This window comes from Python bivittatus, unplaced genomic scaffold (genome assembly GCF_059951505.1).
Source record: "Python bivittatus isolate LINGU-HERP-01145 unplaced genomic scaffold, Pbiv_v1 ctg000800_np1212, whole genome shotgun sequence".
Classification (NCBI taxonomy): domain Eukaryota; kingdom Metazoa; phylum Chordata; class Lepidosauria; order Squamata; family Pythonidae; genus Python; species Python bivittatus.
In genome coordinates this window covers 115,339-250,018 of record NW_028277105.1, presented here as the reverse complement: position 1 = coordinate 250,018, position 134,680 = coordinate 115,339, and the positions used below count along the sequence as shown (strand labels likewise).

General features: G+C 44.0%; 3 protein-coding genes across 15 annotated transcripts; 2 read left to right on the top strand and 1 right to left on the bottom strand.

The window, feature by feature from the left end:
• Positions 1-6,652: 6,652 nt before the first annotated feature.
• Positions 6,653-48,077, top strand: PPT2 (palmitoyl-protein thioesterase 2). Of its 5 annotated transcripts, XM_088128614.1 has the most exons (11): positions 18,308-21,530; positions 22,028-22,162; positions 23,455-23,599; positions 28,417-28,583; positions 32,521-32,674; positions 35,413-35,508; positions 36,578-36,685; positions 37,675-37,758; positions 39,592-39,676; positions 42,763-42,817; positions 45,972-48,077. In XM_088128614.1, the coding sequence occupies exons 4-11, from the start codon at positions 28,428-28,430 to the stop codon at positions 46,113-46,115; spliced, it is 882 nt and encodes a 293-aa protein (XP_087984740.1). In that variant the 5' UTR covers positions 18,308-21,530; positions 22,028-22,162; positions 23,455-23,599; positions 28,417-28,427; the 3' UTR covers positions 46,116-48,077. The 5 variants fall into 5 exon arrangements, with proteins under 5 accessions (XP_007441834.1, XP_025031169.1, XP_087984739.1 ...); XM_007441772.4 differs by lacking the exons at positions 18,308-21,530; positions 22,028-22,162 and adding an exon at positions 6,653-6,784; XM_088128613.1 differs by lacking the exons at positions 18,308-21,530; positions 22,028-22,162 and adding an exon at positions 7,306-7,731.
• Positions 48,078-58,300: 10,223 nt separating this feature from the next.
• LOC103065446 (uncharacterized) lies at positions 58,301-77,774 on the top strand. Of its 8 annotated transcripts, none has more exons than XM_025176362.2 (11): positions 58,301-58,328; positions 63,591-64,518; positions 65,543-65,668; positions 67,577-67,672; positions 68,965-69,078; positions 70,001-70,138; positions 70,637-70,816; positions 72,743-72,919; positions 73,965-74,144; positions 75,571-75,664; positions 77,481-77,774. In XM_025176362.2, the coding sequence occupies exons 2-11, from the start codon at positions 63,604-63,606 to the stop codon at positions 77,504-77,506; spliced, it is 2,046 nt and encodes a 681-aa protein (XP_025032130.1). In that variant the 5' UTR covers positions 58,301-58,328; positions 63,591-63,603; the 3' UTR covers positions 77,507-77,774. The 8 variants fall into 8 exon arrangements, with proteins under 8 accessions (XP_025032130.1, XP_087984835.1, XP_025032127.1 ...); XM_088128709.1 differs by lacking the exon at positions 58,301-58,328 and adding an exon at positions 58,489-58,511; XM_025176359.2 differs by lacking the exon at positions 58,301-58,328 and adding an exon at positions 58,572-58,913.
• A 3,212-nt stretch (positions 77,775-80,986) lies between these two features.
• On the bottom strand, positions 80,987-134,143 carry SLC44A4 (solute carrier family 44 member 4). Of its 2 annotated transcripts, XM_088128704.1 has the most exons (21): positions 133,931-134,143; positions 111,375-111,423; positions 109,876-109,949; positions 103,509-103,587; positions 102,338-102,437; positions 101,046-101,192; positions 100,492-100,552; positions 99,482-99,587; positions 98,750-98,833; positions 93,485-93,597; positions 92,418-92,540; positions 89,693-89,792; positions 89,503-89,595; positions 87,649-87,751; positions 86,657-86,913; positions 85,666-85,760; positions 85,116-85,219; positions 84,202-84,275; positions 83,939-84,104; positions 83,341-83,425; positions 80,987-82,656 (listed from the first exon to the last, which is right to left on the bottom strand). In XM_088128704.1, the coding sequence occupies exons 1-21, from the start codon at positions 133,974-133,976 to the stop codon at positions 82,550-82,552; spliced, it is 2,166 nt and encodes a 721-aa protein (XP_087984830.1). In that variant the 5' UTR covers positions 133,977-134,143; the 3' UTR covers positions 80,987-82,549. The 2 variants fall into 2 exon arrangements, with proteins under 2 accessions (XP_087984830.1, XP_087984831.1); XM_088128705.1 differs by lacking the exon at positions 103,509-103,587.
• Between the last annotated feature and the right edge of the window lie 537 nt (positions 134,144-134,680).

The following is a 134,680-nucleotide window of genomic DNA, read 5'->3' as shown; positions in this document are numbered from 1 at the left end:
ATCCATTGCTCACAAATACCCTCCAATACATCCAATGTTAAAGTATTTTGCTCCATTCTGTGTTAGTCATATTTAAGTGTTTTTCTCTTTTAATTGTAAGTTCCTTCTGGTTCCCTCTAGTATTCAACCTTCAAAGTCCCATCCTATCATTTCTTTTCTTTCTTTCTTTTTTTTAAGAATTCAAAACAACAGTATTTTCCCACAGGAAGGATTCTTATGATTAATTTCAAAATCTTCTTTCAAATCCTTCTGGACCCTTAGTCCATTTATAATGTCAGGGAAAAACCACGTTAAACACGGGAGACAGACACACCAGAACATAAGTCACTTCAAAGTTCTAAAAGCTTTATTAAAAGTTATTTCAATAAGCAAGTAAAATTCAATCAATAACATACAAGGTACTTACTTAGATACACATTGCAATGCGGACCGACAAGAGGAAGCCGTCAACTGAGACAGCTTGACCATGTGGGTCAAACAGCTGTCTGGAGTGCAGGTGGGAGATCTCACAATCTCTCCTTTATCTGGAGAGTCTTGGCCGGCTCTGTCCACCAGTCGCACCGCAATGCCATCTCTGCTCCTTCGGAGATATCTAGTTCACCGGAAGTCCCTCCATTTTTTTTCCCCACAACCACCTTGCAAGGCAGGTTGGGCTGAGAGATAGTGATTGGCCCCAAATCATCCAATGAGTTTTTGGGACTGAAGGTAGACATGAACCTGCATTTCCCAGGGCCTAGTCCAACTCAGTAACTACTTTACTACTCTAGTCTGGTGCTAAGGCTCTGTAGCAAATTAGTTAGTTGCCATCTTAGGCCCCATCCTCTGTGTGATATTGCCCAAGTTTGGAGACTTACCACATTTTCAAGCACTTATGCAGCAAAAAGGCCATCTTTAGTGGACCTGTGCAGTCAAAGCTGGGGAGGAGGCAATTCAGTGCTATTTCAAAACTTCCTACTCGGCCACATTGCAAAGGGGAGTGAGTTTGAATGGCTAAACTTTAAGTCCCCCAAGCAGAGTGGGAGCCACATGGCTAAACCTGTCATCCCCTTTGCAGGTGGGGACAGCCCTACTTTCCAGATATTTTTATAAATGTCCTGGGACCCCCAGGCTGGAGTATCAAACCAGGACAAGATGAGCCAAACCAGGTTATATGCAAGCCTAGGCTTACCTGAGGTTATATGTGCAACCAAACCTACTCGGAGCAACAGTGCAAACCCAGAGGAATTACTGGCTGGCGGGAAAGAGAACTGGGAAGCAACCGTAAAGCTGGATTGCAAATTCTTGTTCCTGCAAAATTACCACAGCTTCACGCAATAGACAGAGCAACCAGTAAGTTTCCAGATGGTTTGTAATGGGGTGGGCGGAGTCAAAAAAGTCAAGATGGTGGCCATAACCATGCAATTCATGGCCACCACCTTGACTTTTTCGACAATCCTTCCCCCCTTTATAGGAGAGGCATAAGATGGCAGTACATATAACCTCATTAGCTTAATACAGGAGCTGCATCTGCCACGGGGTGTAGGTTACTAACCCAGATTCAGGTTCAGATCTGTGAAGTTTAAAATTTACTGGATGATCTTAAATGCATTGTAATGGTTGCATTCACACATGATGCTAAGCCATGATGTGCTTTCTTTGATTTTGACTTAGTGAGTTGTATGAACTCAGCCAATTGTAGTTTATTCAATAAATCATGGTTAAGTCCAAGTGGTCAATCCAATTCTAGGGAACTTAGTCGGAACTTGCAAGTAGGTCTTACTGGTCCAGCCCAGTATTGTTAAGCACTATGCAGTATTGTTACAGGTAGTCCTCGGCTTATGTCCATTCGTTCAGCAACTGCTCAAAGTTACAGCGGTGCTGAAAAAATGGACGTATGACCAGTCCTCAAAGTTCCGGCCATTGCAGCACCCCCGCAGTCACATGATTGTGATCTGGGCACTCGTGTGCCTGGCTCATGATTACGATGTTGCAGGGACCACAGTCACATGATCGCCATTTGCAATCTGTCTTTCCAGCTTCCCACAAGCATACTTAATGGGGAAGCTGGCAGGGAAGGTCACAAGTCACTCTGGTAAGTTGCTTCTGCTTTTCCTCCCACTCGCAACATCTCCATGCCCAAGCACAGCTTCCGCTGGCCCTCCCAGGGCTGCCCAGCTTCCTGCGACTCACACGTGCCTGTGCCGGTCCTCCCCTGGCCTCCCCCACCCTCCCTGTGGCACCCCCATGGCACCCCCACACTCCATACCTGGACTCCCACCTCTTCCCACTTAACAATCCAAATATCTTGTGGTTATGATGGCAACTGGGACTGCCGGGATTGTCATCGCTAAGCGATGCGGTCATGTGATGTTGCACTTTGCAACTGCATCGCTTAGCGACGGCAATCCCACAGTCCCCCAGTGGCTTGTATCAAGTTGGAATAGGACCAGAGGTACCAACTCCTGAAACTGCAATTTACATTATTAGACTTGCCAGAACAGATGTAGGGATCTAGGTCTGCACCACATTTGAGGTCCTAGGTGGGTGCAATTGTAGCAGGATTGATTGTTGCTGGTAAATAGCTGCCCTACATCAGACTGCCTTTGGCTGGTTTTGATATAGGCTGTACCTATAAAAGGGTGTGAGTTGAGGGTGGCGGTGTTGTATTTGTGCATCTGTTTTCCCTCCGTGTGTTTACAGCAAGCGAGACTTCTCCTGCTGATAAAGTTGCATGCGAGATTGCAGGGTACTCTAAGCCCAACGTTTATGCACACGTGAAGAACATCCATGAGTGCATTGTAGCATACGGTCCACATGCAGTTGACCACCAGACATGCAGTTCTAATGTTTCTGTGGAAAAAGCCGTGATGAACAAGGAAGGTGCGGCCACAATTTCTTACACAGTGAAAAGCAAACAGCCTGATACCAGACCTGGCTGTTACTAAAACAAGGAAGCAGATGGAAACTCTCTCTCCTGGCCAAAGACATACAGCAGGCAGGATACAAGAAGCAAGAATTTTAATAATGATTGTGTATAAATAAACTTGACATCGGATAGATAGCGGTCACCAGAAATCTCTTGCAATTACTTTTTAATTTTTAGACTTTTTTGTTTTACAGTACATCAGATGTTCTTACATCCATGTCCGCCTGATTCTGTTCCAGTCCAGCCAGAAACCCAACAGGGAAAGAGCAACAGCCGTTCTTAAAGGGAAACAGCCGAGTTGGTGGCTATGTTGGATTCAGCCAAGGACTCGCGTGGGGCGCCGTATCTGAGCTAGCAAAATCTGGATGACCACAAGATGGCCCTGAAAAAAACAAAACAAAAAACAAAACGCTCCAACTCTCTCCTCCCGTCTCACGATCACCCAGATTTTTCCCACCGGGATACGGTAGGCGTCCTTTATGGGGTACCTGTGCAAAGCAAAGTGGACAAGTAGGGAGAAAAATGAGGAAGATCACTGAGGGCATTTTTCCCAGGAGAATCTACAGCCTGGAATGGGAACATTGCAACTTCCCCCTTGAGGGTGGGTGCTTGCCCGGCACTTTCAGCGGCCTAAACAAAATCTAAAAATAGTTGCTGCCAATCAAGTGAGAGAAGGAATTGTAATTTACCGCCAGGCCTTCTCTAGACTTACTCCACCCTCAGATTTTCAGAGAGGGCTCGGCTGCTTTACATCTGCTTAAGCAGCCACTTCTTTGACATTTTCCACTTGACCAACTGTTACCAGTTCCTGATTGTTGTCCAAGTAAACACAGTCACAAGCCACCACATCAGCCCTCGGGTGTAACGTGATTCCTTCCAGAAAGGCTGGAACAGACCTTGAGGCTGGGAGAGGAACCCACTCTAAGGGACAGCGGTGGGGACAACATTAGGCTAGTTGTAGGGAGAAACAGGATTCAGTCGTGTGAGATTTCAAATTTAATTGGAAAGTCTTTTGGGGACTGGAGTCTCTAACTGGACTCGATGCCCTAGAAATTTCTGGGCCAGCTCTGAAAATTGGAAATTGGCACCTTACAACTTTATGCAAAACGGGAAAGCTTTTGAATGCTGCCAAAGAGGTGGAGGGATTACAAACTGATATTCTATAGGCTGAAATATCCTTGTGGAGGATATCAGCATCAGAAGGACAAATGGCATTTGGTGGCTGCCAGCCTTCAGCATGAAACAGCACTAACCGAAGAAGCCCGAAGGAAGGAAGGAAGGAAGGAAGGAAGGAAGGAAGGAAGGAGGGAGGGAGGGAGGGAGGGAGGGAGGGAGGAAGGAAGGAAGGAAGGAAGGAGAGAAAAGAAAGAAAGAAAAAAGGAAGGAAGGAGAGGAAAGAAAAGAAAGAAAGAAAGAAAGAAAGAAAGAAAGAAAGAAAGAAAGAAAGAAAGAAAGGGAGGGAGGGAGAGAGAGAGAAAGAAAAAGAAAGAAAGAAAGAAAGAAAGAAAGAAAGAAAGAAAGAAAGAAAGAAAGAAAGAAAGAGAGGGAGGGAGGGAGCAGGGTGGGAAGGAAGGAAGAAGGAAGGAAGGAAAAGATCCACCTGTGTGCATATATATTAAATGAAATTTGTGCCTTCAAGTTAGTCTTGACTCCTGGTGACTGCCTGGACAATCCCTGAAGTTTTCTGGGCAACGTTTTCAGAAGTCGTTTGCCCTGGCCTTCTTCCTAGGGCTGAGAGGGAGTGACTGGCCCAAGGTCACCCTGCTGGCTTTGTGCCTAAGGCGGGATTAAAACTCACAGTCTCCTGCTTTCTAGCCTGGTGGCTTCTCCACTACACCAAACTGGCTTTTGTGTGCGTGTATATATGCATACACATGCACTTGTGTCTGTGTGTCTGTATATGTGTAGAGCAATGTTTCTCAACCTTGGCCACTTGAAGATGTGTGGACTTCAACTCCCAGAATTCCCCAGCCAGCCATGCTGGCTGGGGAATACTGGGAGTTGAAGTCCACACATCTTCAAGTGGTCAAGGTTGAGAAACACTGGCGTAGAGAGTCAAGGAGATGAGCTTGGGGTAAGGAGGCAAGAACCACTTTGCAGCAAAGAGGGCTGAAACATTTTTTAAGTCCTGGGAAGTAAGGTAGTATTTGGGAGCAGCTCAGGCAGCCCCCCCCCCCCGGCTCACTGTGGAATAAGAGGGAGGGGAGGAAAAGCACAAGCCGACGTGCAAACATTTGTTTCTATAGCCTCAATAAAGTATAGCTCAAATTTTCCTGTGCAGTCAGTTTCCTGATCTGGTCTACCTGGTAGGGCTGACCGTATGCCCATTCTCAGATCCAAACTGCTCTGCAAAATTATGTTATGCTCAGTGGAAACATGAGACCCGGACCTAAAATCAGTGACTCAAGGCCAGATTACAGGATGTAAATCCAAATCTCCCTAGCCGTAAGACCTCCCACTTTCAGGGTCATAATACTGGCAGCACCGTTACGTCTAATCCTAAAGAATGCTATGGTTAAATTCATGCAACATGCTAAACAATGGTTTGCTTAAACATGGTTTAGTGAATATTGGCAGGGTTTGCATAACACATAATACCTTGAAACTTGTATAAACCGTTGGCTGGGCTCACAAAACCAAAAACTCTTTCAGGTTTTGCTTAATGCATCGTGTGAATCCCGCCAGTGTCTCTGAGCATTGGTAGAATGCACCCTATTAGAGCAACAACTAATTTTCACACGCCGGCAATTCAGTTCTGTGGTTGTATTTGTACAGTACAGTGAACCACAATATTTTACTACTGTAAACATATTTGAACCCAGAATGTTGTGCAAACTCAGCTTTGTGATCTGTTTATGGATGAACAAATTACAAGCACGTGTGCCCAAGGCAGCTAGTGCTGGGCTTGTACAACCCACTGGGGAAAACGGAGGCCTTTGCAAACACATTGACATATTCTTAATTGAATTTATTCACTTTCTGGATTCAGACAATATACCAAACTGGAAGCGAACCCAATCTGCTCTGTCTGCACAAAAAGGCTAAGTCCCTCCCAAATCCAGCCTCAGGTGAAAACTAACCAAGTTACTATTGTGCAAATTCAGATTCCAAACCTTTAGCTGACCTTGTTAAGCATATCGTGCAAACTCAGTCAGGAGTTGCGTGTAACCAGAATGAGTCATAGTCCAGCGTGTTGCAAACCCAGTCGACTGGATTCAGGAAGCCTCATTTAAAGTCAGTGATTAACTCAGTGTTTCTCAACCTTGGCAAGTTTAAGATGGGTGGATTCCAACTCTCAGAACTCCCCAGGCAGCATGGCTGCCTGGGGAATTCTGGGAATTGAAGTCCACCCATCTTAAACTTGCCAAGGTTGAGAAACACTGGATTAACTAGTTTTATGACCCATCTGTTCTCATAGTTAAAATAGTTGGTCAGAGCTCTAATGCATCCTGTAGGAATTGAGCGCTACTGGCGTGACTTAGGTCGTGGGATTCTTTGAGGCTGGGGGAGAACATCATGCTGGGGGTACTTTTAAACGTTTGGGGGGAAAAAACAGGTTTCAGGGCTTTGGGGACTCGGAGCCCTGGCTCGCATCCAAGCGCATCCCCACGACCTCTTTCCCTGCAAACGCTTCCAAATGCAACGTGTGGGGTCGAAAGGAGGGGCTGGGGGCGGGCCCAGAACGCTGGCACTTCGGGTTGCCGGGGACGCCTGCGCGGTTGCTAGGGCGGTAGGTGAGGGACCCTTCCCGGATCTGACGCGCCCGCGCGCCAGCACAAGAGGGGAAATAAACAACAGGAGGGAGCGGAGGAGGGAGAGAGATCAGCTGGCGGAAGGGGGCAGGGAAGCGGCTGCCGGCGCGATCCAGGGCGAGATCTGGTGGGTGATCGGCGGAATCCATCGGTGGCTTATTGGGAGGGGGACGTTTTGGGGGGCGCAAATCTGCAGCAGGGAGAATCGGTCTAGGAGAGGCTGGAGGGGACCCGAATCGCTTCGCGGGCGTCTCTTGGGACGGAGTCGATTGCGGCGTGGTCGGACTTTTCCAAACGTGCGAAGGGTGGGTTTATTTCGCCGAAGCGAGGCTCCCGCGGACGACTCCCGGGCGGTCTCCGAGGTCGTTCTTGCGCCTTTAGAGCGAGTGCGGGGCAGGACTTTCCCCCAGGCGTGCTCCCCTCCTTCCGCCGCCCGCCGTTTGCAGGCGCGAGGGAAGCCCCCCGGTGGGCTGGTCTGCCCCCAACTTAAGCCCCGGGAACCGGCGTGAACTTGCAGGGATGGACTCGTCGCGGGGCGTACGTGGGCGGAGGGGAAATGCTCCCGAGGCTAAGGATCACGGGCGGTGTGGTCCGTCACGACTAGAGGGCGCCGGCAGGGCAGACCCTCCGGCCATCTCGTCCCTTGCAACCCAAGAAGGAAGGGATTTCGGGGAGGGGGAGGAAAAACGAGGCGCCTGGATGGGGCCGCTGCACCGCGGCGGGCGTTGCAGCGGCTTCCTCGCCCTCCGCCGAGCAAAGCGGCGGCCCGCCGTGGCTGCGCCTTTAAGAGCCGCGCGGCGCGCAGGCGGCGCGGACTGGACGCTGAGCGGCTGTGCGAAGCCGGCCGCGCTCTCGCCCTCTCCGCCGCCCTCGGGGGTCCGCTCGGGGCAGCCAGAGGTGGCGAGGAGCTCCTCCGGAGCGCGCCTCGCGGGCCGTTGCGCGGCGCGGGGCGCGGGGCCAGCCCGGTGGCCGACTTGCGACAGGCGTGAGCGCCCGGTTTGGCGCCGGGCCTGGGGCGCTCCGCGTTCCGGGGGCAGCGGGGATCCCGCTTCGGCCGAGCCGAGGTGGCGAGAGGCACGTAGCCGCGGGCGGCTCGGTCCTTCCTTCGCGCGATGCGCCCTAAACGAGGAACGCGGGGTGGGTTCCCACGGGTGGGAGGTCGCGGGTGGCCGGTGGGCCGTTCGCGGGAGGCTGAGATCTGTGGCTCGCGCTGGCAGGCGGCGTTTGATCGAGCGTAGCGGGTCGTGCAGCCCGCGTGGCTCGTTTCCGACGCCGCGCGTCACGTATGAACTCTGAAAAAGTGGGGTAATCGTGTAGCGCGCGTTTCAGTTATAGGTAACTGTCGTACTTGCGCGGATTGTTTCCCTGGTAATTAAATTGTTTTAACTGCGATTTAATTTAAATTAATTAAATTACATTCCCATGCCCTGATTCCGTCTTCCTTAGCTGATGCCTGGTAGGCGGCGGCGGACTTTCTTTCTGTTTTTCGTCTCAGTCATTCTGAAGATGGGCCGATTTTTCCGTGCGCCCTTAAGGAGAGAGGGAGAATAAACAGCAGGGGGTTTATCTCTACCTACAAGTGGATTTTTGATCGGGAAAATGGTTGCCTGATCGCTTGGTTCAGTGACATTTGCAGTGCAAGATTTGGGGGCTGTGATCTGGGAACTCCTGATGGGGGGGAAAAAAAATCTGAAATTGAAAGTGACGACAGCCTTTGAGGCTAGGGAAAAGAGGCATTCAGACGTTTTAGATGTCTAATTTCAAAGCCAACAAGAGCAGACTACTATAGCTCAAAACTCCCTCGCTGGCAGCTCAGCGCCTGGTATTAAGGGGAGACATAAGCCGGGTGCATAAATAGCTCATTGGCCTCGCCTTAGCCTGTGTAAAGCCAGTTGTTATGCTAGTAAATTATAGTTTAGCACATTGTACACTCAGCCAGTTGCGTGGCTTGTTCCCTATATATTGGCTTGTGTATTTGGAGTTCCGGACTTGGCTTAGTTCATTTTTCAGAGTTCATAATGCGTAGTTTTGGTTTATTACGTTGTGTGAACTCAGCCATAATGTTTACAAACCAAGATTCCTAGCTTAGAACAAAACATGAATTCACCCGTTCTCATAGAGGTATACAATGGAATATTGCAGGGATAGAAAATAGAGAAGTATAACAAATTGTGTTTGCATAACTAGATTGAGCTGTTTGTGTTCCTTTTTTATCCCGTGCCTTTAATGGCTTTTGCTTAATATTCCTTACTCATTTTGTTCAGTTCGCATAACATGGCTTATGCTGAAAGGGAACAGTAGGATGGGTATGTACATATGATTAATGGGTATTTTTGAGCACATGCTCAGCTCAAGAACTTACCTTCTTCAGCAGAACTAAATTTTCAGCTTTTTTTAATCCCCAAATCCAGCTTCTTCTTATTTCCATAGCTAGAGAGACTAACTGTGTTCATGCAGCATGTCTTTTAAGTTTAATGTAACCACTCTTATAAGCCTGATTTGCTGGACACGCAAGAGTATAATCTACCCCCATGGGCTGGATTCCCACAAACTCTGGTTGGCTGGGTTGTGCTTCAGTGTGGCGTGTGAAATAGCCAGCAAGAAACGTCAAGTTACGGCTGCTTATCAATTGGCAATCCGAAATCCTTGTCGATCTACTGCAAGTCATCCAGACCTAACGTTAGATTTCAGAGTGAATTTTCCCCGCCTGTACCCAAGGATATCTTTCCTGAATCTCTAGCCTTTATTTTTTAAAAAAAGTCTGTATATTAGGAGGGGAAAATTTACGATGGAGTTGAATATCCGTTTCTATCAGCTCAAGCCAACATAAGCAATTCCCAACAGAATTCCTAGTGGTAGCTACACCGTTGTGGACATCTGTATGTTTCTTGAACAGATGAAAATGTGTTAGAAGGTTGGGGCATGTAGACATTTTTATATATTAAGACATGTAGATGTTTAAACATTTATCTTTATATATTGTATAATATGAAGTAAAAGCAGGCCTAGCAAAATGCCAATATTCCCTTTCCTGTATGTATGGTTGACTGTACTTTAGATTATCAAAAGGTTGCATTCTTGAGGATGAGACCTTTAACACTTTTCAAAATCTCAAGGATGTGTTAATTGCTGACAGGGTTATTGTTAGAAGGTTGGGGCACGTAGACATGTTTATATATTAAGACATTTAGATGTTTAAACATTTATCTTCATATTATACAATATATAAAGATAAATGTTTAAACATCTAAATGTCTTAGTATATAAAAATGTCTACATGCCCCAACCTTTTAACAGTTGCACCCCTTGGGGCCTTTCATCTTCCTGAAATATCTGGCTACGGATCTGTACTTCTTCCTTTCTGCTTTTAAAAAGTACCATAATCTTTTGCAGCTGGCCGGCTCAAAGTCTGGGTTAAAAGCTGAATCCTGTGGCTAGTATGCAGATTTTCAACAAGATGTGGTTTCTCTTGCTTAATTTGTTATTGGCGATTGTACTAAACCCCTGATTTGCTAGAAACAGGGAAGAAAGTCATAAAACATAACATTGATGTTCCATCCCCAGTAATTGGAAATGTTACCCATCCTTTGCCTTGCGATTCTAACATGCACTGGGCCCTCGTTCACTTTTAAATATGTTTTTTTCCCCCTGCGGAAGGGGTTAGTGCATGCTAAAGAGATATACGCTTGGGGTATGCACATTGGTGTGGTTGCAGTTAATGTTAGAGTAACTACCTTTTCTGCTGTTTTGAGCCTTTTGACGCAACTGGTACACGCCTGTGTATGAAAGAAGCCTAGGTGGCAACTGGATAGTATTTCTACTGCTTTCTTAATATGATAAGTAGGAAAGAAGTACAGCCTTCTGCCAGTAATGAGCTGTGTCTGGAATTGATGATTTGGGAGACAAGTGAGTGTGTGAGAGTGTTACGAACGCCTCTGTTAACGAACTTTTCGGGTTACGACCAGCTCCGGCCGCAAAAAATTATCTCGGTTTGCGAACTCCGTCTCGGGTTACGAACCGGACCCGCGGCCGTTTTCCGCCCCGACACGTGGTCGTAGGGAGGGGGACTCTCCCTCCAAGCAATAGCCGCCTCCCTGTCCTCCACGCCAGAACGGATTAACGATAATTACATTGAACCTTATGGGGAAATTTCCTTCGGGTTGCGACCAATTCGGGCTGCGACCAGAGTCACAGGACGAATTAAGTTCGTAACCCGAGGTACCACTGTATTTGGGATGAAGTTTCCTAGATGTGGTAGGGTTTGGAGAACCTAGGGCAGATCCCTAAGCCTGGTGTTCCCCAGGCACGTTGGAGTATTTTGCCACCCAGGGCCCCTTGTTGAGATGGGCATCGCTACAAATGGAGTTAATAAGGATATCTGGCTGGGGATGATGGGATTTGTATTGCCATGCATCAGAAGAACACAGTGTCAGGGAGGCTGATGCAGAGTATGTGTGCTCCAGGACAGCAAATACTAAATTAACTATTATATCAATCTCATTGTATTATATTGAGGAATCCAGCAGGCTTCCTCTCTCTGTGGTCTCCCTGGCCTACTTCGCACATAATGACTAGATTCAGAGTCTTGTTGTTTGTTTTTGTTTTGACTTAGGGTTTGCATGAAATAGCCATCACAACTTGGGAATCATAATTTATGTGTTTATTTGATGTTTATTTATAGCGCTTAGAGCCACTAATTTCTATTTAAGCATCCCAAACTGGATGAACAGATATGCCATAACTGAGCTGGGAAACAGTGGCTCATCTTCACATCCTGCTTGCTGTGACACCATGACACTTTACTAACTATTTAGTAGGAGAGGGTTGGAAGAGATCTCAAGAGATTAGGATGATGGTTATAATAATTGTTGTGACTGATTTTGCACTTTTAAGGTGCTGTATAAGTAAAAGAAAAACCAGAAATTAAAAAACGCCATCCGATCATGCTAGTAGCCAAACCAGTACACAAAGATTAACAGCGAAGACAAACACAACAGCATGCATCTTTAAAACAATACAGGTAGTCCTTGACTTACAACCATTTATTTGATGACTGAAGTTACGACAGCGCTGAAAAAAATGACTTAGGACTGGTCCTCTCACTTATGATGTCACAGCATCCCCACAGTCACATGATCAAAATTCGAGCACTTGGCAGCTGGCATGTATTTACGATGGTTGCAGCATCCTGGGGTCATGTGATCACCATTTGTGCTTCCCAGGGGACTTCCGACAAAGTCAATGGGGGAAGCTGGATTCACTTAATGACCATGGCAAAAAGGTTGTAAAATCGGGTGCGACTCAACTACTACATGGCTTAGCGATGGAAGTTCCGGACCCAATTGTGGTTGTAAGTCAAGGACTATCAATACAGCTGCAATACAGCTGAGTGCATATACATCCCAAACAGCTCTTAACCTAGGAACTGCCAAAATAATAAGAATAGGCCCTGCGCTAATCCACTGGTCCAGTGTTTCTCAGCCTCAGCAACTTTAAGATGTATGGATTTCAACTCCCAGAATTCCCCAGCCAGCATGGGAGTCGAAGCCCACACATCTTAAAAGTTGCTGAGGTTGAGAAACACTGTGCTAGACAAATAAGCAGGCCTTTAAGCCCCTTTTAAAGGCCATCAAACTTTCACAAAGGTGCAAGGAAGGAGGAAGCTGATCCCTGAGTCAAGGAGACTTAAATGCCTGGTAACCCAAAAAACCTGAATACCCCAACCCTGGGGCAAGGAACATAAGGAGCAAGCGGGATTGTGGGGAGAAATAAGGACAGATAGATACAGGTGTAATCAGAGGGCTGCAAACATAAACAGTAGTTTAAACTAGGTTCTGGCTCAAATAGCCAGCAAAGAGCCCTAACGCTAACAGTTGTGCAAAAGGTCCAAAACAGTCTGAATCACCCTGTTTTGGTTTATGATCGGGGATGAGGAGAGGAAGTGGAAATGCCTGCCAGGGAGCTATTGCAGTAATCAGGGCGTGAAACAACCAGGGTATTCACCAACGAAAGCATGGTGTCCTCCACCAGAAGCCCCCCAGATATGCTCCAACCCCTGTCCAGTGCAGAAATCCACTGGTTCAAATCATCCTAACTGAAATGGTCGACCCGGTGCCTTCAAATATTTTTGCTACAGTCCCATAAATGACAGCCAAGAGGAACACCGATGAGAAGAACTGTGGTTCAAAATATCTGAAGGGCGTCAAGTTTTCCTTGATGGAGGAACCTCATGGTTCTTCATCTGCATTGCTGCAAAGAGGGTAGATGTGTCGTCTTTGGCAAAAAGGCCTTATTCACTGGCACTCGGGTGATGGAAGTCTGCAAGCAGATTTATCCGCTAAGTCATGGTTTGATTGAGGTGGATCATTGAACGAGCTGTAAATTCAGGTTTACGAGCCATCATGCCTGGATTTACCCAGCATGGTAAGCCGAAGCCACCATGTGGCTAATTTATTTATTTCTTGTGTAATGAAATGAGATGTTATGTTTATTATGGCCAAAAGACCTGAACAGTGAAGTCCAGATATAATCTAAAAGGTTAAGTGGAAGATAAAATTGTTTGACAGATAACATACATTGATAGGTATTGCATAAAATATTTTAAAACTCAAATGTATAAATGTATTAGGAAAGGTCTTGTTTTTGTAGCCATAGTTAAAAAATATGGCTCTTGCCACTGTAATTTTAAGATTTTTATCCGGAAGTTAAAATTTTAACATTTTCAGAAACACCTCTTCCTGGCCTCCATTTTATACACTTATTTGTGTTCATTTAGATGACAACATGAAATACTGTTTGTAAAAGCCAGGATTGAGGTTACAATCCAAAAACTGTTTACCTGCAAATAAGTCTTTTTGAAGTGTGTTTCTTTATAAAAAAGACATGCAGAAGATTGTACGGTTAAATACTTGGCCTTTTTTATATAGTTTTTCGTATCCCTTCCTGTGCATTGATTTTCTTGTATTCTTTTTAAGTAATCTTAAAAATACTGTAAAATACATCTTTGCTTGTCTGTTTTTTTTTTTAACCTGTTTCCATCTGCCCTGTTCCCTGGCTCAGTGTTGTTCTGTTTTCAGTACGATTATTTGCTATTAATGTTTGGACTATAATGCTAAGTATACATGGATATACTTTCTTCAAAGGAAGGGAATTGAACTGACCTGGAGCTTTTATTGTATAGATACTCAAATATTTTAATTTCTTAAGTATTTTATTTCTAGTTATACTGTGGCTCTTCTCTTGATGGTGTGGAATCTCAGGATAAAATAGGTGCCCTCAATAATGGGAGGTATAATATTGGAAATGTTTATTAATAATGGCAACACTACTATATTTTATATTTTCTATGTGCATGCAACATACCTTTCTGGCGTTTCCCATCCTCTCTGTCTACCCCTTTGTATGTATTGCATTTTTCTTTCATTTTTAACACATTTATAATCTGAAACGGTGACTGATTTCACACATTGCATTAAACCCTGGTTTGTTTAATTGTGTGTTTAATCATGGTTTGCCAAATACCCCCCGTACACATGCTTTGAATGATAAAGTGACAAGCAAGTCAAGTTTAACCACGAACCAAGTCACAATTTAAAATACCACTAATGCTATATTAAAACAGAGGGTAGCTCAACTCCTTATGCAGAATTCCCAATTCTGCATCTTCATTCGGTATTCTCACATACTCCCGAAACTAGATCGAGACAAGCTCCCCACTCCCAACCTTGCAGAATAGATTTAGTGGTGCTTATGGGGAGAGGGGCAAATTTCCCTTTGCCCATGCAACTAACAGAAGCCAGGGGCACTAATCAGATTTTTCCCACGCTGTATTTTCTGTTGTCTGTCCTAGGTAAGTAGGAGAACTTTATTAAATCAGGGGTTTTAATTATTTCACTGATGCCATTGATCTGCCATCAAAATCCTCATAGACTGTAGGCAGTTTCCATCACAAACTCTGGGTGGTTTGTTATCGGCAATAGTCACATAATACAATTGCACAAATCAACCCAGCTATTTGAGATTGAAGTCCAATTCATGTGAAGGGCGCTAGATAAAGGGGAGACTGTGCAAGTTATCCTGCTTGTTGGGATCATTGTATCAGTGAAAGGGAGGTGATAGTTTCTATTGAATAAATAATAATTCAAGAACTTACAGAATAATAATATGCATTGTAGAGAATAGTCTTCACTAGCCAAGCAAGGGAGTCGTGCTGGAGTAAGCTTGGAGTATTGTGTGAGTTCAACCTGTTTGGTGGGTAAACAATAATTTAGGGTTCAGCATGTACAGTCTGGGATTTGTGATTAAATAAACTACAGTTTAGTGTGTTGTAGGAACATGGCTTGTGAGAGTAATATTAAACTGAGGGGTGACTGGAAGGAGAAGCAGGGTCTGGAAATCAAGTTGTATGGGGAACAGGTGGGATCTGTAGTCCAGAGAAGAAAAAAATGAAGGAGAAGCTATCACTGGAGAAATGGAACAGGTATTATGTGACTTGCTTTCGAGGACAAGACTGCAACCCTGGGTGAAAATGGAAGGGGATCTGATTTGAGCTAAACATTGGCCAAAAGATCCTACTGGTGGAAGCTGTTTAGTAAGACTTCAGGCTGCCACAGGCGATATTTAAGTAGAAACAGGATGTTTAATTCTCAGGAGTATCTTGACTGCATCCTGCATTATAGATCATGTATTCGGCAAGTGGTTGGCCTAGATTACCTCTATGGCCTCCTTGTCCAGTTCTATTTTCTTAAATCCACTGCATGACTGTTTCACCTGATGACCTCTGTTTGGTTAACATGTGAGCAGGTTATACCTGATCACCGTGAGTCACTTTATAGCTCTCTGTCGTCATGGGTTAGTAGAACTTTTGTTGTCTCTGACATCTGTGTCAGCCTTCTGCTGTTTTAGAATTGCAGAGTAAGCTAACTAGAAGTTGAGTCATGGGTTGACAACTTGCGTTCCTCCTCAGGCCAGCAAATTAAAAAAAAAATAAGGTTGGTGGCCAACTGAATATCATTTCGAAACCGAACCGATTTCCCCATACAGCTGGGCATGCCCTATTTATGGGGCTGAGTTAAGAAATACCCTTGGCAAAACAGAAAAAAAAATGCACACAAATGCGTCTCGTATTTGCACCACTTGTGTATATTAGCAGATCAACAAGTGTCTCTTGCAACCCTCCATTACTTGCATTATATTCAATGAAGGGGAGGGAGGATCTGAAGGAGTAGAATGCCATATTAGATTGAATTTGTGGAGTCCTGTTTGACAGAGGTCAGAAGCTTCTCCTTGCTGACTGTTACCTGTTTATGGGGATGTTTTAAATAGAGAACACTCCCATAAACAGATAACAGTCTGCAAGGAGATGTTTGGCGTGGAAGGAAGTAGGAGAACGTGCATAGTTGGCTTGTTTGTATCCTGCTTGCAAGTTAAGTACTTCCCAATTTTTTTCCCAGTATAAGCAGTACAAGGAGTCCCCCTTTAAGAACAAGTTCCATTCCCAAGGTCTGTCCTTAAGTCGAATTTGTACGTAAGCTGGAACAGTATTATTGTATAATAGTATATAAGTAGTGTTGTGTAATGAACTTGAACCATTGCACATTTAACTTGAATCATTGTGTATTTAACTTGAATTTTGCTACAATGGGCTCCATTCTTAACTAGGGGTCGTCCATAAACCGGGCGTTCCTAACCCGGGGACTTAACGTAGGTACCAATAAGGTCTCCTTCAAGTTGAGTTTACCTAATGGTAGCTTTATGGACATATCTGTGCAAGGTTTTTTTTGGCAACAATACAGAAATGCTGCCACCTGCTGAGACAGTACAAATCAGTGTCTAAAGAGCTTCAAGATGGAAAAATTCCAATCGTAAACTTTCCTGTTCAAACCTGAGATGTTCTGACATGCCAGAAATGTTCCCACATCTTGGAGTGGATGCAAGGGAAGCTTTGAAACCTGAGAATTTGGACCTCAACGTGTTTTGCGTATCTAACTTCAAATACGAACCATTTGAACCTTGATTCATAAAATCATGGCCTCATTTATCCTGTTCTGCAGGATGTGTCAGTTGCTATTTTCCCAAAAGTACACAGAATAAAACAAATCAAAGAACCATAAGCCAGAAATAACCCGGCTTTAACATCCCTTTTCCCAATTTTGCAAGAAGATGATTTCCAAGTCTGAAGTAGCATAATTCATTCTATCATGCTGGGGTTTTATTACCTCATTCTTGCATGTGTAAATCCTACTCTGGACGTTTTGACATCTGTCCTACTGTGAGCAAAGTCATGATTGATAGTAGAATATATGTTTTTCAGTGTATGAGACATTCTGTGGAATAATCTCCATTTTCTCCAATATGGTGGTAAAAATTGTCTTTGAGAATTGCTGTCGGTCAAGATTCAGAATTGAGATAGGTGAATCCGTTATCTAGCTCTGTAAGTAGACTCCTCCACCGTTTGACAGATCTTACCATCAGGATGATTTTCCTCATTCAGTATTTAACTAAAAATAAGGTTGCTGCAACTTATTATTTCTGTTCCTAGTTCTTGTGGCAATGGAAAAAAGTTCCTGGCCATCTTCTCTGTGGCACCATTTTAGGTGCCTGAGCACTGATCCCATAACTCCCCTTGGTCTTCTTTTCTCCAGATTGAACATCCCCAGTTTCTTCAACGTGTCCTCAAATCTCTGCATCATTTTTGTCATCCTCTGAACCTGTTCTAACCTGTCAGTAGCCTTCTAGAAACACTCCTAAAATTGTACACTGTCCTCTAGGTGTGGACTCATCAGTGCCACAGAGTAAAAGAGAAAGAACTTCATGTATCTTAGATAAGATGCTTCTTTAATGTAACCCAGAACTGTGTTAGCCCATCTAGCAGCTGTTTCCCGCTATTGGCTCATATTCAGTTTGGTATCTGACTGGTACCCAAGTCCTTCTCCAGTGTAGCATTTCCAAGACAGGAATTCCCCATCTTGTATGTGTGCCCAATGTTTTTCCTCCTTACATTTCTCCCTGTCGAGAACATCTTGTTCCTCTTATCCCATCTTCCAACTTATCCAGATTAGAACCGCACTCTTCTTCTGTCATCCTGGGTGTTGGCCAAACTCTCCAATGATGTGATAAGCAGCCATCAGTCCTGTTATCCAAGTCTTTAATAAACATGTTGAATTATACTGGCTCCAAGATAGGACAGCATTGGTTAACTGTTTTCCAACCCAACATAGGCCCAATGCAGATATAGAATGCAGATAGCCAACCGGTTGTGGACCCACCTGAGTGTAGCACCATCCAAATCACACTTTAACAGCTTGTCCGTGAGAATGTCGTGTGGAACCTTGTCTAAAGCTTTCCTGCGAACAAGGTGGATCATATCCACAGCATTTCCCTCGTTCCCTAAAGTTATTACCTTGTCAAAGATTTGTCTCATGTGGCTTGTTTTTGACAAAGCCATGCTGACTTCTAGCAATTGCAGCATTTTCTGCAGTAGATGGAAGGAGAAAGTCATGAGGCAGTTGAATCCTACCGTATACTCAGGGGTATCACATCTCATTGCTGCAGTATGTTGGAGGGGAAGATCGATCAGTTCAATTGATGGGGTAGCTATTACATCAGCAATTCATTATTCATTTGAAACTTTTTTTAAAAAAAATATTTTGTTAGGTTTACTCCTGACACTGAAGCCACTCTGGGTGACTCACGAGATAGCAAAAAAACATGATAAAAACACAGTACAAAATAACTAAGATGGGATCCAGCCACTCAATACAAAACACGTACAGAATCACATCCAACAAAGAAGAATACGAGAAGTGCTGGGTTGGGTTGGTCCCCCCAAAACCCCAAATTATTCAGCAGCAGCCTAGCAAAGGTCCCCCTCAGGTTATAACAGAAATAGGGACCACCCTGATTTATTTATTTGATTTATGTCCCATCTTTGTTTTGATCAACTCAAGGCAGTGTTTATAATGCTCTCATCTCGTGTTTTCCCCATCACAACGACCTTGGGAGGAAGGTTGGTTTGAAAGAAAGCAACTGTCACCCAGCCAACTTTCATGCCTAAAGGAGGACTAGAACTCACAGTCTCCCCGTTTCTAGTCTGGTGTAGCCTTAACTGCAACACCACACTGGCTCTGATACAGTTCTCAGATGTCTTCCATTCAGTGTCTTCCATTCCTTTGTTGGTTGGTGGTTCCATGGTGGTCATTATATCACATCTGTATCGAGGAGGAAGATGGGGAGAGTCCGTTACTGACATCTACACAAACCTTTTAGTCTCTTTCCTTGGATCTCCACCCACACAGCCCCCATACCTGGGACCTGAAGGGTCTAGGAATAGCTATTCCGCAAGAGAAGAGAGTTTTACCCAGACAGGAAATTATGCTGGTGCCATCTGTTCTTCAATGGGGAGATGCCTCCTAATCTGGATGGGGCGCAACAGATTCCTCCCTTTCTCAGGAATAAATGTTTAAGTAAGGCTCCATTTTAACCATGGTTCCCAGGCTGTTTTTCAGCGCATGGTGCTCGCCTAAAATCCAATACTGGGTCATAACAAAGGCAGAAAGTAAGGATTTGAGAGAATGGTTGAACTTCCAGAAGTTGCACAAGACTGAGATCTGCAAACCCAGCCAGGGTGGTGGAGTGAAGATGCTGCAATGGTGGGGAGACCCAGGCTCTTTCACAGAAAGCCAGAATTGGAGCAGATATAAAATTACCCAAAATTGAGCAAGCCATACTTCGTGTCTGAATTCTTAGACCCAGTTGTATGAAATCTGTTGTCTCCAATCCTTGCTTTCCACAGATGAACCAAGAAGAATGAAACATCTAGCTTCTTCTCCCTTGTATCTCTGGAGAGGAAATGGCTGTTTTGAAAATACTGAAAAAGGGAGTTCCTAACTAGTCTCTTCATTCCCACGTGTACCTGATCCTCACCAGCTTTGGTTCGACAAATAGATGATAGTTGTTTCCACAGTAGTGACTAACAGCATCTTCACAGCTTCATCCAGCCTTGATTGAAAGGATATAACGCCTGTCCTTATTACTGGTATTTTGGAACAGTCATGGTTGGATGTGTAGAAATGGCCAATGTCATGTTCCTTCAGATGGTCTTTAGGGATGTACTTCTTCGTTGCTGATAATATTTCTTAGGTGGTAGCCATGATAATAATGACAAATCTGCCTTCCTGACATGGTATTCTCCAGATGCGTTGGATGTCAGATTCATAGGAAAGGCTCATCTGTTTGGAGGGCATCAAGTTGGGGAAGACTGAATCCCAAAGAAGATAGCAGTGAACCACTTCCGTACTATTGCCAAGGAAATTACACAGTCGTGTGTCATCATCAAGGTTTGACCTCACTCTAAGTCTTTATGCTTTTAATACAGTTTCTTATCTCTCACATGGAAGTTTTATAAGACCCAACTGCCCATATTAAAGAATATGGGCCCATAAAAGCTTCTACACAAAACCCTGGATGTGACTAGCATTTTGTAGCAAAGACATCACCATAGAATTCTCCAAAGCCACACAGTTCCTCTCTTTGAGTCACCCATGTCTGTACCGTCATTTGCTACCACACTGGGAGATAGGGGCTGGTTCTCCTCTGAGTATTCACCTTGGAGTTTCCTTCTTCACCTTAGGTAACCAGGGAATGGCATGTTCTTTGAACTTTAATGTAACACATCACTCTCCCTCAGGAAATCGTTCTAGTTCAGTTTGGTATTCTCAAATCTATAATTTAACTTAGGCAAGCTTTCTTTTCCTTACCCCACCTAAACCCCTTTTTTCTTCAGTACGTCATAACATATCTGATTTCCCAGCGGCTTGGGGAAAAAAACCTTCTAGATCTTTTTGTGAATAAAACTTGGTTTTCTTGCATTTATTTTTAAGTACTTTTGCAGGCCTAGGACAAGACAGGCTTCTGGGAATGTGAAGTATGATTTTAGCCCGTTTCCTTAGGGCCATCAAAATGTTACAGGTAACACGCTGCAGGAATAACCAACTGGGACCCCTCCAAGTGTTTTGCAGTTGTGCAGAATCCGTAGCAAAGGATCGGGGAGGTCTAGTCTAGGGCATTTGAAGGACAAGTGTTTCCTCTGATATATTGCATTAAAATGGTTTTATTTGGAGTGTATAAAGATGTCAAGACTTGTAGATGATCAAAAAAATAATTTTCAGTACGGGAAGTATAAATCTACATATATAGTGTTTTAATTTTTTATGTATTTGAATTTATTAGTCACCCAACTCCAACAGACTCTGGTCTATATATCTACAGTACAGGTAGTGCATTCTTGATAGATATGGTTTGTCGTCGTTTGAATTAGACTTTCGATAAGGAAGGAAAAAAGAGAGGAACTTGGAACAATTTTTTCGGAGTTGTTTTAGGATGTTATTTCCCAGAACTTTTTTCTTTAATTTTAGCATTACCTCACTTCTTGATCCAGTTATATGTATGTACTTTTTACTGTCAGTCCTTAACGTGGAGTTTAGTAGTCTTTTCTACACTGGCTTCATCCTAACTAAGGGCCGCTGGGAGATCAAGTGGCAAAAACCATGTCTGGAGTGCTGGTGGAGAAGGACACAAAGTGAACCTGACTGAGCCATGCTTGGACCTACTCCATGGCAATGAGGAGTGAAGCATCCTTACTTCTCCTCCCTTGAGTCAACATCAAGAGCTTCTATATGGCCGCTGCAACCAGATAGCACTACGTTTTCCCAGTCAAGTCACTCACGTCTGTTTCAGTCTTGACTCTGTGTGGGCAGGATCTAGGGTGTGACTTGGGCACTATCTTGCCACGTTATCTGGGATTCCTTTTGGCTCATCGCCTCTGAGAAAGTGGATAGAGTGTTTTCAAGGATGTCCTTTGCCCCTTGCAAGATGTATCCTTATTCCTGGTTCCTTTGGGTAGTTGGAGGAGGTAATTTCCTGGATTTGGGAGACTGTCAGAGCCTCACTGCAAGAAGGGATGTTGCTGGTGGATTTAACCAAGGCATTGGTGCTCCTCTTCCTTAAGAGGCCCTCCCTGGATGTGGAGGAGATAGACAACTATCACTTAGTCTCTAACTTTCTTCTAGGAAAGGCTGTTGGGTCTGTGGTGGGGCTCAATTATGGATTACCCTAGAAGAAGTGGATTATTGGGATTCTTTTTCAGCCCGGGATCAAACCTAGACATGGGATTGGAATGGCATTGGTCATGTTATTGGATGACCTTTGTTGAGACCTGATTGGAAGAAGTTCTCCCATCTTGGTCCTTTTAGACCCCTTGGTGGTTTTCAGTATCGCCAACCATGACATCTTCCTGGACTGCCTGCAGGAGTTCGGAATTGCAGGCACTGTTTCACAGTGGTTCTAGTCTTTCCTCAATGGATGGTTCCAGTCACTGTGGGGAATGGAGGGAGGAGAGATCAGCCTGATGGCTGCTGACATGTGGGATGCTGCAGAGGTCAGTTCTCTCCCACCTACTCTTTAACACCTACATGAAACACTGGGAGAAGACATCTGATGGTTTGAGGTTTGATATCATCAATACGATGATGATACATAGCTTTACATTGCTACTCTGGGCCCAAGTGATGATGCTGTTGAAGTCTTGTCTTGGTGTCTGGAGGCTGTAAGGTCCTGGATGGGAGGAAACAACCCAAGGTTGAGTCTACTTGTACATTGAGATTATCTGCCTGCACCAGTGGTGTCTCTTGAGGGGGAAGCACTACCCTTAGAGGAGCAGATCTGTGATGTGGAGGGTCTTCCTGGACTCGTGGCTCCTGCTAGAACAGCAGGTGGAAGCCCAAGTCCCTACCTGGGGCAAGAGGAATTTGCGACAGTGATTTATGCCCTCATTGTCACCTCCCTGCACTACCACTGTTCTACATGGTCTGGCCTTTAAGGACCACCAAGGAGCTTCAGATGGTCCAAAGGGCAGTGTCCATATGTTAGCAGGCACTTGCCAGTGGCCGCACATAACACCTGTACTACAGACCCTGCACTGGTTACCAGTAGACTTCTGGGTTCAATTTCAAGTTTGGTTTTAAGTTTTAAAGTTCTTTATGGCTTTGCACCGAGTTACTGTCAGGATCACATTTTCCCATTAAAGTCAACATGACCAGTTCAATCATGCTGAGAGAAGCTGGTGGTGATTCCCCACTTCCAGGAAGAGAAGGAGACCAAGGCTTGGAGACTCTGCTTCTCAATAGCAGCCCCAACCCTCTGGAATGGCCTCCTGGTGGAAACTGGTTCTGCTCCCACTTTGTCATCTTCCAGAAGCAGCTGAAAACAAATGTTTCCTGGAGGGCATTTGGAATATGACATTGTTGAGACTGCATATCCTGGATTACTATGCTGGCTTGGAGGGTTGTTTTTTTAACTATGTTTGGATGTTCTAATTGCATTAATTTTCCATGTTATTTGTGTATTGTGAACTGCTGAGTCCTCTGGTATTGCGGGATATAAGTAACTAAGTAAGGGCCCGGTCCTGACCACTTTAGTTGGCATTGTCTCTCAAAGAATCCTCTCTCTGTATGTTTCTTTCCACTGGTCTGGACCTGGACCTTCCATGGATCCTTAACTGAACCTGGGTTCTTTTAAGGGCAATGTCAAGAACCTCTGACTTTTAGGCTCTTCCGTGGTAGGGATACCCACTGAGGAAAATACAGAGGCTGGGGTGAGCTTCCACTTAGCCCACCTCATCTTTGTATTGTCTGGTATCATGATTTGGAAAATGAGTTGCCTTCTGTCGCCATCACTGCCTGTTGCTTGTCAAGTCTTGCATAGATCAATGATTAAGGGAATTCCTGTCTCCACCCATAGGTGTTGCTGTTCACTGGAAGGAGAGGGGTGGAGCCAGGAGAAGTCCTCTTAATCCCAACATCCTGGCCAGAACGATGCCATAGAGCTCAAGGTCTCTCCAAGCAAATAGTCCAGAAGTGGGAGTTGTCAATAGAGGTGTGAGCAGGTAAGACGTCTGGGATGACTTAGGGTTTAGCTTGTGTCTCACTGTTTTAATTTCAGGAAGATATTGTCTTCACTGCTGGAGACATCTGATAGGTGCTGATCTTTCATGTAACAGCATGTCAGTGCTATAATTGTTAGCGTGGGCAGCGCTTCCAAGAAATTAGAGTCTTTGACCTTGAAGATTACTCTGTATTCCCAGCTGGGTGCATGCTTGGTGCAACTGTTTATATCAGAATGAGTCCTAGCGTTGGCCTGTCAACTTCTTTCAGCCTCGGGTTTGATTCAGCGTTGTGTATCTTTATTCACTTGATTTTATTTGTGTCCATCCCATCTTCTCAGAAGCTTGAGACAGTGTACAGTGGTACCTCGGTTCACGAACTTAATTCGTTCCACGACTCTGGTCGCGAACCAAATTGGTCGTGAACCGAATCAAATTTTCCCATAAGGTTCAATGTAAATACGGTTAATCGGTTCTGACCCCTACGAATGTGGTCGCCAACCGATTTTGGTCGCCAACTGAATCAAATTTTCCCATAAAGTTCAATGTAAATACGGTTAATCCGTTCTGAACCATATGTTTTTTTTTTTTTAAACCACAAAAATATGACACAAAGTACAGTACGAAGAGAGAGAACGCTAACCTTGCTCGACGCGACTTCTGGCGCGGAGGACAGGAAGGCGGGTGGGGAGGTGGTTATTGTTTGAAGGGAGAGTCCCCCTCCCTACAGGAAGCCACGACCACGAGTCACAGCAGGGAAAATGGCCGCGGGTCATGTTCGTCACCTGATGTGGAGTTCGCGAACGGAAGCAAAATTTTGCGAACAGTGCTGTTTGTGACCCGAATTGTTCGTGAACAGAAGCGTTCGTGAACCGAGGTATTACTGTATTAAATTACTGTATTTAGAGGTTGCTTCTCTGCATTTCAATTTGCCTTAGCAAAGAGGACTTCTGAGCAATTTAAATGAATGTGTTGTTTGTGGTATAGTTTTCCAGCCCTTCAGTTTTAATGATCTGTTACATCAGTATTTCTGAATCTTGGCCACTTGAAGATGTGTGGACTTCAACTCCCAGAATTCCCCAGCCAGCATTGAAGTCCACACATCTTCAAGTGGCCAAGGTTCAGAAACACCATGTTGCATTGTTAACACATAATAGCATATAGTTGGAAGGGGCTATTCCCTGATCATCCCCGCAGCTGTTCTTCGAACCTTGTTCACTTTATCCGAATTGTTCTTAAAACACGATGTCCAGAACAAAACAAAATATCAGAGTGATCAAACGCTCCTATATTTTTCTATTAATTGAATGAAGAAGAAAATCCCAAAGCTTTCAAATAGTATCAAAGCACATCAAAGGAGAGAGGAGTGTCTGCAGTTGGGGCCAAAACAGTCAAAATGGCATCTGCAACCACATGATCAACACCCTGCCCCCCCCTTTTTTTGGTGATGGCAGGACTTCAATCATGTGATCATAGACCCCCCCCCCAAAAAAAGTTCTGGTATACGAGAGAGGTTCAACAGTTAGGTCCAAATCTCCCCTCATCATCTTCAACTGAAGATTATGGAAATCATAATCCAATATATTTAGAAGTCACCAGGATGGGGAAGGCAGGGCTAGAGTTGAGATAATCACTTGACATGAAGATCATTGTATAATTTTGGCACATTCCTGTGTCTGCTCTCTCTTTCTCTCTTTCTCTCTGCCTAACCTATTTTATAGGGTTGCTGCGAAGATCAGGGAAAATGTAGTCTTAAGAGCCTTTAAATCCACCTGAGTTTTTTGGGGAAGAACAAGATATTGAAAAAGGATAGGCAAAGCTTGGTTGAATTTTCAGGTTATTGAATATGGATTACCTGACAGAGATATTACTTGACATTTCCTCAAAAGTCAACCCATGGAGATTTGCTTAACCATGGTTTATTGAATAAGCCCCAGTTGGTTGAGTCCATGCATTGCGTCAAGCCATAGTTTGCCTTGCAATTTGTTGTGCTGGGCCATAAACCATGATTTACAAACTTTAATTATTGCACAAGGCCAGCGTACTGGCCCAAAGCCAGTCAAACCACAGTGCAGCATAACATGTGAACCTGGTCTATCTAAGTTGATCTGCAACATATGTAGATACCAGGTTGGAGAAGGCTGATCTAGGGAAATACTTAGCTGGTTAACAAGCTTATACAGAGGGACAGTCTTCTGAGTCCTAGCATCTTGTAATCTCCTTCATCTCCTTTGTGTTTATTTCCAAGAGGGTAGTAATCTTTTAGACCAGGATTTCTCAACCTCAGCAACTTTAAGATGTGTGGACTTCTTAATGTGTGGACTTCTTTCAGCCTCAGGTTTGATCCAGCACTGTGTGTCTTTATTCAGCATGCTGGCTGGGGAATTCTGGGAGTTGAAGTCCACACATCTTAAAGCTGCTGAGGTTGAGAAACCCTGTTTTAGACCTACGACTGTGCAAGATTGTAGCTTCTTCTTGGGGTACGTTGACATATGTGGAGCTGACTGGATACCTGAACTTGATTTTTACAAGCATCCATTTAGTGATGATGAAATTGTTGGCTCTGGATTTTAGTTTCTAAACCGGAAGGGCTTACATTTGGGTTTGTTCATTTATGGATGCAAATGGATGCATGCCTTCAGGTCTTGGTTTATGTTTTGAAGCGTGGGGGAATGGAAAGCAGATTTCTTCCGGATGACTTAAACCCTGTTTTCGGTGCTGATTTGCAAGAGACGCTGCATGCTTGTGGGAAAGTGGGTCAGTGGAGTTCCTGCTGGGTGAGGAATAATAGCGGATCCAAATTCATTTCCATGTCCGCTTTGCGTTTATGGATATTGAGTAGACTAGGGCAGATCATCCCCACTCACACGAATCCTGACGCCTCTGTTTGAAAGAATAAATAACCTCTATCGTAAGAGTCACTTTTATGTGAGATGGGCGGCTATATAAATATGATAAGTAAATAAACATAGTCTAGGTTGTGTTTCTGGGAGAGTGATCAAAGAAAACATTGAAAGTGCAAATCGTTTGCAAGATGAAATGAGAATATATTTTTATGCTTTTTATTTCTGCTTTTACATTGATAATAGGTATGCCTTCCCAATTATGTGTGCCTGTAGGGTTGCCTTTAGAAATATGACCTATATGAAGATGGAGCAATAGATGGTTTATATGGCTAGATTTAATGATATGTTAAAGAATTGAGCTGGCTCTGTATTAACATTTTATGGATATACTTTCAGTTTCTACAAATGTTGCTCGTTTATTCATTCTATATATTTTTCCTGATTTTATTAGCACTGCTATATTTTTGGTTGTATTTAATCGTATCTTTGGTTGTTATACATATATACATACATAAAAAGAAACATGGCATATATAAGTCTAATGTTCATGTTAAGAGCTGATGCAGTCAAGTGACCCTGGCTTAATTCTTATTGTGATTGAAAATAAATCTGAATGTGGAATGTACCATTTTAGACAGTGGGAGGATGATCTTGAATTTGCCTCTCTGTTTTCTAGAATAAAAATCTCTGCATAGAAATCAAGCATCTCAAGGAGAAGGTTCAATCAGACTCTTCTCCCTGACATCTAGTTTTCTGTGGGCATTCAGTTCCACATTTTACAATCTTAAGTTCATGTTGGTACATTCCGGAATATGACTTCTGTAATTCTTGTCCCGTAATTGTTTTGGTTTTGACCGGGAAGGAAAAAAGAGGGGAAGAGAATGAAGGATCAGCAACGTTTCAAGCCGATACCCGACTGCCTCTTCCATGGAGATGCATTGGGGAATTTTTTTTTCTCTGCAGACCCTGGCTGGATCCAATCCATTTTCAAAACTCAGTATTTCTTTTAGTGGTTTCTCCCACTGATCCGAATTTGGTCTCATTCTGTTACATTTTCAGAGTTATCCTGTGGATTAGCAGGCAGAGAGCTCTCTATAATTTATTTCCAATGTTCCCTGGAATTGGAAAAAGTAAAGAGGATGGGATGAACTTGCAAGCATGGAATTGTAACCCACAGCAAAATGAAACAAGAGATTTGGCCATCCCTTATAGGCGAATAATGTTTAAGGCTACTTCAGTGGTTGGCAACATGATGCTCACCAACCCCAAAACAGTGCCTAATATCCATAATTTTTTTATTTAAAAAGCAGATTTTTCATGTGATGTGGCTGTTCTCGCATAACACCTCTCAAGATCCTGCAAAACTGCCAACTTCTTGCAAATTTTAGTTATTTCACAAGCTCTTAGGGGATGTCCTGGGTTGGTGAACTCCTGTATGTCAACAGGAATTCTTGTCATGGTGCTTATGGTAAGAGAATATTTTGGAGTTTGCAAAGGCATGAATGAGGAATTGTGGAAAGGACAGTCCCCAAAAGTTTACTTATTTTTTTTAAAATGGGAAACTGATTCATTGCAAAGCATCATGATTCCAAGACTACCTTTGGCCCCACTGACATTTTTAGGAAATAAAATGAGTGCCTACAATCTGAAGCTTTGATTCAAAGTGTGCTCTCTTGCCCAGAAAAAGCAACAAAATTAAGCGAGGGGAAAAAGGAGGCCAGTGAAGGTGAATGGGAAGTGATTTCAACAATTGCCTTTGGAGTAAATAGCCGGTGTGTGTCTGGCCATGTCCCCCATTTTGTGAATGTCCTTGACATGCCCATTGACTCAATACTTCCCACTTCTAGGATGGGTGGTGACCCCATAACATGCTGTTGATCAGAGAAAGGCTTTGCTGGCTGAAATGGACCAGGCAGAGAAGGAGAACTCTTGGGATTGGGCTGGAGGTCGATTTAACCCTTCTCTCTCGTCCAGGTGGTGGGACCATGGCACAGCACCGAGGTTACCTCCGGGTGCTGGTTACCTTCTACCTCACCTTCCTCCACCTCACGTTCACCGCCTCTTACAAGCCCGTCATCATTGTCCATGGCCTCTTTGACAGCCCTTCTGACTTCCAGCTCCTGCTTAGTTTCATCAATGAGGTGAGTGGGGGAGCCACATTGATCAGACTGATGAGGGACGATGGGAACTATGTACATCGCTATCATAAATAATGACTTGCACTTTTTTCATCGCCCTTTTTTTTTTTAATCCTGTATTTACCGCCCAGAGTTGCATTTTGTGAAATGGGGAGCTATATGAATGAATCAATGAACCAATGAATCAGTGATATAACCCCAGTGTATATGGAGGGTGTTTAATTGGGGAAGACAGAAAATAATTAGCTGTTTAATCCAGAAGGGGATGTTTTCCAGATACCTCTGAGCCTGCTTTTATTTTGTGTATGTGTGTGTCCCCTTTGGAAATTGTTTTACATTTTCTCTCTCTGTGTTAACCAATGCTTTTATTTCTTCCAATTCTCCAGGATCTTGTGATAATAGAGTTGGTTCCCTGACAGTTGCTCTCTGCAATCCTACGGGTTGAGAGAATGATGTGAGCAGGGTCGGCAACCTTTTCATAACTTTGGTGTTGACAGTGTAGGACATCTCTCTTTAAAAAGAAATCTATAATGGTATGTGGAAATGACCTTGGGAGACAGGAGGAAGAGCTTCAGACTAGACAACTATCAGATAAGAGGCAGCTTAGCCTGCAGCAAGAATGTGGACGTGGCAGATGTCTCAGAAGGGACCCTCCCTAGTTTCTCGGGCTGTAAAGATGAGGGGGGAGAGATGTACTTTCGGGCTTGCAAGATTGATGTCAGCCTGGCGAGGTAATCCAGACATTTATTTATTTAGCGTATGGCGTCTCATACATGGACTTGCATTAAATACTAACATTTAGCCTAAGTTAAAAACACTTTAAAATGTGAATATTAAAAAGATCTAAATTCAAATACCAATGTCTAGGCCATGTAACCATTGAAGCACAGCATCATTTATATAAAAAAAAATCAGATATTGGGCCATTATATGCCCTTGGCTTACAGCGGGTCACAATGTGATCTATGGTTTGACGTGTGGCCCCGCAGTCACACTGAGATGATGATGCCATACCCCATTTATGCAGTGAATCTTGGCAGATGCCATGTAAGGTGTGAATCCTGTTCAAGGTCGTCCATTGCTGGCGAGATAGATCAAAATCTGGCACCTTTTGCATTGGGTCATCCAGACAGAAGCACACCCAGAAGTACTAGCTCTAACTTTATTGTAAGGTTACATTAACAGAATCATGCAAGTCTGAAAATACATCTCTCCCCCCCTCGCCTATACAGTTCAAGAAACTAGGGAAGGTCCTTTCTGAGACGTTTGCCATGCCCCCATTTCTTCTGTGGGCTCCGCTGCCTCTTATCTGACTGTTGCCTAGTCTGTGGCTCTTCCTCCTGTCTCCCAAGGTCATTCTCACACACCATTACAAAATCTTGCAAAATCACAACATTTTGCAAGGTTTTGGTGTCCTTCCTTGAGATCCCACATCAACATGTTACCATGGTGGACAAGAATGATGGGTTTTCCAGAGATTTCAGCCCCTCGCCTGAAGACTCACGCAGGAATGGGAAACCTCTCCCTCCCTCCCTTTTACCTTTGCCATGTTTTAATTTAAGTTCACAATCCATGCGTGCAGGGGCATTTGCAGAGTGTGGATGCGTGGGTCAAAAAAGTTAAGATGGCAGCCATGACCGTGTAATTGATGCCTTGCTGTTTTTTATGTGGGCCACAGGACCAGGGCTTCAATTGCATGATGACAGTTTTCTTCTTTTCTTACCTTCCCTGTAGATGCCCCCTGCACGAATGTCACGTTTCTTAGCCCCGGACCCGATTATCTTCAGGCGGGAAGCTATACAAGGCTTTAAACTTGGGATCCTGGTCCAGCAATCATTCCTGGGTATCCCGTGGGGGGTCTTTCCTTTTCCCCCCTCCTTGATCTGTGCTTTCCTTTCCTTTTCTTCTCCTTTGCTAATCTGGAAGGGAAAACATCCGCGATCACCTTGTCCCAATTAGAACCTGAATTAGGGTGTTATTTATTTTCCTGGGCCTCAGGTGACTCATTCTAGGCACGTTGTAGGCAGAGTATACATAATCCTGCGTGATGCGATAAACAGGCTGATACTGCACAGGGGTTGAGCTGGAAAGTCTGGTTTTTCTGGGCAGGAGAAGATAAGGGGGAAACTGCGAAACTCCCAAAGAGTTGTTTTATGTTTTCTTTTCTTTCGTTCTTAGAAATAATCTCTTGCAACTTTAGGGTGCCAAAAGAGCTCGAGTCAGATTTTGAGCCACTGTTTTCCCTTTAAAAACGAGGACTGTGGCAGTCAAATGCAGAAACTAGTTTCCTGACTATATCCGCTTTTGATTTAAACGCCATCAGGTTTCTAGTCCTTAAGAATTCAGTGTAAAAGTGAAGATGTTGCCTGTAGAAATCTTGGGCCACAGTTGAAAGAAGCTGAACCTCCTCCTGCCCCCTCCTCCCCAGATCTGTGTTTCTACAGTAAATTAACTTATTCTGGCTGCTTTTTCTTTACTCCAATGGTTACTTCTGGTCATGGAGTCCCCACTTCAGGGAGAAAATCAGCTGTTTTAAAAAACAGCTGGAAAAAATTCGGCATTTTTTTCCTCCCACTCACCTGTTACAATCATTTTCTTAGCAGCTGGGAAAGGATGCTTTATCCTTCGAGATATGACTAAAGCAGCATTTCTTAAAATGTAGTCCTAGGACCCTTGGGGGTCCCCCAAGACCCTCCTGGAGGTCTGCAAAATCAAAATGATTTGCCAGCCTATGTTGAAAAATAATACAATATTAAAATCCCATCAAACAATTGTGAAAAACAGTAGCAGCAGCAAATGCGTCAATTTTCATTTTTAATACAGTCAATATTGATAAATATAACCCATACAAACAAGAGCTCTTTTGGGGTCCTCCATAATTTTTAAAAGTGGGGAGGGGTCCTGAGAGAAAAATGTTTAAGAAACACTGAAGAATCCTTTTTAACATCGCTGTTCTTGCAACATCTGGATGGCTACTGGCTCCCAATTCTTGTTTTAAAGATTTGGGAATGGAACCAATCTTGCCCTTCAGAACCCAACCAACAGTTTTTCTAAAAGATGGAAAGGAAAAGGTTTTTCCTTTTAGAGGAAGAAGTGTTGGGTTACTTGTCCTTTCCACAATGGTGGACAGCCACTTTCTTATGTTTTCATCCCACTCTTTTTCCAAGATTAGTCACCACGCTCCCTCCTCTCCCCCCTTTTTTCCCTTACAACACCCCTGTGAGGTAGTTTAGGTTGAGAGCTGTGTCTGAGTCCGACTGTGAACCAGGATCTTTTGAATCCAAGCCTGACATGATCTCACCACTACATCACGCTGCCTCCATACACAAAAGAGAAAGGGGAAAAACGATTGCCACCAAGAGATTATTTTTTCCCCTATCTTGGTGTGTCATCAAAGCACTTTCTTCAAATGCCAAGGGAAGTCTTCAGAAGGCAAAACAAGTTTAGGAGAGGTGTTCTCTGCACAGGATGATTACAGTGTGTAGTTGTGGTTGTATTGTGTGATTAGACTTGGAGTAGCCCTTGTCAACTGGGGCAAGAATATTTCGGAGAAACTGGATCATCAGATCTTCCCTGTTGGAAATCAGCAATAAGTTAGAAATAAGCAGTAAATCTGGCTTTAGCTTAGGAATTTTTTTTTTTATCCGGAAGGAGAGAGATTGAGTGATGCTCAGGTTTCCTCTGTGTAAATCTCTGACACCTCCCTCACATTTCCTTGCTGTTGAAAATTGTCTCTTGTTACTTATGGATAGAAAAGAGACACTATGTTCCTTGGTAGCCCAGCTGTAAGGTTTTTTTACAGCATTGTTCCATGTATGACTTCAACCTTCTTCGTAGACGCTCAGTGTAAAGCTTCAGCCTAGATTTCTCCCAGGGTCCAAAGAACGGGAGAAAGGATTGAAAACATCTTGTGCTTTTCGCCCCCACCAAATTCCTACAGACTCACCCGGGAACCAACGTTTCAGTTGTGGATTTGTTCGACCGAACGGAAAGCCTGAAATCTCTGTGGATGCAAGTGGAGGGGTTCAAACGAGCGATTTACCCCATTATGCAGAACGCTGTTGACGGGGTCCACCTTTTCTGCTATTCGCAAGGTAGGGGGGCTCTTTGCACAGTGAAGGGCAGGTCTGGCTCCATGTTGGAATGGGCTATGGACAGAGGCTAATGGGGTCACACCACCTTTCCTTTCCCCACAATAGCCCAGAGCAGTGTTTCTCAACCTTGGCAACTTGAAGATGTGTGGACTTCAACTCCCAGAATTCCCCAGCCAGAAGAAGTCCACACATCTTCAAGTTGCCAGGGTTGAGAAACACTGGTCTAAAGTAACGTTAGCTGAGAGACACTGAGAAATTAAAAGGGGTGGTGAGGTTCTGCCTTATGTTAATCCTCAAATGCCGATCCAGGACAAACGTCATCGTACTAGCCTGTGTTGAGGTAGTCTGTTGCACATACAGATGTTTTTAATATTTGGCTCAAAAATAGAGGTAGGAGATTATCTGGAATGATGGGACCTTCAAGATCCTGGGAACATGGGTGATTTCCTTGGCAGTTCTTCCTCCAATTCTTCATATAACAGTTGTGTTTTATGTACTGACGATACTGACGAGGCAGAGGAACCGGGGGCCCAGCATCACAAAAACACTGGCCAGAACAGTTTACCTAATGCACTAGGCCAGGTTAAAATGGGGTTGGATGGTGTATGGTTCAGGATATAGTGAGAATCCAGCTGTTATCTTAGCATGTCGTATGAACAAGATGATGATGTTAAGCCACAACATGGTTTCTTTGCTCTGGTGTGACAGGCTACATGAATGTAGCAACTGCATTTTTTCAAAAAACGGGTTGGGATTAACCAACCTAGCCTGTTTTCCTCTGCTTGTGTGGAATTTAGAGAGGGTTTTGGTTCAGGTCTTCGTGGCCCTGCACTGACCCAGAAATTGCCTCTTACATCTCTAAATCCCCAGGATGTACTGAAGGCTTTGATGAAATGGGAATGACTTGGTAGAAGGGCAATCACCAGGACTGTAGATTATTCCTAGCCAGGCATTTGTCTTCCTAATCCAGTGTCATCTCCTGCAGCTTTCCCCAACCCAGTGTCCTCCAGATTTTCAGGCCTGTAGCTCACATTACTAATACTGCAATGAGTACCAAACCCGAAATTGCTTGTGTTGGCCTTTCAGTGGCTTTTTCATAATCTGTGGCCTATTTCAACAGTTGTGTGGTTCCTCAGTTTAGACCAGGGAAGAGCTATGCTTTCTGTATGTGGCTGAACTACAACTTCTGGCAGTTTCTGTCAGCACAACCAAGGATGGTGCAGGATGCTGGGAGTTGTACTTACACATCGTTGCAGGATCCACTGCCTTAGAGAAATCTGTGCCCTTTGGCCCTTCACAGATTAAGACGGCTGGTCTTTTGTGTCCAAGTTTTTAAAAAACTCTGAAGTTGGCCTTGCAAGTTTCCCTTAGTTGTCATTACCAAGAGAGTAGCTTGTCTCCCTAAGTTGACCAAAGAGACCAGCGCACCTGTCTTGTTTGCACTTTTATTTGCATTTATTCCTCCCTTTTCTCTGAGAGCTTGAGGGGAGGTATCCCTTAATTTTATCTCTACAACAGCAGGTGTGAGGTGAGTTGGTCTAAGAGAGAGAAGAGAATGGTCCAAGGTTATCCAGGAAGCCCCATATTCATATGGAGACTTGACCCTGCAGTCCCCCCAGTCTAACACCATAGTCACTACGCTAGCTATATAGAGATTTTCATGGTAGTTCTCTTAACCTTTTATTGCAAAGCCAGTCAAGGGTCTTTTGTGGAACTCATACCTCGTCTGATGTTGGGTGCACATTCAAAGGTTTCTTCTCTCCAAGTTCTAGTCCATTCGGTGAATGAGGTAGACCGAGATCCATGAAAATTCCTGCGATAAATTTGCCACAAAGCTCATTTTCTTAGTCTAGAGAGAGATGGCTAGGTTTGCGTGGCATTGTTTAAGTTGAACAACAACATGTTGATTGCATTGCCTACGCTAAACTGTAAATGGAGCTGCCATAATAATAGTTCTTGGGGACTTCAAACACTTCCTTTTACTTCACCTTATCATCTTTTCAATATTGGTTTGCATTGGAGGCCTAAAGCAAAGGGGTGGTGGCTTTCATAACATCCTGGCTTGCAACTCAGGGCCTAGCTGAACATACATACAAAAGAGAGAAGGTTGGGTTGTATGGGCACCTCCCTCAAGGTCTTTGATCTGGGAGTTGAAGTCCACACACCTTAAAGATGCTGAGGTTGAGAAACATTGGCCTAAAGCAAGGTTAGCTCAGGGACACAGTGGGAAATTAAGAGAGGTGGTGAGGTTCTGCCTTCTGTTGCACATACAGATGTTTTTAATGTTTGTCATAATCTTTGATGCTATTTGTCATAATCTAGTTGGGAAAGTCACAAAGCCATAGCTGTTTCCAAATTTGAGGGGAAATCTTGCTGGTTAGTGGATTTTCACTAATCAGTGGATTTTTGGTGTTATTCACATAGGAATGTATTCCTTACAGATGAGGTGAAAATTCTCAATATTGCGTTGACATTTATTTATGAGTTTGGATGAGAAATTAGGTATACTCATCATTACTCCAAAGGCTTCATCTGTAAATCTTCTACATATTGCGAGTAGTTGGTGTTTTTATGGAAGGCCCAAAAGTCAGTGAAGAGTTGACTATTTTTTATTTGGGTGAAGATTCAGAGTCAAACATTGCTGTGATGTAGACGCTACGTAGACTCGGATTATGGTGAAGAAGAAGGGAGCTGTTACTTCTTTTCCAAAACATGACTCCTCTTACTCTGTCCTGCAGGAGGACTTATTTGTCGAGCGCTGCTCTCTATCATGCCTGACCACAATGTGGACACGTTCATCTCTCTCTCCGCCCCACAAATGGGACAATACGGGGGTAAGTCATGAGGCAGGGACACTCTGGTGCCATTTGGTGGGACTTTGGGATACAAGTCCAGAGTCTTCCTTAGCAGAATGAGCAGGAGAGCCCATAGCAATGTTGAGTTGCTCTTCCATTGGAGCAGGCCATTGTTGGGCTGGGGGTGCAATTTATTTCTTTACTTTTTTGTCCTCTGGAGGCCACAGAGTGAGTGGCAGTGACAGAAAATGTTGGGCCATTTTCCTTCTTGTGGGGAGTGGGAGAGCAGTATGGGTTATGCTCTGGGGAAGTTCACCTTAGCTCTTTTCAGCATTTTTGTAATAAAAATACAGAAATCTTACATACACATTTTTGTATTTTGCCATCAAAACATAGTGGTATCATCTGAGAGGCCTCCGGAGGCCATAAAATGGGTCAAGGGGGCACAAGATGTCTTCTTCGGCCTTAGGTAAATTAAAATGCAGCCACTGCTTCTATTTTTATGTATTTATTTTTATTGTGTCACTTATAATTATTTATTTTATTATTATTGTATTTATTATTAATTATATTATTATAATTATTTCTTATTTTATTTTTGCCCTGCTCAGCATATACTATTTCATTTTCAGTGTCTTATCCCCTGTCTTATTCAGTTTGCCGTTCATATCTCACCAATCTACACGTTTCTTTTTTGCATTTATTTATGTTTATATTTATACATGTACTTATATTTATCTGTGCATTGCTAAGGTGGAAATGTCTGGAATTCTGACATCCCAACCTCCCAACTTTCCCAACAGAGCCTTCCGAACAGGGATGTCAACTCTCAAATTGTTAGCCAAGATGCCTCTTGCTTAATAACTCTGAGAGTTGAGCCCAGGTTAGGGATTGCTATCCCAGTTAGTTGCTTTGTGTGCCTCAGTCTTCCCAAAGGCATAATGGCTGGGGATTATGGGAGATTTGGACCACCATGTCTGGAAGTATCAGGTTTACAAAAGGATAGAAGATGGGAAGATCCTGAATTTACAACAGTTGTGGGGAAAACCAAGCCACTATATCAGTGTCTCTGCTCATTGGCTTCCTCTACCTTTCTTTTTCAATTCAGACACCAAGTATTTGAAATGGCTTTTTCCACAGTACATGAAGTCCAACCTATACCGCGTCTGCTACACCCAGTTGGGTCAGGATGTCTCCATCTGTAACTACTGGAATGGTAGGCCTGCTTTATGACCGCAGTCAATTATTCTGCATTGCATGTGAGGCTCTTGAGGGTTTAAACGTTTTTCACCTCTATTGCTGGATTCACACATTGTGTGAAGCCATGGTTTGTTTTAAACATGGTTTGCTGAAATTCCAGTAGCTCGGCTAATAAACACCACTAAGCCATAACCAAACAAACTGCATTGTGGTTTACTGCAATGGGAGAACCCATCTATTGGCCTGGTTCATACTATGTCTTAAATCAGGTTTGTCAGCCAAATGTAATTGAGTTGGGTGAAAGTTGTATAAACTTTAAAATTATGAATTTACACTATAGGCTAAGCTAAAACTAAATAACAATGTCTTAATGCAATGTTTGATTTGGCCTTTGCCTCAACATAATTCCTTGTTATCCAATATTATCCACGTTTTCTGTCTCCAGTGTGCGGGCTGTATCTGGCATTGCTTACGCAGCCAAAACAGCATTATCCATGCCAAATATTTTAAATTAGCATTGTTTAAAAAAGTTGTTCATTTCTAGCATTAAAAATGGGTTCAGATCTACTTTCATATCTAAAATCTAGTAGGAAAGGGAGATTTGTAGGGTATTGAAGGTGATTTAGGCTGGGTTCGTACATTACCCTAAACCTTGAGGTTTATTTAGTAAGCCACGGTTAAATAAGCTACTGTAGGACTTAGTAGGATATGGGGACCCAGTCTTAATGTCTTAAAATATAGGAATGGGTTAGAGCAGTGTTTCTCAACAGCAGCAACTCTAAGACATGTGGACTTCAACTCCCAGAATTCCCCAGCCAGCATCTGGGAGTTGAAGTCTACACGTCTTAAAGTTGCTGTGGTTGAGAAACACTGGGTTAGAGCTAGATTCCTGGTGGGAAAGGTAGATTAAGGAAGGTGAGAGAGGAGGTATCCTGTTGAGTGCAGAAACAAAACAAGGTGGCTCTCAACTTTTCTCTCCCCGCCCCATGTCTTTTGCATTTTCAGACCCACACCATCGAGATCTTTATCTCAACAACAGCAACTTCCTGGCCGTGCTGAACGATGAGAGACTTCATCCCAACGCAACCGGTAAGCGTGCTTTGACATTCTTCAACGCCACTACAGAGGGGAGAGTGGTAGAGTAGCAAGGACCGCACCTTCCTGCTTTGGGGTTAACTCATCCTATTATCTTAGTTGCCTTCATACTCGGATGACCAACCCGGAATTTGCCCCCAAACCCATGTTTGTCCTTCGCGGGGCTGAAAACTGCAGCTGAAGCCATGCTGAAACCAACCGTCCAGCTTGGATGTGAAAACATGGCACTTCCAAGGTTGCTGAACTACCACTCCCACAAGGCCTTGCTAGTATGACTTAGGATGAGGGATGCTGGGAGTTTTAGTTCATCAATGTCTGGAAGGTTGCAGGCTCTCCATTTCTGAGTTAGGGCCCGAGGCAGGATAGTCCAGGAAGCGTTAATTGGGTTTCTGCACCAGGAAGACGTGGACTCAGTGCCCCAAATAGCTCCATCCAGCTTTATGGTTCTCCGTCCAAACCCCCAGAGCAAACCAAATCTCCAGTGCGTTCCTGCCAAAAGGGATTTTTTTTTAAGAGCCTGGCCAGACTCTGACTTACAGATAGAGCTGACTCTGTGCCTCCAGCAGTCGTTGAGAAGCAGGAGTATGCAAGTGAAACATTTCCTAATATGGAGAGTGAAACATGACTGGAAGATCTTTGCTCGATCTTTTTTCCCCTGTGACAGGCTGCTGGAGCCTTTCACGGAGGCCTGGCCAAGCCAGATCAGCTGGGGGATTTAAGTTCAAGCTTGTCAAAACTCTTCCTGCCCTTTCAGGACGTAACTCATGAAATGCCATTCAGAATCCCTGCTTTAGGTAGCACGAGATAGCTTTTGTTGACTAATTTTATAGTTTTTTAGACTCTTTATCATTGCTGTTAACTGTCTAAACCAGCGTTTTCTAATCTCAGCAACTTTAAAATATGTAGACTTCGACTCCCAGAATTCCCTAGCCAGGATTTCAACTCCTAGAATTCCTCAGTGGCTGGGGAATTCTAGGAATCTTAAAGTTGGCCACGGTCGGGAAACCCTGGTCTAAACGATACATAAACACATAAAAACCATTGCCAGATCACAAATGTTAAAATAAAAATTAAGGAACAAAGCAAGGGAAAAAGGAGATAATTAAGTGTATCAGACACGATAACATTACTAGACATTTCCTGGAGGCTGCGTTGTTATTTTGTCTGTCTGCAAATAGGGTAGGGAACCTATTTTTGGCTGGACCTTCCTCTCTGCCTGGGGTCAGTGAAATTCGGATGTCACTGGAATAGGTGGAGGTGAAACACACAGGCCCGTGTTTTAGCCATTTTAAAGAAAAAATAGGGGCCTTCTCCACTGAAGTCTCCCCCAAACAGATGTCCTGCCTAATTTTTAGGAGGACTCATGTCTTTTGTGGGTGTCCTCAAATCTCTGCAAAACTGACGGCAGATATTCTGTCACTTAGAAGAATAAGCCAAACACTTCAGCCCTCTCCATTCTGGGGGCTGCCAACGGCTCACAGTTTCCCCACTCCTGGCCTTAGAAGACTCCTCCCCTCCCTGATGGTTTCCAGAAGTGTGGGGACTACGACCCCCAGAATGCTGAGCCTTTGGGAAAGTGCAATCCCAACCCCACCCCGAGAGTGCCAAATTGGAGAAGATGTAATAAGTCGCACTTGCTTTATTGCTGATGCCTCCTGCAAAAGCAGGGCCCAGAGGAAAGGTCCCTAGGTCTCTTAGCTTCTGCAAAGAATGGAGTGGGGAAAGGTCTTTTCCATTGATTGCTGAGGAGGCAAAGGGGGAGAAGGGAAAGAGGAGAAAATGGGAAGGTGACCCAACTTCTGGAGTTCTGCTCCTCTCTTCTTGCAGCATGGAAGAGAAACCTTTTGCGCATTCGCAAGCTCATTCTGATCGGCGGCCCAGACGACGGGGTCATCATGCCCTGGGAATCCAGGTGAGCTTTTGGGCGTGGATAGAAAGAGGTTGAGTTTGGGAGCGAGGGAACCCAAGGGCTGATCTCCCCATAAAGCTTTTTTGCAAGGAGAAGCTGTTCAGTACCGCTAGAACCCCGGGGATATTGGAATCAGGACAGGCTTGAGTTGCTTGACTTGGTTCCCTGATGACCGTTCGGAGGCAGAGAGAGCCAGCAGGGCCCGGTCTGGCTGAATCGAAACATGCTCTCCAGCACCCGGCATGTGGGAAGGGACAAATGCACCCCCTGCCTCCTCCACCCACTCCTGTTTTGATTTTCTGCAGCCGCCTGCAAAATTCCCCTGCTCGTAGTGTAAGACAGTGGCGTAAAAGCGAAGAGGCAGACTTCGTGCTGGTGGTGCAGCCGAAGCCTCTTTTTTGTCTTTATTTAGTAAATTTATAGCCCGCCCATCTCATGCATGGCTCTGGGTGGCTCACAATTAAAATAAAATCAGTAAAAGCAACAAAAATAAGATAAAAATAGCAGCCGAGAGGATTCACACTCAAACAAGCCATGATGCGGGCTTTCCCAGGATATCAGGGCCCCAGGCTTGATGGCAAAGACAGGTTTTTAATGCCCTGCAAAAGGCCAGGGTCAAGGTGAATCTTATTTCTGGGGGGAAGATGTTCCAGAGGGCAGGCCCCAGGGCAGAAAAGGCTCTCCCCCTGGGTCCTGACAGATGACCCTCTCTCGCAGATGGCATCCGGAGCATGCCTCTCCTGCCAGATCTTACAGGGCAGGTAAACACCACTGGGGAGAGACAGTCCTGTAATTAATTGTCCTCCCTTACTCCAAGATAGAGAAGCTATTTCAGCAGACCGTTAAAGAAATGGACATAAGAACCTAAGCTGGGCCCTGCTGGATCAGATCCCTGGCCTGTCTAGACCAGCAGTCTGTTCTCCCAGTGCCCAAGGAAGCCCATGAATCTCCCAGCAGATGGCCTTCAGAGGCAGCCCCACGGCCATCTGGGCTCATCGCCCTTGATCCCCAGGACTTCGGTGAATTGGTTCACCCCTTTTCTGAAGCCAGCCAAGCTGGTAGCCAGCACCACGTCTTAGGCTTTTAGGTTCAGCCTCTCTCAGTTGACGATTGGTTCTACCCAGATAAAACGGCGTGTCTTTCACACACACGGCACAAGGACAAGCAAGCTTTCTGCAGTAGAGGGACGCCTTTTTATTTTTCAGAATTATTCGGCCTTGGGATCTATGGCAGTAGCGTACCGATCTCCCCAGAGGGGCAGGGCCCAGAAGATTTTGCAGTGCACGCGCGTGTGTGTCTGTTTTTGAAATAAAAATTGTGCTGCCCCAAATTGAGGATGCATTGTTGAATTTTGAAAAGGGGCTGTAGGCTGTTCAGCTTGGCATTAAGGTACCTATGCTGACTGTTGGCCATTGGCAGAAAAGAGCTTTATGCTTCTTTGTCAACTAAAGCTTGCTGGGATGTGAGAACTAGAGGACTAGTAGAACTTAACATCTACTAGTTACCATACTAGAGCACTTCCAAAAATTTGGAGCTGCTTTCTCCAAACGCCAGTTGTTAAGGAATATGATCTGGGAAGGCTGCTGTCAGTAACAGCTCCTTTAGGCTTGTGAATCAGAGCAAAAGTGTCCCTTTTATGGACCTGTGGCAGCGTGAAGATCTTAGTGGTGGAGCTTATAGGCTGTGAAATAAGATGGCTACGACACCGATCGTGATGGATAGACATCAAGGAAATATACATGTACTATTTAACACAGTATCAACTGTCTTTGCTGCTTTTTTTCAACCATGTATGTCCAGTTTATAATCATGCAGTTCGTTTTCCCTATTAAACACGATTACCTTGGTCTTCAGTACATTTATTTTTAGATTCATACTTTTCAATGCATCGTATGATCTAACATTCGCTGCAAATTATTTGGGTCTTCAGCCAACAACACTTCTGCTTACAAATGTGTGTAAACTTTCACATCCTTGAGAACCCTTCTAACGTCACTACAAGCATTCCTTATACCTTTATCCCAAATGCACTAAACAACCAAGGAGACATCTCACACCCGTGTCTTATTCCCTGCAAGGAGTCGCCCCGTTTCTTAGCGATATTATTACCTACCCTCTTAGTGCATTCAGCCACCAATCTTCACACTCTGCATTTGTGCAAAACACTCCATAACTGAAGCCGATTCACTATAATATGCTTTCTCTAAGTCAAGAAACAAGCAGCAAACTTTCTCACAGTCATGCATCTCTCGGCGAGCTGCTGCAGAGCAGAAATCAGTCTCTGCCCCCACTCCCCTGCCCTGCCTAAAGTTGCACTATGCTTCCCAAATTTTCTCATTGTCACGTCTTGTAGGCTTTCAACCAGAATTTTGTCAAGGACCTTAACAAACTCATTCTCTTGCAGTTTTGAATTCACGCTTGCTTGCTTTCTCCTTTCACAAACATATTTAAGAAGTTGCACAGCCATTACAGGTGCAAATGACATTTGTGTTTTATACCACCCCCACCAGCAGTTTTACTATTTTTGACATTCTCACAGGATTTGTGATTTTCTTTCCATCATTCTTTTGTTGGTGATAACATTTATAGTGGTTGTTTCAGTTTCCCTGTTCAACATCACCGTTGTACACTAGCATCATCTCCTGTGCAAATGTTTAAAGTTTTCTTCCCAACTTTCCCTGGCTTTAGATTCATCCCAAATCCTTTCATCCCTTTTCTTTTTAAATCCATCCCCTCTTCCCCTGGAGCCAGTGTTTTAGCCCTCTTCATCCATTTCCAGAACAACTTTTTATTTCTGATTCTCTGCACTTTCTCTATTTCTTCATCTTCACCATCCTTTGTTTTCTTTAACTTAATTTTTTCACTCTGTACACCTACAATATCGGTGCCTCTTGTAGGGAAGTGAACTTTATCACAGTCTTTGACCGGCGTATGTCCACGTGTGGATATAAACATAAAATTCTACATAGTTCATAAAAATAACAAAAAGGAATTAAAATAGTTAAAAAGAAAAGGTGGGGGGCTCTTGTAGGTTTAGGAGATGGATTGTATAATTCTACATGGATTGTTCTGTTTTGTTCCTTTTGTAGTATGTTTGCCTTCTACGATGATAATGAGATGGTGATGGACATGACGTCTCAGCCGGTGAGTAAGGACAGACTGACAATGTGAGGTGAAAATAGATGGCAGGAAGGATATATTTTGGTTAATTGCAGGAGTTCCTCTACTTTTTGCCATCACATCTCCCTTTAGTGTTATCTTGATGTACACACCTCCCCTAAAAATCCAAATATCAAAATGAACACAAACGAACAATGAAAACAATACAGTGAAACTTTGGGAAAGGTGGGTTTAGTGTAACAAGGTACAACTAAAAGGTTCTTTCCCTCAGAGTTTGGGGAAGGAGGCAGAAAATAAGATCCAACTCACTGGGTATCATTGGATCTAAACAGAAATGACTCAACAGCTCAAGGAAAATTAAACGTAACCCCAAATCACCATCCCCTTTTCATAATAACCAACTATAAATATTGTATAAACAAGTGGAAAGTCTGTCTTTCTGTATTCTTCTCTTCCTTCATCACAAGGTTCTCTTTCTCCACTGATTCTAAACAAAATGCTCTCTGATTTATATTGCTTCATTTTTCTATTATTATTATTACTGCTATGTCTGTACCTTAGTTGCTCATTAGATTTATAGTTCACCTTTCTTCCAATTGCTCAAGGCAGCATACAAATCTTTCCCACCCCCAACGCCTGTTTTTCCCAACAACCACCCAGTTGCCTGGCCCTGAGTCACGGAGGGAGCGGTCATAGCAGAAGGGAGAGTGGATCCTGGGTCTCCAGAACCTAGTCCAGAAAATCACAAATGTTCCCACAATGAGAAACAAAGGCTCTATAATGGTTTAAAAACTATCAACCCCCTTAAATGTTAAAGTCACAATAAAAGATTAAAACCCAAAAGATCAGTGTAAAGCAGTGTTTCTCAACCTTGGTGACTTGAAGATGGGTGGACGTCAACTCCCAGCATGCTGGCTAGGGAATTCTGGGAGTAGGTCCACCCATCTTCAAGTCGCCAAGGTTGAGAAAAAAAAAACTGGATGTAAAGAGACACATCTTAACTTTTCTAAAAACGAAGAACAAGGGCACCATTCTTAGTTTTGAAGGGCCATGCTGCGTAATTTGGGTATGACAACCCCTTTCATGCCTGCCCCATAAGCAAGTGTCGGAGAGAAGAGATGTCCTCTATGGGGGCTCTCCTGCAGATCTTAACAATTCTCATGCCAGTTAGCCCTTCAAATAGGGACCCACTGAAACCAGCTTGTTCTAAGTAACACCTCTGCCTTAAAAACTCACAGAAATTACAAGCATTTTCCAATTAGTCTGTATAATGGACATAACAATAGAGATTGACTGATTGCCGTCCAAAACCAATCAGTAGGGATGAATGGGGAATCAAGCCACGTGAATCCTTCACATTTGCAGCTGTTCGAGGTAGACCAGACTTGAACACCAAAGTTATGAATACTAAAACTACTTTTATTATACAGTTACAGTAATAGAGTCTTGCAACTCTGAACATGCCTCCCCCCTCCCTGCCTTTTTCCTGAAGAGAAGTGGGGAGAGTCCAGTCCGAGACGTTTTCTCAAATTACATTTCTGCTTTGGGCTCAGATTTCTCTTATCTGACTGTTGCCTTGGCTGCGACTCTTCCTCCTCTCCCTCAAGGTTATTCTCACAGTCCATTACAACGTTATGAAGGTGCAACCTGCAGACTCTCTGAGACAGGATTTGCAATAACTGTTTGCTTATATTTCAGAGATAAATAAGTTTGCTAAGTCTCTAGCAAGATTAACACAGTTTACATAGAGGCCTCCCCTCTAACGTTGTCCTCACAACAATCCTGTGAGATTGGCTGGGTTGAGAATTGAAGATGGTACCAAGATTGCCCACTGTGTTCTGTAGCGAAGAGAAACTCAGACTTTGAATTTCTCTGATCCTACTTCTCCACCTTAACTACTACACCACATTAGCTCATCTCAGCTCTACAGGGTCTAAGAGTCTTCTGTTTGGAAAGACCCATAGGAAGCTAGAAGTACTTGGTACATGCAGATAATGAAGCCTTCAGAATCCACCAGATGAGGGATTGCTTTGGAATCTGAAGTTAAAGTTATATTGAAATGACTCTTCATGATTGATAAAAGTATTACACGACTGACTTGCCTTTTTCTCTAAGAAACTCTGGAGCATTTCTTAGTTTGAACACTAGAGTTTTGCTAATTAAAATTAAAAGGATTAATTTAATTTAATTAAATGGTGGGTGCAGGGGGAGCGTACCCATAGACTTCTCAGCAATTCCAGTAAATATCAGCAAATGAGAGATGTCTGTGCATATGCACCATTTAATTTAATTAAATTGAATTAATCCATTTAATTTTAATTAGCAAGACTCTAGTGCTCAAACTAAGAAATACTTAACTTCAGATTATTGTTGTATGCAGCCCAGAGTCGCTTTGTGTGAGATGGGAGGCTATACAAATGTGATATATAAATAAATAAATAAATAAATAATTTTTTAAAAATACAATACCCATTTGGAGGTATTTGGATTCCAAATTTAAAGAAGCCGAAGGAAGTAACACCAGTAGGGCCAGGAACAGAAGCTGGGGAAAGTAACAGAGGGCGAATTTGCAGTGTGGGGCTGAATTGTCCAGACGTTGGTGGGAGTGATGGGTGGTCAAATGCTTGTCTTTTGACTTTGTCCTGAGATGCTTGGAGCAAAGCTGACCCAGTTATTTCAAGATGTGGAGCAGAAGTTGAAGTGGTTGTTCCCCTTTTTATCATTTAAGAGTGCCAGAGGAACTGGGCCAACCCCTGTTCCAAGCAGGGGATCAGCTTCTTTGTGTGTTAGTCTATCACAGTGTTTCTCAGCTTCAGCATCTTTAAGCTCTATGGACTTCAACTCCCAGAATTCCCCAGCCAGCATGGCTGGCTGGGGAATTCTAGGAGTTGAAGTCCACCCATCTTAAAAACTGCTGAAGTTGAGAAACGCTGCTCTAAACCAATGTTTCTCAACCTCAGCATCTTTAAGCTGGGTGGTCTTCTAATCCCAGAATTCCCCAGGCAAAATGCTGGCTGGGGAATTCTGGGAGTTGAAGTCCATGCATCTTAAAATTGCTGAGGTTGAGAAGCACTGGTCTGTCGCCTTTATAACACTCCAAACCTGCACCTTGGTGCTGCCGAGGGGCCTTGCAAAGTCTGTCCAGTTGAACTCTTGGTGTTTGTTGGTCCTTTCTCAGGTTTACCTCCTAGACACTTTTGGCTTGAAGACTCTGGACGTTCGTGGCGACATTGTTTTCTGCACAATGCCCAACGTTTCTCACACGAACTGGCATTCCAACCGCGCCGTCTTCGACACCTGCATTGCCAAATGGCTGACGTAGCTGGTCAGGCCTGGGAAAAACCGAGCGGAGGAGGAACAGAGAGAGTCCTAAATCTGAGCTGTGTTCTCTGACCTCAACGTGGCATTTCTCCTCCCACAACGAAAAAATTCATCTGCCTGTCACTTTTCTAGAAGTTTTTTTCTTTCACAGCGGAAGAAACGTTTTCCCTGCAAGACTCTTTGGTGGAAGCTAGTCGCAAGAACGGGTGCTCCAAGATGCTGCAAGGGAGGCCACAATGAACTGGGCCCATAGTCTTTTGTTGTGGCTAAGCTACGAGACGGGGAGGAAAAATGTAGCAAGGAAGACCGCAAATGGATTACAGTTAAATGTAATCAAATATACCCAGATGTCATATTTTCTAGTACCAAGCCTATGGCAGAAACATAGTAACTGTGGAAACTGGAGGTATTGTCCTTTCAGATTCCAACTCTGGTGTTTTGTGCCATTCTATCCTCAGCTTGGAGATGTTTTCATGGCGCCTATTATATTTTTCATAATATAATAATGCAACAGCTACCCCGGACGGTGTTTCAGAGAGACTAGCCCAAAGTTTGTGAAAGCAGATTCAGAAAAAACAAAAAACCCTTACCATTTATTCCCTCAATTAATTTGAGTTTTCCGCTCCAATTATTGCTTTGACGTTTCGCCAGAGGGGGAGGAAAAGTAAATGTGTAGACTTCGATCAAAACTCCAGTTCCACACCACTCAAGAAAATGCAAATGGGATGCCACAAAACCAATGGAAAGCATATTTTTCTGTTTCCTGACCTAAGCAAGCCGGACATAGCTTCAGCACCCCTGCCTCCAGTTATAGATCAAAATCAATGTTATAAATTATTGATTGACTTTGGAGGGCAAGATGCACCAGTGTATATTTCCTCCCTCCTTAGAAGCACAATCTCAGGATGGCAACAGGAAGCCAATTTAGACAAAGATGTTCATAACTTTATCTTGCTGCTTCTATTTTTTTAAAAAAACGTGTATTGAAGAGTCTCACGAGCAGTTTTTAAGAGATCAGAACTTTTGAACAGGTGACCTTCCTCTCTCCTTGTGTCTAGAGGCAAGACTCAAAGCTTTGCATGCTAACAGTATTAAACTCCTATATTTTTACCAAGTTACAATAAGACGTTTACATGGACTCAAGTTTAACTTTTAACATCAGAGCAGATATGAAAGAGGAAAGGAGTTCAGTTTAAGCTGAGATTCTGAGGGGATGTGTATCACTAGACATGAGATGCGTGAAGTATCTTTTGCCCTCCAGATGTTTCTGAACTACAACTCCCAGACTTCTTGGTTAGGCTGGTTGGGCTGCTAGTGGTTTCACAGCATCTGGAAGGTTACAGTTGTGGACTTTATGTAGATAGCACTTACAACTGGAGCTGGAAGCCATCTTGTAGCTGAAGATTGCTGCTTTGTGAGAGGATAGTCCAAAAGGTGACGCACACATACCTGCAGTCTAAAGCAGTGTTTCTCAACCTGGTCAACATGCTGGCTGGGGAATTCTGGGAGTTGAAGTCCACGTATCTTAAAGTTGACCAGGTTGAGAAACACTGGTCTAAAGTTATACTATCCTGTTATTGAAAAGGCTGGCTTTTTAATTTCTTCTCTGAAACCCCTTTTTATATATTTCCAACTGCCTTCTATCCCCCATAAAGACTAGAGACTTGTCCTCTCTTTGAATACAACAGAGGAGCTTACCGTTACCCATTTTGGCACAGAATCTGCATACTTCTCTTTTCAAGGCATGTGGAATGAATAGCCCGTCTGTAGATGCAACAGGCAGTATCAGGAGGCATCTATTTTTATGCTGACGGGCTTTTCCTGCGGAGAAGTTGAAAGCAGCTGGAGTTTAGAACGGTTCCTTTCTATTACAGGACGCAGGATTCCTTCCTTCCTTCCTTCCTTCCTTCCTTCCTTCCTTCCTTCCTTCCTTCCTTCCTTCCTTCCTTCCTTCCTTCCTTCCTTCCTTCCTTCCTTCCTTCCTTTCTCCCAGCTAGCATGAGTCTAGCGAAAGTCCTGAAGTGCTTAGCGCTAGCTCAAAACAAAATCCAGCTTGAAGTTGAAGTTCTCGGACGTAATTCTTCCTTGCATGCGTTTTTATTCACAGGGAATGTTTGGCAAAATGCTCAGGGAACTGTGATGGGAGCAACTGTCAGCTAAATCTGAGATGATTAGACACACACACACACCAGTAACAGGAAGGACTGGAAAAAGGTTGCAGTTGAGAATGTGAATTGTGCGGGCAGGAGATTTCACGTTGGGTAAAAACAGGAGATTTTGTAGGCCAGAACAGGGACCAGTAGAAGCCAGCTTGATTTAAGAGCACCGAGCTTCCTGTGATCCTGTTTGCCTGTTGCACTGCTGTGCCTTGTGCATAACAACTATGCTCTCTTCTTTTTCCGATCCCTGCATTTGCACACTGCAGGGTGTGCTGTTAAGTGTTTGGCTTGTTCCTGGCTTAACATGCAAAGTCAGCCATTATGGTTTGTGAACTCTGATTTGTAGCTTAACCGTGATGGGGGAGGTGAGCCACTAGAGTTTATGGCACCCCACCTTTGGCTTAGGGCAGTGTTTCTCAATGTTGGCACCTTTAAGATGTGTGGCTGGCTGGGGAATTCTGGGAGACGAAGTCCACACATCTTAAAGTTGCTAAGGTTGAGAAACACTGGTCTAATAGATTGAGATGCATGTTAAATTTGAAGTGGTGTTGGCTCTCCTCCAGCAAATCAAACCCCAGATTTGCTAGAGAGATTGAAGGACCATTAAAATAAAGTAGATAGGGTGGGTGTGACCTGAGGGGATAGCCCGGAGGACCTCAAATATTCTTGTGACCCATCACTATGCCAAAACGAACCACCCGTGTCAAATAAAATCAAGCAACTCCTTTTTCCTTTGTACGGGATAGAGGTGAGGAATATGCTACACTGGGGAATTTGCAGTTCTGGCCCATCCTTGTGCAAGGCCTCCAGGAGCGTTGGCTTTGGGCTGTCCATAATGGCCAGTTTTAGCAGGAGCCTTGATTAGTCCTATCAGAAACCTAGATAGAACTGCCAAATGATTGGAGGTAACTCAGTATGTGATTGATTGATTGATTGATTATACGTCATCAAGTCAGTGTTGACTGTTACCAACCATTTAGATAGATTTTCTGCAGGACAATCTGTCCCTAACCTCTTCTTTTAGCTCTTCCAATAGTGCCTCCATCGCCATGTAACCGAGTCCATCCACTGTGGTACTGGTCATCCTCTTCTCTTTCCTTCCACCTTTCCCAGCTTTAGAGCCTTTTCCAGAGAACTAGATCTCCTCAGGTGTCCAAAGTAGGATAATTTGAGCCTGGTCCTTTGTGCCTTGAATGAGAAATTGAATACATCGGGGTACGGTACTTTTATTCCTTGTGAATTGCTTACTCTGTTATCATAAGCTGTAGGCCTCCTGCAGATTCACTTGCAAACATAGACCTGGAGCAGCGTTCCCCATCCTGGTGCTCCCCAGATGTGCAGGACATACAAGAAGTTTTCAGTCCCAGCACAGCTGGAAGTCATGAGGTATGAAAAGTCCTCGAGATGCAACACGAACCATTTCGGTATGGTTTTGTTTGACAGTCTGTTTCCGTTTGCAATGTATTTGAGAAACATGATTTGATTTGAGGGCCACAAGATTGGAGAAGTTGCCTGAGATTTGTGTCTGGATTCAAGTGAGAATCGTTCATCTTGTTAGCCTCAAAACTATTGTCTGCATTTTAGAGGCATAGCATCTTCAGGGGAGGACTTCACTAGGCCCTAATAAGCGTTTTCAGGCAATTTAATATTGTTTCTTACATTAGTGTTTTGATCTGTGCGTTAGTGTATGTTATGGGGGATGGAGATGAAGATTCTTTTGCTTACATGAAAACTTGTTCTGTGTTGTGGCTATGGAAAATTGAAGGGGTGTTTGCTGGCTGGATCTGATCTGAATTTGGGGGCATGGCAGCATTTCATAAACGGGGTAGAACAAAAGCGCAACCCTGTTACACGCAAAAAAGAGTTGCTCTTGAAATATTTGGCGGGGGGGAAGAAATATCTCTTCTGCTCCTATATTGGATGAGGGATCATTCTGGGAATATATTTAGGAATATCTCTTGCAAAATCCCAAACAGCCATTTCTGCTGAGCACGTAGCTATTGGGAAAATTATTCCATCCCCTCTAACCCAGAGACAGGATTGAATTACTTCCTTCTCTGGCTGGGTGCTCTGATGGGTGTTAAAGTTTAGCACACCAGATCAGGTTGGAGAACAACCTTTAGTTTTTTCCCTTGCGCTGCGGTTACAGTTTTCCTTGACACAATTTCAGGAGTGTTTTGATTCGTTTTCCAGCAAGGGGTGCTTCTCGTAGTTGAGGGGACTGCAGTTCCCATCATTCCCAGACAAGGGCAAACTTTGACAGGCACCAAATTGGGGAAGGCTGCTCTGGGTCTAACTCAGTGTTTCTCAACTTTGGCAACTTCAGGTTGTGTGGAGTTCAACTCCCAGAATTCCCCAGCCAGCCTGGGGAATTCTGGGAGTTGAAGTCCACACATCTTAAAAGTGGCTGAGGTTGAGAAACACTGCTCTGAACCAATGTTTCTCAACCTCAGCATCTTTAACCTGGATGGACTTCAAATCCCAGAATTCCCCAGGCAAAATGCAGGCTAGAGAATTCTGGGAAGTCCACACATCTTAAAAGTGGCCGAGGTTGAGAAACACTGCTCTGAACCAATGTTTCTCGACCTCAGCATCTTTAACCTGGGTGGACTTCAAATCCCAGAATTCCCCAGGCAAAATGCAGGCTGGAGAATTCTGGGAGTTGAAGTCCACATAGCTGAAAAGTGGCCGAGGTTGAGAAACACTGCCCTAAGTTGTAGAGAATGCTCTGCTTTTCAGATGGGAGGAAAATTAAATCAGTTCTCCACGAACAGTGTTCCCTAGCCTATGAAGATTCAACTTTGAGGAAGTTGGGGCTGAGAGCCAGCGCTCCCTTCCTTGAAAGAACAGGCCAAGTTTTTTGAGGGTGAGGGAATGAGGCAAAAGATTGGGTTTAGATCTGGCATTTGGATGGTGCAACTCTTAGCTAAGGGGCAGCGTCTGGCCAATTGTCTGGTGGCTGTGCCTCATAATGTGATGACAACCCAGATAGCTTTATAGCCTATACATGGAATTATAGCCGATGGACCCTTTTACCACCCTCTGATTATTCAAACTCTGTGCATATACCTAATTTCTCCCCTTTTTTTGTACCAGACAAGGAGTTACGCAAGGTGTTAGCTCCTCCCTTGAATCTGCCTCGTCTTCAAACTGCCTGGTGTTTCACAAAGTATTGCTCATACGCTTTCAAGGTTATCTTCACATCCCTAAGGGCTAGAACCTTGTTTTAAAATATATATAACACAAAATTCTTAAGCTCTTGAAACCCAGAGCCCTATTCTGGACTGTGGGCTGCACTAGGCGGTGAGGTTCACCAACCCCCCGTTCAGTCCTTTAAATGGGAAGTTTATTATGGTATTAAGCTTGGCATGTGGATTCTGTGAGCCGTCCACAGAAAGCTGTAGAAGAAAATGGGTGCCGCCACGCTGTGCGCATAACAGATAAATGTGCATTTCTCATTACTGTCTGACAGCTCCGTTCCTGTTGTTCAGGAATCTGTCTTTTACTGTCTTGAACAGTGTTCCTCAACCTTGGCGACTTGAAGATGGGTGGACTTCAACTCCCAGAATTCCCCAGCCAGCATGGGAGTTGAAGTCCACCCATCTTCAAGTCGCCAAGGTTGAGGAACCCTGGTCTAGAAGATCCATGGATCACTTGGTGGTGTAGTCTTGTCTAGTGACAAAGCAACTCCTTTAAAACTCTTCTTTTCCCTCACTGCTTTTCATTTTCTCCGTTCTGACTACCGGCTGGCTCTGATAACATCATAACTAAAAGTTAAGTTAGCTAAACATTAAGTTAGCTCAGTACGTTGCTTTTCTTGCCATCTGTCCATTTGACATACTGAAAGAAAGCAGGTGGTTGTGGTGTCGCACACTTGAAAACCAGCGGGAAAGGTGTGTTGTATCCCCCAAAACTATTATTTCTTATTGTCCACAGCCTACATTGTACATTGTCTGAATAGCTACGGTTGATGCTTGTGGAACTTCAACGAACAGAACAGGTGCGAGGTTTTCTTTTGTTAAAAAACATAAGTTACAAGGTATATTGTTCACCCCTATTTTGTGTAGGATATTCTTCATTCTCTTAGGGCCAAAAGAGCTGAGTCCAACTTCTCTTGTACATCTAGGGCAAAAGCAAAGGTGGCTACTTCTTTTTTACAGTTGTGGGCTTAATGCATTCAGTCACACCTACCGTTCCTCTAAACCAGGGTTTCTCAACCTCAGCAGCGTTAACATGTGTGGACTTCAAATCCCAGAATTCCCCAGGCAAAATGCGGGCTGGAGAATTCTGGGAGTTGAAGTCCACATATCTTAGAGTTGCCAAGGTTGGGGAACACTGCTCTACATGGCCAAATTCTGGAAGACGGAAAAGGCCACATGCTGGCATCAATTATTTACCGTTTGCTTAGCATTCTCCAGTTCTTCATATTCAGCAAACCATGGTAGAAGCACATCATAGCTTAGCAATAACTTACAAGCCCTGTCAGTTTACTAGAAGTTGGAATGAGAAACCGGCTGTGCGCAGTGCTGATTGGCTGGTTCCCATGAGGTCACCGAAATACCTCTTTCTCTTTCTTTTTCCCCCCATCCAGATCTCTGTAGTAGCTCTGCAATTGTATATTTATTTTTGAAAAGAAAACAATGGAAGAAAAACATTCAAAGATGGGGACTAGTGGAGAAAGGCACATTTCTCATTCATGTGACTTGAGATGGGGGATGTACAGTAAGTCTGTTTTTATGTTGTTATGTCCTCATTGCTTGGGAATAAGCCTCATGGTTTGCAGGTTTTTCTAGAAAATACATCCATGGGTTTGGAACACCCCATCAGGATGCTGAAATTAGCACTGTTTACCTGTTTATTATTTTAAGTCTTTGTTTGTAGTTTGCTAGTTCTTGCCTGGCTTGTCAGCTGGCTTTGTCATAGAAGGACGGGGCGACTGTTTTTCCCAAAATTGGGAAACGTCAGGGACAGTTTTCGAAAGGGGTGACATAGCCTTATTTGGAGGCCAAAGGCTGGGGCAGTGTGTCAATTGTTTGAAAGGTGGCTGTGTTCCTTGCCATCTAACGTCTCCCTGTATTTATAAAAATAAAAGCGATTTGTTCCCCAAAGAAGTGTATCTGGTGCGTCTGTCTGTTGGAAATAATTGCAAAGTCTTCTGTGTTTTTTCCCCCAAGATATACAGGCTGGGCCTTCAACTGTTAATCATTCTAACCTTTCTTTTTAACCTCTGCTGGGTGTTGTTGTGTTTTGTGGTGGGCTACCTTAAGTGGGTGTTTGAATAAAGAGGTAGGATGTACATCAAATAAGGGAATTTTCCTGAGCAATCTGGGAACAATGTGAGCTTAGTTCCTTCCATGCTCTCAGTTGTTACAGATGCTGATCTAGATTAATCTGGCCTTCCCAAATCTGCACTCTCCGGATGTGTTTTACCAACTCCCGTATTCTCAAAGCCCATGCTGCTTGAGAACAATGAGCGAGATGTGGCCACTAGGTTGGAGAGAGCTAGGAGAAGATAAGCCCTCGCTCTTCATGTCCTTATATAATATTTGTCCCAAATAATCTGCCTCGTTTACCTCCCATCTACCTCATCCTGCAAGGTGTAGAGTAAAGCACGTGTGGCTAAAGAAAGTGCTTCTCTGAAACTCATAACAGGAGAAAGATTTGAAAATTCTCTACTTTGGGGGAATTGACCATTTGCTTTAGCAAAGTTGGGGCCCTTAACTCGGTATGTTCCCCAATAGGCAAAGCAGGGCTGAACTGACTGACTGGCTGACTGATTGATTTATTATTGATTTGAATTTGTTAGCTGCCCTTTTGCAGATATATACAAAGACAGCTCTGTCTTAGTAGTTGTCCCTTTTGCAGATATATACAAACCAGGTCAAACTTTAAAATTGTTTGCTACCAGCTGTTCTTCATCCCTCTTCTGTTCCCTACAACAGGATGGGGTCAGTGTAGTGGACCAGAAAAAACATTAGGAACAACCATGGTTAATTTAACCTCCTCCTCCTGTGTGTTTCCTGCTTTTTCCTGTACATGTCTCTTCTATTATGCATCTGGGACAAACATCTGTCTGGCTATGTTCAGAAGACACATTGAATCAAAAATTAGCCAACTCCATTTTAGCTTGGGGTGGTTACTTTCTGGCTCAGCGTGGTGCAAATCCCCCAGATTAAGTAAACCATGGTTCAGTGAACTGTGGTTGTCCAGTGTGACCATGGCTTGTGTGTACATCGTCTACTGTTCTGGCCGTGCTACTCACTACAGTATGATCTATTTAGTACAGATGTAGGGATAAAAAAAGCAGGGGCAAAATATATCTTGAAAAGAGCTACCTTCCTGCCATTCTTCTATATGTCTGGTCATTTTTGTGTTGCAGTATAGAGGCTTACAATACTGCATGTTGCATGGTTGATCCAGAGAAATAATTTAGAGAAAACATTAAGGTTTCCCCCCCCCGCCTTTGACCGTAGCTCAAAATCATACATTACGGTGTGGCTGGATTCACACATTACATCTATTATATCACTGGAGTCATTTGGACTTAGGATGTTACACAAACCCAGCTAATTCTGGTTCAGTCAACACATCAGAGATCTGCCATTTACAATTCTCACACCTACTTTTTGAAGGTCCCAGTTCTCCCCAAGATCACCCCATTGAAACAATGCAATTAAATAGCAGATTTTGTCAACATTTGTTTTGCTTTTTTAAAAACATCAGCTCCCCTAGAAAACGCAAAATATATATATATATATATATATATTTTAACAGAGCCCCCTCTGGTTATGCCAACATGCCTACATCTCCTGTGGCTGTTGGAGGACTTCAGAAATAAAGTGCAGCTCCAGGAAAAAAGATACTGAGGTGCTCAATAGCTTCTGCTCTTTATGATTGACTATCAACAGGAAAGGGACAAGCAGTCAAGAAATACGCTGCAGACTGATGCTTGATAGAGCAGCCATGAAGGCCTTGGAAAAGAGATTCAGATGCTGTGATGTGTCTATACCTACAAAGACCAGAATCTTGCAAGCCATGGTATTTCCTGTGACACTCTATGGAAACAAAATTTGGACTTTGAAGAAGTAAGATAAGACTATTGATGCTTTTGAAGTTCAGTGTTGGAGAAGAGTCTTCAGAGTACCATGGACAGTCCAGAAAAAAAACAAATGGATCACTGAACAAATCAACCCAGAGTTCTCTCTCGAGGCACAAACGACCAGGCTCAAATTATCCTACTTGGGATACATTCTGCAAAGACCCAGCTCTCTGGAAGAGGCTCTAAAGCTGAGAAGGTAGAAGGAAAGAGAAGACGACCATTGGCAATGGGGGCACCGTTGGAAGACCTGAAAGACAAGGTTAGAGACAGATTGTTCGGCAGAAAATCTATGTGATTGATAGGAGGCAACAATGACTTGATGGCACATAATTCAACACTCAAACCATGATGAAGCAAACCAAGGTTCAGCATGATATGTGAACCTACTCAGTATTGATGTAAGATCTGTGTTAAGTATTTTAGTAGAAAAATGTTAAGCGGCCTTCCTCTTAGGTATGTCTCAGCAGGTGGCAGCATCTGGCTGATTTGTGTCTGGGTTTGAAGTTAAGCCGGACTGGCCTGGTTAGTAATTGGATGGGAGACCTCTAGTAAATGCCATGGCTATCAGATAGACTGGAAACTTGAAAAGATTGGTTGTACCACGGTTCTATTTTCTACAAGGCCATTGGTGTTCCTCAGTCAACTGAACTTGCTTACTTCCAGAGTGCTTGAAACCCAGGATTTAATCTTCATTAAGGGATTACAGTGTCCACTGGAGACACCTGTGGCCACTAGAGGATGCTGTAGATTCATCAGTCACCCTGAGTCAGATGCAGTGCTGGGGCGCGCAGCCTGCTGTTTCACTGCCCACCTTTCTACATCGCTTAGCATTTGCTCTGCTTTGCATGATCGCTAAAAAGAGATGACACCGTCTTCCGCCATAGTGGTAGGGGAAATGGATGAATACTGGGGCTGGCTGAAGATCTGGAGATGAAGCATCAAATGTGAGTTGGAGCTCCCATAAATGCCTGTACAGCATATGGTAGGGCCAGTTCTGAAAGAGAAGGTTCTGGATTGGTCACCGAAGACTGACCTGGCTTAGTTTTACAACATAGGGGTGTGCACGTGTGTGTGTGTGTGTGAGAGAGAGAGAGAGAACATGTACACATAAGGGAATCCTGGGTATTCTCACAGTGGTAATGGATAGATTACAGCCTTGTGTAATGTACTCACTACCAAGAAGTTGGTTTCAATAAGACACTATATGGATGGATGAGAATCTTGAGTAAACCTTCCTCCACCATGTCTGGATTTAGTGCTTTCCATGAACTTCATCTACAGTAATTATCCTTTGGAAGGATCTCCCCCCACCCAACCCCAAGATTCAGATGGTCCTGACCTTGCTGGCCTCCAGAAGAACTTTAACAAGCTATTGTTAATACCTGGCCCCTTGGTGCTGGGGCCAGGATGAGCAGAGGTCCCATCAAGAGGGTCATATGACTATGAGCCAGGTTGCCTATTAATGATTGATTTTTAATTCAGATTGTTCTTTGCTTGTTGTTTTTTTTTTTAATGATTTTAAGATGCCTAGAGTCCCAGTGTTTGAGTTGGGTGGCCCTATAAATAACATAAAAATTCCCTGCCACCTTGTCCAATCACTATTCTGCCCTGGTGCCCAGGGACATGACATGGAGTAGAATTGCCCAATTAACAGATAAAAATCTTATATCGAAAACAAGTGGACAGTATGCAACCCCCTTTGCTTTTAACGGGGAAGGTACTTTCCACAACCGCCTTGACTCCACTTGATGGTAGTTGGACTTTAACCCCCATAATTCCCAGACAGCCAAGGCCACATTGATTGAGAATGATGAGAATCAACCTCCAAGTAACGTGGAAGGTAGCATGTTGGGGAAGATAGGTCTACAACAGTGCTTGCATAGATGCTATATTTAATCCAGAGCCAGCAAGGACTAGGTGATGTAGTGGGGAACGTGCTGGACTAAGCCCCAGGTTCTAGTTCATCACCTGTTGGCCTCGTGGGGTTAACCAGATAGGAATCACAACCAGATGAACTAATTCTACTTTACAGTAAAGCCACATTGACAGAATTTTGCAAGTGTGAAAGTACATCTCTCCCCCCACCCTGCTTCCTTTACAGCCCAAGAAACTAGGGAGGGTCTCTTCTAAGCCTTTTGCCCCACCCACTATGCAGCTGTGGGCTATGCTCTCTCTTATCTGACCATTCCCTTGGCTCTGTCTCTTGGCCCAGTCTCCCAAGGTCTTTCCCACACACCATCCCACCACCACCCCACCAGCCACAGAGGCTGCCTGGAGGGACTCTGGAACAGTCTCTCAGCCCAACCTACCCCACAGAGCTGCTGGCCTGGGGCTAAAATCAGGGGCGTTCCAGGTGTACGTCTGCTTCCTGAATCTTTTCTCTAAGAATCCAAATGTTCTTTTTGAAACTTGCCGAGGGAGAATGAAGCAAACAAATGCCTATCTTAACAAATTGCCCTCTTGTTGGAAGTCCCCGTAAATAATGACTAAAAGACTCTTGTTTGGCTCAACATGTTGTTAACATTTTGAAAAAGACAAGGGCAGGGGGAAGGCGAGAAAGGGCCGGAGCTGCGGGCTGCTGGGGTCCCTTCACCTGAACACTGTTACAGCAGCCCAAGCACCCCCCACCCCATGACTAATGGGTAGCCTGGAGCATCCTGGCTACTTTTTTCTTGCCACATTCTGTGGAAGTCATACATCCCCCCACAAAAAAAGGGGGTGGGTGGGATTAAATGCAAATAGAAGTTGCAATAATTTCGGGATAGAGGTGGGGCAGTGACACCATTTTCTAGAATCTGGATGCTTTAGCCTTTTCGGTGACTCTTTCAAAATGCAGCCTATCCCCGCTGGTCAGTTCCTTTTGCCCGCAAAGTGCGGGGCGGGGAGAGAAAACTCTTTGCTCCTGCGTAGAAAGACGGCTGGCAATTTCTTCACCGTTTCCTCTTCTCCCGGGAAGGTAACTCTCCTCCTTTAAGCCTCGCTGAGAGCCGTCGCCCTGGGCAGGCTGGCCACGAGCCAAGGGCTGCCCCGGAGCCACGGGCGTGCGCAGCAGGTGGGCTGCGAGAAGCGCGCCCGGGGGTGCCGCGTCCCCACGGGGGAAGCCCGGCGCGCGACGTGGCAGGAACCCGCCCGCCTTCAGGTGCGCCGGCTCAGGTCCTCGCCGCTCCCCTTTCCCACGGCTCCCTCTGGCGGCGGGTCCGGGAACAGCCGCTCGCGCGCCCCGACCGCTCCCGAAGTGAGCTGGAAGACTACCGCCAGGTCCGGCCTGCAAAACTCCGGACGGCCTCTAGATGGCAGCAAGGCCGTACAAAAACCTCCTCCGGTCTCCCTGAGGAGGGCAGCCCGGCGCCCCGGCTCTGTGCTCACTGCGGGACTCGAGGAACCACCCGCCCGCCCGCCCGGCTGCCGGCGCGGGGCCGCGGGGCGAACCGGCGCGCGGCGCAGCCCGGGCACGAAGCCGTTTCCCCGCGAGCGATCGCGCGACCCGCGAAGGGGAGGCTTGCTTTGCAACCCGCTCCGCCAAGCAGCCCGGAGGCGCGAGGCAAGCGGGCGAGGTCCGGGGGCGATGGGCGTTGAGGGGGTGACGAGCCTCGGGGCAAGAAGGAGCGGAGGAGCAGACCGCGAGGGACGGGGCGGGACGTCGGCGGGCAAGATCGCTCTTGCCGGGAGAAGCCCCGGGCGCTGTGGCAGAGGGATCCACTGGGATCCCAGATGCGAGGAACTTGGCGTTCGCTAGATTTTCTTTTGAAGTTTGCTAAAACCCGGAAGTGAGGCTTCAGAGCGCCCGTCGTTTTCCCCAGGCGACGGGGTTTAGAGGACAAGCAGGGAACCCTTTCCGACCATCCCGGATCCTCTCCTGGCGGGCGGGGTGGGGCGATCCCGTTAAAGGGCTCGCTCGGTCGAGAGCCCCGGGCCCGCGACAGGCAAGAGCGAGCCGGGCGCAGCTCGACCGAGCAATGGAAGTTTTCCTGGGTGGATTTCTGCCGGTTGCAATGGCAGAGGAGGCACGGGGGGTGAGTGCGCGCGCGCGCGATCATTTTAAAGCGCATCTCCAGAAAGTGTAGGTGAGGGGTTTGGGGGGGGGGTGGCAGTTTGCAAACAGAATAATTGGTGGAGCAGAAATGCTCTGGGCATTTAATGCACCGCTGAGTCAGGATCACACCAGGGGGATAAAGGGGAGTCTTTACAAGGAAGAAATCTTTTCCTATCCGAGACCCTGCAGGTGGGGGAGAAGCAGTGCAACGCTTCTACTCTCCCCCCCCCCCCCGCATCTGCAAGGGGAAGGGGTAGAAAGCCCAAACGAGAGGCTCTCCACTTATCCAAGGGGAAGCCCCTCCCTCTGCCCCGCTTGGGAGGCGGGGCTTCTGGCCAGGTGTGCTCTGATCTCCTGCCCTTTGCTTTGGGTGGGGTGGCCAAAGGGCAGGCGAAAGGTAAGGGGGAAACCGTTGCGGCCGAGGGGAGAAACCTCGCTGTCCCCCGGGTGAGCGGCCCCCCTCCGCCCCCAGGCAGGAGAGTGGGAACGGGGCTTCGGTGGCCGGGGCGAGGGCTGCCCCCTTCTTCAGCTCCTTCGTGGTCCGCTCAAAGTCCAGCCCAACCGGGAGCTGCTCAGCTGGTCTCCCGGCTCCGCTTTGGAGGCCCAAACCCCGCTTTGCGAACTGCGCGCGCAAGGGACCAGGTTGGATCTGGGGCATCTCCGGCGCAAGGGCGAGGGGAAAGGCGGTGTCGCGGGGCTGCAGGACCAGAAGCCTGCCTGAGCGGCTGGTCCTTCTTGTTTCTGAATCTGGGCACGGCTGAAACGCAGAGGTCCTATTCCAAGGTCTGGGGTTAGCGGTTGCTCCAGGCCAGCTGGAAACCGGCAGGGTTACCTGCTGATTTGGGCGGTTGGGGGCTTGGCCTGCAAAGATTTATGGCTGTGTGACAAGAGCCCTCATGTGGCGGGGCGGCGGGGGGGGGTTGGCTTTGTTTTGCTTTAATGCAATTTATTGTCTGATTTATTTCATATTTGTGGAACTATTCTTTCATTTTAAACTGGAGCATAAGGTCTTCTCTTTACAATAAGACAAAATCATGGTTATATCCCTCTCTCTCCCTCTCTCTCTCTCTCACACACACACACACACACACACACACACACACACACACCTCGTTTGTAAACTTTTGAAGGAAGTGCTGTGTGGGATCTATCCATGCATATAAATATTCTATCCCCGTATGACCTGGGGCTTAATTCCTTCCCTCTATTGATCTTTTATCTACCTTTAAGCCTCTTATAAATCGATCACCATCTGCCTCCTTGCTTCTCGATCCAGAGAGGGCACCAAGCGGAACTATCCATCTTTGCGCTCTCCAGAGACAACCGTCCCTCTGCTCGCTTGGATTCTGAGCCAGTGGCTCCCTTTGAAGCTTTGCATGTCCAACTTGCCTGACCCAGACAGCCTTTCTGAGCAAGGAAAAGGAGGAAAGCTTGTCTTCATTTTTACTGTGTTCCTATTATTAAATCTATAAGACCAGCAACAAAATAGCACAGCATAGAATGTTCCTGATGCCTTTTAAAGCAAATGCCATTTGCTTTTCGTTCCTCACGGTCAGGCAGTTAGTTCGGTCAGGCAGTTCGTTTCACTGAGCTGTTTTGAGGGAGAGCCCCACTTTGGTTTTTAGGAAGATTGCTGCTTTCTCAAACTTCCTTCTTGTGCAGAAATTCCTCTCTTTTTGGCTCCATAAAGATCCCCATTTGGAGAATCAGTTTTGTAGTACTATGTGGGAAGATTTGCAGTGAGAATCTGTGATTGCCTGTTGCTTCCTGGTTCATCTTGTGTACATGTAGACATATCTGCAGGGAAGGGTCAAAAAAATCAAGATGGCGGCCATGATGGTCCAGTAAAAGCTCCACCCATTTTTATCTAGAATGCCTTGCACGTAAAAATGGGTAGAGTTTCAATCACACCATTGGGGTCACCATCTTGACTTTTTTGACCACCATCTTGACTTTTTTGACCATCCCTTCAGGACACCCTTCTTTCACTCCATATCATGTACAGAACATATGTAGGTTCATCCTTCTTTCTCAGGTCTTATCAGCTTTTCCAACTGGAACTGATTTTACATTTACTAATAAAGAAATTGAAAGTAGTTCTGGAATGAAAACCGAAAAGAAACACCATAACTTGAGCTATCTGGAATGGTCCAAGGATCAAAATCAAAATAATAAAAAAGTTAAAACATGTATTTGTTTCAGTTATGCAGGACCTACTTTTCAAACAGTTTTTTTTTCCAAAATGTCTATAATTAAAAAAAAAAATCTACAGCAATCAAACCCAGTGCAATAAATAAATAAATAAATAAATAAATAAATAAATAAATAAATAAAGAAAGAAAGAAAGAAAGAAAGAAAGAAAGAAAGAGTCAGTTAGTTAATTAGTTAGTTAGTTAGTTTTAGGCATAAAAACTTCCCCTGAAATGTGAAATTGGTTAGAGAATGGACTGTTTTAGGAAAGATAGTTTTAGGAATATAAGGGGAAAAAGAAGTGGGAAATGAATGTTGCTTTTTAAAGTAATGCTTCCCACCTACATTTTTATAAGCTACCTGTATTAAGCCTGTGCCAATGTAATTCAAATTTGTGTCTGCTTTGCATTTTTTTAATTAGTGAATTGAACAGACCTAAATAAAAACAATTCAACAGTGATACTACAAGCTAAAAAGGTACACAGTTACTGCTAAGATAAACTAAAATTTAAGGAAAACATCCATATCATGTTAATGTACAACTAACTTAGTCCTGTAACATGTTATTAAATCTTAACCATATGGAAACTTAATCTTCTCATCTCTACAGTACAAAGATAGTTCAGTGGAGGGTCATTAAGGACAAGTTTTAAGCCCTGTTAGTTTAATGACTCACTGCGTTAGCCTTGTGATCCTGATTTTTAGGTTAGGAATAGGGGGTTTGCAAATTGGCCTTCAAATGCTTGTTGTTTCCTTAATAGGCCCAGTCCAAGAAAAGTTTTCGTCATTCCTTGATTGCTAAGAAATACATTTTGCTTTCATCATCAAAACTTTTTCCATGCTATTGTCACAGATTGGCAGCCAGGAAAAAAGAATGTGGCTTAAGTCTGCAATTTTCTATATTAACTTTCTCTGACCTAGTCTCCTCTGAATGTGTAAGGCACTGTTTTTCAACCTTGGCAAATTTAAGACGTGTGGACTTCAATTCCCAGAATTCCCCAGCCAGCTTGGGGCTGGGGGAATTCTGGGAGCTGAAGTCCACACATCTTAAAGTTGCTAAGGTTGAGAAACGCTGATCGAGGTTCACATCCAACAGTGCTAGTGTAAATACGTGCTGTTCATATAGATAAAGTGTTTGGAAATAGGAAATAAACTGTTAGGAGGTGCTGATCAGAATTAGGGAAATGCAGCATTAAACAGGGTAATTATCTCAATCCTGATTCCAGAGTTTTCTTAGCTTTAATCCTAGTTAGAATGATTGGGAACAGCTAGACATCAGTTATTTATATTAATGTATATTATATTAACTAATTTATATTAGAAACTGTCAAGAATCTGCCCAGGACAGATTGTGGTCAAGCAGAAGCCAAGAATTCAGAAACGGGTTTCTGGATTCTGCAAGGACCAGAACATGATTGGGAATGATCCAGAAATTTAAAAAATGAGATGGCAGATTTTAAGAGTGGGGGGCAGGAAAGCTTCTATAATTAGGAAAAACTAGGGGTGAAAATATACAGCCTGAAGATAAAATAAAATCCAGACATTTCAGCCATCCTTGAATGATCAGGGTGCAGAGAAATCCTTCCTTTAGGATCTAGACCAGTGTTTCTCAACCTGGGCCACTTGAAGATGTGTGGACTTCAACTCCCAGAATTCCCAGCCAGCTGGGGGATTCTGGGAGTTGAAGTCCACACATCTTCAAGTGGCCCAGGTTGAGAAACACTGGTCTAGGAGTTTTAGCTCCTGCAACAATTTATCACCATCCAGAACCATGGAAATCTGAGAAAAGTTGGAACTACAAGGTTCCAAAAGAAGCAAATATCTGTAGCTCAGGGTTGAACTGCGGAGTCCTTGGGGTTCTCTGAGCTTGGTTGTTTTCTTGCCGACGTTTCGTTACCTGGCTAGGGAACCTCTTCAGTGCTAGAATGGGATGGGGTTTGCTCTCTGTTTCTATACTGTGGCAAAATACAAGCTTCCTTTCTCTTCCACCTCCAGCGCTTCTGAATTCATGGAGAGCCCCAACAATTTCTGCCGCCTTTGTGGCACCGTGCTGCGTGGGAATCACCGGCGATGGCTCTTCAGCCGAAACAGTAGCGGCTCACGCCCCGACCTGCTGGTGGTGCTGTCCTATGTCCTCGACCGAGAGCTTCCCCAGCGTGGAGATGGGCGCGGAGAATTCCTGTGCGGGAAATGCGCCCAAGCCTTGGGGCGGGTGTATCATTTTGATACTGTCATCGCCCGGGTTCAAGCTCTCTCCATTGACCGCCTCCAGCGCCTGCTTTCGGAAAAAGACCAGCTGGCCCGCTGTCTGCGCCACATCTATGCACGGCGGTTTCCAAATAACGGGGACTCTGCCTCCTACACGGGCCAAGAGATCTCAGCCAGCCTAGCGGATTTGCCCCAGGTCCAGTACCAGCGCCTTCTGCAGGACGATATGGCCCTTTCTGAATACGAGTGCTGGGCTGACACCCCCAACAGCAGCCAGCCGGGCACTCCGTGTCGCAACCACCAGTGTCACAGCTGCCACGGGCTGAGGGTGGATGACTTCAATTACGAGTGGGTGTGCCGGACTCCGAGACGGCTGGGAACGTGGTCTCCTGTCTTCGCCCTCTGCCGGGACAAGTCGCAGAGCATGCCCACGGTGTGTTGCGCTGGCTCCCAGGCCTCCCTCCGGTCCCCGAGCTTGGGGGACGTCGAGTCCTGCTCGATGCTCTCATTGGATACTTTGCCAGAATCGGATCTAGCCTGGGAAGCGCTGAAAGCCCTGCGGGGCATTAGAAGGAAGCGGCTGAGGGTCCCAGAGGGCAGCAAGATCCCTGTCCTGGTGGGCAGCTGGCGCATGGCCACCCCCCAGAGAGACAGCCCCGTGGGAGAAGAAGCCTATGATGAGCTGATGGATGAGTTTTTGCCGCTTGAGTCAAAGGTAAGAGGCACAAAGAGGTAAGGTGGGGTCAGCTGAGTTCAGGCATTATATTAAGCTGTGGTTGGTTCTAACCACCATTTGTTGTTTAAGACAGTGGTTGGATTCAGACATCCTGCTAAGCTATGGTTGTCTGAGATAGTGATAGTGATGGGTTCCCACATTCCACTGGGATCACCTCTTATGGGTTCAGCCATAATTGATTTGTTTGATTGTGGAATCAAATCACATTATGGCTGAACCCATAAGAGGTGATCCCAGCTGTGAAGTTTCTACTCAACCTTCAGTGTTCCTTTCTTGAGGAAGGACAGAATGACGTAGGACTCTGGGACAGCTTCAGCCATGGTGGAAGATGCACTTTACTTTCACAAGCCTCCTTGGGGTCAGGCTGAGAGCTGGCCTTTCTTTCTTCAAAGTCTTACCATGGCAGCCAGCGTTTGGGCTCCGTCTGCAGGGGTGTCCACAAGGGAGGTCAAAAAAGTCAAGATGGCAGGTGCATCCATGCAAGCAAATCCCTGCCCCTTTCTTGCATCCATGTGACATCTGCAATGCCCCGTAAAAAGGGGCAGAGCTTCAATTCCTCAGTGGTGCCTGCCATCTTGATTTTTTGTCCTCCCCCATGGATACACCTAGTGCAGGGACTGAAGCCCAGGATCTCAAGGGCACCCTTGGCAGAAAAAGAGGCGTAGCTGTGGAATTCTTGGAGTTGAAGCCCACGCATCTTAAAATTGCCAAGATTGAGCAACACTGCTCTAGGGGAGGCCCCATGGACTTCATGGGGAGGTCCCTGAGACTTCAAGGGTGAAAAAGGAGATGGGATGAAGGGAACTCAGAAAGGAGCCTTGTGGTGCATCAGCTGAAGACTGTCTCTGTTACCCAAAGACCCTGAGAAGGAGATTAAAGCTTAGAAAGCTTAGCCCTGGGCCAGAAGCCAGCATAGGTGGGGAATCAGGACTTCTGGCAGCCCAAGATGTTCTGCAACCCATTGGAAGTGTGAGTTTTGAATGAATGCATGTCCTTCCCCAAGCTCCAGATTCAGCGGTCTCTCTACCAGGACCTTGAAAGGACTTTCAATAACTTGAAGGAACGCCTCGAGGCAGCCGAAGGAGAGCGGGAGAGCTTTCAGGAGAAGCAAGGAGAGGCACCCAGCCAGGTAGAGCTCTTGGGTCTTCCTTGTCTCCTCTCGAGCGGCGCCTCCCAAGAAGCTGGTACCACTCAAGGGCAGCAGAACTGACTCCTCCCCACACCCCACGGATTCTCCCTCTTTCGCCCAGAACATCCCCATTCATTCTCTCCGGCAGCAAATTAGCTTTACGCCTGATAAACAGGGCTGATTGCAGGCAGAAAGAGAACTAGTCCAGCCCCTCCATTCAAGGGGGCCTTGAATGTAACCTTATACCAGTGTTGTCCAAACTTGGCCACTTTAAGATGAGTGGACTTCAACTCCCAGAATTCCCCAGCCAGCCAGCCATCTTAAAGTGGCCAAGTTTGGACAACACTGCCTTATACTGTTTGTCTGATGCACGCTGCTTGGCCCATTGCAGCCTCTCCCTTTCAGCCCCATTCCAGGCGTGGTTGAACCACGGCTTTTTGAATAAATCAGAATTAAAGTGGCAGACGAGGGAAGATGCTGTGACTCGATTATCCAATGCCTGGTTTGTTCCCCTCCCTTCCTCTGTCAGTGATGCCAAAGAGAGTCGACTGATTCTGGTAGGCTTAAATGAAAAAAGAAGTGGCGGAGGAGTGTAAGCCAGGATTCTGGGTTCAGACGTAAGGATAAGTTATGATTAAAGCAAGATAGCATTGGTAAACTGATGACACAGTGTGGCTTCAAGATGTGCTATGTTGCCCACAATAAAACACAGCTCCCTTCCTGGTGCGTTATGCTAAGCCAGAAAGAAGCAAGTAGAATTACGGTTTAAATTAACTGAGATCCATGCTGGTCTGTCCCATTCAGATTCTCTGGGATTTAAAACTAGCTTGAGATCCTAAAGCAGTGTTTTTCAACCTTGGCGGCTTTCAGATATGTGGACTTCAACTTCCAGAATTCCCCAGCCAGCATGGCTGGCTGGGGAATTCTGGGAGTTGAAATCCACACATTTTAAAGTTGCCAAAGTTGAGAAACACTGTCCAAGGTGTTGCATTAAAGTCTGGCAGGCTCCTTAGATGTTGTTTCTTTCTACAGCTGCTCAAACTTCAAAACCTCTGTAATGTTTGTAAATCTCCTACTTATTCATTTATATTTTATATTTCTTTGATCCCTTTTTTCTGATTCTTTTTTTTTTTCCCACAGAGGTTTTTCTATACTGTATAACCACTAGCATAAATTTTATTTTTGTTAAAGTTGCTTGTTCTATCTCACAATAAAAAGGCTTAAAATGCATTTTTTTTAAAAAACATGCAACATTTTTTCATCCCGTATCCAACGGTTCCTTCTCTGCTATCCTGTTTTAACTCTGTGCCTGAATCCAGACTGATAGAAGCAAAGTTTTTTATTTCTTCAATGCAGCGTCAAGGAGGTGACCTTGACAGAAAGAAGCAAGAACAGTTACATAAGCAAAGAGGGGTGAAATTTTCTTTAAGTCCTAGGAAGCAAGATAGTTTTCGGAAGCGACTCAGGGAAACACCTCTGATTCAACGGGGTATAAGAAAGCAGGGAGATACAGCACAATCAGGCTTGCAAGATTCTGTTATAGGAAATACAGTTCTAGTCTTCCTGTGGAGTTGAATTTCTGGTCTGGTCTACCTAGTGGGGCTGATCTTTTGTAATGGTCTGTGGGAGTGACCTTGGGAAATAGGAGGAACAGCTGCAGACTGGACAATGTCAGATAAGAGGCAGCTGAGCCCACAGCAGGAATGTGGGTGTGGCAAACATCTCAGAAGGGACTGTAAAGGTGAAGAGGAAGAGATGTAATTTAGACTCACAAGATGCTGTTACTGTAAACTTACAATAAAGATAGAACTAGTACTTCTGGGCGTGCCTCTTGTCTAGATCACCTCACAAGGCTGACATATTTTCCTCTTACTTTATTGCCCACCCCCCCATCCCTCCCTGGCATAGGAAGCTGGAATTCCACTTGAGAAGGCCGTGAATCACCAGGAGCAGCTGATCCATCAACTGACCAGGTGTCTGCAAAGCAAGGAGGAGGTCCTACAGGTGAGCTGAGCAAGAGAAAGACACCCCTGGCCTTCCAGGAGACCAAGCGACCAGCTCATGTGTCTCGTTTCCTTGAAGTGGGTGACGGAGATCATAAGGGAAGATGAACGAGCTAAAGTGAGAGGGCAGTTTTTAGCCAAATTCCCACTGGCTCAGGTAAAAAGGCCAACAGCGGCTCTTTTCCTATTTCTGCCTGGAAAATAACACATTTGGAACAGTTCCAGCTGCTCCATTTTTAATCTCCTGAAGAACCAGCAGCGTCGGTCCAAATCTTTGCTTGGCTCTTGATCGGCAATCTGTTCTTCATTAATCCTACCTCTCAGGCTTGTTATAAGGTTACCGTGGAAATGTGTAAAAGGATGTGCAGGTAGATCATGATTAGTGTGAGTTTGAATAATGCCATATTCAATTTAGCGTGAATTGTCAGTTGATACCAGGTCACGTTTAATGCAACTCCAAATTCAGTTAATGCAAGGCGAGCACGTGTGCAGTTGAGACTTGCGCATGTGTGGTGGGGTTTTTGGAAACTGCTAATCCTTGTGTCTGCAAAATGGAGAAAAGGAGTAATTTGCAAGTGAAGGAGTTTACTCTCAAGGAATTTGAAGAGATCTTTTGAGCTGTACAATTTGTGAAGCAAAAAATTATGTATGCTGACCCTAACCTCAGTTGAAGCGTGCAGATTCGCCGAGATGTGCGTAAAGCGCTCTGTGTCTACCAACATATGCATGAAGATTTAAAAAAAGAGAAAACAGTTCAGTCTATGCTGCTAAAATATATTGAGAAACAGTAAAGATGTTTTTGTCAGTGCAAGCTTAGCTTTAGGAATGATATTTAGAATTTTTTTATTTTTATTTTGCTTTCTATAGCTGCTCTGTGACTTTGGCACCCATACATTTAAATTATAAGTATATTCTTTTTATCCTTTACTGTAATATTTCATTAATATACATAAAATGTATAAAATTTATAAAAAAAAAATAATTTATAAAAATTGTTCATTGCCTGTTCCCATTGAGCTGGAACCAATTACCATATTTTCCATAGAAATATCACTTTGAATAGTGCAAATTTGAATAATGCAACCATTTCATCAGATTCATTAACCACACTAATCAAGACCTACCTGTATTGTTTGAGTTTCCTAGAGAAAATGTAGAATCAGCAGGTAACACAGTAGATTATTGACTAAAAAGTTATTTGAGATGCAAATATCCCAAATAATAATGAAAAAGGAAGAATTTAGTCCCTTCAGAGAGAAACTCTAACCCTTTTGCCCTATTTTTATTTTCCAGGAGTGCCTGGTCATCTTGCTGTCACTTGGATCACCTGGGGTGAACCCCCCCATGTTGGAAACCCTGATCAAGCAAATGGCCCAGCGTCTGAAAGATAGAGACCGAGCATTAGAGGTAAATTGCACAGAGGAAAAAGCCATGCGTTATCCCCTTTGGGAGCAACCAGGGATCCTCGGTTGTTCAGATTCAGAAGTGAGGAGCCAAAGTTCCCTGTTGGACAAGGATGGGCAACCTGTGGTTCTCCATATGTAGTTGAACTACAATTCCCAACAGCTGAGCCAGCAAGGCCAAAGATGAAAGATTCTGGGAATTGTAGATGAGCAACATCTGGAAGGCTGGATTAGTAGCTTGGTAGCAAAGCACAAGCTTCTGATGTTGAAATCCCAAGTCACACGCAGAAGGTCTTCATCTTCTCCAGTTCAAAAGGTCAATATTGGACAGCAGGGCCATGAGTGACAGAGATGTTGTTGAATGTAGGGAATACTGGCTGGTTCTTGAGATACTTAAAAAACATGGTAAGTTTAATATCTTCCAAGTAGTCTTGGATGCAGAACGATGGGTGAGAAGCTGGCTCAGAAGAAAGAATGGGTAGAGTGGCTGGACAGCTACATTTGAGGCAGTCTAGCTGGAATATCCCCAGCATCACTCTTGCTTGCAGTGACAGAAGGAGAGCCCTTGTTTGAATTTATGCAGACAAGATACACTATGATTGTAGGCCAACTTAATCTCTGAACCAGAAGTCCTTGATCCCTGGCATAACAAGATATAAAATGGTTGCTCAAACACGGAATCTGTTTCCCTTCTGCTCCCTGAACACTGAGATGACTTGCATGCATAAGCCTACATTGAAATTATTGTAGCTAGGTCTTCTTTTTTAGTGTTACTGAGGAATATTTTGTTACAGTATTTCTACAGTCATTGAACCATTGGAAATCAGAAATATTTGAGGATCTTTGGGGTAATAGATCCTACTTCCCACCTCAAGGTGTAAGATAATTCCTAATTCACTTTTTCTCAACTGCTTTGACCTCTACAGAAGACTCTATCCAGCCATTTCTCGGCCCTGAAGTCTGTGCACCGTCAGCTGAGGCATCTTCAGGAAGCACTGAAAGATAAAGATGCTGACATGGCAAGACTCAACACCAGCCTCCGCACAGAAGAGGAGACCATGCATGTATGAACGGACAGATGAGTGCTGGGGTCAAATGGGAAGGGATCCAGTAATACAGACAATATGGTGGAAGATTGTTTGACTTGGTGTAACATGATGGAAAAAGACACTGTATCTCTGGCTTCTTTTGTAGTAGTTTTTCTCATGTTTCTGAGTGTGTGAGATTTTAACTTCTAATAGTGTTTAACAATATTGTGTTTCTTCTTTCCAAGTTTCTTGCCTTTAGGACTACAGAGAAGCATTGACCTGTTGCCTCATGCCAGATATATCATATGTTGTTCTATTTTCTTTTCTTTTTCTTTTTAAAAATCCATTCTTGCTGTACAAGTAATGTAAATTTTTTCTAAGGTCAGAGGAACAAACCTGGGTGCAAAATCTCTACTAGATATTGCCAGGAGATGAGGCTTATGTTAGATGACAATCTACTGCAGTTGGTTTGTCTGGAGGCTCTTCTTATTTACCTTCTGTGGTCCTTCTCCTTCCCTTCCCCCAATGTCCCAGGCTCTGCGGGAGCTTTTACACCAGAAGGATCGGGAAATCCAGCGTCTGGAGTCTCTCTGTGCCTCAGCTCAGGAATTCTGGCGACTGCAGGGCCAAACCTTGCTTTTCACTTTGAAGGAGAAGGAAGCCTTAATCAAAGCCCTCCAGGAAGCGTTGGCCAGTAGCACCAAGGATGTGGAGGTAGCTCTTCCTGTCCCAAGTTCAGAGTTTACTTATTGATGTGTTATATTTGTATCCTGCCTTTCATTCAGGACCTTGAGGCATCATACGTTGTGCTCTTCCTCCTATTTTTCCATACAACCATAATCTTTTGAGGTAGGTTGGATGGAGAGAGGGTTCCAAGGACCGTCCATGGTTGAAGGGTGATTAGAACCTGGGTCTCTGTTCTCTTAGCCCAGAACCTTCCCTACCACCCTACACTGGTTGTTGGGCTGAGAGAGAGGGACTGGCCTGGAGTCCCCCAGGGAACAACCATGGCTAAGGGATGATTAGGCTAAGGCCTCCCTGCTCCTAGTCCAGCACCTTCCCCACTACCCTACCTGGACCCGCAAACATTTTTAGATGTATCATGGAATATGGCCCTTTCCAGATTGGACAACTTCAAGCAGCAGGTATAAGTGGGCACATTTGCTTCCTGTTGCTGTTTTTTAAATCTGCTTATGGAATGCTTATCTAGCATCGGCAATTTAATCTGATGTGTGCAACAAACATTTGATGCAGAAGAGGACTCAGGAAATCCACTTAGCCATCCCCAGCTTTCGAATGGTGATATTTGGGGCAGGCTATACCACTTGATCTCTGCAGGTAGAATGCTGTAAGAGCTCTACTTAAGGGCTCCTTGCAGGTCTTGTGGGGGGAACAGTGTTGGAAACAGGGTGCTGGGTTAGATGGCTTAGCCTGAGGCAGAATAGCTGTTCCATGTACCCATAGATCAGTGTTTCTCAACCTTGGGAACTTTAAGATGCATGGACTTCAACTCCCAGAATTCCCCAGCCAGCATGGCTGGCTGGGGAATTCTGGGAGTTGAAGTCCACACATCTTAAAGTTCTCAAGGTTGAGAAACACTGCTATAGATGCTGAGAACTCAGTTTCAAAGAAGAATGCCTGAGAGACCCAGCAGTACTAGTAACACCACAGGCTCCTTTCCTGTCTCCCAGTTATCACTCCACTGTCGTGGTATTAGGCATCTAGACTGAGGCTAACTGTCCTCTTGGTTCCCTTTCCGTTTACAAAAGGCTACATGACATTGAACCAAATGGTGCTTAGTTTGGGCTTAGCTAGTAATAGCAAGTCAGCTATTGTGGTTAAGGTCCACAACCCAGGCAGAGGATGGCTTGCTTGAGGAACCATGGTTAAACTGTGACTTAGCACAAGAAGGACACACTGCTGCAGAAGAGGCTAGCCTGAGCCTTCAAATATGACAAACAGAGTAAACTGAATTATTTATTTATACAGCGATTGTATTTTCAGTTGCTTTGCCTAAACCATTAGTGAGCTTGAACACACATTTTGGTGAAAGTGGCATGAAGTCAGAATAGTACCCAATAGAAGTATGTGTGTTTATTATTTCAATTTATATGGCTGCCCATCTCAAATTCCTGACTACGGGTGGCTCACCACAGTTTAAAAAGGCATAGAAGTTGCTTGTTAATCTCATGTACTGTGGCAGAAGCTGTTTTTTTTTAATTCAATATTTTTTAATCCTTTGCTTTTATGTAACCTCTATTCAAATATCCCAGAGTTACTTCACGGATTTTCCCTGCCCAGTCCTTGTGTTAATCCTTTAGGATAAACTGGAATTAATTGCTCCAGATTTGGGACTTGGAAAGCTAAAAATTGTGTAGAACGAGGCTGCCCCAGGATCAGAATCCCACATTTGCCTTTTTGGTGATATAAGCATCCCAGGATTTGGAGAGCATGAGAAAGAAGCTTTCATTATTATCTGCCATATTAGAAAACAAAACAGGGTGCTCCAGATTTTTTTTAAATGCATAGAAAGATACCTGCTTAGATATTGCAAACGCCTCATTTGCAAAGAGGATCTCTGCCGGCTGCCTCCCTCCCCAGCTCTGAATGCGACTTCTCCCACCTCTCTCTCGGCTCCAGGCCCTTGCAAATTCCCTCAGCAGCTCCGACTTTGCTCCAGGGTTGCTCCAGCGGATCCAGGAGAAGGAAGATTTGCTGGCCCAGGCCTTGGCTGAGCAGACCCGGGTCCAGGCCCAGTGGCCAAGGCAACTGCAGGTGGTAGAAGATGCAGCTACTGCCCGAGAACACAAACTTCAAGTAAGGATTGGGGGGCACCACGTGGTCTGGGACCCCAAGGAAAGCTTGGCCTTTCTCCTCAACCTTGTCTTTGATCTCCAATCCAATCTCCTTTTCCCATGAAGGAAGAGTAGGCTGGGGGTATTTTACCCAATTTCTCTATTAGAAAGACCCCCCCCTTTGAGTCAGGGTTGCCAACTGACTAGAAAACCCCTCACCTGAGTGCTCCTGCAACTTTCATCAGCAACCTGGTTGGTACTTAATTGCTGAGGGAAGTTTTTCAAAGGATGGGAGTGATGGTTCTTGCCCACTCCTGCCTGCAAACTGAACTGCTGGTTTAAAAGCAGAAGAGCCAGGATAGAGGATGAAAGACTGACCCAATTGACACCCCCCACCCCAGACACTGCCTCCCTTTACCAGGTATCTTCCAGAGGTGTTACATTTTAATAGCTGTAACATCCTGATTCTAACACATCTGGAAAGCACCATATCCAGGAAGGTTAGGCGAACTATAGGTCTGGCAACCTTTTTTTCTTGGAAAAAGTAAAGGACCAACCTGAAAAAGGGCCAAATCTGAAAGAGGTTCATAAGGCTAAAACATTTTAATTGTTTATAATTTTGTTTTACAAGGGAAAATTCCAGAGCAAAACCACAAAAAACTTTACAAAAGCACCTACTCCAACAGAAATACCTAAAATCAAACCATATATGTAAATTTATTTTAAAAAGACAATTCAGTTTCCATATTTGGCACAGGAAGATGAAAGATTGATTGTGATTGATGAGGTGCCATTAAGTCATTTTTGACTCCTAGCAACCCTGTAGAGAGATTTTCTCCCCGAGAATGTGAAAGACTGTCATTCAGGAGAACCATTGGTACCGTAAAAGTTAAATGACCAAAATAAAGGCCAGAAGTGAGTTTTTGAAAAATCAATACATCTAAAGTACAGCTTTCTGAAAGAAAGGACCTATGGTCCCTGTAACTATAGGCCAGTGCAATTTAAAACGTTTTTTATTATACCTTCTCTGTGGACCAAATGCCTTCTGCTTCTCTATGCCTCTTTAGGAGCAGCTGCGTCAGCAATCACAGGATGCCAAAGAGCGGGGCCAGGAAATTGCAAATCTCCGCAGGCATCTGGCCCAAGCTGAAGCCAGAGTAAGCCAAGGAGCTGTTCTCCTAGAGGAGCGTTGCACGGAATTGGCTCGACTCCGAGGGATGGAGAACATAAAGGAACATGCCCTGGAGGTGATAAAGGAGTCATCAAGGCATTGGGAAGCAAATCAATGACAGGAATAGGATTCTCAGATTTGGGCTTAGAAACACTCAATTTTTTCTCCAAATTATTGTCAAAATAATTCAAAAAAGTTTAAAAAGTTCCTAAAAAAATACTCCAAAAAGTTTCTCCAAATTATTGTCTGTGCTATACGCTTCTTGAATGGGAGAGATTGGGAGGAGGCCGAAAACAAAACAGGAGGAACTCTAGGTGTAAACAGTGAATAGATGGGAAAGGAATTTGTTAATAGCTCAGTTTAATGTCATAAACTCAGTCCAGGTTGCAAAAGTTTGGAAAGAAGAGATTGACAATGTTTAAAGAGACTCTCTTCCTTAATTCATTCACTAATTAAAAGGGGCTGGAGGCTCCTGTCACAATTTCTGTGATTCAGTACCTTACCCCCAATTCTTGCGTTAAAACTCCTGATTGAAGTCTGTGATTCTTGCTTTCTGGAATGGTGGCCTGCAAGAACACTGAGACCTTCTTGAGAACTTTGACCCAACAGTGCAAATCTTCTCGGTTTAGATGATCAACGGGGCTGAATTCTAGATAAGATTACCTAGGATTTCTAATTTCTACTCCTGGGTCTGGCTGCACCCACTCTAGGCTTGCAGCCCAAGTCAAGTGAGCCCCAAAGAATGTGGGGGCCCTGAACCCCCAAAGCTTATTAGGCAAAGGGAGGCCACAACCCACAACTCATTTCAGGTGTTAGCAAATTATGAGTTTTTCATTTATTGCTATTTCCAGGGAGAGGGGCTTGTGGGATTTTGGCATCGAAAAAATTATTATTCAACTGTCCTTGAATAATAAGTGACTGATAGCCAGTCCTAAATTGCATATCTCTTATCAATTGGAAATGATCAGGTGGAGTCTTTTCCCTTTCTTTTTACCCCAGCTTTAAACGTTCAGTATTCCCTTTTTTTTTTTTTTTGCAGGATCTACTGAAGGAGACCCTTCCCCCCTCTTTCCCCCCTCTTAATTTGATTTCCCTTCAGTTTCCGAAATAAAACGAAGCTTTTAATACATTGATCAAATACATCTTGCATCTTTCTCCTTGTTGTGATAAAAAATCCTCCCTGCTCTAACAACTTTTTTCTTTTTCTCCAACCCCAGTTCCAATATATAGCAACTTCTCTCCATACGGGATTAGCCACCACCAGTGTTTTCCCCAAAGAAGTGCCTTTTCAGCAGGCACGATTTACTTAGGGACATCCATGGGTGCCAAACAAATCAAGATGGCAGCCATGTGATTGCATGTAAAAAAGGAGGGGGCTTGGATTGCATGGGTGCTCCCACCATCTTGACTTCTTTGACCCTCTCCCCCTTCCCATATATCCCTGGATTTACTCCTTCTGTTTGTGCAGGTTTGACTTCATGTTTCTCTTCCATTTTTGGCAGAAAGCTCTGCGAGAGGGAGAGGAGAAGGACCGGATCCTTCAACGGTTGCAGGCGCACTGGGCCAGGGGAAGGATGCGCGTTCCAACAGGACAAAGTAAGCCACCGGGAGAAGGCTGAGAGGGTTGGAATGGAGAGCAGGGCCAGCCCATTGCAGACTCTTGAACGAGGCCAAGAAAACGCTTGTGGCTGGGAGCGGAACCTTAATACAGAGCTAAATCAGCTTCTACACATTGGAGATGCTAGGCACACACAACTATGTCCTCCTTGTTCTTGTGGGTTTGGCTTGGTTGCTAAACTGCTCAAACTCTACAAGGGAGGGAGGGAGGGAGGGTGGGTATTGGAGAGAAAAATCAGAGCTGAAAAGCATATCAACAGGGAAGCCTAGATTTAACTAATACAAGTAGTCCTCATTTAACGACCACAATAGGGACCAGAAAAATTGTTGTTAAGTGGGATGGTCGTTAAGTGAGGCATCACATGACCACACATGAATTTACATTTTTTGCAGTGTTCGTTAAGTGAATCACCGCTTTTGTTAAGCAAATCACATGATTGTTGTGAATCATGTGGTTCCCCACTGATTTTGCTTGCCGGAAGCTGGCTGGGACGATCACAAATGGCAATCATGTGACCCCGGGATGCTGCAACTGTCATAAGTGTGAGCTGGTTGCCAAGTGCCTGGATCACAATCACGTAACCGTGGGGGCGCTGTGACGGTTGTAAGTGCGAGGACCAGGTACAAGTTACTTCTTTCAAGACTGTTGTAACTTCAAACAGTCGCTAAATGAATAGTCGTTAAGTGAGGACTACCTATATTGAATTTCAGACTGAGATGGGTGCTGATTTTTTCCCCTCCATTGCCATAGTATGTTAACTTGATGTTTCAGAATCTCAAGGTTGTTCTTGGAATACTTTAGAAACTACAGAGCTTTCTGCATAGGACTTCTACTTAGGACTGTTTACTGGCACACATCACTTTGGGCTTATAATAAATAAAAGTCTACCATCCCCGGGCCCTTCCATCTATTCTTGTAGAGGACCTCTCCTCAACTTCATGGCATTCAGGTGTGTTGACTTCTGGTAGTTTCCCAGAAGGTCTTCTGGGACTATTTAAACCAGTGTTTCTCAACCTTGGCTGCTTGAAGATGTGTGGACTTCAACTCCCAGAATTCCCCAGCCAGCCTTGCTGGCTGGGAAATTCTGGGAGTTGAAGCCCACACATCTTCAAGCGGCCAAGGTTGAGAAACAGTGATTTAAACCAACAGCACCTATATCGCAGCATTGGCTTTGATGATCTGATGTAATTGGTGCTGTTTATTACTGTTATTTATTTTACTAATATCTATAAACCACCAAGAATTCACTAGGATTGAGACGGTGAATGAATTTCATGGAGGGATGGACAGATAGACAGAGGGACAATTATTGTGGTTTAAACCCAACCTAGCTAGAGAGTACTCAGGAAGGCTTTCAGCAACTTCACCCATCCTGAATAAAATTGCCCAGACTGATGATACGTCCAGATAAGGCTCAGGAAACCACCATAACTCAGAAAAAGAATTTTATGTGGATTAGGCTTTATCACCTGCCATTTATCACCGTCCTCTGTATTCCTTCCATCTTTTTATTTTCATTTTCTTATCCTAACCCTCAGCTAAAGAGGATGCTTTCTGATTGAGAGTGCTAGGTCCTCTCCAATTAGGAGTTTCTTCAACTACCTACAACCTGCTCTGGAATCAACTGAAATAGTGTTGGCTCCAATCCAGATCGTTGGCAAACCATCTTCTTTCCTCCAAAGCATTCCTTCCTAGGCTTTAAGCAACAATGAATCTCATGATACCTGCAATGCTAACGATTTGGGGGTTCCTCTAAAAAGCAATAACAATGTGTTTCCCCCCCCCCATTTCCAGGCAATCTCCTCCTTCCTCCCGTTTGAACCTGACCTCCAAGATCCAAAAAACAAGAGATGATGAAGGATGAGAATTGGCACTTGATGAATGGAAATAATGTGCAGGGGTTGATAGATGAGGCGGTGTTCTGATTTTTTTCATTGCTGGGGAGGGAAGCTACGTGTAGCTGGATGAATATTGATGGGGTTGCATCTCATTGTAATGAGGGAAGCTCCTCGTCAGAAGGTTTTGCAAGGTAGAAGCTGCTGCTTAGAAATTCACTGCCTGAAATAAATTAAAGTTGTAATAAGGGTGTGAAGTGATATTTCTGAGGTTTCTTTGGTTTTTCAGGAGAGGGTGGCCCATTCTAACAAGGATCAGGCAGAACCAAAGTATGATCAGGAGATTCAGCATTACTATCTTCACCATCCATGGGGTTCTCTGCATTTTCTGGATTTCTATGGCTTTCAGAACTACTGGCCAACCCAGAATCCAGAAAGCTTCCAGGTCTTTTCTTAAGGCTGCTTCTACAGTAAAGCCACCTCTCTTATCCTTGGATGTTCAGTTCCCAATCTGTGGCTTCTCGCTTAGGGAAATCCCAGGACCCCATCCTGGGGGGTGGTCCGACCTCCTAAATGTGAAATGGAAAGCTGCAATTCTGCTTTCTTGGGGGGCTGTTTTCTCAAAGAGCAAGCTGGTGGGAAAGCACGATCACCATGGGTTCTTCATCGCCATCGTCTTCAACAAGGATCTTGCTCCAGTGATATAACTGAAAACGGGGAAATTCTGTAGGGACGCTTTGGAGAACCTGGGACTGAGGGCATCAGCTGAACCAGGATGCATTCCTGGGAGAGGGTATGGCCTGCTGGAATCCTGCTGCAAAGTCCTGAGGTTGAGAAAGCATTTTTCACCTTTTACAATGTTGTCATAAACCTGGTAACGCTATCTTTTTTCTCCTTTCTGATTATCGATTGATTTTCTCCTGCACTAAGGCAGAGATTGGCAGCCTGGTGCCAGCAGCAAAGAGCTGCAGAACATCTGGAGGGTATCAGCTTCCTTTCTAAATGTTTTAAATTCTAGCTGCTGCCTTGGACCCTTGTTTAAAAAGCATATTTTTTATTATCTTTAGATAATAAAGAATGTAGCCTCGCTCTTAAAGCAGAGGTTAATTCTGACTTCGTGTTGGATTCCCCAAGAATCTTCACCACTTCTACTGCATTTGCTTTATATTTCGCTCACTCAGCTTGGGACTCTGCTGGACCAAACTCCTTCCCACTCCTTGGGCTATTCCAATAAAATAAAAGTTTGGGCTGTTATGCCAACTGCAGCTTCACCTGATGCAGGAGGACTACAGTGGCTACAGTGATTTGGGCTGTCCTCACCATTTGGTTAGACAATTGGTTAGCGTGATGTGCTTTACATGGGGCTGCCCTTAAAGACTCTCTGGAAATTGCAGCACGTCCAGTGGGTTAGTGTATTAACTGGCTCCTGGCACTGGGAGAACATGACACCGATTCGTGGGTCCCTGCACAGGTCACCACTTGGTTTCTGGGTATATTTTTAGTTGCTGGATTTGACCTATAAAGCCATGGGTACTTACAAGTCTGCCTACTCCAAATAGCATCAGCTTGACCTATTACAGCAGTGTTTTTCAAACTTGGGCACTTGAAGATGTGTGGACTTCGACAATTCTGGGAGTCGAAGTCCACACTTCTTCAAGTGCCCAAGTTTGAAAAACACTGAACATCCAGGGAGAAGCCACTAATTGGGGGCTGAAGGTTGAAGATGCTGCTTTTCCATGGAGAGCAGGCTAGCTCCCTCCTGCTGGGTTGGTGTTGGGGGGGAAACACTTGAAAACTGACCAAATTTGAGAACATTCTCGGAAGCTTACGTATGATGCCATCTTTGTTCTAATCATCATCTTCCTTCCATTGCTCTCTCTCCTTTACGTCATTTTGGACAGGCCCCATTGAGATTTTAATCAGACTGGGGGTATTGTTTTTTTTAACATTCTCTATATGAGCCACTGAGAGGTGTTTTGATGGCGGCAGGGTAGAAATTGGACAGATCCATGAGAAGAGAGTGAGCAAGCCTCCTCTTGGTTATGCATAATCATTAACATGATTTTGGCACTGCTCTTCAAACAGCTCTATAGAAACGCAAATGATTAAAACAGACCCCCCCCCCGAAAAAAATCAGATCTCCCCAGTGTTTTTTTTCAGGACCAAGAATAACATTTAGAAGAACAATTAGAAATCAATGTCTTGTCTCTGGTGTTGCAGGACTAACATTCAGGCTCCTTCCCTGTGCACACGTTTGCATGCATGCAGTTATGTGTGTTTGACATGTGCACGTGTGCATGCGCGCGCACACACACACACACACACACCCCTCTCCTTCCAGAGTTGCTTTTGGAGCTGTTCAGGTACCACCTTAAAGGCACAGTACGTACGGAACTGCTGGAGCTCTGCTCGTCCCCTTGCGCCTTCCCTTGGTGATCCCAACTCACACTGCCAGTCTCTGCTACTCTTCCTGCCTCTCCTGGCCCCGATCCCTGGTGGTTTTGCTAGTTTTGCTACTCAACATGCCCGCCTCTCTCTGCCCCTCCAGCGGCCCCTTTTGCTGCAGAGAGGGGAATCCCGCCCAAGGAGAAAATTCTTGGCTTTCTCCCTTCTACCTCCTTGCTTCCTCCTGAGTTTATTCTTACAACGGTACGCCCAGTCCACCTGCCCTAAAGCCCTCAACGCAGAGAGATGGGAGTGTGACGTTATGTCATGCCTGGATGCACAAGGTTTGTGGGAGTTCTCCCTTTTTTTAATGTGGTGTATACATCCGGTGTGATGTTTTACCTCCCTCTTTCCTCATTTTTTCTCCTACTGCTTTTCTTTAAACCAGCATTTCTCAATCCTGGCCACTTGAAGATGGGTGGACTTCAACTCCCAGAATGCCCCAGCCAGCATGCTGGTTAGAGAAGTCCTCCCATCTTCAAGTGGCCAAGATTGAGAAACACTGCTTTAAACTCTTTCTTTCCTTACACTTTCACTCAAACTCCACTTTCTCTTCCCACTGCCTTTCCTAGGCTCCCTCTTTGCCAGCTTTTCCCGTGGCATGTCACCTGTTTGCTTTTCCGGCCAATCCCCACTAGGCAATCATACCACAGGTTACACTTTCACTTTGCTGGTCCCTCTTCCCTTCCTCTAATTCCCTAACTTCTGTTTCACTTGCCTCTGGTTCCCTAAATTTCTATCCTCTGCCCTCCATTGTAAACTGGCTTTCAGGGCTCCTAATCTGGTAACCCACCGTGTCTCCCGGCTGCGATAAACAGTCTGTCTCATCCCCTGCCTCTTCCTTGCCCACCCTTTGGCATCCCACTCCTCTGACTCCTTTGTTGCTCCTAAACTCTAATAGGAACCAGGGGTCGCAATAAAATAAAGAGTGAGATCGCTGGAACCAGGTGAACTCTTCTCCAGCTACAGTATATTAGCAAATGCAGACAGCTTGCACAGAGAAGGAAAACAACAGTCACGGCTATTTAAAATCATATTTAATAAACATGTATTCTTTGTATAAAACAAGCTTTTCATTATTATACACAGAGAAAAAGCTATATACAGTCAATGCCTGCAACAGCACCCTTGCATAATATAAGAAGAGATCTGAAGAACAGTGATTGTGTTTTGCATCTGGCCACATTATTGTTTTTATGATTTTTTTTTTTAAAAATGGCAATCGGTACCCTGGAAAAAAGGAGAGGAATGCCGAGAGGTACCACAGGAAGGTAAAAATTGGGGGCAGGGGGAAACAAAGCAAAAATACAGGTGACAGGAAGTTGGCCTGAATTAAGGTAGTTTGCAAATCATAAACTCAGACCAAACATTGGCATTGTGGTATCAGAAAGTGAAATGGAGTTTATCCACAAAGGCACTTAGGAAATAGGATGGCCAACATTCAGAGCACTGAGAAATACAATATACTGAAATCCATTCTTCATTTGGAGCTTGGCCAATGCAATACTGAACAATTCAGTCAGTAAGACATTCAGAAAGAGGACTGGTTAAACAGGAAAAAGAACAGTTTGATCTGAAATATAAGGTGGCCAATTGGAATAATTAGCAATTTAAGGAAAGGCTTTGGCTGGGGAAGGAGTCAGAAACAGAAATTAAACAATAGACAGGGCTTAATAATTTAAAAATAGCCATGAATAAAAATATAAATCAGAGAGACAGGGTGGGAACAGGCCATTAGAAAATGCTTTAAGAATACCTGAAAGGCCGACCATGTGCTAATGGTAACCAAAGCTGAAATAGGATGGATTAAGCAAACAAAATGCTTTGGAATCCAACTCCAGCTTGGGAGTCCACATTCAAAACATCTGGAGGATACCAGATTGCCTATACCTGGTCCAGGGCAACCTTCCAGAGGGCACTCACGCAACATGCCAGGAAAGCAGGACATTTCTGAGATTGTTCCACACAGGGTTGGCAGCAGGAGCAGACGTGCCTTCTCCAGGATCAGTTTTAGAAGGAGCGTTGATGTGGCTTACAGCTGCCTGATTTGGCCCAGAATACAGCTAAAAAGGATGTTGCATTTTACAAAAGAGATGAACAAAACACTAGGGAAACAGCACTGGGTTTGACCATGAGTAACACGGTTGACTGGAACAAGTGCAAAACAACTATGATGGGTGGAATGGTCCCAAACCAAGGAAGGAGGGCAGCCTCCTCCAAAGTAGAACAGGATTGGGAAGATGGAGATCAAAACAATGACTCAAAAGGAACTATGGCACCAGAGGTAAGTTAAATGACCAATTATTTATCAATAGACAATCTGCACGAGAAACAGCAATATGGGTGGGTTGTGTTCTGTATATGGCAAGGCTTCAGAACCAATATAGCAAACCAAATGAGGAAGAATATCAAGTCATCTTGTGGAAGGCCCCCCCAAATACAAACATGTAGGAAGAGGAAGGGAAGGACATTAAGCTGTCTCTGATATGAGATGAAAGGAAATGATGCAGCAAGAAATGATGGTGACCAATAACATGAGTTGATGACGTGTAGGGGAAGTCTTCCCCCCACCCCCACATATTTCTATTTGTCCTTGGCCTGTTTGTTTTTCTTGTTCAGAATCTTCATCAGAGACTTGGACATGTAATATGGCTTCTCCTGGGAACCATCATTCCGCTCCAAGTCTTCCACTACAGGGACAAAGAGAAGACATTTACACCAGGTTGGCTAGTATGATGCAATCTTCTTCAACCTGGTACCCTCCAGATACCGTTATGGTCCTTCCAGTCAATCTTGATTCCTGCTGACTCCAAGGACAGGTCCTGCAGTTTTCTTGGCAACATTTTCAGAAGTGGCTTTGCCAATAATGTCTTCCTGGGGCTGAGGGAGTGTGACCAGCTCAAAGACACAAACCTGGACTTTGCACCCAAGGCAGGACCAGAACTCAAGTCTCCCTGCTCCAAATCTATTACCTTTAACCACAGCACCAGATATATTCCCAAATTCCAGCAGCTGGAGGAGCTTCTCCAGATTGCTGATACACTTTGTGTTTCCTAAACTTTTTTCTCTCAGAGCCCCTTCCCACTTTTAAAAATTATGGATGACCCCACAAGAGCTTTTGTTAGTATGGGTTATATTTATCAATATTTACCATATGAAAAGTTAAAATTAACACATTTGCTGCCACTACCGCTTCTCACAATTGTTTGATGGGATTTTAGAATTGTATCATTGTTCAACATAGGCTGGCAAATAATTTTGATTTCATGGACCCCTGAGAGAGTCTTGGGGGACCCCCAGGGATCCTTGGACCACACTTTGAGAAACACTGCTCTAGGGACATGAGATCAAGAGACACGAGGGGAAATACTCACAGAAACAGAGGAATAGGGTGTCAACACACATATTGTAGACACTGAAGAATCCTTGGGCTATGAGGTAGGTCCCTACAACCACCGTCTGAAGCAAAAGAAAGAAAGGAAAGAAATAAGAGAGAGAACTAGAAGATGGTGAGGCTTCAGTTTCAGAACACTATAGGATGGCATTCAGTTTACAATATTCCTATCAACCATGTTCTTAAAGATGCCAATTAGTGGCTCACAATTTGTATTCTTTCCCTTATCAACCACACGGCATCTGAAGAATACAGGAAGCTATTCAGTTGCCTCTATTCCAAATCACTGGTTTACAAATGATGTTTTTTACCACTGTGCTAAAATCTCTCTGACTCTTTCTCCCCACTCTTACTGTCCCACGCAACATTTTTTCTCCACCTACGCCTTGCAGTTTTGTGCCAGCAACCTCATTTGGGGCTGGGGGTCTGCAGAATCTTCCAATAGATTTAAAACATCTGTATGTATCCAGCACCCCAGACTGGATATGGTGATCTTTCCCACCCAGAAAGAGTTTTAAGAAGGTTCAGGGAGGCAGGAGGAAGCAGTGGTAAATCCCCAAGAAACAACCACGACATACCAGAATGGGCAACCAATAGTAATTGAGGACTGGGGATCGGAACCGGGTGTCATCAATGGGGATTCGCCCCGTGAAGAAGAAAAAGGACAGCGTGCCAATTCCTCCAACCACCAAGAGTTTCCCAAATAACAGCAGCAGATCTGTGATTTTATCCAGGACTACGACTCTGCATTGAGAGGAAGAGAATGATGGAATGGAGAAGATTTCCATTGGCCTCCCATGGCCAAGTTGTCTGAGGGCCTCCACTGTCCCACCCTGGTTACCTGACAGCGTTCCGCATCAGGAGCTGGAAGGCGTTTTTGGCTGATACACAAAAATTCTTTCCATAAATGGCAATCTGAGATGGAGGAGGATTTCAGAAGACAAAAGAAATGTTAAATCTTTGAAGGAGCTATAAGACCTCTCTCTTTGCTTTCTGAAAGCATCAGATTTCTCCCTGCTGTTGATACAGGTTGAGATGGTCCTATCGCTCCTCTCCATATAATCTGAAAACTCAACATTACCTGCTTCTCTCCTCCCCACCCGGCTACACACGCAGAAAGACACACACCTCATTTGAATGACTGATTGATTCATTGGAGGAAAAAGCTTGGAACTCAGATTGTGGCCTGTGGGCTTATTCTATAATAAAACCAGCCATTGTGGTTTAGTTTCTGGAGTACTGTGTGATGGGCAAATTTATGACTGGGCCATCCCCTTTCAGAAATACTTCTGCAGTTCCCTACAACATGTGGATGTTAACTTTAAATTGATGTGTGAAGGCAGTCTTGATGAAAACTAGCATATAATACAAATAAAACTGACAATGGGGCTGTAGAAAGCAGAATTTGGTGATATATACCACAGTTCCAAGGAAACCTGAATTGTTTTATCCATGACATTATATTACATGTGCAGCTGTCAACCCCCTTTTGACCCACACACAAAATAGCAAATTGGGTTACTGAATTTTGTATTCCCCCTGAATTCAAATGGGGAAATGAATAAATCAGGTGCACTAGGTCTTCGGGGCGGGGGACTAACTTCATCCAAGACCTCCACTTGTATGAGGATTATATCATCACTCATCTCTGCAGTCCACAGCCATCAAAAATTATGTATTCATAAAAAAATCCACTGGTGGGTGCAAAATGATTGCCAGATCCAGTGTAGTTTAACAGTAGCGGCCAAGGCTTACCATAATGTAAGCATTTCGGTTGAGGAACTTGATGAACTTCTCCAAACACCAGAAGCAACATTTCAGACAGCAGAGAATACAGCGGGCGACTTTATTGTTGGAATCTGCAAATGCCACAGCAGAATTAGAAATAAGGCTCACGTGGCTGTGGTTATATCCCTACTTGACTCTTAGAATGTGGGGCTGAACTGCTTTGAGAGGAAGATTTTCTTGAGGCTTATGTTCAGAGGTGTTCTGTAGGACGTAAGTCACTCCAGAATCTTCCAAGGTGGTGCAAAAGCTGGGTTTAAAGTGGCTCTATGGAAAGTGACAATCCATCTACCTACTAGACAAAATGCAGACATGTAGAAGTTCATTCTGCATGCACTTATTTTTGATTGCATGTAACTGGAGAACATATTTCTGTCTCACCCAGTTGAATTCCATCTCCCAAACCCTTACAGAATTTGAAAGAACATTCACGTTAATCAACTCCAGCGGTGTTAGACCCAACTCTCTAATTGCCCATATTGGATATTTTGTCATCTAGCCAAGCCAGTTTGCCACATGCCTTTCAACTTGTGGTCCAGATATTGTAGTATCATGCGGATCAGTTGAACGATGGTGAGGATGAGGGCGCCAAAAGCAAGTGACCCTATGTGGTATCTGTGGAGAAATCAGAGGAGTTTCCACTTAAAATGTTCCATAACAAGACTGAGAATGAGGATGCATTTGAGAAAACCCAAATAGAGGATGAAGTATTCACATGTATGCCTTTATGCACAGGTCACATCATCAGTGTATGAACTCAGAGTCTTTCAGATAGTGTTGGATTCCAGCTCCCATTAGTCCCGATCACCACAAGGTTGAAAGTTAATTTCTAAACCTTGTGGTCAAACAAGCTGTCTTTAGACCCCTGACATCTGTACTGTCCCCAAATTAAAACAAAGTAATACCCAAGCTTAGAATTCTTGAACAAGATCTCACAATATTTTGGTATTTCTGAACAAGACCTTGAGCCTATGGCACTGAAATAATTACATTACAGGTAATTTCTGAAGTCTTATTACAAGATTTATGAGTGGGTGATACAGGATCAGTGGTGCCTGGGGTCTCAAAAGGTTGGCGTCTTCCAGTTTAGAGCAAAAGGTAGCCCAGAAATCAGTAATAGCTCAGTTTATTTTCTCACTGATTGGAGACAGGCCACTCCATATTTGTGCTTGATACTTGTAATGGGAAGAAGGAATAACCTTGAGGAACAGGAGGAAGAGCTGCAACCAAGACAATAGTCTGATAAAAGAAATCTGAGTCTGGACCAGAATTGTAACCTGAGAAGGCATCTCAGACAAGATCTTCCCTAGTTCTCATGAAGATAAAGGAGTGAAGCACATTCAGATTTGCAAGATTCTGTTACAGTAAAAATAGCATTAGCATTCATAACTTTGGTTTCCTTGTCTGGCCTATCTTGAAGGGCTGACAATACTACATAGTTGCCGTCAGCACTCCCAGAGGGATGCTGAAGAAAATGCCATAGACGTCGGAAGCATCTTTCAGCTACACACCTTAATGTCCGGAGAAAGGCACTAATCAAGGCACAGGCTGGGATATCTTGAGGCTTGTTGAAGGCCCAGTAGTAAGAGGCAAAGGCTCCTGCCAGCACACACTGTCCCAGAGCAATGACAAAGTTGACACACCAGAGGAAACCCACAACGTTGTAGATCTGCAGATTGAAGATGTTGCGCTGGTAAAGCCCCTCGTTATTGTATTTGTAAAAGATGCACTCTGTCCTGCAAGGGAGCCCGGAAGAGACATTGAAATCCTAGGGAAAGAAATAATGGGACATGTGTGATACTGGTGACAGGCTGCAAAACAGGAGAGGCATTTCAGAAGTTACTCCACAAAGCTGCAGGCTTGGTAGAAGGGACGTGGACTTGGACTTTCATTCTCATGTTGCTCAGCCAGTTCCTCTTTCTCTCAGTGAAGCACAAGTCCTGAAGTCTGGGTTAAGTCATCTCTAACTGGCAACCGCTCTCAAAGGCATCAGGCCTGAGACTCAGCATATGAACTAGATAAGAGCCCTGTTAGCATACGAACTGGATAAGAAGCCCTTTGGGTCCAACCAAAGGTCCATCTTGACTGACATTCTGTTTCCACTTTGGCTGATTTGCTATAAACGTGATTTTAGGGGTAGAAGCAGACCTGGGGAGGAGCTGAATTCAATTTAGAAACTTTGGATTACAGACAACATGCAGCTGAGTTATCCAGTATTGGATAGGTCTTAGGCAGCTCCCCAAATTCCTATTCTGGAACATCAGGATCCATTTCCTCCCAATCATGCTAAACTGTAAAAAAAAGTGGTGGTTTGGCCAGAAGGCATCCAATTCATTCATGAGACTGCTTAATGTGTTTCTGTCCCAGAATGGGACACTTAACACCAAAGCATCCTCATAACAAAAATTGAGAGATTTACAAAGTATGATTCCCATCTTCCATCATACCACTGTGTATGGAATCTGGGAATCAAGATACCTGGGTTCTCCATCCGACCACTTACCAGTGGACTGCAACTTTCATTACCACTGTATTTTTCACAACCTGGTGCACTCTGATTTGTTGGGGCGATACGATAAAGCGGTTCTCCAGAAGTAGAAAGATATCTTTAAAAATGGGAAATAGTCAAGGAAATTTTCAAACAAAAATATCCCCTTCTCTTCTTCACTATGATGAATGTGAGAAGTTACAACCCTAGATAGGGCATTATGGGATGGTACACACAAGCCTGGCCTCCTCCAATTGGGAACACAAGCTTAATGCCACTGGAAAATGTTGCAGAGAAGGACGGAATTGAAAAGTTACAGATGTCAAATTTTGCCACCCAAAATTTGAAAGCAAACATTTTGAAACTGTAATACAGAAGTGAAGTTGACATTTGGTACCTCAATATTTTGAGTGCTTTCATTGAGGACATTCTTTGACTTTGTCCTTGCACACTAGCAAGCAGGTAGGAAGGCCGAAATGAGACATTAAATGCCAGCAGTCAAACAATGAAATAAAGTCAAGTCTTTCATTTATTTCATGTATGCATTGGCTCTATTTCTAGAACAGGGTTCCTCAACCTTGGCAACTTTAAGATGGGTGGACTTCAACTCCCAGAATGGACTGGCTGGGGAATTCTGGGAGTTGAAGTCCACCCGTCTTAAAGTTGCCAAGGTTGAGGAACCCTGTTCTAGACTAACTTTATCCCATCAAGAGCACATGTGTAGCAATCTGACAAGAACCATCAGGTTAAATATAACTGAATAATAAATATAGATATAAAAAAACTAAGTAAATATTCTCCAAATGTTTAAATCTTCAAAGACTATTTTATGGACATTTGCAGAAATACAAATTCATTGGGGAGAGCCTTCCTTTTAGAGTGAGGAGCAGAACAAAACAGCATGGAATGTGACTATGAAGTCCATTTTCCCTTCCCAAGACCATTTTCTCCCCTGTCCCCCATCCATCTGCATCCTGTGCCAACTGAAGACCTCAGTCCTTACTTTTCCACACAACAACACGCCAATAGGCCTGCGGGAATCACAGGATCATAGCAACTTTACAGATGGATGTAATCTCTCTCAAACAAAGAAGGAGAACCTGCCTTCTCTGTGGGTCATTGGTTCCAGGGTCAAAAGGCTCTTATTGTCAGAAAGTGCTTCCTAACATCTCATCAGAATGTCCCTTCCTGTGACTCAGGTCCATTCTTTCATGTTAAAAAAAGATAATTCCCCACATGTAGCCTGAAAAAGCACATTTCTATACTTCTCTTCATACTGCTACTCAACAACAATTCTATTACTTCTGTTACCGTTATACTGTTTTGCCATTTTAATTCTTTTTTCATTGCAGAGATCTCTCCTAGTTTTTCTGTTTACACTTCTTTTTTAAAAGATCCTGTTGATCAAGTAACTGAGTGTTATAAATCCAGGATGCATAGAGAAAAACCACCACCCGAAAGTAAATAGAGAGAAACAAAAACCACATTCATATTAACCAAACATCATAAGCATTGGTGATAATCTGTTGCAATTAAGTTAATACATAAGGTCTGCCTAAGTTTGATAGAATTGGGGCTTCTGCCTCTGATATTTCCTTGATTTAACTTTATAATTTTTTCTGACATGGTGACTGAAGGCTTTATTAATCCGCATCTCAGTTGTTAAGATTGTGTAGGTTTTCCAGTGATAGGCAATTATTATTTTAGCTGCTAAAATTAAGAAATAATAAGTTCCTTAGTTTTCAACTTGAGGGTCAAGGACAAGCAGGATAGAAAGGGGTGTCATGATCACGTCTTTGTGTACAGATGTCGCACCAGCTGATTCTCTTGGAAAGAAGAAAAAGATCATAGCATCATCAGAAAGGATACAGAGCTGTCATGGCCCAATACGCCAAGCAGATCACTAATAAGATGAAAGTCAGCAGTGGGTAGGCAAGGGTGGACATCATATATCCAATGGCTCTGGAGAAAGAGACAACAGAGAGCAATCAACCTCCCTCAGTTCCCACCCAGAATCTGAAACTGCAGGGACATCAACGCATTGTAGGGGTCCACTTACCGGCTGGCTTCCTGGATCAGGGCGATAGCGATGAAGATCCGTTTGCGGAGGAACAAGACAGAAAGCAGCAAGATGCCTTCCACCACGCAGAGGACAATGACTGGAGGAGAGAGAGGAAAAGGAGACAGGAAGAGCTTTCGGTTAAATCACCCCAAAGAGAGGCTGGGCTGACATCATGAGCTAAGCCATCATGGGATTTATTTAGGCTCATCCTGAGGTGTGAGCTCAAAACTGAAATTTGTAAACCATGGCTTAGTGTGACTGTATCTAGATAGTCACACTAAGCCATGGTTTACAAATTTCAGTTTTGAGTTCACACCTCAGGATGAGCCTAAATGAAACAAATTTAGTATAGATACAGTGGTAGTATCACTGTCAACACTTAACCTAAACCATGATTTAGCTCATGGGTTCATGTGAACCCAGAGTTACAGCTACAGCTTGATGGACCATGCAGTTGCAGCTACAGTTGGTGGACAATGTCAAATCTTGGATGGGGGTCCATTTCCCACCCCCACCCCCAAGTCTATGCATTACTCCTGTCCTCCCAGGCTAAGCTTCTCACTTCTAGCTTTCAGGGACACGCCCATGTCTTCAATGCTTTACAGAACAGCAGCAGAGTTGGGGTCAATCAAATCTCAGGGGGATGGTGGTCCAAAGGGCAGAGGCAGTGAGCAAAAAGGCACATGTCTTGGGTCCCACTAGATGACATTATTTAGTCAGTGGGATCCACGGCATCTGTCTCCTGACAGACCTAATGGGAAACAACTGGGGAGAGGTGGTTCCACAAATAGCTTGTCCCTAGGCCAACAAGGGCTTTCTAGGTGACAGCCAGAAAGCTACACATTGGAAGCCAGCGTAGCTCATGGTGCAGAGAAATAACAGGTGCACCAAGATGTGTCCATAACAGCCCACACTGTCACATTCTGAACCAGCTGCAGCTTCCAGGTATTCTTCACTACAGTTCAGTGTGACTCACAAACTTACTGTGATTATCTATTTATTTATTAATCACATTTATATGGCCACCCATCTCACAAAAAGCGACTCTGGGCAGCGTACAACAATCAGATAAAACCACCAATTTTAATAATTAAAAAACAGTCATTCTAAAGATATAAAAAGTCATTATTAAAAATGAACATATAAAAAATTTAAAACATACAAACCACACAGAGAGAGTAAAATACCAACCACAGTGGAGCCATCTAAGAATGTCTCTGGTTCCCTGGGACCCCCAGGCCTGGTGACATAACCAGGTCTTGAGGGACTTCTGGGCACCATGGCAGATTATGCAGACTATGGCAAAGCATAGATTATGACTCTGGAGAGGCTGTTGCATCATGACAATGGGCGAGAATGGATGCAAATGAGTGTTGAGAAGATCAAAACCATGATTGGCCCATTATTCATTTGTAAGTTTGCTATTATCTTGCATTTCTAAGCCATAGTTAGTACAAACCTGTCTCCAAATAATAAAATGGGTGAAGCTTATGCATTACACACACGCACGCGTGCACACACACACACACTTATATCCATCCATCCAGCCTTTCATTCTGGAGCTCCTCAACGAAAGAAGCGTTGAACTCCAAAACAACCAGAAGATTCATAGCCCAGCCGGCCGAAGATAATCCCAGGTCAGAAACCTGTTGAGGGAATCCCATTCTCTGAATTAGCAGATTTAATTTTAAAAAGGGAGAACATTTTCATGCCTCTTTACACTTGTAGAACAAGGCTGGGCCATCACGTTCAGGTTGTGTATGGATAACCCAAGGGCTGCAGTCCAAAAGTGGAAAAAGTCAGCGGAGGAAGGAAAGGCAAGGGAAAAGGAAGATAAATTTTAAAAAAGGAAAGAGGGCAAGGAGAGCTTAACATTACAGTACATCGTACTATAGCATTGGGCCTCTCGCCTTTGGAAATTACTCGCACATACCAAACTAAACACAGCCACAGTCACTATGTATAGAAGATTGCAAGTGGTAGCTTCCAGCTGAATTCTTTTGAGGACTAGCGCAACACGTTTCGCTTGCCTACTGCTGGCTGCCCAAATCCAAGAGCAAAATGACATCACAGCCAAACTGGTTGTCGGTTTTAGGAAGCAAATGACAAAGTGGTGGGAGGAGCTCACCTCAGCTGTAAAAATGGCTTTCGAAAAGCAGGCAAGCAGCTTTTGTATTCTCTGAGGAGGATCCGGTCTTTATTGTCACAGGGCCTAAAATGAATCTAGTCTGTTAAGGAATTGACTCTAAATGCCTTAAGTAGCAATCCTACCATCGCTGATCCCTTCAGAGCAGTGTTTCTCAACCTTGGCAACTTCGAGATGTGTGGACTTCAACTCCCAGAATTCCCCAGCCAGCCGTGCTGGCTGGGGAATTCTGGAAGTTGAAGTCCACACATCTTGAAGTTGCCAAGGTTGAGAAACACTGCTTCAGAGACTGATTCGTCTGTACTGTATTTGATATTTGGCACTCAATTCCTTCTGGGTTTCTCCCACCTATTTTGGTAAGAAGGGGAGAGGGCTGAGAAATCAATATTAAAAAAGGATGAGGTTTAAGTAAAATATGTATGGAGGGTAGTACATGGAACACACCCTTTTCTTTGCTTTGATCAGATCCTCTTGCCCTTGCCCGCCCCCCCACATTCACAAGCCCCCCAAAAGGTGATGCATCTGTGCCCTTGGCCAACCAAGCCAAAGGAAGCTTAGTCTTCTGCCCTGACTTACAGGCGGCCAACCACGTCTCCTTGACACTGCCGTAAAGACTGAAGTCGGTGGTAAATCCGATGGTCTGGATAGTGGCTTCCTTTTTGTTGAGGACATCATATTCCATGTAACAGTGGTAGATTCCTGGAAGGGAAAAAAGAAAGACTGATGAAATAAACCTAAACAAGAACATTCTTCCAGTCCCATTCCCCCCTCCCCATCTTGTTTCAGAACACTACTTTCCCCATTACAACCTCCCTTCTTGCAGCAACTAACCAAGATATGACATCATGGCACCAAGGCACCACATCTTGGTGATGGTTGAGATACCATGGCACTCTAGGGAGCTGGAACATGAAACTGATGTAAGACAAAGGCCCCACATTTGAGAGCCAGTGTTCTGTAGTGGTCAAGGGGTTGGACTAGCACTCAGGAGATCCAGGTTCTAGTCCCCACTTGGCACAGAAGCTCCCTCGAAGACTTTGAGCCAGTCTCTCTCTCAGCCCAAGAGTCAATGTGGGCTAGTGGTTATAGTATTAGACTGGCACTAGGAAGACCCAGGTTCTAGTCCCCTCTCAGCCATGGAAACTTTGGGCAAGCCACTCTCTCAACTAAACTGGAATTAAACTCCTATTTCCTAGTCCATATTCTGTAAAGATGGAATGGAATGGAATGGAACGGAACAGAAGGGATAGGTCAGTAGGGGAAAGTGTAATTCTGGGAATTGGACAAGCTGTAGCCTACCTGGAAGATTTCTGATCATCTAGGCCAATACTATACCTTCTGTTGAGGACATTTCTTCAAGGTTTGGGCAGAAAGGAAGTTCTCCCCATCCTAAGTATAAACATCTATAAACTGGGTAGTCTACCTGGAATATTTGGAAGATCTGTCATAGCACACTCCCCAAATGCTTGCTGAGAGGCCTTGCCCATTCACCAAATGTTGACGTGATGGACCTGACCAGTTTAAAAAGGTTTACCAAACCATTGCCCACGTTTTTCTCCTGTGGTAGCACCTTTGACCTATTCATCAGTTTGGTGCAGCGTATTAAGATCTCTGGTTCAGCTGCTTGGTCTCATTTTACTCACCATATGCAGTGATGGCTATCACTCCCACAATGAGAACCCACACCAGGATTCCAGCAATGAACCTCAGCAGCAGGAGGAATAGGAGACTCAGCACCATGGCAAGCAGGAGACCTCTGGAAAGAGAATAACATAAAAGAGAAAGGATGGGGTAGAGTGAGTTTCTTCTCCACTTGTTTTGCTTCTAAACTCAAATCTCTCTGTCCAGGCCCTCCTTTCACTATTCCTGAGCAGTAGGATAAACCCAAAACAATACTGGAGGATATTCTGAATTATTTCCTGGTGGGGCTATGCACATTCCAACCCCCACTTGACCGACAAACTCAGACCCAATCTTCTTGCCTTAAAGGAATGAGAAACAAAGAAAAGCTTTGCTAAGTCAAGCCAAGGAGCTATCTAGTCCAGCATTTGGTGGTGGTCAGCTGGTGGCCAGCAGGCTGTAGCAGGAAGCATGGACAGGATGGCAAGAGCGACTTCTATTGTTGCTCCCTACCAATTCGTGCTTAAATGGTAGTGCCAATTATTCAGAGATAACAAACAGGCACCACGGCTAGTTACAATCCACCAAGTCAACCCTGACTCCTTGTGACTACAGGGAGTTCTCTTGGCCACATTTCAGAAGTGTTTCCTTCTTCCTAGGGTCAAGAGAGAGACACTGGCCCAAAGTCACCCAGCCAGCTTCTGTGCCTAAGGCAAGAATAGCCTCCCATCTTCTAATCCAGGGCCTTAACTGCTAGACCAAACTGACTTTCTACTAGTTCTAGTAGCCACTAATAACTTGATACTCCATTGTTTTTCCAGTCTCTTGATTTAGCAGACTACTTGGGGATAGGGGGTGTTCATTCAATCCAAATTATGTCGTTTGGATCCATTTATGCCACTTACATAATTACTTAAATGATGTAAATGGCATCACTGTAGTAACTCCTTGATTTAACAGACCAACCCTTGATATAATAGACAAACCCTCTATTTAACCAATATTTGTCCATTAAATGAGGGTGCAGTTTGAAAGAAAGTGTCATCCATTGTATCTGAAAGAGCTAAACCGAGGTCTATTCAATGGAGGGTTTACTGTATTTATGGTTGGTTGGTTGGATGGTTTCAACGTGCCCATATTTTGCTTCAATGGATAATCTTGAATTTTAATATTCTGAGAATTCTAGAAAATTGTCCAAATTTTCTGTACAGTGCCTGATTTTACATGCCACTCATGATCTGACTTGAGTCCCAGATAGCGTAGCCTCTCTTTGTGAATAAGTTTCTCTTCCCTAATAGTTTTGGTTGCCTCTAAACTATTTTAAATCTTTTCCCCTTCCACAATATTCTATGATGATGATAATGATGATGCTAAATTTATACAGCAGCATTAAAGGATCAGCACAACTTCCAACTGCACTGCAGTTTTAATAAGGGAAAAGGGGAAAAAGAAGAAGGAAAAAAAAAAAGGATCCAGAAATTAGGTAATGAAAAAGAACAACTTCAAAAACTTTGGCCATATCATCATCAGAAATTATCGCAGGCTTTTTTACCGATCAAAGTTAAACTTCTCAAAGAATGAGAAATCATCTATACAAACACAGTTCCTATGTGCAGAGGAAAGGAAAAAATGTTCCCCATGTGGATCACTAGAATGTTGAATAGCCACTAAATTAAATTCAAACATGTCATTCATACGGAATATTATGAATCCGAGAATACAATATGGGTAATGAGGTATTATTTAAAAACAGATCTGAAGTTGGATTCAAATTACCTCCAATTATTCTATGGTTCTCCGATTTAGTATACAAGTATTGAAAACCATGATGTACTTGTCCTGGAGAGTCTCTAGGTGAACCAGATAAATCTAGAAGTGCTAAACTCTGATTACCCAATCTGATATTTCTTCTTCAACCATCAGGTTAGAAAATCTACTAAATAAAATAGCAACCCTTCTCTCGTGTTTAGAATTCACCTTTTCTGCCCAAGCTTTCCGTAAAAGCCGTTTGTAGGAAAAATATGGGTGTCCTGAAAAAAGCAATTTCAGTTCTCTTCTTTTTAAAAAAAACTTAGCTAAGACCATCTACAATTGTCAGGAGATACCAGTCTTTTAGCATTCATGTTAGAAACGACACTGCTCTTTGATATTTTAAAACACCGATCAGGGGAAAAAGGGCACATCTGAAATGCATTCACAGGAGATCTGATTGCGTCCAAAAGACCAACCCTCACACAAAAGTGAGGAAACATAAAATAAATAAATACCTCAGTGATAAAATTAAAATCAAATTCTCTAAACCCCAATTGGTGGTAAGCAAGCCATCACATCAGATCCCTGTGTGACTGTTGCTGTTATTATTATTATTATCCACACTGCATGAACCCAACTGGAAATGAAAATAAAATTTAATAAAGGGGGTTTTCTTTAATAAAGGCTAATTTAAAGGAGAGGATAAAACCAAAGAGAGAGAAGAAAGAGGAATGGTACAGTGGCAAAACTTTTCTTGTAACCAAGACCAGACAGAAGTAAATGCATAAGTATAACTGAGAGCCAAAGAGAAACAGTCTGTTAGTAAACATCAGAGAAAATAGAAAAGATCTACATTTTTCAATGGAAGCTTCAAGGAGGAGTTTTTTTTCCCCAGCTTCCAAATGGTTCTGAAATTACTTTTAAGTGGAGTTTGTAATTCCAGAACAGTGATAGCCAGAAACCTGGTTGATTGTGTGGTTGCAGCCACCATCTTGATGACACCCACCCTCCCCCTGCCCCGTGGATGCCCATGGTACCCATCCAACAGCACACCCCAAGAGGGCCTTCTTCAGATTTCATTCCCCATGGCAAATCTAAGGAACCCTGCAGCGAACGGTCAGGGCTTATCAGTAGTAAAAAGGGAGAAGCTGGAACGTCTTAGTATCTAGCTGATCATTTTCTGGCAATACTTCCCAGCTTCTTTATACATTGATTTATTAACCATGCTTGTATATAATCTTGGTAGACTCTGAGTGCTGTGTAGCAAAACTCAGAAGAGAAACAAAATCTAACAATCCATGAAAAGCTCAATAGCTGCCTACAATCATACCAAGGGCCATGGGTCCATGGAAAGAGCCATCTTTAGATGGCTTTTTGGGAAGTTCCTTTGGGAAGGAGAGCAATATTAGGGTCAGACTCACCTTCAGGAGAAGTGATTTCCAGAGAGTGGGGGCTACCACCAAGAAGTCCTGATGCCTGGTGCATACCCTGTATCTCAAATGAGGAAGGGACTTTCCATGAGACCTCTCCAGATGTTTGGACTGGATAGGCAAAGTCATTGTCAAGGTAGTCCTTGATGTATCCAGTGCCATGTTGTATAGAGCTATATAGGCAATGACCAGCATTTTGAATTGAGTCTGGGAGATACCAGCAGCCAATGCATGATCTCAGGATGGGAGTAATTCTGCTGCAGGTTTCCATAACCGATGGCATGGCTGAACCAGTTGGAGCTTTGTCTTCAAGGCATTGCAAATACAAGGCATTGCAGCTATCCAGCTGTGTGGTGATCATGGCATGAATTAACATTACAAGGGCTTCCTGGTCCAGATGGGGCTATAACTGGCAGGTGAGTTATAGCTGAAGGCCCTCCTCTGCATGGGTTTCCCCTATTGTTCTATCAACAGCTGTGAGTCAAGGAGGAGCCATGTATAATGGACCAGCTCCTTTGTGGAAGGAGGGCCCCCATCTACAATAACCATCAGGGTTGATGTCTCTGGAAATCCTAGATGTTCATATACAAACAGCAGCTGTATCTTGGTAGGATTTGAGATGAGCTTGTTTCTCCCCATTAAAGCTTCAGTAAAATGAACCTTCTGTTTTTTCAGAACCTCCTCCAGATTTTGGATGACACACAAGTTAGCCCAGCAAGGGGGAGATTCCAGAGGGATTATGTTGTCCTGAAGAGTTTTAACCACCTTTAGCAAATCAATTTTAGATGCATCCGCTGACTTTCAACCAACTTTCAACTGGGATATTGTGTCCTCAGCCACATCCGTCCCAGAGCTTAGAGTATTAATAATGCCTTTAATCTCCAGGACAGCAGCCGTGCCATTTTTCTCAACAGCTGGCAAAATGATTACTTTAGGAAAGGAAGACGGTGGCAGAACGTTCTTGGGTGCCAAGTCATCCAAGCAGATCATGAACCTGTTCTTTCTGGTGATCCAACTTCAGTGACCACTTCTTTCTGGTTCTGATAATCATAATTATTACAGCAAATAATTATCAGCAGAAGAAATGTGGGGAGATGCCCAATAATCCTTTGATGATTTTATTTATTTATTTATTTAGATTTCAAATTTATTTTTTCAAATGTGTGATTTATTTAGATTTCAAATTTATCATCTCACTGCAGAGCGACTTACAACACCATCTTGAACAGGAACCTCTTCGATATCCTTTTTGAAATGTGGTGACCAAAACAATACGCAGCATTCCACGTGCGACGATACCACAGATTTATGTAATTTGTATAATATGACTTAATTGGCATTTGTCATTTTAAGATCCATTGACTAGTTTGGGAAAATCATCTTGGAGTACTTAGCAATCTCTTTTTAATTTCACGATCTGGACCAACTCATTAGCCACTTCATCGCTCAAGACAGTCTCTTAAAATTTTAAATTCTTGCAATCTTAGATATCGTTCAATGCTTATATATCCATACATGAGCTGAGTCATCCATATATGAGCGTTATATTTAGGAAAAACCTGATTGCGTTTTTAATAAAAAGAGGATGTAGGTGTATACTTTGCTGAAACTAATTCTTATCTGCTGGAGCGAGTTCACAAACAGCCAATAGTTTCTGTAGTTCTGAATTGTAAGGAATTGCTTCAACAAAGTGACAAACTGTTACACAGTAAATCTGAATCTTCAAGGTGAGTTTAACTTGTAATAAATTGAATTTCCACAAAGGAACATTTCTAGATTTAAATGCCACCATTTAGGTTCTGAACTTGAAAAGTTTATGCTTGATCCCTGAAAAACCTATTCATCTGAGACTTCCTCAAGGTGTTTTCCCCAGCCACAAAGACTAGAGGTGTCTTTAAAAGAAGGACGAGAAAAATAAAGTTCTTGATTCCAAGCCCAGTTCCAGAATCGGCGCTTACACAACGTAGAAAAACACACACACAGCTCTGGCTGCAATCATACCCCCATTGCTTCAAGAGTCATTATTCATCTGAATATAACACAGAAAGCCCTCTTAATTTCCTCAGCCCCCATGAACAATCTCCTTCTGCTATAGGAAGTACTCACATGAGAATCCAGTACCACGTCCGTGTTAAATCCTCAAAGATCTTCATGCTAATATCCTTCACACCCAGAGAACTTATAAGTTGTCTACAAAGACAAGAAACCAAACCGAAGATGTTATAGAAGGGAATCCATACAGACAGGCAGTTTAATATTCCAAGGAAAAAGTACGCCAGCACAGTTTGCTCGGTCTACATCGCCAGTCTCTACTCTGCCTCAGTAGTTATGGCATTGCCCTAACCATTGAACGCTGGACAAGTGAAGGCACAGTGATCCCCAATTTATAAATCAGTATAAATTCCAGCAGTATTTTCATCCTGTGTAAGATACACAGAGTTTGGTGTGGGATTTTTTGTTGCTGTTGTTCTGTTGTGCATGGCCAACTCAAAGGTGGTTTGAGGTGGAGTCGAACCATACACTATAAATTGTATTTGTATCCTTGGAGATCAGAGCGTTCTAAAAAATCCAATCCAATCCATCAATTAATTCTGGGAAAGCCAGCAGGTTTCTTGGATCACATACATCCCCAGAAAGAATAAAGCAACCAAGCTAAGGAAGACTTCACTCTGATGGTGACAACTCTATGATCAAAGGTAAAGAAAGGAGAAATCTGATCACGGATCTCTGCCTTTTTTCAGTCTTGAGAATGAGATCTGGGAAGAGAGAGAAATTGCCCCTCTAAGACATTTGCCTGGAGAAAGGCCCTCATGGAGAATATGAGTTAAAAAAACTTACTGTGTGCCATTTGTGATATAGCTCAGGGTTTCATTTTGTGTCATGCCACTCACATTAAAGTTTCCAACTTGAGAGGTGTTGAAAGAAGGTAAGCAACGATTAATAACTGTAAAAAAAAGGGGGGTATAAATTAGGAGTGATTCTGAAGAATTGGCATGAACTGCTCCTCTCTGCAAAGTCCCAGCCTCAGGGTCAATTACAAATGATTAAAAGTCAGTTTGAAGCAAATGCAGACGTTTCCCCATCCTGAGCACCAAAGAACTCTCTCTTGGTCTACCTTCCAATTTCCTATTTTTTTCAGACACTGGACATGTTTTGGCATGAAAACAATTTGGACAATCCCTCCTTCTGCACCATGAAGCCACTAGGCCAGTGTTTCTCAACCTCAGCAATTTTAAGACGTGTGGACTTGCAAGTTGCAGTCATGTGATATCTCACTTAACAACTACAGTGATTCGCTTAACAACAGAAACAGAAGTGACGTAAGTCTGGCACAGTCATGTGATTTTTCACTTAGTGACCGTGGCGCTTAGTGATGGAGTTCCCAGTCCCAATTGGGATCGGTGAGCGAGGACTACCTGTAATCAGGTGCTGAGCCATAATAACCAGAATCTTGAACCGTAGCCAGAATCCAACTGGTAAAGCTTGCACAGCACACACGTGCCAGGGCTGTACCATGGTGTACCTGAACTATTTACGCTGCTGCAGTCTGGACCAGCTGTAGCTTCCAACTGGCCTTCAAGGGCAGCCCCGTGCAGAGTGTATTGCAGTGATCGAGGCAAGAGGTGATTAGGAATCAGCAACCATAAGCCTAACCATAAGCCAACCCAGGACATTTAGAATTCTTTAATCCTGATGTGTGTCTTTTGCATCTGGCTGTGGGATCTGGCATTCTAGCAAAGCTTGAAAACCTAAAGATCTAAGGTCCTTTTGCTTTCTCTCATTTCAGCAAGGTAAACGCGATCTCAAGGCACCGGACTCCTTTCTTCTTCGCAGGAATCAACACTTACGTGGCATGGTTGGGATGGTGAATTCGGGACAAAGTTGCTGGTTGAGAATTTCTGACACCGTCTGGGAAAACAGCGAGAGGTTCATGGCATTCAGAAAATGGAATCACGCCTACTAGGGGATTCTTGGGATTAAGTGCCAGGAATATTGCAATGAGATGGGAGGCATTAAGGAAAAAGGAGGTTTTGCCATACTCAGGACAACTCCAAGATTGTGGAGTCCTTGGGGTTCCCTGAGCTTGGTTCTTTTCTTGCAAATGTTTCATGACCCGGCTAGGTAAGGGTAATGAAACGTTTGCAAGAAAAGAACCAAGCTCAGAGAACCCCATGGACTCCACAATTCAACCCTGAGCTACACATATTCCAAGATTTGCAGAAATATTTTTAAAAAAACCTTAAAGCAACAACCAAGAAAATGCTGAGAGTTTGGGGAAGGGGTGAGGCAGGAGAGCTGGAACAAGGGCACCCCATTAGTATCCAAGGAAGCTTGAAGCACCATCTTTTGCAGGATTACAGGAAGGCCCAGGATAAGGTTAGGCCATCAAAAGGCAACGTACCAAGTTTGTCGTCTTGAGATCAATGCTGGGTTGGCACAATGTCTGATTCCAGACGACAGAAGGTTTCATAGTATGTAAGGGACTTGGGGGAATCAAGGCAGAGGGAGGCACCACCCAGAATTTGTCAGTACAACTGGAGACACAAATCTGAAAATGAAGGAGCACAGGGAATCAATTTGGAGAGGATCTGCAATGGTTTGGCTTGCACGTAGAATGAGACAGATATTATTTGCTAGATCAGGATTTCTCAACCTTGGCAACTTTCAGATGGGTGGACTTCAACTCCCAGAATTCCCCAGCCAGCCATGCTGGCTGGGGAATTCTGGGAGTTGAAGTCCACCCATCTGAAAGTTGCCATGGTTGAGAAACACTGTGCTCGATGCATACCTTGCCTTTCCCCTAGAAAGCCAATAGTATGACTTCCACTGATTTTATCCTCACAACAATCCTGCAAGGCAGACTGGGGAAGAGACAGTGCCTGGCTCAAAGCCCCCAAGCCAGTTTGAACCCAGATTTCCTCTGGACCAATATTCCGATTATACATCATGTCTGAGTCCCGGAAGGAATGGCTCCCAACAAGCCCCTTCCTGAGCCACTGAGATTGTCAACTTTATAACATGGCTCCGTTCTTGGCTCTTAACCAGCTCATGACGCAAGAATGGCTATAAGGTGGATTCAAGTAGAAATTTCCATTTCCATTTCCAGAGGCATTGTGGGAAATCCTTACTGCTAGCTTCCCTTTTTTTTTTCATTTAAAACAACCCTAAACATTAAAATTGTGGATAAGAAAATATATATAAAAAGGAATATACATACATACATATATTCCTTTTTATTTTATTTTTACTATTTTACAATTTACTATTTCTTTTTTTCTTTCTGTACTTTTTATTTTTTCTTTTCTTTTCCTTAGTTTTTTATCTTTATATCTGTAAACTTTAATCAAAAAAATCATCATTTAAACAAATCGTGGATAAGAAGGTTGGCAGGCCCCAAAGGTGCCTGCAGGACATGCTCAAAAGCAGATATACAGGTAGTCCTCATTTAGCAACAGCCTCATTTAGTGACTGTTCGCAGTTACAACAGTGATGGAAAAGTAACTTTTCAACCAGTCCTTGCATTTATGACCTTTGCGGGTCTGTAAAGCAAAGGAAAGCTGAAGTAAGATCATAAGCAGAGTCGCGGTTTCACTTAGTGACTGCTTCACTTAACTCTGTTGCCAATCCCAATTATGATCACTAATTGAGGACTATCGGTACCACCTTCACCCCCACCCCCAGAATAGGTCTTACCTGTGTGGTAGGGCACTGCAAACCTTTCATTGCCACTGCCAATGGGTTTAGGTCCATGACACATTTTATGAGGTTGAAGTAGAGAAGATACGGTTTGTCACTAAACAAAAAAAGAGAGATTGAAGAACATATTAAAAGAAATAAATCCTGGTAATGAGAAACTGATGCTTGGGTTGCATCAGTTCTCAATGTACATCTACCTAACCAACCGCTGGGCATTATTTTGTACCTAGTTTTCACACATGACTTCAGCTGGGGACCACTGGGACGTTAGTCAAACAAGTAGGTCCTCCTCTGAACCTGGTATTTGCTCCCCTTGGCCCTTCCAAAACAACTGCAATTCTGCACTTTTATATAGGTAGTCCTTGCTTATTGACTGCCTTGCTTAGCAACCACAAAGTTATGATGGTTGAAGGAAAAAAACATCTTTGCACCCAATCCTTGCATTTATGGCCATTGCAGCATCCTGCGGTCACATGATGGCCATTTGCACGCTTCACAACCAGCTTGCTACAAGCAGAGTTAATAGAGAAGGCAGTAGTAAAATCACAAATCACAGTCACATGTGGCTGCTAAACGAGGACTACCTGTATTACAGGTTTCTTATTCCAGAAAAACTGTTGGTGTCTGCGCTTGGTTAAATCTCCTACCCCCCCCCCCCCGGCAGAAAAATTGATTTCCTTTCTATCCAGCCATGTAAAACATCACAACAGACATAAAAAAACAGGGAGCCAAGGCCATAGTCATAGAGGAAGAGAAGATTGGGGAGAAAACGTGAAAAAAGAGAAACAGGAAGGCATGACTGGCTGAAGAATGAGAAAGTAAAAGCAGGAAAGGGTATAGGAGAAGCGTTTCTGCAGGAGGTGGTCCAAAAAGTCAAGATCGCAGCTGCAACGATGAGATCAGAGCTCTGCTTTTTTTAATGCACTTGCACATAAAAGACATTGGCGGAGCTTCAACTGCACTGTCCCAGCTGCCATCTTGACTTTTTGGACCACACCTTGCAGACACTCCTGGTCTAGAACAAAAGCAGAGGGGAGAATGTGAGATCTTGGCCTGTCCATCAGGCTCTGTTTCTGGATCCCAACACTGGGTACTTATTAAAATCCCCCCCTCTGGCAAAGCAACCCTTTTGATGGGTTCCTCTTCCTTCCCAGGGTTCCAAACGCACCGATTGCTGCCAACTCCACAATAGGATCCTGTTGAATTTCTGGGGTAAATAACTTGTCGGGGATCACCATACAGCCAGGCTTGCAAAAAAAAAAGAAAAAAGAAGGAAGGAAGGAAAGAGAGAGAGAAAATCAGTACTAAATAATTTACCATTAATTTTCACCAGGGATCTGGAAATTTCCAGAACTTTGAAGTCCCAGAAAGGGGAGGAGGGGAGAACTTCAAAATCAGGTGGATTGTCAAGCTTTTTAATTTTATTTATCAGATTTTTATCCCACCTTTTTGTACAACTCAAGGTGGTACACAGTGGGGCAAAAGAGTATTTAGTCAGCCACCAATTGTGCAAGTTCTCCCACTTAAAAAGATGAGAGAGGCCTGTAATTTTCATCATAGGTATACCTCAGCTATGAGAGACAAAATGGGGGGGAAAATCCAGAAAATCACATTGTCTGATTTTTAAAGAATTTATTTGCAAATCATGGTGGAAAATAAGTATTTGGTCACCTACAAACAAGCAAGATGTCTGGCTCTCACAGACCTGTAACTACTTCTTTAAGAGGCTCCTCTGTCCTCCACTTGTTACCTGTAGTAATGGCACCTGTTTGACCTTGTTATCAGTATAAAAGACACCTGTCCACAACCTCAAACAGTCACACTCCAAACTCCACTATGGCCAAGACCAAAGAGCTGTTGAAGGACACCAGAAAGAAAATTGTAGACCTGCACCAGGCTGGGAAGACTGAATCTGCAATAGGCAAGCAGCTTGGTGTGAAGAAATCAACTGTGGGAGCAATAATTAGAAAATGGAAGACATACAAGACCACTGATAATCTCCCTCGATCTGGGGCTCCATGCAAGATCTCACCCCGTGGGGTCAAAATGATCACAAGAATGGTGAGCAAAAATCCCAGAACCACACGGGGGGACCTAGTGAATGACCTGCAGAGAGCTGGGACCAAAGTAACAAAGGCTACCATCAGTAACACACTACGCCGCCAGGGACTCAAATCCTGCAGTGCCAGATGTGTCCCCCTGCTTAAGCCAGTACATGTCCGGGCCTGTCTGAAGTTTGCTAGAGAGCATTTGGATGATCCAGAAGAGGATTGGGAGAATGTCATATGGTCAGATGAAACCGAAGTAGAACGTTTTGGTCTAAACTCAACTGGTCGTGTTTGGAGGAGAGAGAATGCTGAGTTGCATCCAAAGAACACCATACCTACTGTGAAGCATGGGGGTGGAAACATCATGCTTTGGGGCTGTTTTTCTGCAAAGGGACCAGGACGACTGCTCCGTGTAAAGGAAAGAATGAATGGGGCCATGTATCGTGAGATTTTGAGTGAACACCTCCTTCCATCAGCAAGGGCATTGAAGATGAAACGTGGCTGGGTCTTTCAGCATGACAATGATCCCAAACACACCGCCCGGGCAACGAAGGAGTGACTTCGTAAGAAGCATTTCAAGGTCCTGGAGTGGCCCAGCCAGTCTCCAGATCTCAACCCCATGGAAAACCTTTGGAGGGAGTTGAAAGTCCGTGTTGCCCAGCGACAGCCCCAAAACATCACTGCTCTAGAGGAGATCTGCATGGAGGAATAGACCAAAATACCAGCAACAGTGTGTGAAAACCTTGTGAAGACTTACAGAAAACGTTTGACCTCTGTCATTGCCAACAAAGGATATATAACAAAGTATTGAGATGAACTTTTGATATTGACCAAATACTTATTTTCCACCATGATTTGCAAATAAATTCTTTAAAAATCAGACAATGTGATTTTCTGGATTTTTTTCCCCATTTTGTCTCTCATAGTTGAGGTATACCTATGATGAAAATTACAGGCCTCTCTCATCTTTTTAAGTGGGAGAACTTGCACAATTGGTGGCTGACTAAATACTTTTTTGCCCCACTGTACATAATGCTCCTATCTTCTATTTTTATCTCCAATTCTTTGGACCTTGGGAAGCTGTTGGCTGTAGAGGAAAACTATCGGAAGACTTTTGTACATCGAGGAGACAGGACTGCAAAGCCTTGCAGGATTGTTGTGAGCATAAAATCAGTGGAAGTCATACTATTGGGTTTCTAGGGGAAAGGCAAGGTATGCATCGAGCACAGTGTTTCTCAACCATGGCAACTTTCAGATGGGTGGACTTCAACTCCCAGAATTCCCCAGCCAGCATGTTGAAATCCACCCATCTTAAAGTTCCCAAGGTTGAGAAACCCTGATCTAGCAAATAAGATTGTCTCTTCTGCTCTTGGGGTCTCCTGAGCCATCGTAGCTATCAAGCTTTATTAAGAGTTAAATTTATTTAAGTTGAATGATGTTTTGCACGAATGGTTACTAGCTAAGGAAGGTACAACCTTGGAATTTAGGGAGTATACCAGGAATGATAAAGTTGGCTGCTGTCCACCCGTTTTAGGTTTTAGCTTATCTTTTGGAGGAATATGAAATATAAGATGTGCAAACAGGTGTAATTAATTATCATGCCATCCTTAGCTGCACGTAGTGATCCTCTAAATTAAGGATAAAAAGCCTCGGAGTCCTGATCTTGTGGGCTTCGATGCAGACCTAATCTGGGAAGGTGCTGCATGCTGGCTATATTGGGGTCTCTTCATTGTTGTTACTGGGGCTCCCGACAACAGGTTGAAGAAAGCTGCTTGCTTGGTAATGTATTAATGCCTCCTTATTAATAAAGATCATTTAACTTCTCTCCACTTGTGTCTTCATTGCTTCTGAATCTTTAGTACTACAAAAAAAAAAAACCCATCGCCTTTGGCGGAAGATGGCCTGCTTCTGTTCAGACTTGGGTGACTAGATATATTGGTTTTGGGGAAGATCTCAGGCACAGGGCACCTCCTTTCAGGACATGTCTTGGTTTTCCAAGAACATATCCTACAAGAAACAATTTCTGTGTTTGCTGGTTACTGGGTCTGTACAAGTACTCTGGTTCGCAATGACAGAACGGCCTTCAGCATTCCTGGCTTTGGTGTCATGCAAAGATACGACATCGGTTTGAATCCTCCTGGTAGTTTGGTGCTTACTTCATCACTTTGTGCTTGGGTTCAAAAATAACCACTAACCACCTATGGATTTTGCCCAGAAACATCTTGGTAACCAGTGCAGCTGTTGACAAGGTCAATGAGAAGCTGCATCAGGTGAGATCAAAAACTACAAAACATACAGGAGAGCCGTGTTTCTCAACCTTGACAACTTTAAGATGTGTGGACTTCAACTCCCAGAGCTGGAAATGTGCTGGGGAATTCTGGGAGTTGAAGTCCACACATCTTCAAGTGGCTAAGGTTGAGAAACACTGCAGTAGAACATGGAAACTACAGATCCCTCTCTCTTTTATTCCCAAACAAATTTCTCCTTGTTTCTCAACCACAAAGGTCCAATTCTACTACTATACTTTAACTATTATGGGGGGGGGGTAGGAGGACCGAGGGAGAGCTAAATCTTTCCTATCTAAAGCCTTCAAGGGAGGAGTTATTCCTTGAGGAGCCCAACAGGGCTTTTAACTGAATTATTTGTTGGACAAAAGAGATAATTTCCTTTAAGGAAGGTTAAGGAGACTATTTGACCCTACTTTGTTACCCATACTCAAGGCTCTTACCTTCTGTATGATTGATTCTGAATGCTTGGAGCAGTGTTTCTCAACCTCAGTAACTTTAAGATGAATAGACTTCAACTCCCAGAATTCCCCAGCCAGCATGGGAATTCTGGGAGTTGAAGTCCACTCATCTTAAAGTTGCTGAGGTTGAGAAACACTGGCTTACAGAATACAGTGCTGAAGGTTGGCAAGCTAAAATACAGGCTTGTCAAAACAATGATCTATTCCCTGTTCCCAGGAAATGCATGACTGAGTGATAATAGGCTATCCTAGTCAGCAGCCGTTCATTTGAGCGACAAAGGAAGTTGCATCTGAGGACTAGCTTTTCAGGAAATCAGATACAACCCTTGGAGCCTGGGATGGTCCAAGGCTGACCCTTGAACATTTCCATGCCGCCCCTGGCTTTGCCACCAGCAATCTTTGGCCATCTTCTTCCCAACGTTCTAGGTTCAATTAATACTCTTTTATTCCACAGCCAAGACCGCATGTTCTCCTAGATCTTCAGAGACAGGAACAGAAGATGTTGTCAGTTTCTATTCCTTGACAATTGCAGAAAGCCCTTGTGCACGTACTCTGTCTCTCTCTCTCTCTCCATGTATATATACTCTATTATACTAAATAAGGCGAGTCTCACACACATTTTTTATTTACGGCCACACGGCATGTCGCTCTGCTGTAAGCACGGCTCTGCTAGAGGACTATATAAATATAATATTAAATCATGTGCAACCTATATATGTGCATGTGTAAGAATAGGGGTGTGCATTTATCTATCTACTTTCTCCTTTTTGTGTGAGTTTGATTGTTGGGGGATTGATTGATTGATTACGTGCCATCAAGTCATTTTCAACTCCTAGCAACCACAGACCTTTTTCAGAGAGCTGGGTCTTCTTTGAAGTAGCAGAATAGGAAGAGTATTGACACTTTTCAACTCTGCTGTTGGAGAAGACTCCTGAGAATACTGCGGACAGCCAAGAAAATAAACACATAGATCATCTAACCAACCACTCCAGAACTCTCACTCAAGCCACAAAGGACCAGGCTCAAATTATCCTGCTTCAGACATATGATGAGAAGACCCAGCTCTCTGGAGAAGACTCTGATGCTGGGAAAGGTGGAAGGAAAGAGAAGGAGAGGAGACCAGCAGCAAGGTGGGCGGACTCAGTTACAGTGGCAATGGGGGCACCAGTGGAAGAACTGAAAGACCAGATTAAGAACAGATCATTATGAAGAAAATCTATCTATGTGGTTGCTAGGAGTTGAAAAGGACTTGATGGCCCATAATCAATCAATCAATCAATCATCAAACACACACACACACAAAAGTAGTTAAATGCACCCCTACTCTTACACATGCACATATAAAGATGCGTATGATTTAATATTATATTTATATCGTCCTCTCATATATTATATACACAAGCAGAGTTATGCTTAGAGCAGAGTGATGGCAGCAAAATTGGAGTTCATTGATAGAGTTAGAGTCCGACTGGGGTCATAAACTATTGAACTTGCACCCCTCAACAAGAACATGCCAACAAGCTCTGTGGTTAAGTTTGCAAAAGAGTTGGAAGAGGAAGATATTGATCAGGTGTGAAGTTAGTTAGCAGAAGAACAGGACAGAGATGTAGAGGTACATTCAGATAAAGCATAAAATAAAGATGTTCTAAAACCACTAAGCATCCAGATACAGAAATCAGCAGTTGTCATGGACACAGACACATATGGTTTGAAAAGGTGTTTTGATTATGGGATGTTAGCTGTTAAGAACGCATGCTCAACTATGTGACCCATCATGTAACCTCTGATTCTGATGCTGTTGTTGAAAAGGTATAAAAGATTTATGCTTTCTCTTTTCGGGGCTCTCTTCTTGAGAAGGCGTCCTCAATTACTAAGGTGCCTTCATAAATGAGTAACTGAGTTTCTCGAGTCCAGTCTTTCATTGGGTTAAAGGGCTGGGCTGAAAACCACATTTGCACCCAACAAGAGTGACATGCCGTGTGGCCGTAAATACATAAATAATATATGTGAGACTCACTCTAGTATAATGAACAGAGCACAGAGACGACCAGTATAATTTATTATATAATAATTATAATGATATAATTATTAGTTATTAACAATTCTAATAATGATTAATAATAATATAACTTGTGATAGTATTATTTAGCACAATAAACAGAGTAGAGAGACAACCAGCAGCAAAGGGGATGGACTCAGCTGTCGCGGTGTTGGGAGCACCGTTGAAAGACCTGAAGGGCCAGACTGAGGGCAGATCATCATGGAGAAAATCTATCTATGTGGTCACTAAGAGTCTTGGTGGCACATTATCAATCTATCAGCTTGGTGGCACGTCATCCAGTCTAAGGCTGAAAGAGACTGGTCCAAAATCACCCAGATAGCTTCTGTGCCTAAGGAGGACCGGAAGACAGCTGTCCCTGCTCCTGGTCCAACCCTTCCCCACAACCCCACTCTGAATCTTGGGCCGGGAGAGAGAAGGTCAGCCCCAAATCCTCCAGGGAATTTCCATGGTTGAGAGAGGGACTAGAACACTCCCAGTCTAATGCCTTCACCACAGCGTTTCCAGATTTTAATTTCTATTAGTGTTGAACAGTGAAGACCTCAATGACCTATGGAGATAAAACTACGTGTGCACCTTCGTTTCTCATATGCAGTCTACTAAACTGGTTTCTCTGCAGCGGAACGATACCTCTGGATTTAGTTTCCTCTGTCCTCTTCTCTACATTAAGAGAGCTACTCACCCAGAAGTCCCACTACAATGTAACCAGCGATGAAGACCCCAAAGATAACGCAGCAAATAATATCTGTACAGCTCCTGGAAAAGAGGAAGGGGGGGATCAGTCATCAACAGGCTAACTTATACGTACATGTGTGTTGACATAAATGGTAAAGACTCAGCCATCAAGCTCCAATTCTGGTGACTTCGTGCACACACCCATGAAGCTTCTTATAATTTCTCAAGCTAGCTAACACACATGGGATTTCCTGGGGTCTCCCATCCAAGCACTAACCCGGTATGTACATACAGGCATGTGTGCACGTGGTCACTCACACGCCTTGCTGAGGAAGTTACATTTTATCAAGCCATTGAACTGGAAAAAGTCTGAAAAAAGAAATGTCCTTAAATACTATGGACAGAGTGCATTTCTTCCATCTACGCCAGGCAGTTCACGCAAACCTGGACCCAGAGCATAATTGCTAGGCATCACTGGATGCTGGGCTCTTCCACAGGCTCTGGTTGGGAGGGACCAAGTCACCTACTCCTCCTCAACAACTTCCTAAAGCAGCCTTCCCCAACGTGGTGCCCTCCAGTCCTCTTTAATTTCAACTTGCATAGCATCCTAGCCAGCCTGGTCATGCCCTGCAATTCAGAGTAGAGGTTCAGTGCTGGTGGAACAGTGCCAGCACCAGCCCTGCCGGCTAGGGGATTATGGGACTCGAAGTCCAACCCGTTTGGAGGGTGCCAAATCAGGGAAGACTGACCATAAACTCGACTCCAGTGGGAAATGTCAATGCATCGTCAACCGGAAGTTAAAGCACTAAATATGCTTTTTTCTTGGCATATAATTTTTATTAAGGATTTTGATTTCAATAGTAAAAATGAATACAAACTAAACTTAAAGAAAGAGAAGAGAAAGAGGGAGTAGAAAGTGCAGAAAAAAAGAAAAAGAAAAAGAAAAAGAAAAAGAAAAAGAAAAAGAAAAAGAAAAAGAAAAAGAAAAAGAAAGGCAAGACAAGACAAGACAAGACAAGACAAGACAGAAAAAGAAAAGAAATATATAAAGAACTGACTTCCAACCTTCCTCACAACAAGTATAAACACATTTAGTAGCTCTTCACCCCCTTTAAGATTACAAACATGAACCACGCATTCTGTAGCAGGCCAATGTGGAAGTGAACGCCGTTGAAAGCCAATAGGCTTACTTGAAAGAAAGTTTTTTTTTCAGAATCTCAAATATTCTCAGTCCCCAAAATGTGTATCAGATAGCAGATCTAATTTCTGATACCCAGAAATAAAACTCCGCCTCCCAAACAAAATATAGATCTGCACATCCCCTCCTGCAACTATTCCCCCTCCCCTAATATTTTTCTTGTGCCCCACTTGCACACAGATGTCTTATTCATAGGCCTCCCTTCTTCCCTCTTGAGCAGCCTAGTTCTTCCCTCATCTTTAGCTCCACCAGCATCAATCTACCAGTTGGCGCTCCAGTCATCCCTTCGTAGCACAAGGTGTTCTTACCTCTTCTGGATAGGACCCCGAAAAGAGGGATCGTACTGACATTTCTCTCCTGGGGAGAAGAAAAAGGAGGAGTGAGAGCACATTCGGTCTAAAAGTATTACAAAAAGAAAAGGAGGTTGCATTAACTCTGCATATGCTGATCTGTATGGCTGGGTGCACATTTAGACATTATTACTAGAGTTTAGTTTAAATACACACATGGCACAACTCACAACGGCGGAGAGGGTTGTAGCATCGAATTGTCTGCCTCTTTCCACTTTTGGCCACTTCCAGACCTCGGCTGTTTTTCCTTCCCAGCGTGGGTATTTTAGCTCAGGGAGGTTTGCCAGTTTTTCAAATCAAACAGGAGCATCCTGTGGCTCTTCCAGATGTTGCGGGACTACAACTCCAAGCCTTCCTCCCTATTTGCCATGCTGGAGTTTGCAGTCCAGCAACAGAATGACCAAGGGTCCCACCTCTCAAATAGACACCTGCCTCCCCACCTTTCAGACGTGAGGTTCCAGCAGAATCACTCTTGGTTAAATGTAGGAAAAGGGCCACCTACATTCTCAAAGGAGAAATCTACTACATGAGCAAAGTTGGTTGCTTGGTACTCTACGAACCAGGGCCAAGAGGTTCTACTTTCAATGGCTGATTGTAGGACCTATGTAAGGTCAGCTAGGGAGAATATCTTGGAACATGCATAGATGCCCCCACCTCAGTTTGGCTATGACATCCAGAGGTGCTACATCTGGTCATTCAAAGAAAGGATCTCCCAAACACAGGTGTCTGCTGAGGTTCCTCAAAAGAGTCTAGTTGGTGGCTATGACAATGTGGTCGAAGCTCTGCCATTTTTTCATGTACGTTGGACACATGACGCACATAAAAAACAGGCAGACCTTCAAGGGCACCATTGTGGACACCATCTTGATTTTTTTGACCATACCCTGGGGACCCTCCTTCTCCCAAAGCCATGAATCCCAGGCTCAACTCAGCAGAGCTTCTGTGCCCAAGCTGGGTTAGCTAGGAGCTCCCTTTCCAAAACGACAGCTATTAAATCTACAATAAAAAACAGTAGTATTTCTCTAAGTCCCAGTCACGCACATCGCAGCCTAGAATTTCATGGCACTAATAAATTCTCCACGTTGCCTGTTTTTTGACGTTTGGTACTGGCTGAGAGATTTCGTCTGCTCATTTCTTAAGCCAATGAAGTGTAAGAATCTTTCCAGAGGGGAGAACCCCAAAATATTGTTGTGTTCCCATGTAGAGAAAGCTTTCCCCAACTGGCATTTTTACAGATGTGTTGGGAATGCAATTGCTAAGTCCTTAGTCACCATGACTTCCCAGCACGTCTAGAGGGCACCAGTTTGGGGAACAATGTGATATCTTCTGTTCCTACTTGATACAGTAAAAGTGTGGTATCTCGGTCTGTTTGTCACCTTCACTTCCAGATTCAATCACAAATCTAATAATGAAATGATTAGGTCCAACTCCTTGACATAAGAGATAAGCAGAGAAAGAGTGATGTAAAAAATTAACCAGGAAATAACCAAAGATCTTTGAAAACAATCCGGAGATATGCCAGAGGTTAGGAAAGATCATTGCCAAAGTATGCAAATATCATAAAAGGGACACTTTATCTGTGAAATAGTATCCTTTTTTCATTCCCTCTATGACAAAAACAACATGTCAGATCTTTGTCAAGGTATGCTAGTCATGTTGTCCACCTGGAACGAATCCACTCACTGGGGACAAAAGAGGCATTATTTTATCTTAATTTATGTTTATTGATTTTATTGTACTTTCTTTGATTGTTGTAAGCCACCCAGAATCATTGAGAGTTGAATGGCATACAAGTTCAATAAATTATTATTATTGTTATTATTATTCTTTTTGTTAAAAGTTTATTTAACCTTATTTATTACAAGTTTTTAAAAATGCACAAAAATACCAAAAAATCCAACTAACGCCAAAAAACAGACTATAAACCAAAATAAAAACCAAGAATAATTAACAATCATTGATTAATTATGAATAAGAACAAATAATAATAATTGAAGAAAGACAACTGGAAAAAATTACGAAATACTGGGACTTGCAGATCGAAGTTGAACGCTTATGGAAAAAGAAATCTGCTGTTATACCAATCATAATTGGACTCCTTGGAGCAATACCTAAAGGACACCCTCAACATTTGGAAATTTTGAATTTATCAGAGCTGAACACCCTAATTTTACAACCCCCCTCACCCCCGACCTTGCTAGGAATTGCCTATATTACCTTAATAATTCTTAGGTCCTTGGTTAGGACTTGAATTATTAAGCTTCTATCAGTCTTAAACTATGAATTTAATTGAGGATTATCCATAACAACAACAACAACAACAACAATTATTATGATAATTAATGGATTAATAATAATGGATAGTATTATTAACACAATAATAAAAGAGATGAATTAGTAATATAAATTAATTAATAAATTAATAAAATAAAATAAATATTAAATAATAAATAACAAGCAAGCAGGACCAGAAACATAGAGAAGGTGGCCACGGCTGCATGAAAACTGGCTGCACCTCCCAGTGCATCATTAACCTAGTCTCTGTGATCCCCTCCAAACTCCCCCAAAATGTCAGACAGTCTCTATCCATCCAAAGGTTGCCCACCCTGAGTTAATCAACATAGGAAGAGCCAACCTTTTGTTTAGGCAAGACAAGGCAGTTGCACCACCATTTTAACATTCCTGCAGGAGTGTCCATGCTAAGGGTGGGGTGGGGTGTGAAAAAGGCAAGATGGTGGCCATGATTGTGTTATCAAAGCCCCAAGAATAAAGAAGGGACAAGAGATGAAATATGCCTTGCCATGTTGTGACACAAACACAGGCCCTTGGTACTTCTGTCATGACAAGTACAAAGCGGCACAGTTTGTGTCACAACACTGCGGTGTCCCTTTTTTGTCATTTTAATTAAGGAATCAAGGAATTTATAAAACCACCTCACTCACAGTTTGTGACTCTGGACAGTGTATGTCAGTCAAAATCAATTAAGGGAAAAGATAAATACCGTACAGAGCCACAAATACCGTACAAACACAATCAACATGTAGGTGAGGCTGAATATAGGAAACACTCAACAGGTTCATCTAACAACGTAATCCACTGAGAAGGAGAAAACCACGTCCTCCTCACTCTATGAAAGGCCAGTAGGATGGGGCCACCTGAACCTCAGAGTAGGGGGACAGGTGCAACAATAGAGAAGGCATGTATCGTACATCCTGATAGATGACGCTGCGTTAAATAAGGGATCTGGAGCATGCTTAACTTGTGCAACCTTGTAGAATAGGCAGAAGTAATAGGTGGTCCCACAAAGAACCCAGCTTTATTCCATGTAGGGCTTCATAGGTGATAACCAGCACCTTGAATTGCACCCAGAAGCCTCCTGGAAGCCAGTGCAACTTGAGTAGTAGTGGTGGTACATGGGTGTATCAAGATCCACCCATTATTACTCAGGCTACTGCATTCTGGACCAGGTGCAGCTTTTGGATGGTCTTCAGGGGCAATCCCATGTAGATGTTAGGATGTTCTCATGGGAAGAAGAGCAAATCGCTTATCTTCAAACAAAATGTTATGGCTACAGCACGTATACTGCTATTTACTGCCACCTATTGGCGTCTTCATGCTAGTTACCTAAGGGGAGGTGCATAGTTTCAATAAATTGTGGGTGATTGTATGCTTCAGGGCTAGTAGGTTTTAGTCATCATGTAATCATTTTATAGGTTATGTAGTTGTAACTAATAACTAAGTAGTGTACCTCTTCTCTGAGAGTTTTTTGGCTAAAGACTTTGGAGTTGACCTTGTGTATTGGATAAGTTTTTTTTAAAGTCTTGGATGCCACATAAATGAGAAGAAGCGACTTGTATTTTATGTAGTTTTATTTTCCTCAATAAACAAACAGATATTGTTTATAACTTCTGGCTGGATTTATTTGGAGAACAAGACAAAGACCTTGCATTCGTTACATCTCTCTAACGCTGGTGTGCATTTTTGGTGTGGAATGCACTCACACCTCCACTTTGCCTGACAGTAGAGTGCATTGCAGAAATCCAACTGGGTGGCAACTAAGGCATGAGCGATCATGAGCAGGGCCCCCTAAATCAGAAATGGGAGCAATCAGCGCACAAGATGGAGTTACGCAAAGGCTTCTGCCATCTGCTTCTCAAGCAGAAGTCGTAAGTATAAGATCATTGCCAAATTGCACTCCAACTTTGAATTGGGGTGTGCAAATTCACCCAGAGCTAAAGGTGGAAAATAATCCAAATCAAATTCTGGGGGACCCAAAACCTCATAGCTACTTGGTCTTGCTGGGGTTAAGTTAAAGCTTGTTCTTCCCCATCCAGATCCCTACAACCTCCAGACATTGGGAAAGAACTAAGACAACATCTCGTGATTGGCCGGGACACAGATGTACAACTGAGGATCTTCAGGAAACTGATAACACCTAACCCTGTGCTGAGAGATGATCTCACCCAGTGGCTTCATGTAGATGTTAAACAAAAGCGGAGGGAGAGTGCAACCTTGAGGCACCCCATGAAGTAGTCATCATTTTGGCATCATTGTGGTTAGGAATTGTCACTATGAAAGACAAGTGTTATATGTGCATGCCATATCCCCTTTGGGAGATCCAATCCGAAGCACTGTAGAACCCAAGAAACAGAAGCTGATTTCTGTCCCACGTCAGAGACCCAAGAGATCACCTACGCTATTGGATTTCCAGTAGCAAAAGAATCATCTTTTTTTTTCTCACACAGAAACTAAAAAATGAACCTGGTCTAACTCTACCTCTTGACCTAGTCTCACAAAGGGCGAGTCCTCAGGATATAGTTAGAAAATTGCTAGTTAAAGTCACCTTTCTTGGACCATTGAAATGCAATCAAAGCCAACAAATCAGATCTGAAGAGTCATCTGCATCTGACTCTCCAAAATCCTTAGCTCTCAGGAATGACACTCCATACACACACACACACACACACACACACACACAGAGACAGAGAGACAGAGGTGATATAGTACTTCCTGTCAGGATTCTAGTACATGTCACAAAAGATCTAAGAATCATGGTCTGTGAAGAATTCTTTTAAATGTCAGAGCTCTGAATTAAAAGTCTCCTCCTTGACTGATTCATTGTATGTTGTGACAACTTGATAATCCCATTACAGCCAGTAAATGCAGGTGCATGTTCTATCTCCTTGCCCCATGTTACACATCTCCTTCATCAAACTCAACAGTTTCCCTGTGTTTAAGCATGAGGGCAAATGCAGAACATTCAATCGATACTGCCAAAACATGAAACCATGTTTGTTGGTTTGGAATTCTGGTTAATGTTAACTAGAAAGGATGGCCAGTCAATACATACATGTCATGCCTATGCACAGAGGAACCACATTGAATGGGAGTCAGTTCTACACACCCTAGTTTAAAAAGGGCGTTGATAAACTGGAGGAAGTCCAGAGAAGGACTACCAAGATAGTGAAAAGACTGGAAACCAAGTCCTACAAGGAATGGTTCAAAGACCTACTGTGGGTGTGTTTAGCTTTGTAGGTATGTTTAGCAGAAAAGAAGGTTGAGTGGAGACATGATAGCTGTCTTCAAATACCTTAAGGGCCGTCACGTTGCAGAGGGTTTGGACTTATTCTCACTTGCTCCAGAGGGTAAGACTAGAACAAATAGGATGAAATGTTAAGGATGTAGATACAGATTAGATATTAGGAAGAGCTTCTTGACAGTGAGAGCTGTAAATCAACGGAATAGGTTACCGCATGGAGTAGTTTCTTCCCCTTTGGTGGAAGTTTTCAAACAGAGGCTATTGGGGATGGTGTAGTGAATCCTGCAGTGTGCACAGGGTTGAATATGACCTCTTAAACCTCACCCAACTCTATGATTCTAAGGGGGGGGCAGCGAGTTCATTCATTCACATTAGCTGCAATCACACATAATTTGCTAAGCCCTCTGTGGGTTGGGTTTTGGTTAAGCATCCCTGAACCAAGCTAATTGTGGTTTGTTCAGTAAACAATTATTAGAGCATTGCTTAGCATGTAACAGCCCGAGCAGAAAGCAGCGAGAGTGGCATAATGTGAATTAGCCCAGAAGATGCAAGCCAGCTTTGACCTGTGATTGGAAGCCGGCTTTTTGGTATGAAGAAAGTTGGACAGGGAATGGCACAGTCGCGTGATATGGATGAAGTCTCTAGTGAACGGGTCCAACTAAAAATGTGGAGTCCTTGGAGTTCTCTGAGCTTGATTGTTTTCTTGCAAACGTTTCATTACCTGGCTAGCTGGGTAATGAAACGTTTGCAAGAAAACAACCAAGCTCAGAGAACCCCAAGGACTCCACAGTTCAACCCTGAGCTATGTGATTTCACTTCGATTGGTACCAACTAAAAATGCAAGTGGTTTTCTTCTAGATCAGTGTTTTTCAACCTCAGCAACTTGAAGATGGGTGGACTTCAACTCCCAGAACCCCCCAGCCAGTCCACTCATCTTCAAGTTGCTGAGGTTGAGAAACATTCTACATCCAGGCAGCCAAGAAGGCTGGCTTTTCCTCACCAAACCAAACTTGGCATGATTGTCCTGCTACACTTACACACTCAGCAGGGGTGCCATCAAGAGCACACCAAGAAAGCCAGTGACAGGATTTTCCCGCATATAATCCTTCTGATGACGCAGGTAGTTCCAGGAAGTAGATGTAAACAGAGCGGGGACGGGTTAAGGATTAGAGATGATTTACGTGGGCCGTTTGTCAAAATCTGAACCCTGCCTTGGTCAGACTGACAGCCTGTTTCCAGGATCTCATTGTGCTGGGCAAGAGGGCGAAAAGATCAGATGGGAGAGTGGTTTGTGCTTGTTCAGCTGTGCAAAGGACAGGAAAAGCGCTCATGAACTGTCTGTAAGATCTTAATGCAACTGCACTGTTATTTGGTTGGTGACTGCTTTAAGGATTGGGAGGCACGTGACAATTGTGGGCCTGCCAGCCGTGAAACATTGTTCGGAGACTGACCTGGAACCCCTGCACAGCCCAAGAATATTCTGTCTATATAGAAGTCTCATTAAAAAGATTTGCAATTCTGGTCAGTGACCGTAATAAAAATATTCATTCACTGTATTAAAAATATTGTATGATTGTTTGTGATTTGACATGAAGCAAAGCCACCTGTTATGCCTTAGATTTGTATGTAAACCAGGCCACACTGGCTTGTGTTCCCATAACCCACTGAACTACGATTGGCAAAACTCGCTTAAGGAATCAATGAATCAATCAAATCTTTATTAAGGTCAAAGACCAGCATAAGGAGGGTGGGGTACAGTCAACTAAAAAGCATAGAAAACATATCAGAGTCTAAATCCTCCTCCTCCTCCTCCTGTGACAATACCTTTAACACCATCAAACAATCACATCTGCCTATCCCAGGTCCTTGGGAAGGACTCGATAGGTGGATAAAAATGCCAGATCCAGTAGAAACATCTGACTGGCTGTGCAACCAACAACAGTAACAAAAAATACCCTTAACACCATCAAACAACATCCAGTCAAAACATCTGGCTGACTGGGTGACCAACAATAATTATAAAAAGCTAAAAGATATAAAACAGAAAGCATATATCTAAAAGGAATCTAAAAGGAGGGGAAGGAGCATTAGATGGGTGTGGGGGAGCATAAAGGTTAGTATATGGCAGACTATAGCTATCCAATTACAGAGCACTCTAGTATGACGAACTAGATGCTCATTAAGACTAGTTTATGGCACAGATCATCATCTGACGAATTTTAATTGCTATTGCGCAGAACCTGGCAACGTTATATGTTGTAGCAGGGTTGGTATCTGAAAGCAGCAGGGAGGTGTAGAATTGTCCTGCGCACCCTGGATATTTATGCAGTAATGGTGAGATAAGGCTGGCGTGAATGTCTCTGTAGTAAGGCCCTGGAGAAGCACATGATCTGTTGTTTGTGTGCGTCCAGAGTCACAGGGGCCTTGTCTCTCCAAGTAAGGGATCTTCCTCTATTGGCCTTCAAGGACAGCTGAGGGAAGGGCATGGCATTGTGCCTGAGCAAAGGTCTTCTGGTGGTCAGGTACTTTGTGTTTAGAGGCAGAGTACTTGTTGGATTCACTGGCAAGACAGGATGGGGACCTGGCTACATCCAGTTGGCCCTCTGGGTCTGCTACATGCTGTTCAATGAGTGCTTTGGCCTGGCCCTATCCTATGCTGAGTAGAAGACCTGGAGAGAAGCCCAAGGGTGAGATTTTAGTTGCCACTGCCTGTTTCCGTGTGGACCGAAAATCATCCCTCATAGTTAATGGGGCAAGGCCAAGGGGAAAAAAGGAGAGTCTGAGCCAACAGTTGAGTATGGTGACCCACACTCTAGCCTCCACTTTCATGAGGCCTGTCTCTCGTCTCAGGGTGGCATCAGAGACACATTTTGGGACTTGAAGGGCCGATCTTAGAAACTTGGATTATACAAATTCTAATGGTGCCAAATTGGAGAAGGGGCCCAACTGGGCACCAGAAAGAAGTGGTACTATTGGCTTGGCTTCAAATAGTTTGAGTGCTGCAGGAATATAGTGGCCACCTCTTGTCTTGAGGAGTGTGAGGATGGCAGATAAGCTTCTCTGTCCATTTTCAGCAACATAGTCCCTGTGGGATTTCCTACTGCTGGCAGAATGAAGGACTATTCTCAGGTATTAGAAACAGGAGATCAATCTTGTGGCCATCTATGCTCCAGGAGTGGCCTTTGGGCCTTTTGGCAAATACCATGATTTTAGTTTTCTGATAATTGAGTTCTAGCTGGTCTTCCTTGCAGAACTGTGTTAGTGCTCTCTTAAGGCCAACAGGTGTTTTTGAAAGTGTTGCTGCATCGTGTGTATAGAGTAGAACAGAGATGTGTCTTCCAGCAAGTTTTCGGCTGTCTCCTCAACATGATGACCCACTGTAGCACTGATATAGAAATGGAACAAGAGTGGGGCCAATATGCAGCCTTGGTTGACACCTTTTTCAGTTCCAATGGTGCTGTGAGATGGCCCCACTTAAGGAATAAGCAAAAGTGATTGGAGAGGTCCAAACCAGTATTAGGTTAGCCAAGTTCCAGTAATCACTGGGCTTCCAGCCAGCATGAGCTAAGAGTGCAAAGACTGGTCATGCAGTTCATATATAGGTTTACAAAGAATTAAAGATGAATATGTGCATAGTTGAGAGCCAGTTTGGTGCCATGGCGAAGGCACCAGGCTAGAAACCAGGAGACCGTGAGTTCTAGTCCCACCTTAGACGTGAAGCCAGCTGGGTGACTTTGGGCCAGTCTCTCTCTCTTGGCCTTAAGAAGAAGACAAAGTCAAGGCACTTCTAAAAATGTTGCCAAGAAAAATGCAGGAGTCAAGACTGATTTGAAGTTACAGCCCATCCACCCCCCTCCCCAACCCCAAAGCACAGTTGATCTTTCTCAGAAAATTACTGTAGTTTACAACTAGATCTGGAATGCATATGGTGGTTCTAGAGGAATTTGGTGCCTCCCCCTGTCCCAAACAAGAACATTCCTCTTAGTGGGCACTTAGTTTACCGAAGACACAGATGGCATGCGAATTGCCATGTGTTGTTATGTTAACACTTTGACCCTCAACCCATGGGGGGGAAAGGGGAAGCTGTAAACACATTTGTCATCTGCATCCTTGAAGAAGTTACATTTATGAAGACACACAGTTCCTAAATCAAAGCCATTCCCAGTCCAGGGAGGAGATACACCTAAGAAAGTCAGTTTCGAATTTATAGAAGGAAATTGCAGCAATTCATTGGGATTTACCTCGTATTAAACAGTGAGATGAGACAGAGAGAGAAATAAATCCAGAGGCTCACTAATACAAGTTACCGAACTAATGCTAATCCTGTAAATGCATTAGAAAGACAAGATGAACTAAATTAAAAAGTCACAAAAGGCTCAGCTTTGCCTCCACAACTAAACATTGTAGCTGGACTCAGTGCACAGACCCAGATCATCGGTTCCAGTTCAATGTATTGTGTGAACCCAGAAAACAGGGTTAATACACAGAGCGATTGAAACCGATTGCTGGAATCAGGAAATAAATATCTTTTTTTTTTTAAATAGTAATGTATGGCTGTGAGAGCTGGACCATAAAGAAGGCTGAGCGCCGAAGAATTGATGCCTTTGAACTGTGGTGCTGGAGAAGACTCTTAAGAGTCCCCTGGACTGCTAGGAGGTCAAACCAGTCAATCTTAAAGGAAATCAATCCTGATTGCTAATTGGAAAGATCGATAATGAAGCTCAAGCTCAGATACTTTGGTCACCTAATGCGAAGAGAGGAGTCTTTGGAAAAGACCCTGATGCTGGGAAAGATTGAAGGCAAAAGGAGAAGAGGACGGCAGAGGATGAGATGGTTAGATAGCATCACTGAAGGAAAGAGCATGAAACTGAGCAAACTCAGGGAGGCAGTGAAGGACAGGAAGGCCTGGCGCAATATGGTTCATGGTGTCACGAAGAGTTGGACACGACTTAACGACTGAACAACAAAAATCTAGGCTGTCAAGTCTGTCAATGGACAAGAGAAAAAAAGAAGCAGATAATTTACAATACACAAAAGTTTGAATGACTATGGTTGTGAAAGCAGTCCATTTTTTTTTTAAGAAAAAAAAACAAGACTCTCAAAAAGCCGGACAATGCTTGATTTTAAGGCTATGCCTGCTGGACGGAGGCCTGAAGGACAAAAAGGAGGACGTGTCCTCCTTTTGCTGAATGTCTCTTAACCCTAGGCTTGTCTAAGCAATCACGCTTTAAAGAAATCTTGGTGTAGTTCAGAGTCTGAAGGAAACAACTGTGTTAGCATCATCTGGATTTTCTTCCTGGGCCCTCAAACACCACCTGACAGGGCAGGGAAATATTATTTTTGCTGGCACCAGAGACAGTCAAATCTATGTCCATTTTAACATGGTTCTGATGGTTTAAGCTCTTTTATCTTTTTACAGTCTGGTTCATAGACTGATGGTGCCCAGACAACTCCTGTTTTAGGGCAGTGTCAAAGTAGAGGAGAAAGAGTACACCCTAAGATGGCAACCTCAGTCTTCTACAAAAGGTCTGATTCCCAAAATTATCTCCTAAAGCTGCTGGACTCTTCTTTGCCAACTCAAGAAGCCATGGAGGACCACAGAGAGAGACAGAAAAGAGGTCTCAGCCATTTCTCCCCATTCAGTTTGGATCCCATAGAGTAAAACTCATCCCACATCTGATGAGTCCCAATGGGATGAAAGTGCTCCTATGGTGCCTCCTGGTGGTCCATGTAAATGAAAACACCACACAGAATATCGAGTGTGTAAAAATGGAGAAAATCCTCTCCCTCCAAGAAGGGGTGTGGAAGTCACAAAGAACCCCACAATGGAGGCATGACATAATATAACATCTGTATCCCTGTTCTGAGAGTTTATGTGAAGGCGGACTGTAGATGCCATTCAGAAAGCATCTATATTTCACCTCCTGCAGCTGCTGAGCACCAGGACCTGGAGAGCTCCAAAGCTAATGCATTGTAGATAGTCATCTAAAGCACAAAGCTTCATGAGCTCAATTCCCAGGAGAGGCTTTGAACCCCATAAAATAACACCTGGCTACCCACATCTGAGGAGTCCCAATAGGATGGGCTTGTGGGGACTCCTGGTGGTCAATGCAACCTCCTTCAGAAGTTTCCTTCAAGTTGACCTTGAGTCCTGGTGACTTGGTAGAAGAGCCCATGTAACTTTCTTGGCAACAGTATAGAAGTAGTTGGCCACTCCCCTTTTCTAACACTTTTTAAAATCTTCCCAGCCTATCTCCCAGCCCTGGGATTTCCTAGCAGTAGCATGTGCAAGCACGACCCAAACTTAGCTGAGATCAGCTGGGTGCCGCCTCCTACTCTGTACTGAAGGCACCTCCGCCTTCTGGTCCCTTCTCCGAGTGGATCACCTTTTGAAGGAGAGGCCCTTTCTTACAGCTTTGCTGGGAAGAGTGCAATTTCTTGCTTTACTCCATTAGGATGCAAAAGTGGAGGCGACACACATAAAATCATACACTGAGTACCATGCAACATATTCCACCCCAGTTAGCAAAGTGCAATTGCTGTGCTCACCTGACACTCAGTGCCCAAATAAATCAATCATTTTTTCAGATAATAAGATGGCTGTGTTCATACAACAGGCTCAAACAATGGTTGAGTCTGCCATCAACAAATAATCCAACCCAATCAATTGTGCTTTAAGAGCCCAACCGCAGAGTGGGAAGGGACTGGCTGATTAGGATCCAGGATGAGCAGAAAGTAGATTGATTGATTGATTGATTGATTGATTGATTGATCAAACTTGTATGCCACCCATCTCATTATACAAGTGACTCCAGATCTGGATTTAGGGTCCATCGATAGATGATTTTGAACAGATGACTGAGGATTTCTGACCAAATGGTTGTATCACACATGGTGCAAAACTAAGCTACAATTTAATCTAATCTAATCTGATAATTTTGTGTCAGACTGAGTAGTAGTTTCTATTTGCTTTTGTTTGAACTTCTTTTCTGTTAATGAAGGGTATGTATGTCCTCTGCACTCTCATAGGCTGTTCTTTTAAATAAGCGTATTTGTTTGGCTTGATTTATTTTAATTCTAAATATCATTTACTGGTCACTTATTAAGTTGTGGACTAATTTTATTGGGTGGACTTTAGTAACTCTTGTTCTTTTTCTTTTGATTCGTACTCTGCCTCGACAGGGAAGGGTAATAAATAAATACTATCATTATTCATCTCCCCAAATGCCCCATGGGCAGAAAGACAGAGTAATTATCAAAACAGTTCAAAGAGTACGGAGAGATCACGGGTTCTTTTTAAAAACAAAGTAGATTCTGCAAGGCTGAAATTCTAGTCAGTCTTTCCCCAACCTGGTAACTTCTACATATGTTGAACCCCTAAAGCAGTGTTTTTCAAACTTGGCCACTTGGGTCATCATGTTGAGGAGACAGCTGAAAACTTGCTGGAAGACACATCTCTGTTCTACTCTATACAGACGATGCAGCAACACTTTCAAAAACACCTGTTGGCCTTAAGAGAGCACTGAGAGCACTTTCCCACATGCTGGCTGGGGAATTCTGGGAGTTGAAGTCCACACATCTTAAAGTGGCCAAGTTTGAAAAACACTGCCCCAAAGCCTTAGCCTTAGCCAATGCATCTGGACAGCACCGGGTTGAGAAGGATTGACAATTCCTCCTCCTGCTTACTTCAAGATGCACTAACATCCCCACGGAGAACAAATGATTGCAGGGTAAAATGAATTCTATAGAAGAAAGTGGTCTACAACAGGAACAGGCAACTTTCAATTTTGCTAGCCATTTCTGGTGGCCATTTCTGGTGGCCTCCCCGCTGCCAAGATGAGATTGTCCAGATTTTGTGGTGACTCGCCAAATAACCAAGCAAAGTTTGCTTCCACTTTTCAGCAAACAAACAATAGCCACGTATCCCACACACGTATACATGTTTTAAAAACACATGTAATGACCCAAATATGAAGAAAAAGGAGATTTTAAAAAATCTTCGCTTTCCAGCTCTTGTCCACCAAAATAACTTCAATTTGAACAGGGCAACTCTAGCTTCAGAAAATTGCCTGTTTCGGGAGTGTGACAGTAGTGAGGACAAACCTGGGCAGTGCCCATCAGCATGTTACAAACCCATCTATGGATCATTGGGGTTGGGACAGCAAGCATTCTGGGAAATTCAGCAACTTTCTCATTGTCCTTGTTGATATTTTATGACTTCTGCTGCTTCTATGTTGTTGTTGTTCAGTCGTTAAGTCATGTCCGACTCTTCATGACCCCATGAACCATATTGCGCCAGGCCTTCCTGTCCTTCACTGCCTCCCTGAGTTTGCCCAGTTTCATGCTCTTTCCTTCAGTGATGCTATCTAACCACCTCATCCTCTGCCGTCCCCTTCTCCTTTTGCCTTCAATCTTTCCCAGCATCAAGGTCTTTTCCAAAGAGTCCTCTCTTCGCATTAGGTGACCAAAGTATCTGAGCTTGAGCGTCATTATCAATCCTTCCAATGAGCAGTCAGGGTTGATTTCCTTTAAGATTGACTGGTTTGACCTCCTAGCAGTCCAGGGGACTCTCAAGAGTCTTCTCCAGCACCACAGTTCAAAGGCATCAATTCTTCGGCACTCAGCCTTCTTTATGGTCCAGCTCTCACAGCCATACATTACTACTGGGAAAACCATACTTTGATTATGCAGATCTTTGTCAGCATAGTGTTGTCTCTGCTTTTTAATATGCTATCTAGGTTTGCCATAGCTTTCCTCCCAAGGAGCAAGCGTCTTTTAATTTCATGGCTGCAGTCTCCATCTGTGGTGATCTTGGAGCCCAAATAAATGAAGTCTGTTACTGCTCCATTTCTACCTCTTCTATTTGCTGCTTCTGTACTGTTATTAATATTGACTTTCAAGAACAAGGCAACAGTTCTAAGACCAGGAAGCCTTTAGAACCTCAATACCTGCCTGGATCCACCAACCTATTTGTCTGTCTTCCTAAATCCAACCTGATGCTATGAGCAACCTTGGGCAACTATGCCTAACTCCTGCACTAACTTTCTCACAATGCTTTAAGACATTGCCACTACGGGTCATAGTGAGAAATGGAAATGTTTGTTCAGTCCAGTGATCCAGGGCTATTTCCCTCCAGGTAAACTTTCTGGGGAGTTACAGGTCATATAGTCTCCAAGAGTTGCTTGCAAATAGCTCCTGGTGACATCATCTTCATGGCCTCATCCACATAATTTTCTTGGGAGTAATAGTGTTTTGTCATTTTCCTCTTTTTTTTTCCTTCTGACTTCCTAGTCTAGCCTAATCGATTATGTGCCATCAAGTCATTGTTGACTCCTAGCAACTGCAGAGATAGATTTTCTCCATGAGGATCTGTCCCTAACCTGGTCCTTCAGATCTTCCAAGAGTGCCCCCATCACCATATACTGAGTCCATCCCCCTTGCTGCTGGTCCTTCTCCTCTCCTCTTTCCTTCCACCTTTCTCAGCATCAGAGCCTTCTCCAGAGAGCTGGGTCTTTGCATAAGGTGTCCAAACTAGGATAATTTGACCCCAGCCCTTTGTGTCTTGAGTGAGAACTCCGGGTAGATTTTTTTGATGATCCACTGATTTGTTTTCGTGGCTGTCCACAGTATTATCAGGCGTGTAGCCTACAGCTTTGGAATTCCTAAGCGGCAGACTTAAAGAGCTTGAACTCAGTGCCCCTTAAGGGATGCCTGGAATGGTTTATGGTTTGACAGGCCAAAGAGAGGCCTCCTCTCTGGTGTTAGCATCATTAAAGATAGGAGAGTGTTGATCTGGAGGCCATTCCCAGTAATTGATACTCCACATTCTTGGAATGAAAGGATCAAACAGTCCTCTGTTTCTCTCTTCCCCTGCTGTCTTCTTTCTTGAATGCAGAGTATTTGAACAGATGCCCAGCTCTCTCAGGGGAAACAGACCCAGGTTGGTTTTTCAACAAGAAAAACAACTTTTATTGAAACTTCTGCCTGGCTTACATATCCCCAACATCTTTGTAGGTTTTGTAGTAGGTTGTTGTTTTCTCTCCTTCTTTCTCTTTCTAATACAGACAGTCCCATACTTATGAACTTTCGAGTTGAGAACTTTCAATGATACGAACAAGATGGACCTGGAAGTCGGGAGAAGGCAGGAAAGGGTTAGTTTCTGGCATGATGCAAACTAACCCTTTCCCACTTTCTCCCACCTTCTGGGAAGTTGGAGGTTGGAGTTGGAATTCCTGGAAAGGGTTAGTTTACTGGGTGAGGCAGGAGAGGTTGTAGTGGCTCCCTGGGCAAAGGGACAAGCTGATGGGGCATGGCACACTCTGTCACCATCCTGCCTCGTCTGGCAATGGAGTGTGCCGCGCCCCACCAGTTCATCCCTCTGCGCTCTCCACAATCTGTGTGCTATCGCTCCTCACATTGGCAGCAGAAGACAGGGCTTCTCTGCCTACTCTTCTTCTTTTTTTTTTTTTTAAACTTTTTACAGTACTTTTTACTTGGACTTACGAACAAAGCGGACTTACGGACAGCTTCTTGGAACGTAACCTGTTCGTAAGTAGGGGACTGTCTGTATGCACATTCCAGAAATCCACTCCAGTTTTAAGTGTTGGTTTGAGTGCCTCCAAAGCAACACCCTTTCCTTTTCATGCTCAGATCAAGCTGCATTGGCTATGAAATAGCATAACGCATGTGGCTAATTATTATTAGTCACACCCTCGTATATATAAGGGATTCACCCTGACCCGTTCAGGATGTGGCATTGCTGTTTTTGCTGTTTTATTGTGGGTAGTTTTTGTACCAGAGTTCAAGAAAGATGTTGCCGAACTAACCCGTTTAAATTGTTATATGTATGTTATAAATGCATATTCACCAGGACATTTCCTCTTAAGAAAAGACACTCAGCAAAGAGGAGAGTAAAGATCATTTTATATCCAGCTTTTCTTCTTGCCTCCCAGGGCAATGAACTACCTGCAGTGAGTCCAGTGAATTATATTTTTATATTTTAATTGGATTGTATTAATATATACCGTACAGTACATCTATTTTCCTAGTTGGCTGTTTTGGAAGAAATTATAGTCTGAAAGCTCTGATATAAATAATAATCATTACTAGTCGCAGAGGAATGTAATAACATAGATAATCAGGAAGTAAAGCTATGATGAGGAAGAAATCACTCTTGTATATATGCAGTGTTCTTAGACCTCATTCCACGAGGTGATTACAGGTAACCATCAAACTTCTGGGATGAGTGTTTCAAGAAAGGGGTGTGGGAAAAGAAAAATGTCTCTCCTACAGCAAGAACTCAGGAGGCATCCAATGAAGCAGATTTCAACAGACCTGGAAAGGAGAGCTGTAAGACAATGAAGAAACTTGTGGAGCTCATTCCCACATGATGTGAAGATAGCTACTTAAAGCCAAACCAGCATCTAACTTAGTGAGCTCTCACTTAAAGAAGATACCTACTGTCCTAGGCTTCTCCAGAGCAGCTCCCTGTAACAACTGTTTTTTTGCTCCTCAGCTCCCTTCCTCCCCCTAAAGATGTGCTTTACCCTGTCATGCAGATCAACAGCATCTTTTCCACTGGGAACTAAGCCAGCATTGCCAGGTTAGATAAGCCAAGATGCAACTTCCAAATACGCTGCTGGATGAGATGAAGGACTGAGGGCAGATGGGCAATTCCCAGTCAGCCTGAATGCAGGCAGACCCCCAGCTTGCAGAAGGATGCTTTAGTAGATCCATCCATCCATCCATCCATCCATCCATCCATCCATCCATCCATCCATCATCTCAGTCCTAAATGGCCTTAATTAGAATTTAGCTGATGGTTCTTGGATCACTGCTCTCTTGAAGAGATAATTAAGAAAGACCTTCCTCAACAATTAATGAAGGGACCCAGCTCACTTTGCTTTTCACAACATGCTGGGAATTACGGGACTTGAAGTCCAATACTAGACATGCTGGGAATTACGGGACTTGAAGTCCAATACTTCTAGAGGGTATGAGCTTGGGGACAGCCGAGATCAATTTTCTGAGTTTTGCTTCCTGCTTATACAGAAACAGGAGATTGAAACATAATCCAGGACAATTCTTCTTATTTGCTTTGTCGCATTTCCTTGTTCTGCCCTCTCCCTTCCCTCCACCTTGGCGGGCTGCGCCCTCCTGGCCAAACATACCAGTCGGTTTCCCTGGATTCTTCCCCTCCCCCTGTCCATCACCCGAAGTACAGGACACCCAGCCCCGTTGCCCAAAGAGGGGACCGAAGTTAAACATCCAAGCTACTTCAGAACAGTCTGTTTAAGATTCACTCATTTGAGAAGCATTTGAAAGGTGCATTTTAAAATACATTTGACGAAACTAAGCATATTCATTCCAACACTAAGAGAAACAGTTTGGAGGGATTCACCAATGATAACAGAAATGGGATCAGGAGGTGTTTGAAAAATCACCAAGAGCCATTTACAGGGGTGTCTTGGGGGGGGGGTCTAAAGAGTCACAACACATGTAAAAAAGGGGCACTTATAGTTGTGACGACTATCTTGATGTTTGCAACCTGACGCTCCTTGAGTGATTGCCAATTATTTTTGGATCTATTTATTTTCCATTTATTATTGTGATTTTGTAATTGTCATTGATTTGAATTGTTTTGTAAACCACCCAGAGTCGTTCAACGAGATGGGCGGTGACGAATTCGATATAGAAATAAATAAAAATAAACAAACCTCTTCACTGTGCCTATTCTTGGCCATTAAAGTTAGTAAAATGTGTCAAGGCATCCATTTTCCCAAGAGGGAGCTTATTTGAAATTTAAGTCACCTCCAACTCATTCAAGCAACTTTATGACCATGTGCCTCTTCAGTTAGAGAAAACAGGCCTTGATTTGAAGGGCCCCCATTTCAACGCAGTGCCTGCATGACAATTCTCCATGATTAACTTAACCATAGTTTACCCAACCCAATTGAACCCAATTTCCTGCACTGGAAAAACACACTGAACTATAAATTAGCCACCCAGGCTGGGTTTCAAAGAACACATGGTGAAAAGCAACGGGCTGGTTCGTCTTTCAGTGTGTCAGGTCAACCCTGCTGGAGTTTGGTGCATGACAGGAAGGAAGAGCAAAACATACAAAATACAAACGATACAAGTATGTGGATATACATGCATGTGTGCATCTGGGCAGATATGTAAGATATGTAAATATAATAAAGTTCAGTCATGTTTACTCTGTCTTGGGGGATGATACCTTTCCATGGGCGAAGACAGAAATGCTCACAGAGCTCAATTGAATGTAGGGAATTGCCTTAGTCCTGGAATCTGAGCCATGATCGATCCAGCCCTGGGCCATTTCATCTCATGGCTGTAACCCTCCACGAAGTTGGGGAAAGTCCCCCCCCCCACACACCCACACACATTCCTTGTAACAGGAGAAAGTTGTTCCTGAAAATCTCAGAGTTTAAAGCTTGAGCCTTTTCCTGTAAAGCAGGAAGGTTTTAACTTCCAACTATTTCACATCTTCTGAGGCATGTTGAGCAGGCAGCCCTGAGGCTGTGATTCGTGTGTGACCTGCTGTGTGTGTCTGTGTGTGTGTGTGTGTGCCTGTGCGTGTATAATATATATTAATTAGAGAGCTGGGCAGAATAATCTTTAGGTGTCTGGGCTGAAGTAGGTGGCACAATGATGCCAAGTGCTCAGGGCCAATATTTACTTTTTTGTGAGTTTAAGGAAAGAAAGTTGAGTTTATCCATTTTTAAAATAAAAATGTATGTTCAAAAAGTATGTTAATTGTATTTTAAAGCACAAACTCTCTTTTCTTTCTTTCTTTCTTTCTTTCTCTCTCTCTCTCTCTCTCTCTCTTTCTTTCTTTCTTTCTTTCTTTCTTTCTTTCTTTCTTTCTTTCTTTCTTTCTCTCCTTCCTTCCTTCCTTCCTCTCTCTCTCTCTTTCCCTTATTGCCTGATTCAGAAAATCAGGGAACCCCATTATTTTCAGAAGGGGCACCCAGTGGCCACAGAGAATGGAATCAGGCAACCCAAGAACACCTGCAAAGAGGATTCAAAAAAGTCAAGTTCATGCCCAGGATGGCTTGTTTGAAGCCATGCCCCCCTCCTTTTATGTGTGTCAGACATGTGCAAAGGCCATAAAAAGGGGACGGGGCTTCAATCATACCACCATTCTTTTTTGACTCCACCCCCCCATGGCTGCCCTGACACGACCTATATGAAATCCTGTGGCCTTGGGTTGGCCAACTTTGTTTCCTGGAAAAAAATAAGTGTGAGATTTATTTCATTCCCCACAAGATTACAGGTCTAATTTTAGACAGAGCACAAACGGTAATAAAGAATAAATTCAAAATAAACATGCAGCACTGTTTCTTGACCCTGACCAAGACACTGACAGAACATTATAAAAGTAAATTATTAACCCAATTTGATAGCTAACTCCTTCTATATTATGCCCCTCAATTTGTCAAGAGCAGCTCCTCCTTCCTGGTGACTTTCATTTTTACATCACGCAGTCACAGACTTCCTGGTTTCTTGTATCAATCTACTTTCTATGGCAAAAGACCTTCAAAGAGATTGCACCACACTTGTAATTCTTAGTACAATCAGAGTGTCAACAAGATCAGATCTTGGAGTTGTTTGCCAACACATGACAGATATTTTTTCCCATCCTTCAATAAAAGTTACTTGGTCAATTTACATAAAGGGATGCTGAAACGGAAGAATTTGCGATATCTAGGATTAGTGAAATGTTCAGACTTACCTACCTCAACAGGGAAGTATCTTTGCTGGGGAAATATCTTTGTTGTGTATAAAACCTAGTAACCACACAGCCACAGTTTTTGAAATCATGGGGCTGTTAGGGAAGGAATTTTGAGTAGATGACCCAGGGTCCCACCTAACAGAATGAGCTAAAAGACTGGGTGATCACATTTTTAAAAAAGTGATACTGAAGGAGCCCCCATCTTAGAAAGACCACTCAGTCTTGACTCAGAGAATCAACTAACTGCATGAAAAGATAGGTATCTGCAATGGGAGAGGGCAAAAAAGTCAAGATGGTGGCTGCAACTGCACAGTTCAAACCCTGTTCCTCTTTAACATACATGATGCATGTAAAAAGAGGTGTGGATTTGATCACACCACAGCCACTATCTTGACTTTTTTGACCTTTTTGGACATCCAGTTTGATATATCTGGCATAATATCCCATAATATGCTAAGATGCATCATGCAATTTCTTTAGTTTTTGCTCAGTGAGTTGTGTGAACCCAGATAATTGGGTTTGGGAACAAACCATCATTGATCATCATTTGATAGTCTAGAATGACGGGTGAACTGAAACTCAGAGATGAACTCTGACGCTGTGCCTCATGTAATTGGGCTTAAAGGGAGCCTCGCTTACTGATATAGTCTTAGGAGTCAGTTCAATGAACAGTTTAGCCCTGGGTATTTCATTCTGCCTGACAGAAGGGGCCCAAACGTGGGTGGAGGATCCTTTCCTGCTAAAAGCAGAGAAGATGCCATTCGAAATCCTTCTGCAAACCAACTTTATGTTCTGCTACGATGTCATTTGCCTTCTCACTGCGAAGCGGGTAGGGAATTATGAATATAGAGAGCCAGGTTGGTGCCATGGTGAAGACACCAGGCTAGAAACCGGGAGACCTTGAGTTCTACTCCTGCCTCGGGCATGAAGCCAGCTGGGTGACTTTGGGCCAATCCTTCTCGCTCAGCCCTAGGAAGAAGAAGAAGGTGGCCAAGGCAAACCAATTCCCCAATCTTGCCAAGAAAACTGCAGGGACTTGTCCAGGCAGTCGCCAGGCATCAAGACTGACTCAAAGGCACCAAAAAAGGAAGGAAGGAAGGAAGGAAGGAAGGAAGGAAGGAAGGAAGGAAGGAAGGAAGGAAGGAAGGAAGGAAGGAAGGAAGGAAGGAAGGATCTCTCTCCCTCCCATGGAATCTTCTTTTCCACACACCCCCGAACCCTAGTTAGGAACTCAGCGAAGCATCCAGGAAACGCATCCATTTATTCCACAGGTTATGCTTGTCACCATTTCTCCTGATGTAGCTAGATTCTCTTTTTCTGCCCCTTGAGAACAGTCTACAGTTCTGGCCACTGGTCCTTATTACCAACCAGCCCAGAGGTTTAGAGAAGGGCAAGGAGGAGGCAACTGGAAACGAAGCCTTAGAACGACAGGCTTTGCGAACCTCAGCCTTGGGAAGCCTCCGAAGAAGAGATGAAGGTCAGTTTTCCAAACATCCGGACCAGTTGTTTGGAAAAGGGAAAAGAAATTCAACAGTGGACCCAGAATGCTGATGGGCTGCCTGATCCTGGATGTGTCTAATCTGTGTTTCGCAACCTTAGCAACTTTAAGATGTGTGGACTTCAACTCCCAGAATTCCCCAGCCAGCAAGGGCTGGCTGGGGAATTCTGGGAGTTGAAGTCCACACATCTTAAAGTTGCTAAGGTTGAGAAACACTGGTCTAAGGAGACATCAGCTAGCCATTTTTCTGGCACTATGATTCTAGCAGACTGTCTAGAGCCTGGCGGAAAAGAGCCGGAATAGAATTGGTTCAAGCGAGTTCAAAATAATCATCCAGTTACCAGCTCAGACCGAGTTCGGGTTCACCCTTTCCCGTCTAACCCAGCCGAATCCCAAAGTTTCCAACCAGCAGAGCCAGGAATTACCGCGCCCAAGAACGCAGAGGCAACGCGAGCGAGCGACCGGCCGTCACTTTTCCGAACGTCAAACTTTTTGCTTTAAAACACAATTAAAAAAAAATCCTTCCAACCCCCCGGTGGCAGAGACCCCCGCCGCTCCCTCCTGCCCCGCCCCTCCTCCTGCCCCCATGGCCGACATCGCCCCCGGGTGGTAGGAGAAGCCTGCGAAAGGCAGGCGAGCGCGGGAAGGTCGCCTTTGCTCCCGCCGCCGGACTTTCCAGCCGCTGGACGCCCGAGAGCCGCGATCAGCCCGCAGGGACTCACCGTACTGGCTGGAAGAGTCGTCGGCGTCCGTCTTTTTGCCCCCCATGTCGAGGCGGCCGAGAAGGCGGCTCCCGCCGGCGCTGCGGAGCCCCAAGTGATGGAAGGCGGCGGGCGGGCGGGCGAGTCTCGGAACGGGGCGATTCTGAGCTGGAACCTGTTGCCTGGCAGTGCTGCCCCCGCCCGCGCTGACATCACCGCCGCCCTGCCTCGCGCCGAGCCCCACACCTGCTGGCCGCGCTCACCTGCCGCTCGCCTCGGCCACGCCCCCTGCCGGCCAGCGGGGGGCCGTCGCGCCGGCCCGGGCGCTTTAACCCGCGCTGCGCCGGCGCCTCTCCTCGCCTTGCAGCGACCGCCCCCAACTCCGGCCAGGACGCAGCGGCTTGACCCTTCGGGGCGTGCCGAAGAAGGGAGGACTTCGGGGCAACTTTGATCCGTCCGCGGAAAGTGCGCGGGCCGGGCCGGGCAGGGGTTCACGATGCCCCCGGGGTTGGTTTCATCGCGGTTGAGCGCCTCGGAGAAATCGCCCCGAGCCGGGCTGGGCTCGAACTACACGAACAGCCAGATGATCAGCCGGCGGGAGGCAGGAATGCAGTTTGGGAGCGGCTATTATCGTGGAAAACTAACCTGTAGCTTGCAGGATGGGTGTGTGAGCAAACCATGGTTGACTGGGTTCTCACATTAAGCTGTAAACTGTGGTTTGCAAATCTAGTTGCCACGCAAGCTAAGCCACCAAAGGTAAATAATGTATTT

What these genes read in the sequence shown, in the direction of transcription:
- PPT2 (XM_007441772.4), top strand. Translation starts at nt 28,428, where the DNA reads ATGGCACAGCACCGAGGTTACCTCCGGGTGCTGGTTACCTTCTACCTC. An exon ending in CATCTGTAACTACTGGAATG is followed by an intron (nt 36,686 to 37,674) that starts GTAGGCCTGCTT and finishes TTGCATTTTCAG; the next exon opens with ACCCACACCATCGAGATCTT. An exon ending in ATCATGCCCTGGGAATCCAG is followed by an intron (nt 39,677 to 42,762) that starts GTGAGCTTTTGG and finishes TTCCTTTTGTAG; the next exon opens with TATGTTTGCCTTCTACGATG.
- LOC103065446 (XM_025176362.2), top strand. Translation starts at nt 63,604, where the DNA reads ATGGAGAGCCCCAACAATTTCTGCCGCCTTTGTGGCACCGTGCTGCGT. An exon ending in AAGGAGAGGCACCCAGCCAG is followed by an intron (nt 65,669 to 67,576) that starts GTAGAGCTCTTG and finishes TCCCTGGCATAG; the next exon opens with GAAGCTGGAATTCCACTTGA. An exon ending in GCGCGTTCCAACAGGACAAA is followed by an intron (nt 75,665 to 77,480) that starts GTAAGCCACCGG and finishes CCCCATTTCCAG; the next exon opens with GCAATCTCCTCCTTCCTCCC.
- SLC44A4 (XM_088128704.1), bottom strand. Translation starts at nt 133,976, where the DNA reads ATGGGGGGCAAAAAGACGGACGCCGACGACTCTTCCAGCCAGTACG. An exon ending in TATATCACAAATGGCACACA is followed by an intron (nt 98,834 to 99,481) that starts GTAAGTTTTTTT and finishes TTGTCTTTGTAG; the next exon opens with ACAACTTATAAGTTCTCTGG. An exon ending in ACCGAAATGCTTACATTATG is followed by an intron (nt 84,276 to 85,115) that starts GTAAGCCTTGGC and finishes CCTCCATCTCAG; the next exon opens with ATTGCCATTTATGGAAAGAA.